At 42.0% G+C, this 131894-nt stretch overlaps 1 protein-coding gene across 2 annotated transcripts; it reads right to left on the bottom strand.

Annotated features, from left to right (window-relative positions):
- Positions 1-30321: 30321 nt before the first annotated feature.
- Positions 30322-116003, bottom strand: LOC111149130 (protein kinase, cGMP-dependent, type II). 2 transcript variants are annotated; one of them, XM_022506064.1, is made up of 18 exons: positions 115543-116003; positions 93313-93479; positions 88892-89005; positions 87378-87483; positions 84073-84136; positions 76782-76859; positions 74952-75046; positions 71874-71942; positions 67823-67921; positions 66300-66453; positions 64282-64418; positions 62098-62187; positions 59951-60092; positions 45854-46017; positions 42258-42380; positions 41278-41340; positions 33440-33506; positions 30322-31118 (listed from the first exon to the last, which is right to left on the bottom strand). In XM_022506064.1, exons 1-18 carry the CDS (start codon positions 116001-116003, stop codon positions 31023-31025), a joined length of 2289 nt encoding a protein of 762 aa, XP_022361772.1. In that variant the 3' UTR covers positions 30322-31022. The 2 variants fall into 2 exon arrangements, with proteins under 2 accessions (XP_022361772.1, XP_022361773.1); XM_022506065.1 differs by having other exon boundaries at positions 66387-66453.
- Positions 116004-131894: the final 15891 nt, after the last annotated feature.

Here is a 131894-nt window from a genome sequence, read left to right as displayed (position 1 = left end):
ACGTTCTGGCAAGCACCATTCAATTATGAGAACTTTACCAAGAAGGAGAGAGTGATCCAAGAGCATAAGCAGCGTGTTACCCCTTGGCCCGGCCCTTCAGTTTGAAATACACTTATTTTCATTTCATTGTCTCCGAGAAAAGGGAAGCAGCAACCCAATTTTCAGAAACCCAGGGGGAGTTCCCCTTCTGCACTCCTTTGTCACAAGTACCTTCATTTGTTCTTTTAAACTGAATTCAAAAATTCAACTGAGGGGCGCCCGGGTGGCTCAATTTTTGAGCGTCTGCCTTCGGCTCAGGTCGTGATCCCGGGGTCCTGGGATTGAGCCCCGAGTCAGGGTCCCTGCTCGGCGTGAAGCCTGCTTCTCCCTCTCCCACTCCCTCTGCTTGTGTTCCTTCTCTCACTCTCTCTCTGTCAGGTAAAAAATAAAATCTTTAAAAAAACAAAAAAACAAAAATTCAACTGAATTTTTAAAATTTGATTAAAATTGTACTTCTCTGGATATGCCTTGACTTCCTGTGAAGTAATCCATAGATACCAAGGCTTGAGAACAGATGGAACATTGGAGATTTCCTTAAATGAATGAATCACAGTCACATGTGGGATGTCGTTCTTCAGCCACATCCAGGTCGAGGCACCTTTTCAGGTGGATCAAGGCTCAGCCTTGAAGTCAGTAGGTTAGCAGACTCACTAAAAATTATTCACCAAAAAGAAGGAAGTCAAATACAGACACTTTGTTTTTCTCCCCACTTCCGTTTGTCATAAATATCCTCTCATACTTTGCCATTGAAAACTTGTTTCAAAAATCTCTCCCGCTACATTCCGTGTGTGACAAAAACGTTTTCAGACCCTGGGCTGGTGAGGATGTCACGCCTGTGGTTCACCGTCCTCTTAGTCGAGTCTCACCTGATTAGAGACAACTAAGCCGTCTCCGAGACCATGAACTCTCAGAAGACGTGCCTTTTTCTCTCTCTACCTGTAGCTCCCGATCTTGGCTTATCATTTAATGAATATTTACTGAGCATTTATTTTGTAAGAGCACTGTGTTAGCTGTGTGTCCTCAGCATCCTCACAGTGCAGTGAAGAGGTTGACGAGTTGAGCTAGAAGCCCTTTCTGATACTCCGCGTTGGGGCGTGTGACACGGGCTGTTTCATACACATCTTCCTCGAATGGATGACACCGGCAGATACAACACTGCCGGGCTCTGCTCATAAACCAAAGGCAAGAACGTGCTCCTCTTCAGCGTTTGGGAGGGAGTATGGAGATCTCTGTGGTTTCAGTCGTATTTCTAACTTTCTAACTTATTAGAAATCCATTCAAAGGTTACCACGAACAGAAGCTCTTTGACACTTTTGGAACACACAGAGGTCGGCGTGAGTTTCTATTAACTCCGTTAACTTCTGTTAACACCTGTTCTGAATAGTAAGTTAAGCTCTGGGGCCTGAGTTACTGTGATTTCTCCGAGTTCATTTTTTATTCTGGCTGCGCTATGTTAGATATTTGAAGTGAGACAGGTGATGGAATTACTTTTAATAAACTTTATCAGAAGGTTGAAAGCAAAATTATATAATAGAAGCGAGCCGGTATGTGGCTACCCTATTCTGGGCATCCCATCTTTCAATAAAGATTTCTTTTTCATTGGTAGAAATGATGAAATTCTATATTTAGTTTTTTCCTCTAGCAGTTCCCAGCATTACTTTTCAGCCTTCTTCCCTGATGTCTGTTTGTCATCTTTCTTCATTTTAATTGATGACCCCTTTTACAGATTAAATGCCATAATGGCCAGAAAAGCCTCTAAATAATAAAAATTTATGAGTATGAACTAAGTAAGATTTTATTTTAAGTAGCAGTTTATATAGCAAAATTACAACACAATTAAAGTGCATGGTAGTCTTTCAGTAATCAAAATATTTTTTTGACCACTAGTTATTTCTGGGTGGCCTTGTGACCATTATTTGACAACCACATTGAAGACATGTTATGCTATAAACAGGAAAAGTTTTATTCCCTCCAAAATAAAGGAAGATTTCTTTTTAGTCAAAGGGGTTGAAATAAATGATATTTTAACTAGTAAAAGTTTACTTGAAATAGTTGGAAAATTGAGTGACTATTTCACAATTTCTTAGGTACTAGTATATGTGTAATTTTTACATAGGCTTTTTACAAATCTCCTGGTATAAAAATGGCAATGGTGTGAGAAGAGAAATTATGTTTAGAAATGACATTTCTTAGATCATGCATCTGTCTGTCTCTCCTTCTTCTCTCTCTCTCCCGTTTCCCCCTTTTCTTTCCCAACCACCAGTGCACCCCCATTCCTAGATGTGACATGTGCACACACACACAGTCACTTAAAAAGTGAAATTTTTTTCAATAATTTTTCTTAAATTCATATTCAGGGGCTGCTGATGTCAATATAGTATTTTCAAAATATCTTACTATAAACAGTGTAGATAATATATAATTTACAGGATTTGGGATTGTGGAATTTAAACTGGAAGATTGGATTCCTCAAATCTCAGGAATACAATACTCCAGATACATTTTTACATTCACCTAGCTATATATTAACTGATGATCATTTATTCATTGAAAGAAGATTTTTTACTTTAATATTTCTGGAACAACTCTTGTCACCTGCTTAATATTTTTATAGACAATCATATGTGTATAGTACTATTACCACCCTGCACAAATTTTTTTTCTATAATTACATTATTTGGTTGAGTCTTTCTGCTTTCACTTTTCTCTGTGCTAACAAGTAACTAACATCTGGTTATTGACTTCTTTTTGAATCAAGGTTGGGTTAAAGAATAGCTATGCACATGTGATGTGTAAGATTAGATATAAAATTAAATAAGAAAGCTTGGATAAATCTGACTTCTCAGTATAGCTTTTTTTTTCCCCTGGAGAATCATATTTTAATGTAGTTTATAGGTGATTAAATGATCCCCCTTTTCTAAAAACCAAACCTTCCCTCAGCTTTTCACACTAGTTTCTGTAAATGTGTTAGTCCAGAATTTAATGCTTGTACAGTTGATGGCAATTTAAAATATATATATTATATATATACATATATATATATGGGAAAACTTTTAAGATGCTTTTAATTTATTTAATGACTGTTGCTTTTCTATAATGGTAATTTTCATCCTTAGATGGTGAGAAGAAATTCTTTTTACTATAGTTATTACATGCAAAGTGAAATTTGGTTCTTTAGTCAAATCTGCTAATGGGACATGTCGCAGTGAGACTGTGCAAGACATGTCACTACTGATGGATAAGCTTTGCTAACTTTGTATCATTTTCCTCCAGTAATGGAGAGCTTTTCATTATACAGTATGAAAATAAAAATTGCTTAATTGAACGCTTCCCCATTCTTTTCTATTATACTGTGCTGCTTTTGAAAAGAGGTTATAGAGGTTGGGCACAGAGTTGAACATTTTCACATGGTGTTATGAGTGGGGCGTTGTCACCCACTATCAACAAAGTATGGTTACATCGTGGAAAAAAACTGAAACACACCCAGAAGGAGGAAACTTGTCTTCCGAACTGGAGAAACTCCACTTGAATTCTTTTGTGTTTGTTTGGTTTTAACCACAAAGTCCCCATTTTCTTATTTGGAGATTTTTTTTAACCACAAAGCCCCCATTTCTTAATTGGAGATTTTTTTTTCCCCCCTCTGGGAGCCTGACTCCCTGTTTTGACAATAACATGACTTCACCACATATTGTTAGAGTATTCTAGGTACATTTTAGATGATAAGCATTTAACTGTAGTTAATCTGATCATCGGGGTAGATTGCTTTATTTTTGTTTAAGCTCTTGCCTTCCCTTGAAGAAAAAGAATGACCTGATGTTAAGAAGTAAATCATAATTTCCTATTATTTGCACTCATTTAATCTATATCAGATTTATTCAGACTGTGAAGTTAATTAAAATCTATAGCATTTTGGAATTTTTAGGCACTTTAGAGATCATCTTGAACAACTTTCTTCACCTCTTTGGGTCTCAATTTACTCATCTATAAGATGAGGCAATACATTTCCTGCCTCATAAGCTTGTTGTAAGGTTTAATAAGACAACACATGCAAATTATTTTACCAAGTGTTTGAAACAGAATACTTAGTTATTGTCAGTTATTTATTATTATTATCTAATTCAGTCTTCCCATTTTCCAAATAAGGACCGGTAGACATATTATAGTTTACACCTACTGGAATGTCTACTGATTATGCCCTCCACTAAAAACTCACTCCCACCAACAAGGGATGGTTTCCCTGACATGACAAACATGGGCATTGGACAAAAGCTGGACCAGTGCTGGTAAATCTGGGGGGAGATACAGTGGCACCACTGCCCGGAGGGTTGTAATTCTCTTTCATCAGGCATGCAATATCTAAATTGTTCAGTCTCAGAACCGCAGATAAGTTCTATGTCACTATTATCAAGTGACTATCGACCAGTAAAACTAAAACATACCATAGGAAAAAGCATCATGCCACAAGGTTTTATACATTTAGATCTGCAACACACAAAATTAAGAATCCATGAAACTTTTCTTCATGGTCTTTTGCTCACAAACGGATGTTCTCATAGCTTGAGTTTTTAAATTCAATTTTTTTTGTTCTAGTATTTGTCTTTTTCAGTTGCATTTGCTGTAATCCTGGAGTCCAGCCCTGGCGTTGTTAAGCTCTGGGCTTGTGCACTTTGCTATGTTCCTTTACCTACTTTCTCTTAGGGCATTTTACAGCATAGGGAATCTAGTCAGTGGTATTGTAATAGCCTTGTATGGGGACAGATGGTGGCTGCAGTGGTGGTGGTGAGCACAGCCTCATGAGTAGACTTCTTGAATGGCTACATTGTATACCTGAAAGTAACGTAAGTTGTGTGTCAACCACACTCACATTAACAGAACATACACAACTAGATTTGTAAAGAGAGTACAGCGTGGGAGTTAGGAGCTCAGGCTTGGAGTCAGACTATCGCATCAGAATCTTGGCTCTGTCACTTACTAACAACATGACTTGTGCAAGTTGCAAACCCTCTGTCCACTTCCATGTCCTCGTGTGTAAAATAAGAATGAAACACAGACCCTCCCTTGCAGAGTTGGAAGGATTACGTGAGTTGTTACCTATGAAGCTTTACAGCTTCAAGGTTCTATAGTATTAGCTTTTTGATGGATTAGATGTATTTTGTGTGTTTCTGTGAATGAGTCCTCCTTTGACCTGAGAAGTGGGATCTCAGGTATTATTCCCAGTTTATTCATCAAGGACAATAATTGCCTCCGCTGAGGTTGGAGCCATGTTGGTGGCAGAGCTGGGGGTCACATAGCAGTGGACTTGCTCTGATCGTCCCGTTCTCCACTTTGCTTCCCATGCCTCTTCCCAAAGAAAGCTGTCAGAGTAAATATTCTCTCAGAGTTCAGAGAAATATGGAGGAAATGGACCAAGGCGTCCGACGGGAGCAAAAAATAAGCTTCAGTCTTTAGTAAGGGCAACGTTTGATTAGTGTTTGAATCTGAGGCTGTTTGCCTGAATTGAATTTCCTGCCTGATTGTAGGTCAACCCCAGCGGGTATGGAGACTGTCCGTTGGGCTAAGGTCCTGAAAGATGGAAAAGGTGTGTTTTGAGTAGATGATCCTAAAAAGGAAAAAGTCAAAGAGGGGCTGAACTTCCGGTTGCCATTTTTCCCCATGATCAGTCAGACAAGTTGACCCCTTAAAAAGAAAGAGTGGAGACAGGAACTGAAAATGTTACTTCACTACTCTCCTGGAAGAGAGCACACAGGACTCTTTTTCCCTGTATGGGAAACTGGAAGTCCGGTATTACGAGGAACCTCCTTTTCCAACTCCTGTAGTGCCATCACAGTGGGAAGTTACGCCCTTCCCCATATCCCATTAAGCAAGAAGAACCCGAAAGAATAAGTTTATGATGTTTGACTGTAATCTTAAATCTTCACCTATCCCCACTGAGAAATATGGACCAATGGGTAGATGGCCAATTCTCACTCTTTCACTATTTGGATCAACCACTGCCTTCCCATGAGGAAGAGCCAGGAGAGGAGAGAGAAGTAGGATGTGTCTTCTACCACTGTGTCCTTTTAGCCAGCAGGGGTAAAATTGAACCCCATTTATGGAAAGGTGAGGAATGGGTAAAACTGACCCCCCAACATAAACTATGTTATGAACTGTCTCCTATCACCTTTTTAAATTACACTGAACATTTATTATGAATCTAAAATGAGCAAACGTGGTATACGGTAATCGTTTCAGTTAGTGATTGGGAAGTGGTTTTGTAAGAATTCCTCTGCCCTGTTTATTATTCCTATTTTCTCCAGGACAATCAAAATACATGGAAAAAATAATCCAACTTTGGCTGCCTTGAGTCCAAGGCCAGAGTGGCCTGGGTGTTTGAGCTGCAGCCTGAGGGAGAGAGAAGTCTCTCTGTGAAACAGTCGGAAGCTGCTCTCGTTAACGAGGTTAGAGCCTGAATCACACTCTTCCTCCTGCCCTTAATGTTGTCCATTTTAGTTTGCAACAACTTGGTTTTCATTTTGTCCTCATTTCCTTCTGGGACACTGAACTGCTGCTCTGAGGGCAATGAGAAATCCAGTCCTAGAAGAAGTTAAAATCAGAGAGTAGCAGGTGTTTTCCTCCCCCACATTGCCTTCATCTCAGCCCCGTATGCCATATCTCACACACACTCACACACGCACACACACGCTGGCTCCACAGCAGTGTCACTGAAGCAGAGAGTGAGGTATGGTTATGTTCCAACCCCTGAGCTCAAATTATCAGCCAACTACATTTTCGAACTCGAAGCATGGGCAAGCAGCCATCAAGTTACAGTGAAAACCCACCCCCGCCTCATGAGGGCTCGGGCCAGATGTGAACACAGCAGTCCAGAGGTGAGGCGATTATGTGCAAGAACCATGTGACAGAGCTTTTCCCAAAATGGACTGACTTAAGAGAAACATTCTGGTGTTTTCAGGACCTCAGTCCTGCTTTCTGGAGATTTTCCATCACTATAAACACGAGTATACATACAGACGAGCAGACTTGAAGCTGGGTCCAACATATGTCGTTTCATTAAATAATCTTGTTAGAAATGGGAGAAATCAATGACACAATCTAAAAGTTTTGCCAGTTGAAACAGTCAGACAAATGCTGTGTGGAATCTGGAGCCCATATTCCAGTGTCAATAATGTGGATTAGAAAGCCCAGAGCTGTTAGTAAGGTTTGGATGATTTTATAATGCAGGAGTAGATGGCCTGCCTGGCTAGGGGTGTGCTTCGAGAGATAACGGAGCCCTTTGGAGCTGTGCTTTCTACTGCCTTTAATTTGAAGCTCACTTTGTATTACGTCCATGGAGGGAAGCATGTTGCAAAGAGAAATTTCAGCTGTGATAGGTTGGGCCGAGAGCATTCTGAAGTTGTATTTGCCTGTAATGTCCTTAGGAGTTCCCATTTCCCCTAGCAGAACATTCTAGAAGTTATATTAAAAATTTACTCCACTCTCTCTAGTTATGAAATGGAGATCTAGAGTTCATCATCAAGATGAGATATTTCTGTCTTGTAGCAGGCAGACTCTCTAGTGCCTTCTGCTTTGAATCACCCGTGAGACACCTAAGAAAATGACTCAATGCTTTGAGAACAAGGAAGAAAGCACAGAAACATGAGTATTTTGAGCTCAACGAAAATGTCATATTTTAAAGTCAAAAATCGTAATGAAACTTAGACTTCATTATTATTCTTCCTCAAGTCTCTAATAGCTTTCTGGAATAAAGTTTGAATTTCTGAGAAGGACAAATAGTGTCTATCATGGTTATCAGGCACACATAGATGATGGACAACATACTTGAACTAGAGCACAAAGAAGAATGAAATGACTGAATCTACACATTGAAGATTTATTTACTGAAAGGGTCTTCTCTTAAGTTTATTGATTTTATGGAAATGCCAGAGCCAGTTCCTGGATATTTATAACTGATGAGAGATAGTTATCTTGACTGTAAAGCCACTTATACAAAAAAGGAAAGACAAAAGAAAAGAGGAAAGGGAAGAGAATGAAGAGAAGAGAATAAAAGAGAAAAAAGAAAAGAAAAGAGAAGAGAGGAGGGGGGAAGGAAGGAGGAGAGGGGGGGAAAGGAAGGGAAGGGAAGGGATCTTTTGAATCCCTGGGAATCTGAAGACGGTTACCATGACCACAGATGGAGACACAAGGTCCTAGACAGTAATTTATTCTTTCATCGACAGAAACCGGGGGCTAAAGGTGGAAGGACCCTAAATGGGAGATTCTTTAGGTTCTTTGATGGCAGGCAGCTTGAGTTTCAGTTTGGGCCGAGGTTTTAAAGGTCTCGTGTCTGACAACACTGAGCCATCCAGAACAATTCCCTCACCATCAAGAGAGTTAGGAGAGCTCGAGTCTAAAGCTGTATGAATACTGTAGCCATTAACCAGATGTTTAACTTCATTTAACTTCAAATTAATTAAAATGGGATAAAGATAAAAATTCTTTTCCTCAGTCCAAAAGACCACATTTCAAATGCTTAATAGCCACACGTGGCTAGTGGCTCTCTGACTGGACAACACAAATGTAGGGCATTGCCATCATTACAGAAGCTTCCCGACAGTGCTGATCGAAGGAATAACCATGAGTAGTTTCACCTGGGCCCTTCAGGAAAATGTGGTCTATTTTAGGCCCTCGTCTGAACAAGCACATAACTAAATAGGGAGGTTCTTGTCCGAGATTCAAGCCTCTGAAAACTGACAGAAGATGTGAGTGCCCTCACAGCTAATTAAAGTTGAAAAATTGTTATAAAATGTAATTTAATCCATACTTATTTAAGATTATATGTTAATCACTGTCTGACCTAAAAGCTGCCTCAGGACATTTGTCCCGGCACAAGATCCAGTTTTTGCTCACCTGCTCTTTAAAATACAGGCGTTAATTACCGTTCAGGCCCAGCTGGGCGACTCCCACCCTGACCTTGGGTTCCACGTGGCAGAATGCCCCCAGCACGCCTTCCATTGACTCGGAACACCTGCGTGTGATAACGTTACACCTGCCCACGGTTGTTCCGCATTCATTAAGTTCACGTTCACGTGCCCCTGCCCCTTTGCCCTTTCTGAGCATTCGGGACATGTCACGGGAGACGATGGTAGACAGTAGATAAGTGGATGAAGTTAAATACCGATAAAGCATTTTATCCTGTTTCTCATCAGCAGTTATTTCAATCCCTTCTTGATAACGACTCTGTTCAATAAGTTTTCTACAAGCAAATGACTTGACAAATAAAAGGCATCAATTAAAACACGTAAATGTTACGGAAAAAAATCACGGTATTATTAAAATTATATTATTTATTTGTATCTTATAAAAAGTTGAAGAGTTCTCCAAGTATACCACCAGACCTCCCTCCTTTGAGATAGACTGCTATCAAAATAAGACATCAACAGTTAAAAGTAATTATCTCATCAAGGCAGCCATTTTCAAGGCTCAAATAGAAAGTTGTGGGGATAAACTAGACACACAGTCGGTTTGAAGCTCTTTTGTTGCCTCTCCATGTAATACTGGGTGTTTTCCTAGAGAAGCCCTCATTTTGGGGGGGACACTTCAGTCTCTATAATCCGGAGAACACACTTGCTTTCTGTTTTCCGGAGGAGTTACGCTCCTCTAAGACCCTTTTTAGAAAAGTGTTTTTTAACTTTCCAGCGTACAAGAGTTTGTGTCAACTGACTGAACGTGTTAATGTTTCTAGCCTTGGACGGGATTCTATCTGTGGAAAACATCTTAGTTATGGTTTCAGAATGTGAGTGTGTCGCTCTAAGGTTTTCCCTCAGTACCCGGTCTACAGAGATGAATGGATAAGCAAAATAAGTACTGAACTCTCATCCTTGCTTACAAGCCAGTTTTGAGGAAAAAATTCATATCTGAAGCAGGATGTTTTTAAATGGAAACTGCGAGCAGTGCTGAGTAATCAAGATGATAATATCATACCGTGTGGAACTATAGAGTGTCCTAAGTTCTGCCTGAGACGTTAGTGAGTGAGCGTCTGAGCCAGCGAGAGACCCTGAAGACCAGAGAGTCCAGAGTCCCGAGCGCCTGCTTGAAACTCTTACTCCTCCCGGGCTCAGAACACGTTGTCAAGTTTCTTGTCTCCGTCCCTGAATGCAGAAGGAGCTCTCTCCACTCTTCTACCTCTACCTCACGCAGGCTGTGTAGACAGAGATGCTCGTGTGTTCACGCACCCACACACATACACACGCATTTACAGAGAGGGTTTCTCCGGTGTTCTCCCCCACCTAACAATCACATTAAACTCCTTCCAGTCCCTCTGACGCACCTGCATTTTGGTTTTCTGGCTGGGAAAGAGAGAGTGGAAACTTTTGGAAGCTCTCAAGCTCCTCTTCAATCAGCCGGGAACACGAGTTACATGCGGTCCTCCGTGTCCGTGGGAGCTCCCAGATAACGTGCTGAGTCAAGGCGAGCCGCAGTAGTGCGTGAAACCTGCCCACCGCTTCGTAGCTTGTTCCAACGCTGTGGATCTTGTAGAAATGCTTTGTGTACCTTATCAGGCCGTAAAAACTTTCCGTATTAATTGGTTTCTGTGCATTGTAGCTATTCCCTTCATCCTCAAGTCCCAATAATCCAAGCCTAATAAACCTTCCTGGCTTTCTAATTGTGAAGAAGAGTGTTAATTTTTTTTTATAAACAAAAAAAGACACTTTTATTTTACATATGATAGATATGTAGATAATAGAAACAAATGCATAAAATTCTAAGACCTTACAGTAACCTTTGATATGAGTCATGATATTGATAATAGTATCTTTCATTTGTTAAATATTCATTTCCTTTCACAATGTCTGATTTACTCTTTTCTTTTAAAGATCTATATTTGATAAGTGTGCTTTTTTTTTTTTTAGAGGGAGATAGGAGGAGGTGGGGAGGGGCAGAAGGAGAATCTTAAGCAGGGCCCACGTCCAGGGTACACCCCTATGCAGGGCTTGATCTCACAATGCTGAGATCATGACTTGAGCCAAAATTAAGAGTTGGACACTTAACTGACTGAGCCACCCAGGTGCCCCTTAGTCTTCTTTTTTTAAAAATTTTTAAAAAATTTTGATATGGGAAGTCTTTATTCTTTTAATTTAATTTAATTTAATTTACATTTGATTAATTAACATGACAGTGTATTATTAGTTTCACAGATAGAGTTCAGTGATTCACCAGTCTTATATAATACCCAGTGCTCATTATATCACTTACCCTCCTTAATGTCCATCCCCCAGTTACCCGAAACTCCCACCCACCTCCACTCCAGCAACCCTCAGTTGGTTTCCAAAGATTAAGTGTCTCTTTTGGTTTGCCCCCTTTCTAATTTGCTCTTGTTTTATTTTTCCCTCCCTTCCTCTATGCTTCTCTGTTTTGTTTCTTAAATTCCACGTATGAGTGAAATCTTATGATAACTGTCTTTGTCTGATTGACTTATTTCCCTTACCAAATACCCTCTAGTTTGAACCTCTAAACAGTTTTCCAGAGTGGCCCCTCACTTAGTCTTTGCAGGAAACTGAGACTTGGATGAACTAAGTTAATGTTCAAATTCTAACCATTAATAAAAAGTGGATAGATTCCATGGGAACTCAGACTGATCTGAACCCAAAGCTATTAGCATTGCCACTACGACTTACAGACTTATTGTCTTAATAGTACTTATACCTAATACCTTTTGGTGACAACTGGCGTACCTGATGCCACACTATGAGATATTTTTTTCACACTGTGAGGTTTTCTATCTCCCTTCTACAGATATTGGAAACGAGGCCCAAAGATAAGTGAACTTTCCACATTTATATGGCAAGTTATAATACTCCTTTCAGTTTTTATCTTCGGATCTTTATTTCATAACCACTTAATTATCACAATTTCTTATGTTTCATCCCACGAATATTTATTGATATCTGTGTGGAGACTCTGTAAGGGCTGGGAATACACTCGTGAACAAAACCACCCCGCTGCTGGCTCTCCAAGGGCTCAGTCTTACGGACTCAAGAGATGATTCTGCAGACAAAGCACAGTGACCCAACAAGATGCCAAGAAAGCCAGGTAGGGTCTGAACCCCGTCAGGAAGTCCCACTACCTCGTCTGGAGAGCAACAGCCAGCAACTCTCTTCTTGACCCGACAGGTAGTACAGATGATTGCTGCTGTCCGTGGCGGACCATCGGGGCGCGATTTTCAGACTGCTCGGAAGCTGGGCTTGCACCCAGGAGCCATCCCGATGCTGCAGGAGCCGTTTCCTGGCACCCGAGACTAATGGTTCCAGAGCATCTGGCCATAAGTTCAATAACCATTTATTGAGCAGTTACACTATGCTAGGCACCATCGACGTAAAGTCACACAACACACCACGGGGATGCTGACATGCAAGTGAGTAACCGTAATGCCCCGTAAGTGCACCGCAGGGCGTCCTCAGAGTCCCCTGCCCCACCCCCACAGGGCAGTCCTTCAGAGTCAGCGCCGTCGATCACGCACCAACCACCACGAACGTTGCACAGTTTGAGAGAATCACATTAAGAACCAGAATGGCCATCTGTCCTAATTTGCCCAGGTCAGTCCCCAGATCCCATCTTGCACTGGCGTAACTAAAGCACCACCCCTTTCACTCTCAAAAATGATCCTGCTTGTTTGATGAACGATAGAGTCAACCAACCGAGGTCTCATGGAGGTTGATACCTGCTTGGCTCTAGCACACAGGAAATGGTTTCCTGTTCATTTCTGGAAACCTGACTAGGCGCGGAGCCTAGTGCTGGGTGCTATGCACCCCCACCCTTCCAGAGAGCCAGAGGCAAGTTTTATACCTGCTCTACTGATGAGGATGTGAAATTTTGGAGAGTTCAGTTACTTCCCAGGAGTCACAAAGATATTAAAGGGTAAGACTGGGATTCAAACACAAGTGTGTCTCGCTCCTTGTAGCCACAGATGGGGTAAGTTTGACAACTACATTAAGGACCAGAGAAGAACGATTCTCAGAGAGGCTATGGAAAACAAAGTAGTTGATCAGGTGCGAGACACTCAGGAGCTGGACCTTCACTGTAGAGACGGGAGGTCTATGGACATCACTGAGCCTGTGAAAGGCCCATCCTCCCCCATCCCCACCCTCTCCTTGTCTAGGCTTAGCTCTCCACCACCATGTCTTCATCTCAGACGGCTAGATTCTGACCACAGCACAGGTACCGGCGCAGGGGTGGCTGACTGAGGAAGCTGGTGGGGGTGGGAATGTGTCCCCACCACACAAGCTTTCTGTTGGGCTGCCTCCCTCAGAGACAGCCTTTGTGTCTTTGAAAGTTTCCTTTTTCCCTCCTTCCATATGGAGACTTAATATAATGCCTTGGGGATGTGAGAAGAGAGAATTTTTCACCAGTGAAATGGAACTTTTATGGTCTGTGAAAGATACATCTCTTTTGTTAGTCTCTTTATTTACCTCTGCAGTACTATAAACCGAAGCAGGAAATTATACTTTCAGCTTAGGAAACATTGTAGAAGGCACAGTTAGAGCATTTCATGGAAATTTGTCCCAGTTGCTTAGGCTTTATTTCCATCTTCAATAAAAATTGCTTAATTGGTTTATGTGATAATAAAAGTAATCTATCATAATTGTGGGCGATACAGACAACAGAGAAAAGTATAAAAATAAAGTGGAAATTGTAATCTCACCACCGAGAAATAACTATTAGTAACGTTTTAATGTATATGTTCCTGGATATTTTTCCATGCTAATTCATGTACATATGCAATTTATTATTTCAAATAAAATTGTGGTATACTTTTCTAAGTTATGTTCTCTGTAGCACGTTATGAATATTTTTATGGCATAAATGTAGATCTATCTAAAATTTCATTGCATTGTAATAGTGTACTATGTGTCTATACTCCAATTATTTTTATCATTCCCAAATAGCAAAATATTTGGATCGGTTGGTTGTTGCTTGCTGTGTTCTGTTTTTAGGGTTTGTTTTTTTTTTTTTTGCTATTATATAAAATCCTACAATGATGATTATTACAAATATATTTCTGTATAATTGTCCACTCAGTTGCTTCTTTTAGATTCACTCTTAACAATGACATCTTTTCTTTGTTGACTCACGTCACCAGACTTAGATACATCACATTCCCATCTTCAGTGCACAAAAGCCTGTAGTCTGCGCAGTACATTCAATATTAGGGCTCTTGACCCTTTTAAACTTTGCTTCTCTAACAAGAAATTTTATTGTTATTAATAATTAACTTGAGTTAATTGAATAATCAGGAATTCACACTAATTTAATTAAGAGTTAGACTGATCTAACTGCTGGTGAGCTTAATATAGTTTTCATGGATTTTTAAACATGTGTAGTTCTTTTTTTGAGAGTGTTCTGTTCATATCCTTTGCTCATTTAGTCACCAAAAGGAGTTTTTATTATTGTTGTTGTCATTATTATTATTCATTCCTTTATACGTGAATTCTTTGTATGTGAGCAATATAACGTTTTGATCTGTTGTTCATGTTCCAAGTGTTTTCCCCGGGTGGTCTTCTGTCTTTTTATTGATTGTGAAATTTTAAAATTGGCTTTTGCAAGTGCGTATGTACAGATGTACTTGTGTGTGTCTATCTTTGTATGCGTGCACACACACAGAACAGGTGTGGACATGGATGTCGCCACGGACGGGCGCAGGCGTTCCACGTTCCCTGTCATCGCTCACTGCTGTGACCTCCAGTGCTTACCTGACCCTCACGTTTCCACACGGAAGGTTCCCTGGTCTTCTGGTGTGGAACTCTGCCCCTTCTGTGATGGCTTTTTGGTGCCCACAGTAAACTTTTCTCTATTCTCTTCAGCTGGAAGCTCCTTGAGCTCCACAAAGCACCCAGCCGAGTGCCCGGTGGGTATTAAATAGGGGAGTGGAGGAAGCTTCGTGTCTCACCTCCTCTCAGGCACGAGGACATTGTCCCACAGACGTTTAGCCTCAGGGATCTGCCCCAAGTCATGGAGCAGAGACCTTGTCCCGACAGCCCACCACTCCTCTTTCCAGCATCTTCCCTCGGGTCCCGTAGCAACGAGAGGCCCCTCACAGAGCCGCGGGACCGCGCTGCCTCCACGGCTTCCCCCACAGTAGGGTCCCAGCTGTGACAGGAGGGAGGTACCTAATGGGCCCCGCGCTTTGCTGCTGTCCCATTCAGTCCCCGCAGGCCCTCTTCGCTCTCAGCAGGCCCGTCCCTGCTTCGGCGGCTCTCGAGGCCGCTGAGCCCCAGTTTGTCGTTGTGGCCACTAGATGGAGTCTGGCCATCAGCCTGAAGGGACAAGATGCTGACGCGACCCCCCTCCCGGTGGACCCAGCAGGATGCGACCCCGTCGCTACGCAGGACGGTCTCAGAACGGTCTCCCGTGGCCCTTGCTACCCTCGGGGACGATTCTAGGTATAGCTGGAGATCAAAGGGCTTTGTCTGTCTCCCGGTCCTGAACTAATTATCCATTGTGAAGCTCCTCGGGAAGATTTGAAATTGCACTTTAGGTGTTCCTGGACCCCTTTCCGCTCCCCTCCGGCTCCCTCTCTCTCTCCTCAACCTCTGTTTTCTTTAAAGACCACCAGTGTTCTCTGCATCTCTGTCCTCAGTCAGAAATGTCTGCCCCGAAGTATTCCGAGCTCTTAGACTCACCTGGTAAGGAAAGGTTGCTGCGCTGAAATAGGGGAAAAAATCAAGAAATAGGTTGACCTCTTAATTTTGTCTAAAGGATGAAACGCCAGACAGACCCAGAGCGGAATGCCTCCTGGTCGCGGGTGCTCCGTCAAAACCTTGTCAGGAAATGATATTCAGGAATGCTTTTGTCACGTTCCTATTTCTCTGTCAGTTTTCACAGAGAAAACAGCACATTTTGCAATTGCCATCCTATTCTGTGCTTTATTTCTTAAATTCCCGGGTTTTAGTGGTCACCTGCCTGTCCCTGACCCATCAAGTACAAGCTACAAATGAGACACGTGAGATAAGACACACAGAACAAGGGACGGCAGTTAAAACCCGAGCACTCCCGCTTTTAAAATTCAAGATCATTTGCTTCACCCGTACAAAAATGAACGCCCCAGCTTCCCCAGGAGGCCTACCCGGTCGAGTTAACTTCACCCTCATTTAGGAATAGAGAATATACCACTTTACAGACTTATACGAATAAGTCTGTTTCCCCCTCTAAACGGCTCCAGTCCTTAGCGATTATGACAGAGGTCCCCGCATCAACCTTCGTATTATTAAGCTTGAGAATGATGGAGACATTTAAAGGACAAACTTGAGAAAATAATCAATTATTTAACTGGACAGTAGAGGAGCACCATATGTGTGAACTCCAAGACAGAGGAAACTTTCAGGTTAAAACAAAAGACCCCCTCGTATATTTTCAATGCTTTAAAAAACATATGTTATCACCTATTCCTGTAGGTGTGCTTCTCAGGTATACAGTTCAGGCTGAAAAAGAGTCTAACACCTTTATTCTTCTGTCTAGTTCTCGGATAAATACTAAGAGTCTCAGGCAAAAATGTACAAGGACAGGTTGGGTCTTACAGCTTGATGTGTAAGTCAGATTGTTGCATAATATTGATGGTTTTATATGAAAACGTAAAGTTGTCATCCTCTGAATTTGCTGTAAATCATAACATTTCTAGAGAATTTATCTCCATCCCATTGTATTCATAAAAAATAGAATTTTGTGTATCTATACACAACTTGATCTGACGCGGTCTTCTATTTAACATGCTAATTTGAACATTCTAGGGTCTCTGTCAGGGTATAGCCCTGATTTAAAAAAAAGCAGTCAAATTCTAAAAAGATAGTATTTGAGAAATGAAGAAATGCAAGCTATACTCTGAATTCTGTGGTTCTTGTGTTAGGAAACAAAATTTATTCATTTGAAAATACTTAAAAGTAACAGGCGACCAAAACAAATGCAAATTCAAACTTAAAATACAGATATCGTAGGGATAAAAGAGTATGCTGGAAAAATACAGTGGATTAGAGAATCTGAAGATGGAGGTCCCGATGAAGTCTTGCTAGCACAGGGCAGGTTATTTAACTATTTTGGGATCGGTTGCTCCATCTGAAACTCATGCATTCATCCAAGAAATTCTTGTCAAGAGCTCACGTCTGCCTAGCACTGTTCTAGACACTGGGCACCGAACATCCTATCTTCCTCAAGGTTACAATGTGCTGGAGAAAAACAGAAGGTAAGCAATGTACGTAAGTCAAATATGTCAAATGTGTATTGTATTAGGGAGCAGGAAAGACTATGGAATCAAGTAGCAAGGGGAAGAGGGATAAAGAGAACCAAGGCACTTGCCATTCTAAGAAGGGTCATCAGGAAAAACCACACTGAAAAGGTGAAGTTTGAGCCAAAGTCTAAAGAAGTAAATGTATTAGGAAAAGCATGCATCAGGGGTCAGTGCAAAGACCCTGAGGTGGGAATATAACCCTCCTATGTGAGGAAGGTTCAGGACGCTAACGTGGTTGGAGGAGAGCGAGAGAAAGAAGTGGGACAGGAAATGAGAGAGGGATGGAGGTGGAGGTGGGGTGGGTTGGCTATAGGGAAGGGATGATTTCAGCTTTTTCTCTGAAAGAGATGGGAAGTTATCATAGGGTTTTGTGGAGAGACATAATATCTCCTGGCTTGTATTTAGGAGATCACGTGGCTGCTGTTTTGAGAAGAGATGAAATGGGGCCAGAAGCAGAAGCTGTAGACCAGCAGGGCAGGGATTTCAATACTCAAGGTGAAAAGATCAGGTGACTTGATCTAGAGAACAGCAGTATGGATCCTGTATACATTTCAAATCAGGGTTGGCGTTGGTGGTATAGTGGTGAGCATAGCTGCCTTCCATTTCAAATCAGATTTAATAATTCACATGAGAATGACTTGGAAGTTGTATGTTCTTCACAAATATGAGGTGGTCATAATGTTCTTATTTATAAAATTTTTGACTTTTCTTCTGCATATGCTATTCCAGAGCAACTTTAGAAACAATTTGTGAGTTTCATTTGAAAAAATAAAAAGCTGTCAAATTCTAAAAGAAGATATTTGAGAAATGAACAGCTTCAAGCTATACTCTAAATTCTGTGGTTCCTATTTTAGGAAACAAAAACTTCTATAAAGAGACTTGTCCCAACTGGATCTTAAATCTTATCTCTTAAAGATTACCTGTCAATATGATGATATATTTTTCCATTAATCCATTTATTTTACAGATTACATTAATATATTTCCACATAGTTAGGACTAAACTCTACCTGGTACAGTGAGTCTTGTAATGCTGTTTTTGGATCTGATTTGTGATATCTCATTTAAGACTTCACATTTATTTTTACAGATAAGATTGGTGCATGTTTTTGTTGCTAAAAAAAAAAAACACACACAGCTGGATAGTTGGATGTCATGGTTATAGTAGCTATAGGGAATGAATTGGGAGGTACTTCTCTTTCTTTGTACAGAGTTTAACTATCATAGGAATTCCCTATTGAACACTATTAAATTATCTGAGCTGATTGCCTTGTGGAGAGAAGTGGTTATCATTTCATTTTGGACTATACGGATACTCCTCCTCTACATAAATTGACTTTTAGCAATTTACATGCTCTTGGAAATTACATTTTTATCTACCTTTGTAATTTATTTTCTCATTTCCATTAACTCAAATCTGTTGTTCTTCCTTTTCTTAGTCCTGGCAACATTATTTATGCTTCCTCTCCTGGGTCAAATGTACATATTTTCTTTTCTGTTATGGTGATCTTTTTTTAAAAAATCAGCTTTTGTCTGTAATAAAGATCTAAGTTTTTTTTTCTTTGGTCAAGTAATACTTTATCAGTAAAATAGTTTCTTATAATTCCCTAGGATTAATTTTTTTTTATTTTTCTACCCTCTTGAGGTGACTATGGAGTTCCCTTATTTTCAATTCTTACAGTGTTTTAATAAGTTCATGGAAGAATAACCGTTTTCCTCTGGGTACTATTTCACTATATCCCACAGGTGTTTGAAATGTATTGCTCATGTTCTTATTAATTTCTACCATGAAATCTTATATTTTAAAGTCATCTTTAAAACTCAGAGTCATTTTGAAAAACAAAATATCTCATTTCCTACTGAATAGTTGTTTGGGGGTTACCTGACTTTTGGTTCCAGCTTTATTGCATTGAGTGCTGGATTTTTTTTTTTTCTAATCTCTTTATGAACACAATAAGCACTACTTTGAAGAATCAAGACCCTTTATCCACAATTTAACATAAAAGTTAGTTTTAATTTGGATGAAGTGCTTTTAAGCAAAATGAAATTAGACAAATTTAGACAAAACAGAAATACACATGCTAACTGAGAGGAATCTAGGCTGAATGCAAGGAGAGAAATCCTAAAGAGTTCAAAGAATCCTGGCAAGAGATGGTGTTAGCTTGAACAGAAATGGAGACACAGAGGGCAAGTTCAGTTTAGGACTGAGTTGGTAGTTTCTAGAAAATTTATGTGAACACGATAAGAGGACTGCTGGTCGGGAGCTCGGCAGTCAGGTCAGGCTGAGGGTAGGGACTTGAAGTCACAGTTACTCAGGCGATATGAAAAATCGAGTAGGAGGCACGGCCATCTGTAAGGAGTGGTGGGTCAGAGGCATGAGGAGAGTGGTGAGAGTCTGATCATACAGCAGCTGGGAAGGACGAAGAGAGGGAACACCGGAGTCCCGAGCAGAGTGTTAACTTGGAAGTGTTGAATTATTAGTTGAATCTTTGTATCGGCTGGTTGGCCTGTGTTGCGTGGAGGTTGAGTTTAATAGCTCTTCAGCTCCTTCCACGGAGAAATGACAAGAGAAGCAAGATCTGGAAGACGAGAGATGAGGACTGGTGTTGTAGACATGTTTAGCACAAGGTGCCAGATCTTCTAATACAGGAGAAGCTGAAAATCTGAGTGCCCAGGGCTGCCTGGATGGCTCAGCCAGTTCGGTGTCCGACATGATGCTTAATTTTGGCTGGGATCATGATCTCAGGGTCCTGAGACAGCCTCTCTCCCCGCCTCAGACTTGACACTCAGTGGGGTGTCTGTTGGATAGTCTTCCTCTCCCTCTGCTCTCCCCGCTGCTCCCCTGTGTTCTTGGTCTCTCTCAATCTCTCCAAAATAAATAAATAAATCTTAAAAAAATAAAAAAGAAAATATGAATGCCCAGAGTTTGATTCAAGAGTTGTAGTAGTACTGAGCCTTAATCAGGCAGTAAAAAAACAATAGATAAATAAAATCTGGCAAATAGAAGAAGATGGTGTGAGGGTAGTATGACCCTGTATCTAGCAGCATACTAGAATTTACTCTCCTCTGTGCTGCCCTCAGTGCCTGAAGCAATTTCTGTGGGAGGCTGTACACTTATTCCAAAATTTCTGGCATCCTACCCCCCTCCTCGTTTATCAGAAAGTAAATTTCTTCTCCTGATAGCAGCACATTACGTTGAACAAAATGGTATTGCTTATCATTCTTTCTGGTCTGTAGTTTCAGGATTGCCTTGTGCCTATTTCCAAGTTGTTTCCATACATCTGTAGGTTGCCCTTTCCATTGGGAGAGAGGTTGGAGTAAAGGATGCACTGATTCGTTACCTGATTCTGTAGGCAACTTCCCTGAATGGTCAACAGTCTTCCGAATATAGCTTTGTACTATTTAAAAGTAACCTTGTTCGTTCATTTTCATCCTTGCACACCGTGAATGCAAGGCATAGAAGCAAAGCAAAAACAAAAACAAGAATAAAAAAACACACAAAACTAAAAAAGAGCCAAAAAGTTCTACATGAAAATAAGAGATAAATTTGATGACCTAATCCTGCTGGGGATAATCAGAAGTAGGTTTAAGTTTGAAAAAAGTGCAGTAAAGCGAACGGAGGAGCGCTATGGAAACTGCATTGGCGTCTGTGGGTTGGGTCTACCCCCTGGGAGGGAGGTGTTTTGGACTCCTGCAGAAGAAGGACACCAGGTACAAGCAACTGTCCAGGATTATTAGAGCAGCTGGGTGGAAGCCAGTGTCCCCACTGCTGTTTTGTTACAGGGAAAACTACTAAGGTAGCAGAAGTTGAACCTGGCATGAAAAAAGATAAAAACAAAACAGAAAAAATAACACACAAGAAAACAACACAACCAAGTTTAAACACTCCCACCTGGTCACACTCCACCATCTAAAACCCTAACAACATTGTTTTGTATAAGACATTATATATTTCAGCTGACACCCTGGTCCGGTGCATGTTTAAGACTAGTTTGACCACAGGTGCTCTGTCTGCTTCAAGTTAGTGAGTGGAAGGCAAAGTCTTTTGTTCCAACTAATTTGGCACCCAGAAAATATACCACCCAACAAGGAGGATTTCAAACTTCTTTTCCCAGTGAGCGGTCAGCGTGCTGTCTCTACGGTGATGAAGGCACCCATTCTTAGCCTCAGCTATGACTAAAACACACACAGTAGTTCCTTTAAAAAGGTGGGTTGAATACATGTTTCAAGTCTGTTAGTCTGTTCTTTTCCCTCCAGGATAAAGTTTCCTCACCTATAAAATAGTAGAAACAGTAATTTCATAAAGCTGAGGCATACATTTCAAGTGAGATGACATGTGTAAAGTATTTAGCAAACCACCTTTCATGTAAGTGATTAAAATGTTAATCATTTTTTTTTCTACCTTAGACAGTGTGATTAGCGACATGTAGCAACCCTACTTAAAAAATAACTGAGACCACAGTCTGCACAATGGTTTTAAAAGAAAGTGTTTTTTTTAAATGACCTTGTGTATCTAGACACACGCACACACAACCTTGCATTTTCACGTACACACACGCACACACACGATTACCTGCATCCGTACATTTACTCACCTAGAACCGGGGAAACCCCGAGAATCATCCTGGCTCGCTTCCTCTTCCTCTTGTTGCTCACATCCAATCCTGTCACCTCTCTCCAGACACTGTCCCACCCCTGGCTCTTGTACGTGACCCATTCGACATTCTTGTCCGAGCCAGCTTCCATTAGTTTCCCAAATTAAATAATTCAACTGCCCACTGTCTGCGTCTGCCTGCTTTCTTTATTCCCCAATCTACACTCCCTCAGGGTGCGGCCAACATACTGATCTTCTGAAAACATGAATCAGATCAAGTCACTCCCCTGCTCCAAAAGGAAGGAAAAAAAAAAATCAAACGGCTTCATATTTCGTTTGGGAGAAAAATTGAACTCTTTCCTGTGGCCTTTGAGGCTCTCACAGCCTGGTCCTGCCTACCTCCCTGAGTGCTCGCTCTACAGGAAACTTACAAGACCTCTTTCTTTTCTCCAACATGCCAAATTCATGAATAGCCCCACGGCTCTTGCGTTTGATTTTTCTGCCTGGAACACTTTTTCCTAGACAGTCTCAAGCCTGTTTCCATGCACCGTTCGAGTCTCAGCTCAAATGTCACCGACTCAGGAAAGCATTTCCTTACCACTTACTCAAATCACTCTCTCCTCTTCTCAGATCCTCTGCCACATTAGCCTGTTTAATTATATTAATAGAGTTTATCACTGTGATGAGAGTTTACCATTTACTTTCACAAAGCGAAAAGAATTCTCCTTTTAAATTATTAATGTGATTTTGTTTTGTCTTCCTGAGACTAAGTCTTGTTTTTTTTTTTTTTTTTTTTCTAGAATCATTTGCCTGCTGATTTAGATTAATTCCAGGAGGGTTGTACTGAGAAAGTCTTAGGTAACAGCAAGCTGTTGAAATTCAAAAGCCATGCTTTGGTCCTGAAAAAGGATGATCTAAATTCCTCTATCTCCTTTAGCTTATAAAAGATCAGGGTTTTGTGGAAGAGATCAGAGAGCTTATGTATATAAGGGAAATCCAGACAGAAAAGAAAGACCAGGAAGCCTGTTTCCTTTCTAACCCCGGGAACTGTGGAAGGAAGAGGGAGGAGAGGAAGCCCCTCCTTCCCACACTTGGGTCTCATCACAAGCTGCCCTTAAGCAAAGCACAGATAGTTAGCTTGGGGGCACAGCATAGCCCGCAATATGAGGCCCAGAGCTGGAGTCACCCTGAATTCCCTTGCCTTCTACAATGTAAAGACAGGACCTCGAACTCTGAAGGTCCGGCGGGGAAGCTTATCAGAGGGAGTTATCTTCCTAAGAAGCAGGTGTCTTTGTAGGGAGTTCTGAAAAGCTGGTCTTAGCTAGAACTGGAAGGAGCCACAGTCAAACCCCAGAAGCTTTAGGGGCAGCAGTAACCGAGAGGAACTCAAGACCTCGAGGGATGCCTTGGGCCCTGTCTCAGCCCAGAGAAGGCAGATGATGATCGTTCCCCATCATAAACTTCTGCTGCAAACATCAGACAACTAGCAAGGAATTCCCTGGCCTAGAGCTTTGACTCATCCTCCCTTTTGGTCAGGGAAATTACTGGAAGAGAGGCCAGACGAGCACCTGAGCACGTTGTCCGAGAGAGACTGGGCATTGTCCAGATAACGGCTCTCACAGTTCATGGCTGGGTTATCAGAACCACCTGGGGAGCTCGCAAAGCCCCCGGAGGCCCCGGCTTCTAGAAGTGGGATGGGCCTAGGCCTTGATACCCATTTCATTCCCCGTCACAATCTGATACCCACCAAAATTTGAGAACCACTGCCTTGGAGGGACTGTTTCTCATGATTTGTTTGGATTAACTTTCAACTAGAGGAGACTAGTCCCTCCCACTAACCAGTAGGTGGAAGCTCAAAGGAGATGGGATATACTATAGATGTTTCTTAATTTACATTTTACAATATAAATAAGTTAAAATAATATTTATATACAAATATATATTTATATAAAAATAACAAAATTTTATAAAAATAGAAAACTATGTTTTATAATATTTACAATGAATTTGCAAAAATTCTTAATTTCCATTTTTTCTCTGTACATCCAACTTTTACGTGGGGCTCAGTTACACAATGTGCACCATTTGTTTACTAATTTACCATTATCCTCTTACAGTTAGAGTAGATGCTCCGTGAATGGGGGGATCCTGTCTCTGCTGTTTGCCGCCGCCAGTGTCTGGTACAGAGGAGCCGCCCAAACATTTGTGGAGGGAATCAGTCAGTCAGTTGCTTAACTAAATCATTCACACATAGGCACTTAGCAGAGAGAATCTGGTGCCAGGAGACACTCTATCTACAGGTAAGGAAGAAGTAGAGAAACAAGGCATTGAAATTCTGGCAGAAGTAGAACCAACTATTTTTCCAAAACAGCTAAGAAACCTTTAAAGAAGTAAATTACCTGTCCCTATCAAGTGAGAGGGTTGCTTTGCATTCCTGTATGTGGAAATGCATCAGAATCGAGAGGTAAGGAATAGAGTCTTTAAAACTTTGACTCGAAGATTTGAGTAAGTAGGGGCTGAATACTGGAGAGGCTGCCTGGGGAGCGGTGTGACCGGGTGACATGTGTCGTTGGCTTTCGACAGTCCTTTTGTGCATTGACCTTTCTGATACCCAGCTTTTCTGATTCAATTTATTTTTTTTTAAAGTAAGTCTTGTTCCTTATTATGAGATATAAGTCTAGTGTATAAATCTTATAAAATATAGAAGAAAAATACCCACGATTATATTACCTGGCTATTATCATCACCGTTAACCAAGTGATCTCATAAAAAGGAGTGTTCATTAGGACTGTGATTTTTGTCCCTCTGCTGTGTCCTCAGACCTACGTGTGCCTGGGGCAGTGCGTTCATTAAGACACGCATTAACTAGGTCTCTGCACCATTGTTACCCACTAGAATAAGAGGATTCCCCCTCCTCCCTTTGATCTTTACGGGTCCTCAGAAAGAAAAATGTGTGTTTGTACGTTTTTATTAGCCCTTCTTCACTTTCTTTGGCTTTGACTCATGGATTGAGCTTTTCAATATTTCTAGGCACACTTTAAAATCTTTGACTCTTCTTCCTAAATGCAAAACTGAGCACAGACTTTACAAGAGACAGGCCAAGCAGAATGCAGAAGAGGGCAACTTTCCAGATCTCACATTTTATGATCCATTTAGCAATCTGAGCATCCGCCTGAATTTTAAATAGAAGGGCTGAAGATTGACTCCCAGTCAGCTTGAGTTCTGCTGGGACACCTGGCTTTCTCCCACCCCCCGGAGAGAAGTTCCACGAGCTCTACTCAGTTTCCGGGATGGATGCATCGCTGGTGTTTTTCCTTTATCACATCAGATTTTCTTCTGCCTTTCTTTTCCCCTTTCTCAAGGCACATCTCCTTCCTCACTGAGAAAGTTTGTATGTATTGAAACAAATTTCATGTTACTTTTTATTATACCGTTTTTAACGTAGTAACCGACAATTAAATAAACAAAAATATCGTGGTTTTGTATCTTTCAAAGTTGAAAAAGCTCCAGCTCTTACTCAGTTTAGAACTTGCCTATAAATCACCAGAGAAAAGTCGTTATTGCTGGTTTCACCTGAGTCGTGTGGCTTTTCTCTATGTCCACTTTGATAACTACTGGGTAGAAAGAGAGGAAGAAAATCTCATTACTTAAAAATCCAAACTAAATAAATCATAGAAGAATAATTATATATTACATTTATATATTTTACTAGTTTTGAGATTGAGTGACTTTACACTTTGTCGATTTAGCTAAGCCAGAAATAGAATGTTTCCCAGGATTCCCTCCTCTGTATGGTTCTGAGTTAGGCCTTGGACGCAGAAGAAATCTGCATAAGATCTGAAATGCAGAAATGCGTTGCCGTCATGCAAGACCAAGCTACTGTGGAGGCTTATGAAGTCTTGCCAGTTGCTGGTCACTGAGCAGCCAGGTCTGTGGTTCCTCCAGCTCCAGCCAGATCGGCCCGTCAGCATCTGCAAATCCCAAGCGAGGTGGACTGGAAGAGTACCAGCTCATCCCACAGGCGCCCCATATGACCAAGCTGGCAACCGTGAAAGAGAGAGGCGGGTTCCAGTTTGTCCTCCCAAGTCTGGGGAGTTGTTTATGCGGCTACTCTGCTCATGCACGGTCACTAGGGACAATCAAAATGTAGGCCATGGTTTCAGTCTCATCTGGAGGAGCACCTGCTTCCAATCTCATCTCCGTGGTCACTGGCACGACTCAGCTCATCGCGGGTGTGGGACCGAGGGCCTCACTTTGTCCCCGGATGCTGGCCAGTGGCTCCTTCAGTTACTCTCCACATGGGCCTTTCCAGAGACGCTCATATCATGGCGGCTGGTTTCCATCAGCGCAAGCAAATGAGAGGGCAAGGGGGTGACAGGGGAGAAGCAGAGTCACTTTGTAACCTACTCTTAGAACTGACATCCCATCATCTGGATTACAATGTTTGTTAGAAGGAAGTCACTAGGCTCAGTCCACACTCAGAGGAGAGGATTATAAAAGGCCAGGAATGCCGTAAACAGGGATCACTGAAAGCCATCTTTGGAGCTATCATACCTTTTCAGATCAAAAGGCCTTCTGAGCATGTTAAGTATGTGTTGTGCACACCCATTCTTTACAAAGAAAAACAACTTTAAAAAAAAAAAAGATTTATTTATTTATTTGACAGACAGAGATCACATGTCGGCAGAGAGGCAGGAATGGGAGAGAGGGGGAAGCAGTCTCCCCGCCGAGCAGAGAGCCCGATGCAGGGCTCGATCCCAGGACCCTGGGATCATGACCTGAGCTGAAGGCAGAGGCTTTAACCCACTGAACCACCCAGCTGCCCCAAAACAACAACTCTTAAGAATCACTTTCTCTATAGCACCTTCACAGGAAGATATGGGGTATGGCCTTTGTCTAATGGAGTGATCACAGATTTAAACATAGGAAACTCACAAAGTTTTTAAAGAAAACATGGCAGCTTAGAATGAAGAGCTAGAGACAGACAAATGGAAAAAGTCGTTTCAACCACCAAACAGCAGGAAACAGACTAGGAAGTCTGTGCAGCTGCAAACAGCAGCCATATCTCACAGAAAGGGAAGGATGACTCGAAAGACAGAACCAGGACTCTACACAGTGAGGTCAAGAGTCACGGAGAACAACTTGTGGGGAGTGTGACTCAGCCCCAAGCAGAGGAAAGGTACTATGTGTCAGACCAGATCTCAGAATTCAGTGTACTCGTGACCGCTTCCTGCCTCCCATCTTTTCCCTCTCTGAATGCGAGTATCCGCTGTGGTTATCCTTGGATGGTTTCACCACTTGGGTGGTTGAGGACTTCGTCACTCAGTTCACAGACTTCCAGGACTAAAAGAATATATCCACAGAATTATAACTGAGGATTCTTATCCACACTTGAATGGATTTGGATGGACAGAATCTAGGTCTTAAGCTTGAGCCTGATACTGTAATTAAATTGTATTTTTAGGGAGGCTCTTGGGAGGGAATGTTTTTGTTGCCCATGCAGTAATATGATTCATCTGTGACCAGAAAGTGGACTGTGGCAGTTTTTAAAATTGCTTGCAAGCTCTATGAAACTCTTTTCATTAAGTCTATGTTCCTGTTCCTCAAAGCTGGGTGGGCTTCGCTTCCATCAATAGAATATGGTGGAAGTGATGTCATGTGATTCAAGGCTGGTTTGTAAAGGATTAAAAGCTTCTCCCTTGTTTCCTAGAATACCTGTTCTCGGTATCCTAAGCTTCTATGAAAGGAGTCTGACTAGTTTAAGAACACCAGCATGTGAGGATTCCAAGCTGTGGAGAGGACATATGCAGGCGCTCTGGTCAGGCGTCCTCGTCTTCGAGTGGTTTCAGCCTGGGCTGCAGAGAGTGGATGACAAGCTTTAGGTGACTCTAGCTCCCAGCTATGGATTCACCCCAGGCTCTGAGTCTTTTCACATGATATCCCCGATATTGTGGTGTAGAGACAAGCCATCTTCACCATGTGTCTGAATTCCTGACCCATAGAATTTATGGTAATCATAAAATGGTTGTTCAAAGCAACAAAGTTTCAGTTGCTTAGAGCTGGGACTAAGCCATGAAAAAACCACAATGGCAAAATCATGAAGGAAATGCATATTTGAAGCCAATGTTTAGCTTTGAGGGCAATTGACAGTGAGTATGTTTATAATTATTTTACAGTCTTGTGTGAATGACATGATGGACGTAAATACTCCTAGCACAATGCCTAGCAGTAAAGAACAAGGGTTTATTATCATGCCAAAAGAAATATATGTATGTATTTATTTCCAAATGATTATTGTCAATGGCCTACAAGTAATAATACTCTGGCCCAATGCCCCAAAGCTTTACATGTACATCTCCAGTTTACAGATGGATGAAGATGTGGTTTATCATTTACACAAATCTGGGCAGAGCTAGAATTCAAACCCAGGTCTCTTTAACTCGAAATCTCTTACTTTTTTTTTTAATATTCCTCTCCTTCCATTTTCATATTTAGAGAAAAGATTAAGAAACTAGAATTATGAAAAGTTGCCCCCACAGAGAAGAGACTCAAGACTGAAAACTTAACTTTGTACTTGGAAAAGAGAACAGGAATGATTTGATGATTAGGAATATGATGCGTTTGTATATTGGGGGATTAGGAATATGATAGGTCCTGTATTTTTGAAGAATATATTTACATATATATATCCTTATTTCATAAAAAAAAATTAGAATTTAGAAAAGTAGGTGAGCTCTTAATAAAGCACTTCATTTTGGTAAGTATTAACCCTTCATTGTACATACTAAAGTTTAATCTTCATGATTTAAAAGAAAAAGATAAATACTGGATTTAATTGGAATAACAATACATATAGATATCAACAACACATAGGTTCAGGGCTAAATGGTTATTAAGACCCCTTTAATTCTAATAGAGACAGTAACAGTAGCTCCCTCCTTTGCTGCACTGATTATCTCACAGATGTCCACAAAGGACCAGGCATCTCTCTGAATCCCTGAAGCAGATCTCTAAAGCAGGTGCTACTTTACTACGTCTTCTTCTGCAGGTGAGAAAGCTCGTTAGTAGTCTACTCAAAGAAGTGAACTCAGTTTCCCAAGCTCACTCAGCTAGGAAAGAGTGGAATTGGAATTACAGGATGGTTCAATTTCTCAGTTCTTCATGTTTATGAAGTACTCTAAAGGAAACAAAATAAAATCACATGTGGAGATGACATACTGATATGGCCAATCACAGGCAAAATAAAACTGTAGTACTCAATGTTGGTTTTTATTTGTATATCTGTAAGTCTTTTTTGAATTACAATTCTTGATCTCCTCTGAGAATATCATTGCTGTTATAACTGTAGAGTTCTAATATCCATCCAATGCATAAGTTTTCTACATTTATAGGTGGGTAATTTAAAAATATATACATGGAAAAACATACAATGCTTACAAACCAAATGCAAATAAAAATCTTTAAAAATCTTAGAAATTCATTAAGCAGGTTATGTTGATCCTATTAAAAATGGTTCATCTATGTACAGTACATAATCTTTTAAAAATACTACTCCAGGAAACAAAAATTCTTTGGTTCAGCAAAAGGATTCTCTAAATGTGGAAATTCAATTTGTTAAGGATGCACCCTTTTGGGTTGGGCCTCACTTAACTGCTTTGACTCTTCAGGAAGCATACAGCTGACTGTTTTGGAATGCTGAAAATATGGGTGGAGAGTGGGTAGAAGTTGCTTTTCCCATAGAACATTCGTATGTGAAAATATAACCAGAAGCTTGAATATGCAGGAACTTCGATGTTATTTTTACTCTGCCAGATCAAAAACATACAGAAAAAGTCTACTTCCCATCCACTTGGTGGGTTCACGGTCGATGCCTGACAACATTCTCTAGTGAAGTTCTTCAGTGCTGGTATCCAGTGCCATTGAAACTAGTCTATTCATCATCTGGAAGATTGTGAGGAGACAGGAGGGCATGTGCTGGATGTCCCTTTTACTGAAGTCCCATCACTTCCCCGAGGCTTGCCTACCTTACAAATCTAAAATTATAAACACATTTGTGACTCAAATCTCTTTAAAAAGAGTTATTGATGCAACAGTGATTACAGGGCATCAACATGAGCCAATGAAATTTTCATTAAAAATTAACTGTGGTTATTCTGTATTCTTGATTTATTAATGGCAACAAACACAGAACTGGCCAAAATATCTCAGTTTTGAAGAATCAGCAACCTTACCTATGAGAAGTTATTCTCCTCCATATTTAATGGGAAAGAGAAGCCTTCACAATTTTGTGCCTGCGTGTTTTCTACTTTGATTGTGAAAATATTTAATATATGAGACAAAACCCTACCAAAGGCCCATCACTTGACCCCACATTATAACTACCTTTCGCAAGGCTTTCAGAAAGTCTCTGATATATCACAGCTGGTCACAGGAGAACGAAAAATATTTTTTGCTTTATTTTTTCAAAGTTCCCCATTGGAATATGATTGCTGGCTGGGTGAGATAACTCATTTATTCTCGGAAGTGGCACCATTGACTAATACTTAAACTTACCTTTCCCCAGACTAGTATTAGATGCATGTTAATATGTTTCTAGGTTGAATGCAGGGCAAAATCAAGAGCTTATATCGACTATGCAAGTTTCTGCAGACCACGGCTTTAAGATGCCACAATGCTTACATGGAATTGTTGAGAGCAGGAGAAGTCTTCCAAAGTTCAACCGTGTTCTTCCTTCCATTTGCGTGACTTAGTTGCTCAAAGGCAAGACACTTTTTAAACCTTATTAGGACTCAAAGGAGACAAGTATGATTGGGATGGAGGAATAGAACGCAGAGAAAATGATGCCCCATCAACAAAAATGGTTCTGACTATTGAGAGGGGAAGAGAATGGCCTCCAACATTTGAGAAGAGCAAAGAATAGAATAATACATGAATAATTCAGAGCATCTAAATGAGACATTATAGCTTGGAACCACCTTCATATCCACACTGTCCACCCAGCTCAGGGGCAGGGAATTCTCTTCCCTAATGGTCTCCCCAGAGACATCATAACACTCCAAAGAGAGAAGCGATCGCTGCTGGATTATTGGTCCTTAGAGTCCTCTTCCGGATGTAGAGACAATAATCATCTTTTCTTCGGTCAAAAGTCTTTATCCCAGCCTGACAGCTCATCCGGAGGCACTCCTTTTTCAGGAGGATACTTGTCAAAGTAGCTGTGGTCTGTGGGTCCACTGAGCTAACAGAGGAGGAATTAAGCCAAAGGTGAGGATAATGTTATTATATACAGGTCATGATTTTTATATCTGAACACTGTTTATATACGGTAACCACTGGAAAGTCACAGGTAAGGAGACAAGATGGCCAACTATCATTTCTGAGTCACACTCTCAGCCTCTGAGGTTCCCCCTTTAGACCACATGGATCCAGTCACTGCATTACATTCCACAGAAGTTACCTGGCTTGAGGAGGTAAATCCAAAAGAAAAGGAGACAGAAATGGTATCTAGTTTTTTTTTTTTTTTTCCAGATTGAAAAACACTTTAAAAGCAAGTATTTTTTAAAAATTAAAATTGAGAGCGCCTGGGGGGTTCAGTCGGTTAAGCATCTGCCTTCAGCTCAGGTGATGATCTCAGGGTCCTGGGACCGAGCCCCGCACCAGGCTCACTGCTCATCAAGGAGTCTGCTTCTCCCTCTCCCTCTGCTCCTATGTATGCTCTGTGCTCTCTCTTTCTCAGATAAATAAAATCTTTGAAAAAAATCGGAATCTGCCACTTTTAAATCTTTTTTCTACTTTATAAAAGTTTCTCCCTGACCTTGAATTTCTATACGGTTAATTGACCCATATAAATTTTCCAGGATGCCAAAGGGTCAGTTCAAAATATTATTGACCCTGTTCAAAGAGTGAAATGACTCTGGAATTAAACTATTTTGCAAATCAGGTGATTTTCAATTCTTTGCTTTCAAACAAATTTTAAAAGTACCTGATTGAATTTTCATCTGATAGATCAGTGGAAATACTACTTACGACAAATCATAATGTGTTTTTTTGGAGAGTGGGGAGATCACTCAGAAGGCATTCAAAGTGGTATTGCTTTTATAAAACCCTCCACTCCCAGTTATTTATGTGAACACAACTTTCAGCACTAAATGGCCATATAATTTTAAAAAGGAATAAAATTGACGTGGAACCTGATCCCATTTTTTTAATAAGTAACATTTCTCTCCTGGTACATAAATAATTTCTTTTCAAGAAATAATTGTTAAATACTTGTTTTAAAACTTTGCAACGTATTTCTGTTGTTTCATATTCCATGTTATAAAAATGTAATTACAACTGAATCCAGAAGAAATATGTGTGTTGTCACAGAAATTCCTGTTGTCAGAGAATTTTAAAATTTAGAAACTATAATTAAAACCCATTTAAAGAATAATCAAATACTAGCATCCATAAAAATATTTTTATGTAAGATGAAACTCTTTTGGGAAAATGGGATGGAAATACAAAAATATAAATTCAGAGAGGAAAAGAAATTATGTAATTTTACTGTCTGTAGATTTTAAATGGCTAGTGGGCATCCGATCTCACCAGTGTTTAGATTACACTACATATATTGAAAGGAATAACATTTTACTTTAAAATGTCAATATTCGGGGCGCCTGGGTGGCTCAGTGGGTTAAAGCCTCTGCCTTTGGCTCGGGTCATGATCTCAGGGTCCTGGGATCCAGCCCCGCATCAGGCTCTCTGCTCAGCGGGGAGCCTGCTTCCCCTTCTCTCTCTCTGCCTGCCTCTCTGCCTGCTTGTGATCTCTGTCTGTCAAATAAATAAATAAAATCTTTAAAACATAAATAAATAATGAAATATCAATATTTACAATGTACTAGAAATCACATCCTTCACAACAATTAAAACATATGATGAAAAATTGAGATGTCAACCTAAAAATGGTTTTAAAATTCCTTTAAGAGTCTATAGGGTGCTGACTGAGATCACTGCTGAGTCCTTTGTCGCCCGCCACCCCAAGTTAGCGGATGTTCTGTTTTCTCTCAAGCTGTCCAACCAGCAACAGGTGGCGAGCACCCTGAAAGTGGCCACCCCAAATTGAGACTGCTGTAAAATGCACTTGGGATTTCGAAAACAGTACGGAAAAATGAATGTGACATCTCATTAATATTTTATGTTGATTGTATAACAAAATGACAATTTTCCGATATATTGTAATAATTAAAATTAATTTCACCTTTCAATTCACCTGTGGCTAACTAGAAAATTTCAAATCACAGCACAATTCATATTCTATTTCTAGAGCCTTCCGTGAACCGGAACAACACGGACTGCCTGCAGACTCAGATTTTCCTGTAATTAGTTCCTGAGAACTGAACTGATCTCCATCAAATAAGAGATACAGTTTAGTCCCTATAATCACAATTGCTATGACATTTTCACTTAATTTAAAAAAAATTAAAAATCTAAAATGTGGTACATAAAAACACACCCCTATTCTGTTTATGAAAATAAAAACTAGAAAAAGTTAAGAAAGTAATATAGCGGATACCATACCTCTCTCTGCAAAGGTGATGGAAGGTTCCGTGCTTTCAGTCCCTCCCAATTAAAACCATTTAACCACCTGAGAAGAAAAACAGCACAGAAGAATATTACTTGCCTGATAAACTGTCAGGGTGCCAACTTATCTGTTAGTCTGTTTTGCTGCCCTCTCCCTGACCTCAACAGTGCAGGTGCAAATGGTGGGGGAGGGGAGGAGGAGAGGGGAAAATGCATAACCGCGCTGGCTGTCTGGTCTCACGTTAAATCCATGCCCACTAACCGCAATGCTGCCCAGCAATAGGTCTAGGTTTCCCTGTCATCCCACTCACTGTCACACTCCCTTAGACTCATATTCATACTTTGTCCTCTCTCCTTAGACTTCCAGAAACTACCCCCCATCCTCACTCCCCAATGATGACCCGACTTCTATTTCACTGAGAAAACTGAGCTGGCACAATCTTCTATCAGTCTATCCGCCTGCCTGTCCACATCCGTGTGCTCCCTTCTTTGGGAGCAAAGAAGTCTTTGCTTCTAGGGAAGGTTGGCTCAGCTCTACGTACTTGATCCTGTGGACTTCTCTGCTCAAGGGCATGCTCCTGCCATTCTCCTCTCTCTTGACTCCTCAAGGTCCACCCGCTAGATCCTTCCCATCAATATGAAGACATTTTATTTCTTCCAACCACAAAATAACCTCTCTTAACATGAGCTCCTATCCATCTTTCACTTTGTTTCTCTCCTCCCACAGGAGGAAAACTCCTTGGAGGTTATCCAATCACTCTGCTTACCCGTTTCTCCTACCACACTATCATCAGCATCTACCCTCCACTCCCGTGAAGCTCCTCAGTTCTCAGTTTTTGTCTTACTTCACCTAGGAGCATTGGCCACTGTTCATTATTTACACTTCCTGAAACACTTTTCTCACTTGGCTTCCAGACACGTTATTCTGCCTTCTTGTGTGCTTTCCCTCTATTTCCCACTGCCTTTTCCACAGGAAGCTGGTGTGCTCCAAGGCTCAGTCCTTGGATCTTCTTTTCTCAACTACTCTCACTCCCTGGGTCATCTCAACCAGTCTCGTGACTTTAGACAGCATTTATATATCTACTGGTTACTATTTCTATTTCCAATAAAGACCTCCCCATTGCTTCCCAAGCTAATAGCTACAGCTGTTATTCCTCATCTCCCAAGTGGGTGTCTATCCAGCATGTATCTGGCCCACACTGGAGCTCCAAGTGTTCCCCAAGGCACTGGCCTTGACTCTTGCACTTGTTCAAACCAAGGACATTGAAGTTATCCTTTCTCTCACTCCCTAACTCAGTCCATACTCAAATCTTGTCAATGTTACCTTCAAAATCTGAATTCAGGATCTGAAAAATTCATCACCCTCACTCTACCAGCATGGGCCAAGCCACTACTATTCCTCCCTTGTGTTACTGTAATAACCTCCTAATGGGTCCTCCTGCTTTTGTCCATGAGAAATAACCAAGCAGCAAGTGTGAACATTTAAAACACAAGTCAGGTCACATCAAGCCTTTGTTCAAAAACCCCCCAGTGCATTTTGCTCAGTATGAAAGGCAAAGCCTTTACTAGAAACCCTAAGGCCTTGTACATCACCCTTTCCTGCTCAGTATGAAAGGCAAAGCCTTTACTAGAAACCCTAAGGCCCTTTCCACCACCACGGCACCCCCAGCTCACCACTGTCCTACTTTCTTTCCTCCCTCCCTCCTCACCATTCCTCCAACAAGCTAGAGTTGCTCTCACATTCATAACTTGCACTCAAAGTTAGATGGTTCTTTCCCCAGATTGTCACAGGGTTTGTTCCCCCCAACACCTTCAGGTCTTTTCTCAAAGGTCATTTTCTTAATGAGACCTTCTTTGACTATCCAGAGTACTATTTCACCCCCCCCCCCACTTCCTAACCTCCTCCCTGCTCTAGTTTTCTCTTTAGCTCTTACTGCTCTTGGATGTGTCTGCCATATTCTGTACTTAGTTATGCTGTTGATTCTGCTGCCCCACTAGAATGGTAGCTCCATGAGGGGAGGATCTTCATCTGTATCCTTTCCTTCTGTGTCCCTCACATGTGGAGCAGGACTCGTCATCAAACCAGGCTCAATAAACGTCTTTTGAATACCTGAATGACCCTGCAGGAGAACACACTGCGCAGAACCTCTTACTCTCACATCCTAGAACATCACACGGCCTTAATGGTGATGCTCCTACTGATCCGTACACAAAACGCTCCAAGATAAAAAGGTGTCTTACAGTAATCTGTAAGGAGGTTAAGCTGATAGATGAAGTTTCTTTCATTTATTTGCTTCCACATCATTAATCTAAAAGAAATGATCTGGTCTTTAGGACACACTTCAAACTTGGTGGGCTGGAAATCTAACAGCAGAAGTGGAGATAAAAAATGTATTCTGTCTCTCAGGATCTTAGAAGGAACATGGAATAGTACTGTTCTATACCCACTGATATTTTCTACTGGGACACTGAGGTCAAGTCTGCTAGCTAACAAAATTTACAGAAAGTCAGTTCGGTCCCAGGCACTGGAAAAAACAAAATCCTACTTTTAAGATATTCTTATTTTGGCAGGAAGTGACAAACAAACAAAAACTAGTGAACAAAATTAATTTCAGATACTAGTAAGTACTAGAAAGATAAGGGAGAATAAAGTGGTGGCTGATGACTGGGATGGGACGGGTTGAGAGTGGCTAGAATGAAGACAAAGGGATAGCCATGGGAAGACTTGTGAGATATTTATCTATCTATCTATCACCCTTAAGGCTAGATATAGGTATAGATATATCTCACATATTCTTTATCCTGGGGCCTTATAAATGGAAGGAAGTGATAGAAATGAACTGAAGTGTGGTGAATGGAGCAGAAACTAGGAAAAAAAAATAATAAGGTATCTGAGAACCGGCCAGAGGCCAGTCCATGCAGTCCTTGTAGAACACAGTATGGACTCAGGATTTTACACTTAATGGGAAGCCATTAGAAAGTTCTAAGGAAATGATGGGATCTAAGCACATTTCCAAAAGATGATTCTGGCTGCGATGTGAAGCATGACCACAGGCGCCATGAGGGGCAGCGTAGTGGCACGGGTGTGTGAGGCCGAGCGCCGGGGAATGTGGGTGGCTCTCCCACTCCTGTCAGCCATGCTGAAAATGTTGCCCTTCCATCTTTTCTAATCTCTTCTCACCCCTGGAGTTGGTTTCTGTTCAGTCCTTGAGTGATTCCCTGTTCCAGGTCTAAGCTTAGCAAGAGAAAAAGTACTATAAACAGAGGGAAGGCTCTAGTACATTCCATTTCAGACGCCATTCTTAACCCAAGGGGCCATTTTAGGAGGAGCTGCTGAAACACTGATCAAAGACAGAAAGTCGGACAGCAGCTCTAGCTGTAAGGCGTCCCCTGTGCTGCTACAAAACCACAGATGGCTCTCCTTGACGCACCCGTCGGCTTCTCTGCATAGACTGAACCTTCATTTTTAGGGATTTCTAGGTGCACAGTCATGTGGATTCTTTCCTTTTGTCGCCAAATACTGCCACAATTTCTTTTGACATATTTTACAGTGCTCTCTGCCCAGAAGCAACTCCATAAATATTAATAAAAATCATTACTGTTACCCTACTGAATCAAAGAGCTTATACATTTCTTGCTGAGTACTTGTTACAATTTGCCTTATGGCAATATTTACTTAACATGAGTGGCCATTCACTTAACACTTGGCCTTTTGACACTAACCACATTTTAAGTAACACAAGTGCCAGCATGCTTTCATGTGTAAAAAATATTCACCAAAGAAATATTAGCAGCAATGGCACATAAATTGCTTCTTCATTTTTAGAAGACTGGTAGAAGCTATTCTTGAAAGTAATTTTAGGGTGCCTGGGTGGCTCAAGTGGGTTAAGCCTCTGCCTCTGACTCAGGTCATGATCTCAGGGTCTTGGTATCAAGCCCCGCATCGGGCTCTCTGTTCCTCAGGCAGCCTGCTTCCCCCTCCCTCTCTGCCTGCCTCTCCACCTACTTGTGATCTCTCTCTCTCTGTGTCAAATAAATAAATAAATAAAATCTTTTAAAAAAAAGAAAGAAAATGCAGTGGCTAGAAATATTGAAGGTAACATTAAGGCAGTTGAAACAAATTATTCCTCTATCTAGCAGGAAAGATTTAATTGCACCCTACAAATATATTATCCCTCTGTTCAGACAGGTGTTGGGAGACATGACTGGTGCCTAGTTTATCCATCAGCTGAAAAATAGGGGAGGGGAGAGCTCTGTCTGATTATGTTTTGTTAAAATGATTTAACTCAGAATGTACAAACATAACATGCCATGTTAAATTGCATTGTTTTTAAGTACAAAGTTAAAATGAATTGTTCTCTGAGGAAAAAAGCACACATTTTACTTTAGAGAAGAGTGAGAAAATCTGATGACAAATTTCAGAAAGATTTTCTTTTTACTTCCAACAGTATACAGAGCAGAGAAGCTATAAGCCTTGAAGACTTACGGAAGGTTTTAGAGACCTCCTACTTAAAGACAGGGAGAAATCTATTTTTCAGGTCCCTCCCTGCCCACACACCCCCAACCCCCCTACCTCAGCTTTATATCTTAAGAAACACTAGGAAAATCAGATGAAATAATGTGTGAGCTCCCTGAGCTCGCTGAAAGGCACTGTGTAAATTCGGTCCATCCTACTTTTGAACTCTACCCCATGCACCGCACTCCAAATCTTCCCTTATTGTTAAGAAGAGCGGGCAACATGGGCAGTGACCTCTTTGACATCAGCCACAGCAACTTCTTTCAAGATATGTCTCCAAAGGCAGAGGAAACAAAAGCGAAAATGAATTTTTGGGACTTCATCAAGATCAAAAGCTTCTGTACAGCAAAGGAAACAGTCAACAAAACAGAGAGGCAACCCACGGAATGGGAGAAGATATTTGCAAATGACAGTACAGACAAAAGGCTGATATCCAAGATCTATAAAGAACTCCTCAAACTCAACACCCACAAAACTGATAATCACATCAAAAAATGGGCGGAAGACATGAACAGACACTTCTCCAATGAAGACATACAAATGGCTATCAGACCCATGAAAAAATGTTCATCATCACTAGCCATCAGGGAGATTCAAATTAAAACCACATTGAGATATCACCTTACACCACTTAGAATGGCCAAAATTAACAAGACAGTAAACAACGTGTGTTAGAGAGGGTGTGGAGAAAGGGGAACCCTCTTACACTGTTGGTGGGAATGCAAGTTGGTGCAACCACTTTGGAGAACAGTGTGGAGATTCCTTAAGAAATTAAAAATAGAGCTTCCCTATGACCCTGCAATTGCACTACTGGGTATTTACCCCAAAGATACAGATGTAGTGAAAAGAAGGGCCATCTGTACCCCAATGTTCACAGCATCAACGGCCACATTCCCCAAACTATGGAAAGAACCAAGATGCTCTTCAACGGACGAATGGATAAGGAAGATGTGGTCCATATACACTATGGAGTATGATGCCTCCATCAGAAAGGATGAATACCCAACTTTTGTAACAACATGGACGGGACTGGAAGAGATTATGCTGAGTGAAATAAGTCAGGCAGAGACACTCAATTATGATATGGCTTCACTCACTTGTGGAGCATAAAGAATAACATGGAGGACATGGGGAGATGGAGAGAAGTGAGTTGTGGGAAACTGGAGGGGGAGACAAACCATGAGAGACTGTGGACTCCGAGAAACAAACTGAGGGTTTTGGCAGGGAGGGGGGTGGGGGGTTGGAGCCTGGTGATGGGTATCAAGGAGGCACCGATTGCATGAGCATTGGGTGTGGTGCATAAACAATGAATTCTGGAACACCTAAAAAAAATAAAACGGAGAGAAAAAAAGAAGAGTGGGCAAATTAATCCCTGCAGGGAAGGAAATTCAAAATTCTTCATTACCATGCTGAGGAGAGAAAATCCTTCAGCATCAATTTGCAGCGCACCCAATCACAATTTGACAGCTACATTTAAATGAGTCTCAGGAAATAGGAAAGAAAAGATAAAACCAGAGCATGTTAATCCAACCACCCCAGAACAAAATGTGCAGATGCTTCCTTAATGAGCGAGAAGAGGAAAATGCATCGGAGGAAGGACTTTAGCAGACAGGACACTTGTTTGCTCAGTATCATTGTGAATAGTGTGTTTATGTGTCATTTTTATAAGAAGAAAAGAAATTGTGGTAACAACACGGAGAAAGAGAGATAAATTGGAATCTAAGACAAATAATGAGCTTCACACTGAAGGCAAACAGAAATACTCCAAGCATTTCGATGTCTACAAAACGCATGCGTCTGTCTCTATCATCCTCCCTCTCTCCTAACACACCCTAAGGCAAAGCCCAATATGAATTTACAATGTTGAATTCATGGTTTTATCTCAAGGAAGTTCATGAATAGACAGAGCAGGGCTGGCAGCCTGGGGATTTTTTTTTTTTTTTTTTTTTTTGAAGCTGCACCACTATGTGAAGCAAAATGAATAGTGTTTCTATTCAGAAGCTTCTCTCCCTTTATGTCCACATGTTCTGTGTCTCAGATTCTTCTGTAGAAAATATCCAGATAGGAGTGAAATACTGAAAGGTGTTTTCATTTCTGAACATAAATAATTCAGTGTGTTCACGGGTTGTCAAGGATGAAATTCTCCAATTTAGTTTTTCTATTACCAATAGTACTTATCAGTCAGTGATAGTTTTTGTATAACCTGAGCAAAATTAAAACATTTTGAGGACCACTGGATTTAGCTAGGCATCAGTCATTTAAAAAATCTGAAAGGCTTGGGGGCACCTGGGTGGCTCAGTCCATTAAGTGTCTGCCTCAGCTCAGGTCATGATCCCAGGGTCCTGGGATTCAGCCCCATATCAGTCTCTCTGCTCACTGGGGAGCCTGCTTCTCCCTCTCCCTCTGTCTGCTGATCCCTCCCCCTGCTTGTGCTCTTTCTGTCTTTCCCTCTCTCCATCTCTCCCTGTGTTAAATAAAGAAATAATTAAAAAGAAAACCTGAAAGGCTTGAAGTCCATGTATGTAAACCGAATCAAAGAGGATAATTCACGGAAGTTATCACTGGCTCTAAAGGCCAGCTTTAGAACCTCACAGAACTGCAAAGATGCATGTTAGATTGTTGTATAAACCTACACTTCATTTGAGAGACTTTGTGGAAATCAACGTACTTTACCCCAAATGTAAAATACAACACTAGGCTTCAAAATTGAGAAAGCTAGTCAAAAGAATATTACACTTAAAACAAATATGTATTATTAGCTAGAACTGAAACAGAATACTATTTAACAGTTAATTTCTCTTTAGCATTGACAACGGCAACTATATTGTACTTTAAGCACCAAAAAACGTCAAAATTAGAACTTAATTCCTCAAAGAATCCAAGTTGATATTTTTAAACATAATAAGGGGTTCCTGGGTGGCTCAGCTGGTTGAGCGTCCAACCCTTGATCTCAGTCAGGTCTTGATCTCAGGGTTGTGAGTCTGAGCCCTGTGTTGAGCTCCACACCCAGTGTGGAACCTACTTAAAAAAATAAACATAAAAATAAAAAATAAAAATAGCAAAATATAAAAAGCTAAGTCGCTATAACTTAGAGATGTGATTTTGTCACTTGTTTTAGAATTTCATCCGTTCTTGATGGAATTTTCAGCATTAGAGAAATCACCTTGAGACTGATTATTATAACCACACCTAGTAAAAACAAATTAAAAATAACACCAAAAAGGAAAAACTGAATATCTGTAAAGGGGCCCTTGTGATTTATAAGGTAAGCGTCAAGTACGTTTTTCTATAAATTTCTATTTTTTTCTGGGCTACATACCTGTGTTTCTTAATGTCATTGATTCCATTCTTCAGATTTCCAAGTCTTTCTGTTGGATTTTGCCTAAAATAAAAATTTTTTGACAGGCAATTCATAATAATTATGCTTCAGTGAATTTTAAATTAAAATTTAACATTTTTTCTTTATGTATTCATTTATTCAACAATATTCATAGATTCAGAGGCTGAGTATAGGGAAATGAAAATCACACGGCTCTCTCCAGTGTGTGTGCGTGTATGTGTACACACACACACACACACACACACCGGTGTTTTAAATGAGCTATGAAGAAGGATGCTATCTTATCAACTTTGCTGAGGAAAACAGAGAAAGCTTTAGAGAATCATTTACATCTGAGCTGGAATCTTAGAAACATGCAGAGATTTCTGCTGGCAACCCATAACTAGGTTTCATGTTCTAAATTTACTAAATGCTAATGCTTTCTTAAAAAAAAAAAGTTCAAATGTGCAAAAAAAAAAAAAAAGAAAACAGTGACAAAGTAAAGTTTAAACACAAATTCCAAAAGTCTTCCATTCTCTAATATATTATTTTGAAGGGTAAATAGAAATTAGGAGTAATTTAAAATAAGGCCAGAGATGTACTGCTCTTTAAAATGAAGACTGACAGAAGGCACGTAGTACACTTTATCACCAACATTGGTTTTCTCTCAAAATAACAAGGTTGTAAATTAATTACTCCTTTATTAAACTAATGTTCTTTTTGCCCTAATACACATAAAGATGATTCCCAAGGAGAAGCTGATAACTTTAGATCTCTTTTAAACTGTAAGTAGGTATTGTGGCTCTGTAACATGAAGTAAACTCAAACTCCTAATGAAGAAATGATTTTCTTTGAATATAATTTAGTTGCATGAAAAGTACAAAAAGTAAATGCATGCCTAATTTTAAATTGTGTGGACACAGAAATGAGAAGACTTCACATATTCCCCAAGAACTAGGGTTTTTAATTTTCGTTCTCACCTGCAAAGCCTCCGAATCAAATCCTCAGGTCTTCTTGTGATCTTTCTGGGAAAATCCATTTTTTCAATTCCTTTGAGAATCAGATTATAGGTCATCATCTGGTCGATCCCAGAAAAGGGAGGGCTGGAGGAAAACCAAAACAGGACACTAGGACCAACGTGTCAGACACATTTACAAGTGACTTTCTTACCTTTTTTTCCCTTCCTCCTCCTCCGTTCTCATTAGTCGTTGTATTAAAAAATCTGGATATATGCTAGAAAATAGTTGCATTGACTTCATATCACCTAACAAATGACACACATACACATACAAGTAAGTTGTCAGTTGGTGATAATCACTAAAAAGAAAAATAAAGGAGCAGACGGAGTGACAGAGGGAGGTGTGGTTTTCTCAAACCCGGATGAGGGGAAAAGCCTCTGTCATAAGCTGACAACTGAGCAGTGACATCAATGAAGAGATGCGAGGAATGAGCCGCACAGTCATCTACCAGCAAATGACGCAAGGACAGCAAGTACCAAGGCCGTGAGTCAGGGGTGGCGCCGGTATTCTAGAAAAAGTGAGGAGGTCTGGGTTGCTGGGGGGAAAGTAAGGAAGCAGGAGAGAGGTAGAAGCAATGAGGGCCATATCATGTGAAGCTAGAGGTGACACTAAGGGCCTAGGAAAGTGCTCTGAGTCAGGTGATGGCGTGGACAGCAGTCAGAGTAAGCGTTTTTTAAAAACGTCTCAAAAGTGACCCATGACAGTGCTAGCGGGGGGTAGGAAGTCCTGGTGGCCTGAACGAGATGGCAGAAGGGAAGGTGGTGAGATGGGGTTAGCTCCTGGATCTGTTTAGATGGTAAAGCTAATAGGAGTTGTCAGTGGGGGGAAGGTGATATGTAGGAGAAAGAAAGGATTCGAGAACAATGTGGAAGTGTGTTGACTTCTGGAATGGAGCTACAGCTTTCCAAGAGAAGAAGGCTGGCATGGGGCTGAGAGTGGGAGTCCTGAGGTACAGAGCAGGTTATGAAATGTCCAAATAGAGTTGGGTTTTAAATGTCCACGCAGACCTCTGAATTTGTTAATCTGCATTCAGGAAAGACGTCAGAGCTGGAGGTATGATTATGGGGCATCATGAGATGGGATTTCTGGCAATGGACTTGATGGTATCAGCCAAGGAGAGAGTAGAGGGAAAAGAGAACAAGGACTGAAGTGGCCCAATGTGGAGATGTCAGGAGGATAAGGAGGATCTGGCAGTGAAAACAGAGATGGAGCCATTAGTGTGGGAAAAGAAATGAGAGAAAGGGAGGTCCTAGAAGGCATGTGAAGAGAGTACTTCAGGGGAAGCGTTGCTAAGGTGAGTCAGAAAGCGTTGGGAGTTGACCACTGAATTTGGATAATGTTTTAACCCACACGCTTTGCTATTAAAAACACTTTATTCTATTGTGTCATTTAATTTTTGAAAATTGAAGATGACTTTCATGAACTCCTCTGCTATATCCTGGCCGTGCATGAGACGCTTTGCTACTGAGTTCCCACTCAGGAATAAACTTGAAATAAGGTTGGTGTGACAAGTTGGCAACAATCTCTGTCTTGCTTGTAAAGAAAATAAGATATGGGGGGAAAATAAGTAAATGAGGTATGAAACAAAAAAACACTGCTGTATTTTCCATACATCTATATTTACAATTACGTAGTGTTGTGTTTTAGTTCTTTTTCTCATTTGCATATACCTCCTGACTCTGTAGGGTTCAGGGCATTTAAAATTAACTTTTCTCATGCCCTACCCTGAAAACCTTTACAAGAACAATTCCTTAACATCTTGACAGTTCAAAGCCACTTTAACAAACCCCAAGTTATTGGGGAATCCTTCCTTCCTATTCCCTCACTTTATTTCCTTATTCCTTGTAGAAACGTATCCCAGCTGATAAAGACTGAGTTGTACATTCCCTAGCAACCTACAGGAACCACCATATATTTCTTAGAAATGCAGCTGACAAATTTTGCAGGGATGAAGGAACAAGTTCTTGAAATAGAACTCCTTGTGTCCCAAGACTATAAGCAATTTTCTCTCTGAGTGACATTCTGGAAAATTTTCTCTTCTTTCCTTCAAAATCTTAAGCAATGACTATTTGAAAATGAATACAGACAATATAAAATACTCTTTCATATCTGTTTGCTCAATGCATGTGGACAAGGAGGTCCAATATAGCTACACAAAATCTCACATTAGAAATTTGTAGCGTAGGGGCGGCTGGGTGGCTCAGTGGGTTAAGCCTCTGCCTTCAGCTCAGGTCATGATCTCAGGGTCCTGGGATCGAGCCCCGCGTCGGGCTCTCTGCTCGGCAGGGAGCCTGCTTCCCCCTCTCTCTCTGCCTGCCACTCTGCCTACTTGTGATCTCTCTCTCTCTGTCAAATAAATAAATAAAATCTTAAAAAAAAAGAAATTTGTAGTGTAAAAGTTCAAGATTTTATGAAATTCTTTCTAAGTATGTGTTGAGACTTGAAGCCCACCGAAGGGCTCGTTCCAGTATTTGGTATGCCAGTCCATGTGCAAATCCTCTGAAAATCTGAGAATATCTGCTTATAAGGGTTTGTAAGGATGATCAAATCAGCTGATGAGAAACAGAGGAGAAAACTGAACTGTATCCCACGGGGGTGTCCACGTGTTACATTAAAAACGCACATTGTAAGGCGTCAGCATACAGTGGAAAGTGGGTCATATTTAGGGTCAGAAGATCTGGGATCAAATCCCTGATCTTAAGCAGGTAGCTCTCTGTCCTGACTGTCTAATCCATAACACTGAAGTCATAAAATAATAAAAATTCTTATTTAACTTCCACACAGATCCGTGAAAACGAAACTAGAGAATACATATGTGGGAGCTTTATAATGTGTAAAGCGCTTCACCGTCCGAGGTAGGATGGCATGGGGCCTGTGTATGTGTGTGTGCATGTGTGGGTGTAAATGCTTGTGCATGTGTGTGTATGCGTGCATGCATGTTGAATATCTGGGGTCCCGGATTCATTAATACAGCCCTTTAATCCCTCCAGGAGCGACAATTCAGTTTGGACCGCTAAGCCTCCTGCCGTGTCTGGTCTCTGTTCATTAGCACCTCTGGAAAGCAGCTGACAAGGAGATTAAAATTTAGATCCAGCAATGTTCCTTTTCTTAGCTTTTCTGGTTAGTGATTTATTGGGAAGATGGAAGAACGGGGCTAAATTTAGTTTCATTGTTTAATGGATTTAATTGAAACATGATTACAATTTTCTTGATTACCAAAAATATATACAAGAGGAAATAAAAACAGCCTACAGCCTCAATTCCTCTCCTAATTCTCACAACAGAATTACCAAACCTTCCCACAGTTAACAGGTCATCTATAACAACAGGTCCTGACATTTTAGGTAAACCAGAGCTATTCTGTACATCTTTCCTGTACATTCCCACATGTTTTCTCCATGTTACAAACCAGCAAGCATGTTATATGCAGAATAGACAAAGGGGAAAAGGCATCACATGTAATCAAAACCATTCTAAAATGTTAAACTCTTAAATTATATACTTTTTTATCATCAGTCAATTATTTTGGCACTTCTGTGAACTTGAAGGTGACTTACTTGCCCGTTAGGAGCTCATACACTAGAATCCCCAGAGACCAAAAATCCACACTGAAGTCATGTCCTTTGTTGAGAATGACTTCAGGAGCTACATACTCTGGAGTTCCGCAGAATGTCCATGTCTTCTGTCCAGATCCTATTTTCTTAGCAAATCCAAAGTCAACCTGGAAAAGGATGTCAAAGACATTTTCAGAGACTATAAACTCATGTTCTTCTTTATGTCTCCCTCTAACTTCTCCTACCTGCTGTCTACACCTCTGCCCTCCCCTTCACACACATATACACACACACCACTGACCCTCTCATTTATTCTTTTGCAGGACCAGGTACAAATCTAGTTATACTGGAGCAAGTTCCACATACACACTTCTAAGCCCATGACCCCTAAAAGAGGAGAGAAATGGCTAGTAGGTGTAGGCCATTACAACATATGTACAGCTCAGAACAAGCAGACAATTTTCTAATCAATGGTGGCACTCATTAGGGAGAGGAGAGAAAGGGGAGGAGATAGACCCTGGTGCACTTTAGGCTCCGTCATAAAAGAAAAGCAATAGCAAATTTGAGAGTCTGGGAAAGAGACCATTGTTGAGAAAAAGGAGTCTTAAAAGTCGGATCCATCTTTAAAAACCACGATGCACCATGTCTGCACCCTTGACATTCTCGCTTTCCAAAGAAAAAGTCAGAATCACCTCTTCTCAACGTGGGCCAGACCATGGACACTTGGAGTCCTTCTCGGGCAAGTCAGCGGCGAATAGCCCTGCATGAACTTACTTGTCCTGAAAAGACAGTCGGCCTCCACCACTGGCCAGGCTCTGTGCTAGGCTTACAGAGACAGAGCTGCCTGGGAGAAACCCAGAGTGCGGGGAATACTTACACATATGCGATTAATACTGCTTCAAGGGATACATGAGAGAGTGGAAGATGACGCAGGGGGCCAAAAAACATACCCTTCTGGAACACGAGGGAGAAGACCACGGCAGAAGATGTCATTAGGAGATGATACCTGAGCTCAGCCCTGACTCAGGATGAGGAACTCTCCCGGTACTGAATCGGCGCTACCCTCCCCCGTCTCTGCAGAGTAGGTCCCTCCACTTCTCTGAGGCTCTATTCAATGAACCAGCCTCGTGCCCAGAGTAGAAATGGGCAAGAAGTCCGGAGTGACAGGAAGACCCGCTCACTGGGTGGAGGCCGTGAGCGTGACTGACGTTCGCCCGCAAGACAGACAGCTGCATTCTGTCCGCGGACGCTGTTTGGCTGGTACTTTTCATCTCCAGTATATGCAGGAATTCTCATAGGACCCCCTCTCCTCCCCGGGGTAAAAACACACAAATTATACCTGAGCCTCAACATGCACGTGTTAATGGTTTCATTACGCACATGGACTATCGCAATAAAATGACAATAATATTGAGTAAAAAAACAAAAAATAAGGTTAACATATCAAAATAGGCCCTCATCTGAAAGAGTATGTCAATGAACTATAAAATCCAGCCCTCCTTTATTTATTCAAACACTAATATTTAAGGTCTTTGTGTTATATGTTAAATCTCTTAGAAATTTAGCATTTCAGTAATACCTTTTAGTATTTATCATGTAACAGCAAGGATTTCCTTATTAGAAAAAGGAAATTTAAACAGCCTAATTTGAAGTGGGATTTTACCAGTTTCTTCTATCTATACAGAATGACTCATAAAGATTTTATCTAAGGGATGGCTGGGGATACTATGAAATTAAAATTTGTAACCAGCTGAGATTAGCTTATCTACTTATTCCTCAGAGAAGGAACCAATATGAAAATCCTAGCTAATTTTATAAAGACTGAAATTTAAGAGACAAGAAAGCAATGTTTATAATTGCGTTTGTGTGTATGCACATATGGAGATATTATAGTTTGTTGTTTTATAATAGCCTTTCAATACATTTTTTCATAACATTTAAGTTTTCCTTTTAAAAATGACTGTGTGTTCATTAGACGTTTAAGAATTTTTCTAGCTCTGAAAATGGTGAATTTTAATTTGAATAGCTGGTTTTGCTTTTGTAGTATTTGAATACTGACCCACAGAGATGGCCATAAGTATATTAAGATTTTAAGATTTATGGGAACTTACCACTTTTCTTTGATCTTATCAACTTTAGTCTAACCCATCTGGTTAGACTGGTTAGGAAATAGACACTCAGACCGATTTAAAGTCACATGCTTAATCGAGAAGGCCTCAGATCTTCTGATATCAAGTTCTGTGTATTTTCTATAACCATTCCCACCACCTCTGTCTTATAACCATGGATTCCACCACAAAGCTCAAGTCTTTTTAAACCTCTCTCTCTAGGCAACAGAGATGTAAGTTCCTTCCTTCCTTCCTTCACTCGCTAAGTATCTACAGAAGACCAGTATGTACCAAGCACCAGGATACAGACAGAGCCCCAGTCCTCTCAGAGATGGCATCTGAGAGAAAGAGGAGAACAAACATGAAAATAGAAGATCATATATAGTAATGCCAGATAGTGACCTATGTTATGAAGAAACATATGGCAGAGTGAGGTATGGAGATCAATAGGAATTTTACTTTAAATAGGGTGGCCGGGAAAAGGCTCTCTGAGGAGGTAGCATTTGAGAAGATTTCAGCAGGAATCTGCCTGAAATGAGAAAAAGGCTCATAAAAATCTGAGCAAGAATGATTCTGACAGAGAAAGAGCAGCACAAAGGCCCTCGCCTTCGGGAACGTGCGTGGTAAGTTCAAGGATCGGCATAAAGGACAGTATGGCTGGGCCACTGCATGTGTGGGGAAGACAGACGGGAAGTGAGGGCAGAGTTTGTTTTGCATTGGCCTGGTAAACCCCAGAAAGAACTGCAGAAATTTTTTTTTTTTGGTCTAAGAGGCCACTAGAGGATTGAGAGAAGGCTATACATGTCCTGACTAGTTTTAAAGGATCCTTCTAGAAGGCAAGAAAACAGACCCACACTTTTTTTTTTTTTAATTCTACTCACAAAACGGATCTTTCAAGAATATCCAGAGAAGCTATACACATGCTTTCTCTTGCCTCTATCAAATTTCCATTATGAAAGTCGGCTTACATGATGCTGAGAGCTTAAAAACATTAAATCTCCAAGAATCTTCATGAACTAGAAGGTTTGAAGAGGGGTTCTAAATCTGCAGTGGTGGTCGCGTCATTCAGAAATAGAAAAATTAGCACTGTGGCTTGCTGGAGCCTGTGTCCGGTCAGTATTAGCTTTTTCCCAGAAGTTTCTCTCTGGGCCAGGAAATTTGTCAGCCATTGGTTCTTTTGGTCACATAAAAAATGGATACAAAATGACCAGTCTGATTAAGCCAAATGACTCATGGGGACATAACTTTCCAAAACAATATTTATGTGGGATTTTCAGGGCACCCACTTTACCCAAGTCTAGACAAGGGTACAATGGAATCCGTGTATCCCCTGTGCAACAACCAAAGACGATTTCACGTCCTTGCGATGTTGAGTCCGTCCACCCACACAGGCAGGGGCCGACGGCTTCCACAGGGCGGGAGCGGAGGGAGGGAGGCAAAGGCATGCGTCTTGTCTTTCACGGCAACAACCCACTCTGCATGGGGGAGTGGTGACTCACCCCGAATTCTCAGTGCGTTTACTAGAAAGGGAGCAAGCTGAAGGGGAGCTCAGACCCAAAAATTTCTGCTCATCTCCTAGGCCACCTCCTCTTTGAAGCCCTCCTTGAATTTACAGAACCAGTTCCTTTCTCCTCCGAGGTGCTTTAACACTGTTTCTACTCCACAGTTACGTCCTTGGGGCAAAATCCTGCAGTCATGTGTGAGGAACTCTAGCTCCTTGAGGAGAAGCCGCAGTATATCCTACTCACTTTGTAACCCGAGAGCATCTGTGACACAGCAGATGTCCAACACCTGTGTGGTGAAAAAAATCTGAATGAAGAGATAACTGTCCTCCATGCTATTTGTTATGCTCCACAAATAAGTGAAACCATATGATAATTGACTCTCTCTGCTTGACTTACTTCACTCAGCATAATCTAATAGCATGGAGGACATGGGGAGTTAGGAGAAGGGAGTTGAGGGAAATTGGAAGGGGAGGTGAACAATGAGAGACTATGGACTCTGAAAAACAATCTGAAGGGTTTGAAGAAGTGGGGGGGTGGGAGGTTGGGGGAACCAGGTGGTGGGTATTAGAGAGGGCACGGATTGCATGGAGCACTGGGTGTGGTACAAAAACAATGAATACTGTTATGCTGAAAATAAAGTAGAAAAATTATTTAAAAAAAAAGAGATACTGTTCACACCAGTTTCGATAAGATATGTAAATGCACATGTACATGTATGTGTGCGATCTTCACAACAGCTCGGGGGGGTGAGGGACGGTCTTCCCAATGTCAGAGCAGAAAATGAAACTCTCGGAAGGCCGTGGATACTTGAGGTGAGGCTCGAACCAGGCTCCAAAGGGAACCTTCCCGTTATACATAAATTGACAAGGAAGTAGAAGATTTTTAAGAGGAAAGCAGCAACATATATTCAGCACATTGGTGGGAAAAGCTTAATCGCTACTTAATAAGTACAACCAATAAGGGTCTGGCAGAAAGGATATAGTAGGAGCTGATAATTTCATTGGTCAAGTGAGAAAAAGCTTGAAACATATAACGAGACCCGTATGCAGGTTATAAAGCCTGAGCAGAAAAGCAGAACCCCGTAGCCACCAGCAGGTTAATGAGCAGTCGGTGCAGAAGCCTGGTGTGTTCCTTCCCTGGAGACCCACTGCCCATTGTCAAGAGGTCACCACTACCCTGAGGCTGGTGTTCGCTGGGTACTCGCATTCCTTTCTAATTTTACCACGTACTTCAGATCCTTAAGTAAAATAAGTTCTTGTTTTTAAAAACTTTAGATACGTCTTACATCTATTCTTACATCTATTCTTGGACAAACTGCCTAATTTCGTTTAAAATTACCTTTGTGAATTGATATTGGAGCACATTTGTTTTCACCTCTTTATCATACAGCACTGAATTAACGTGCAATGATTTTCTGGTCCATTCTGCTATTGATGGACATTCACCTTGAATCGGAGAGTGTTCTACCACAAAAATGCTTCTACTAATATTGTTTTCCACGTTACGTAGCAGAGGTCCATGTAAGATGGTAGAATTACAAGATCAAAGATGTGATGTCTTCAATTTTACCACACGTCGTCAAATTACTTTCATTAGGGATCATACTGCCCTACTGCCCACCCCACCCTTCCCCAGCAACAACGCAGAGTTCCGGTTGGTGGCCCTATGTCCTCGCGATCCTCTAGGGAGAGCAACTTTCATTTTTGACATTTGTAAGTATTAAATCACTGCGGTTTTAATTTGCATTCCCTCCGCATTAGTCATTAGTTTGAACGACAGCATTATAATTCTGATATGCACGAGATGTTCTCCCCCACCCTCTTCTTGTTTGCCTTCAGAAATGTCTTGGCTATTCTTGGCCCTTGGTTAGTCTATACAAACTTTAGGATCGGTTTGCCAAACTTCATGAAAAGCTTTGCTGGAATTCCACCGAAGTGTATCTAATCGGTATGTGATTTTGGAGACTATTCATATCTTTGTGATGTTGAGTCTTGCTATTTTGAAACCTCGTACATCTTTCTGATTTAGGGTTATGCTAGAGCTACTGTTGAACAAACATATCTAAGGAAGTATAAATGCTTAAGTCCTACATTAATTTATTTCTCAAAATGAATTTTCTTGAGCAGTAGGGGGATCTCTAACCAGGAGGTCAGGGACACAGGATCCTTCCATTTTCTTTCCTTAAAGATTTATTTCAGAGATTGAGAGAGAGAGAGAAGGAGAAAGTGCATGAGTAGGGGAGGGAAATAGGAAGAATGAGAACTAGAGATGAATCCCAAGGAGAGAGAGCTGGAAGTTGCTCCTCTGACCTTTGATTCATTCTTATACGCAAAGCAAAGTTCTAAGTCCGGCAGTAAACACCATAGCATGGTTTCTGCTCTCATGGGGCTATTAGCGTAGAGGGGAAGACTGGTCATAAAGAAGCAGGCAACAATATCAACTTTTAACATGTCCTACATTTTCTTATATAATACTCACTATAGGGTTAAGTTCCTCTATGACCACATGAGAAGATTACTCATGTGAGTTCATAGCACAACCATACAGAACATTTATTGATGAGTGATGAGTTAAGAGCATGACCATATAGAATGTTTATTGATTTCTTGGATTGCTACTAAGTTTTCTGCTGAGCAAACCCAAGATGGGAAACTACAACACGAATTCTGCTCGGGCTGAGAACAAGAAGGATTTTTCTTTAAACTCCTTACTGTCCTACACCTTATTATTGTCCTTGATTCATTCTTGATAACCAAGAGAAAGACTTTTAATCATTATTGCCTACATCAGCTTTTCTTGGCCTTGAAAGTGGAGAAAGAGTCAGGAAATTATTGGATGAGCAGATGAGAGATGGCGATGTGATGTTCTTTTAGTAATATCTGCTAATCCTTGAACTCCTTTCAGTGTTTTTACTGATAGAGACAGCTTGGACCAGCGAGGACTCATCTGGAAACAAATCTGGCTGGCCATCTCAATTGTGAACTGGGGAAGAAGAGTAGAATGAGGTCTTCACTGCACACTACAAACTCATCCTCTGTATTATCACAGAAAGGCACACCCTTACAGCCTCTAGAGGGACACTTCCAAAACCCAGACCTTTCTCTAACTTGGGTTTTTTCCCCCAAGCTTTCACAGGCCACGCTTTGCTGGTAAACAAACAAACAAACACTGTTCCTTTCTTTCTGTCCTTAGATATCTGATCCCTCACAGATACTCTAAGAAGTGATGTAGGAAGATGAAAAACACCATTTAATCAAAACTGGGGAAGGAGGCCAAGTTCAGCCTTACACGGAGCCTTCCATCCTTGAGGCCTTAACGTCCGAGGCTGGACAGCCCGGTGTCATCACCCAGGTGTGCATTCTCGCTGTGCTGTCACCAGGCACCTCCGCCACCCCCATCCTTACGCAATCCCTCAGGGACTTTGCCGGGAGCCGGCCGGCCGTGCTGCTGGCCGGCAATCCAACTCCTGTTTCTCATATTTGCTGAAACTTGCTTAATGGCCCTAATGGATGATCACATTTCGTTAATTTGTATTCTTCAACTCCTGGGAACAATATTCTAAAAGCTCATTAGATCAAGTTTATTAATTGTGTTGTGCACATCTCTGAAAGCTGTCGTGCTTCTCGGTCTGAATGCGCCATCGGTTTCCGAGAGCGGAGTATTAAAATTCCCTATAGTGGTTCATTTCTCCTTATTCTTTCGAATTCTGCTTATTTTTTGAAACATTTTAGTAGGTAAATAAAAGATCAAGATTTTTATATCTTGGCAAAATGATTCTTTCGCCCTCAAAGGATAATCCTTTTTGATATCCAGCAACCCCCTTCCCTCATAATGAAACCTGCATTTCAACCGGTTGACTATTTCCTGGCGTGTTTTCTTCTGTCCTTTCCACTTCCGGCTTCCTGCAGCCTTGTGCCTCAGGTCCGTCTCTTAGAAACACCGCACGGCTGACTTCGTTCTCTACATCTGCTTGACAGTCCTCGGTTGTGATCTGGAGGGCTGTCTGCGCACCTTAGATGTCTTTCTGCTCCCGGTGCCTGCTCTCTCACTCTGGCTCCTGGGTTTTCTCTTTCCCTCTTGCTGCCTCCTTTGAGGATGACGGGCATTTTCTCCTACTTTAATGCCAATTGTACCGACTCCTGGTTTGCGTGCTGCTGTTACTCAGCGTTTCCTCGTTCTCACCACCCAAGAGCAGAGTGAGCGTGAGTCCTCTCCTCCATCGTGCGGACACATCTAACCTGTTTTCCATCTTCCTAAGGTTGCATCTCGGATCTGTCACCAGGGATCACTTTTCAACTCCCTTAAGCACATCCCCCCTGTGAAGGTGGTCAACACCCTTCATCCTGGTTTGAAAACACCCTTATTTCCACTCTGTTGGAGCATAGTTTCCCTGGATGTACAATTCAAGTTTCATAGTTATTTTCTGTCAGAATTTTAAAACTACTCCTCCGCTGCATTGGATTCTCTGGTTGCTATTGTGACGTCAACCGAAAGCCTAAGTTTTCCTCCTTTCCACGTAAACTGTCTTTTGTCCTTGATGGCTTTTAATACTCTGTTTTTGTTGCCCCCTCCCACAATAAATCTCACAGTAAACCAGGGCTGGCCCTATGGGACCAACGGGACATAGTGGAAGCGCTGAAATGCGACTCTGTGAGTAGGTCTTAAACAGCACCGTAGCGTCTTCTCGGATGATGCCTTCTGAGGGAAGCCAGCTGTCACGACACGACAATGTTCGACCTCTAAAGAGGCCACGGTGCCCCCAGATAATGCCAGCATCAATTTCCCAGCCTTACGAGTAAGGGACTTTGGATGTGGATGCCCTGGTCAAACCCCAGACAAGCCCTAGCCAACATCGGACCAAAAATTCATGGAACACCTCAGGTCAGAATGACCCAGCTGAACCACTCCCCAAATTCTGACCCACAGAAACTGCGAGAGATGACAAATGACTCTTGTTGTTCTAGACGTTACATTTCAGAGTGATTTGTTACCCTAAGATAGGAGCCACAGCAAATACAATTTGTCCCAGATGGGATTTGTTTGGGTTCCTTTACCTGATGGTTGCTGTTTCTTGTAATTCCCCCATTTTCAGCCACTGTTTCTTTAAATACTACTTTTCCCTGATTTTCTATTATTATTTTTATCTTGGACTCCAGTGTATAATTTTAAGAACTACTCACTCCATTCTCTTATTTTTTCATCTTTTTTTGTGTGTCTCTATGTGACATTCTGTGTAAATTAAATCTATCGTTCGGTGAACTGATTTTACTTGTGACTCCTCTGACATTGAACCTGTTACACTTTTCAGATCGATGTGCCATTTATACACAATGATACGCATCGATTTTGGCATACAGTTCACTGAGTTTTGATGCAGATTATACACGTGACCAAATTACCACAGAGTCAAGACGGAGACACACTCATTCCCTCAGCAAGTCCCCTGGTACCCCTTCCAGTCGAACGGCTCTCCCACAAGCAACCACTGTTTTGATTTCTACTGTGGCTTCTAGAATGGCGACAAACGTGATCATGCAGCAGACACTCTTGTATCCGGCTGCTTCCGCTCGACACAGTTTTCAAAGTCCTTGCACACTCGCTCGCAACAATCCACGCCTTTCTGCCGCCGAGCAGCTATCTGTTGCTGACGTACTGCCACCGCACTCAGACATTGGATGCTGGCGGGTATTTTGGCTGTTTCTGATTTGGGGACTTTTAGCAATAAAGCTGTGATGGACATTCTCTTTTGTTTGTTTGTTTAAGAATTTTATTTGACAGGGAGAGAGCGAGAGAGCATAAGCAGGGGAGGCAGCAGAGGCAGAGAGAGAAGCAGGCGCTCCGCTGAGCCGGGAGCCCGATGCGGGACTCGATCCCAGGACCTTGGGAACATGACCTGAGCCGAAGGCAGACACTTAACTGACTGAGCCACCCAGGCGTCCCTATAATGAACATTCTTGCCCAAGATTTTGGAAGACATGATTTCAGTTTTCCTAAACAAATACTAAGGAGTGAAGTTTCTCCCTGGAAGTTGAATTTTTGTCACAGATTAGCTGTATGTTTGGCTCAATATAAAACAGACAGACTGTTCTTTAAACAGTTTTCTTTCTCCCCTAGGAATTTAGGAGAAAGTCCTCACCAACCCTGGGTATTGCCAGTCTTTTAAATTGTTGTCATTTCAGTGGCTATAAAATGGTTCCCCTTTGTGGTTTTACTCTGCCTTTCCTTGATGATGTCTGGTAGGACTTAATAATCATTCCTATGCCTTCTTTTGGGAAGTGATTTTTCAAGACCTTTGACCATTTTTTTAAATTGGGTTTTCTTTTTATTGAACTGTAGGAGTTATTTATGTATTTCCCAATACAGTCAATTCTTTTGTCATATAAATGTGTATTGCAAATATTTTCTCCCAGTCTGTGGCATGACAATTCATTTCCCTAAAGTATTTTAATTACCATAAGTTTTTAATTTTGATGAAGTCCAATTATTATGGACTGCATGTTTGTGTCTCCCCAAAATTGGTATGTTGAAACCTTAAACCCTGATGTGATAGGATATGGAGGTAGGGCCTTTAGGAGGTAACCAAGCCATGAGGTCAAGCCCTCATAATGTGATTAGGAACTCTTAGAAGAAGAAAGCTCCCTCCAAACTCGTGTGTGTGTGTGTGTGTGTGTGTGTGTGTGTGTGTGTGTGTGTGTCTTTCTCTCCCACATGAAGGAATGAAAGGCAGCTCTCTGCCAACTCAGCAGCGGGTCCTGACCAGACAGGTACCAGATCCGCCAGCACCTTGATCTTGGACTTCCTCGGCTTTAAAATTGTGAGAAATAAGTGTTTATGGTTTAAGTCACCCAGTCTATGATATTTTTATTATAGTAACTGAAATTTTTATAATTAATACAATTAATACAAATTAATACTATTTGTATTCTATGAAATCGATGCCTACCCCATGCTGTGAAAATATTACCATATTACCTTCTTGAATTAATTTTTCTATCTTGTGTGAGGTGGGAGCAGGTTCGTTTTTCCCACATATGCATGCCCAGCTGTTTCAGCATCATCTATTGGGAAGACTGGCTTTTCGCTTTTTGCTAAAATAATTGATTCTATGTCTATCTTTGGACTTTATTCCATTAGATGAAGCTATTTTTCTACCTGTGTTATGACACTGCCTAGATTACTGTAGTTTACATTATATTGTATTGAATTTACATATATTGTAAATTCCTTGATTCTGTTTTTCGTTTTTCAAAGTGGTTATTAACTTTTCTAAACTGTGGTTTAGAAATTGTGTTTCTGGGTAAATCTTAGAGTAAATGTCTCAGTTTCTAAAAATGCACCTGCTCTAATTTATATTACAATGACCTTAAATCTGTAATTAATCTGAGGAGAATGGACACTGTATCAAATATTGAATTATACAATACATAACCATAGTATACCTTACCATTTAGTTGTATATTTTTTCTCAGTAATATTTTGTAGTTTTCAGTATGGAGGTCTTATATATTTTACACATTAAATATATTCAAATTTATTTTATAATTTTTGATGTTATTATAAATAGTATTTTTATTTCATTTATAAATGTTTCCTGCTAGTATAGAAAAATAGTTCTTATCTATATATTGACTTAATTTACATGTTGACTTAAGTGACTTATAATTTTATTCATACATTGACATTGTACTGATTATCATGCTTCTTCCTTCTAGTACTTCTTTGATAGATGCTTTAGGCTTTTCTACATAAACAGTCATGTTGTCTGAAAATAAAGACAGGTAACTTCTCCCCTTCTCATCTCTGAGCTTTCATTTCTTTTTCTTGGTTTATTTCATTGGCTAAGACCTCTATGAAAATGTTGAAAAAAAGTGGAAAGAAAATATTCTTACCTTGTTCACAATCTAATGGGAAAATGTTCAATATTTCACTGCTAGGTATGATGTCAACTAAAGATTTATCCCCATGCCTTATACAGTAAGGTGTGTCCTGAAACGAATGGTTTAAACAGCTATAGTGATGTGGATTTGTCGCAGCATGATGCCCTTTTTTCAAGGTTTAGATATCCACTTTCTGTTGCTCTCCACACATTTTCACATACATATTATAATTAATCTCATCAAGAAGATTAGTCCAATGGAAGCTGCTCCCGCATTAATGAAACTTCCTTAAATCTGTAATTTCAATTATTATATTCTAAATTCCTTAATAGAAGTTTTCTTCATTAGCTTTTTCTAAACCTATTAGATTTTTTCCCTCTGTTCCTTACTCATTTGTCATTTCCTCTCTTATTTTTAAAAGATGTGTTAAGTACATTTTGTATCTGATTACTCCAATAATGAAGCACTTATTTGCCTGCCAAATAATGCTCATGGTACCTTTTTTCCCCCCTCCTATATATTTTTTGTCTTATGTTTTTAAATGTGAGCTCATGTTCTCTGGAACTTTAACCCTGGGAGTTCTTCGTATCCTGAGTTAAGAGTACTTTCATCCAGACAGATATACATTGATTCTCGAAAAGTTGGGCATCCTACCAACATGAACCCATTCTCAAATCCTTGCATGGGGTTTTCCATCTTAGAAGACTAAGCACCCAACCTCCATGAAGACGAGCCTATGGCCAAGAATTCTTAAAGGAGACTCTTTTGCTTCTCTACCAAGAGCCCAATAATGAGAAAAGCATGTTTTCTTGCAGGTACTCTGTCTTTATAAATTAGATCTTTTTTCTTGCTTTCCATTTTTCCGACAGTGTAATCTGTATGATTCCTGGTTTTGGGAAATGTTCTCTGATTCAACTTCCCACACTGCCCAGGTCCAAAACTTGGTCCGCTGTTCTTACAAGGTGCAGCTACTAAAATCAGACCCCTGGGCCATCTCAGATCGCTGGGTGCCCACAAGACCGCAGCTTCATGTCTGAGTTCTAAGCTATACTCCTGTCCAAGCGTGGTTCCCAACCTCAGGGGAACCCCAGTGCTGTCTTACGAAGTCAGCCACGTAATACTGCTTTTCATGTTTCATTCAGTATTTTTAGACATTTAGTAGTGAGAGGATTTCAGCCTATCTAGTTTGACATATAGCTAGAAATGGAAATATTCAACATTTACGTTTTAATCTCTAAAGGCTTTATTGTCATTCTTCGTTTAGCTAGTTGGCAAATGAGTCAGCTGGATGGATAACACCGGCTGACAGGAGAGATATTTATGGACCCCCCATGGCTATGTATAATAAATATGCTATCCAATTTTTAAAAAACAGCTCTGAAAAAAAAAAAAAGAAATGAATCTAATGGCTAGTCTGCCTCCCTGGTGATGGCTTTGGTTCTAGAATATTCCGAAGCTATCCGTAAATAGCTGCAAGAGGCACAGGCAGTGAAGGCAGTGTGAAGAAGAGGGACGACTGAGGCCTGTGTTAGTGCCTCCCCAGTTCGCAAAGCTGCCTTTCACAGACAAAACAAAGCTTGAATGGATCAAAATGTTTCTTGGAAGTTCACCAGATTACACATGAAAGGACTTATTTTACTCCTTTCTGTGGAGAGAAATCGCTTAGCAATTACACATAATGAGTTTAATTCCTAAGCTACATTACCCAGTCTAATGTGTGCATGATAAAGCCTATCGCTATTGTTAACCGCATTCCTTGCAAAATGCTTAGCGCAGGTCTTGACACGTAACATACTACACGACTTACGAGGTGACAGCTAGTGTTATTTCCGTATGAAAGTCCTGATGTGAGGAACTTTTAATCTCCTTGTAAATGTTACATTCAGAGACGGTTTCGTGTCCTTGACATACTGACGAGACAAACTCAGGAAAACTCAGCGTGAGCTCCCGTCTGCGTGGGTTCCCTCCTGACAGCCAAAGTGCCTGGGCTTCTCCCCTCATGGCTGCCCAGTTTCCCCTAGATTCACCCTGGAAGCAGTCTGTGTGACTGCCAGGGGATGCGTGTTGGGCTTCAGAGGACTACAAAGTTGGGAAACACAGAAAGTGTCTGTCCTCAAGGAGCCTCTGGTCTAGTGTTGTGATTCGCAGCCCTGGATTCTCACCTAGAAAGATTTAAAAAAAAAAAGCGTACTAACATTCCTAAGTGTATCTTTCCTCCCTACACAGACAGTGGCTATCTTGGGACAGGAGACACACTATCACCTTCTTTCCTCATTCCTTAGATCCAGTCCCTCTATGTAGTAAGAATGTATTAAAATCTCTTTAAATATATTCTACAAAAATATTAACCAAATCCAATGTTAAAGGCATTCTATTACATGCATCCTTACAAGCAGTCACAAATACGGCTGAAATAGTAAATTCCTAGGCCAAAAAGAATGTGCTTGTAACACTTCCCCCCGGATTAAGGTGCCAATGTCCCAGGCCATACGCCCTCCCCATGATGAAAATAACAGGTGTCCCAAAATTAGAAGTAACTTGCAACCGTGACACGACTTCAGTATTTAGAAATGTCTCTTATGACACTCTACGTGACAGGACTTGGCTTACCAACTTCAGATAACCCTCAGCATCTAGAATTAGGTTTTCTGGCTTCAGGTCTCTGTAGATGATACCTAGTCGGTGCAGGTAGTCAAACGCTTCCGTCACGCAAGCGACGCAGAACTTGGAGGTGGCTTCATCGAAGCTGCCCCTACAACGAGATCGTTTTCCCTCTTAATACTCTGGACACACATATCCGTGGTCTACTCCAGGTGTCAGTTCTCGCATTGGTAATTTACACCACGTAAGCGTTTTAGGGTACCAACACTAAGAAGGACTCCGTGCCACCCAGGAACAAGCCTGATGACGGTAAAGAGATTTAGGGGACGCTTGAGGCGAACGCAAAGTACCTCACTACAGTTAAAACGTCCCCATCCCAACAACTGTTTCTCGTCATCATGTATGGGTACGTAAAATACAACCATAAGAAAACAAGACTTTTTAAGATATTTGTGGCAAACTCTAGAGAAAACGCAGCTATTTTAACGGAGAGCTTAAAGCAGACTTCTGTAATTTATTGCTTGACTCAACAATGACTCAAGTGATCGTTTTCATTTCCTGTTGGTATAGCATGTAACAAGAACCCATGCAGAAATGGGGTCATAACTCTTTCCTGTTCGGTGCACCTTGATATTAGACTGGCCCTGTGTCAGCACCGCATGTGCGTTTCCATACTGCAGCATTAAAACACGGTGGTGATTTGTGGCAGGGAGTTGTGGAAGGGTATGGCTTTGGGGTGAGTTTCTACTGGCTTTGACTCCTGCTTCTTCCATCACTGTGTCCTCAGCCAAGTGGTGTGGCTGTTCTGAGCCGCAGATCCCTGTCTGTAAAATGGGTTTACTACTTCCTGAACAGTGTTGTTTCGAGAGTGAGACACAGTGCCCAACAGACAGTACCGACTCCCATTCCTACACAGACCCACCTGCTGAAGCAAAGGTGGAGGGAGCAAATGTTTCTGTAGGTTCCACGCGAGTCTCTGCGCCCTGCCTGGTCTCCCCCACCCAGATCACCCAACAGCACATTTCTAACACAACACATCCATCTCTTCTCAGATGCTCAGAGGTCTCCCCTTCCCTAGGTCTGGGATTCTCCACCATGGATGCACATTAGAACTGTTGGGGAGGTCATTCACTAGACCCCATCCAAGGTGAACCAAATCATAATTCTGGATCAGGGCTCGGCACTGTTACTTTGCAGAGCTCTCCACATGATTGTGATGAGAAGCCAAGGTTGAGACACCCAGACCCAGGTGACACTCTCCAAATATTTGGCCTGGCATTAACCTCCATAACCTCGTGCAAACCCACCTTGCCACCCCCTCTTTTGCTGACCTTGTCTTCTACTCAAATTCTGCTGTGAAACACCTCCAAGGACACATAATCCTATCTCAACTTTCCTGTAGCGTGTTACATCCGTTTCCCTTTCTCTCTGCCTTTCCAAAGTACTGGTCATCTCTAGAAGTTAGGTCCAGTCTTCCCTCTTTCATCACATTTTTATGTCTCCTCTCCTCCGAACTCACCATCTGCAACTCTCACTTGGCATTTAGTTACAAATCAGCAACTTCTCTGTCATATTTAGCTCACACACCTAATAACGCAATGTTTTAAAACTTACCTCCCCAAATAAGATCTAAACTCACTGGGGGAAAATTTATACCTCTTACCCTTTTGGTTAGGGAAGTTCACCCCCTCTGGAAAGCTCCCACACTGTCTACCAGGGAGGCCTGCACGCCGCTGGCGCTCAGTAAACACGGGAGGCTGCAATTCTGCAGAAACCGGCCCTTCTGTAAACCTGAATCTTTGCAGCATGCTCCCTGCCTCGCCACGCCCCGCCCCTTCTTCATCTCCCCCGCAGAGATTCCGGGTTTCTAGCGACCCTGCCTCACATTAACCACAGGACTGTGGAGCATTCACTGTCTTTTGAGGGCTACAATTCTTTGACCCCGAATATGGAAATGACGGATGACCTTTTACGGTGTCTATTGCATGGCTCCAACGTTAGAGAAGAAATACCACCATTGCTCTGTTATCAGATGATAATATTTTCTTAGGACAACTTCTTAATGACTTTCTTTATGTCTCTTTAAAGGATCGTGAATAAAGCACCCTTGAGACCAAATGTGAGAACACGGCCTGATGTTTATGCTTTTCAATTACCTGTCCCTTAATATACTCCACAGCTCCCCACCTAAGCAGGCCTCCAGAAGCATGTATACATACTTAGTGTCCTTGAAAGTGCGATACAATCTGCGAAGACACATAAAAACATGGTTGTTATTAAAAATCTCGTTTCAAAAGCTTTTTGAAGTTGCTTAATAACATCATCGGTATCACTTGGGACACGCGTGCTCCTCTCGTTCCGGATACCCTCCAGCCACACGGGACCCCTCACCGAGTGCTCGTCCTGCCTGGCTTCTGCACACGGGAGCCCCTTCCCTTACTGGCCTCCCTCTACACACACACTGACCTTCTTCATCTCAGTTTTGCTGTAACAGTGTTATCCATTCCTCAAGACCAAGCCCAGGAGCCCGCTAAGGCAGCTTATCTGCCTCCTTCCCCAACACAGCTTCTCTTCCCTCCGCAAGCCTGGAGACCTCTGCCTGCATCTCCTTTACGATGCATCTCCTTTATGAGCTCCCTCCACACCCATGTCTTATATCCTCTGGTTGGTCTCAAAAATAAGACTGTGAGACAGAGACCTATAAGCAGTGAGTTCAGTAGGGAGTATATCTGGGAACAACCCCCGTCCCCTAGGGGAGGAGTAAGGCACAGACATGCTTGGGTGGCAGGAGAGTTCATCTCTGACGGAGTCTCTAGTTTCCATGAAAGCCTCAGCCTCAAGGAGTTCTGCCCTCATGGGATGTGGGCTGCACCTGGAAGCAGAGTATGATCCTGGGCAAGGGGCTCTGATCACCTGACAGCAATGACCAGGAAAGGACTGAGCTAGAGTGCTCAGCTGGCGCACTCCCAGAAGCTACGGGAATGACAGCTGCAGTCCCGAGGTGGACCTGGGCCGGGTACCATATTGCGACACTGGGTGCCAGCTGAGCACCCAGACCGTGTCACGACAGCAGAAGCAACCTAGCAGAGCAGCTCAGAGTGGGCTCTGAGTCCAGACTACGCAGGCTTGATCTCCCACCAGCCGCTCACGAGCGGGCAGCCCAGCTGCTAACTACTGCTCTCGAGCTCAATCATCACATTTACCTCGCTGTTACCTCATAAAGGTCAGACGAGTACATGCATTTCCTGGATTCTATGTTAGTGACATATTAATTCAATATATGTTGCATGTCTGCATATATAGTAGGTAGAATAAATATAACATATTTAAATATATATTAAACATACTACATATGATATACCACATATACATTGTGCTTACAGCGGTGTCTGGCACACGTTAATTTCTCAATAAATGTTGTCATTAATATTTATTATTATATTATCATTTCCTTCTATGCCAGGCACTTTGCAGAGAGCTGGAAATGAGAATAGGAATAAAAGCTAAGCCATGTCCTGAAGCTGCTTATGATAGTTTGTTAAGGAATTATTGATGAAAGGGGGGGCATTCTGGGAACGCATTAATATAAAAATAATTAGATAACCCAGCATTACCTGGGTTCAGAACCTGGGTTCTTTTAATGTTGAAAAAAAGTGGGTGTGGGACTATGGATAGGCAGGAAGGTTCTCTCAAGGCATTTGATCCAAAACAAATTCTATCCGCCATAAGGGCACTCTGCCTCGCCTGGAAACCACCGAAACTATATTCTAGGGCCATGACCTACATGAAAATACAGGTCTCCACTGGCCTACAGCACAGACTCATGAATTCACAAGGAAGGAGAACTGTGGCCTCGAACAACCGAATTCTCGTCCCGACTCTGGGGAAGGAGGAGTAGTGACTATGGGGAGCCGGATCTCCCAGCATCTCAGCTCTGCTAGGATCATGCCCCGGGGCCCCCGGAAGACTACATGAACCCAAAGGCCTCTTCTTGCAGAAATTTAACAGCAGTGTGTCCCCTGACAGTTTCAAATGAATTCTTTTCTTCCCAAATTCTGCAGTAGGTATGGATTAAATATCAGTTCAAGTTATTCCACAACAATTTCATATTCTCTCCCACACACACCCCTACACACACACACACAGAGTCTCCTCAGATATTCTCAAGGATAAAAAACCTGCACTCTTGACTCCAGACTTCAGACTTCTCACATTTTATGAACTGTTGCTGTGACAGGGGTGGAGAACTGAGTGGGGCCTCTTTTACTGTTCTGTGCTCTCGCATGGAAACATTTGAAAGGGTCTACAGTCCTAAATTGTGGAGCCAGATGCTCACTTACTTCACGATGAAGGGAGAACACAGCTCTTCCAGAATCCTCTTCTCTGAGTAGACGTGCTCCTGCTGCTTCGTATCCACTATGTGCTTCTTCCGTATGCACTTCATAGCAAAAGCCACATTCTCATTCTTCACCTTAACCTGCGCCAGAAGAGAAAATCCCTCAAAATTAACTTATTAAAAAGATTCACAATATCTATATAAAACATGTTAACCAATGAGGAGTTGAACTTCTTTCACATTAAACAGTATGTACCCTTTTAACCACCTTTTATCCCTCTGGGAACTAACTTTTATTCAAGTGTACATCCTTCCCTTGCACTGCAATTTCCAAAAAAGTTCACATATCTGGAACACGGTCTTAACACGTTTGCATTAGAACAAGAAAAACAAACTCGAGTTAGGTTTAATGTTTAGAAATCTATTCACTTTTGAGTGTGTGATATGAAGAACTTTGACCAGAATTGCCAAAAATGGTTCTTTCCTAATATGCACTTCTTTGATTTTCAAAACAAAACATATTAAATCAAAATCCATAGCTGTACTATCCAATATGACAGCAACTAGTCACATGAGGTTATTTAATTTTAAGTTAATTAAGATAAGAAATTCAGCTGCATTAGTCACGTTTCAAAAGCTCGCCAGCCACATCTAGTCCTAGCTACCCTTCTGGATAGCAGACGGTTAAGACACTTCCCGAGGTACAGAAAGTTCTTTTGGAACCTGTTGCTTTAGATGGACAAATAAAATTTTCCCTTGAAAGGAAATAAAACATTTTAATAAATACGTACTCAGATAGGCTTACAACTCCATAAGCACACGATATGTGGCAAGAAATGAACCTGTAGATTTGGCCGCGCCCCACATTTTCTCACATTTGCCATTAGTACTATGCAGGATTTTAAAATTAAGGTGGAATTATTGTTTCAATTATTATCTAACTATACAAAAAAACCCCACATCTCAGCATTGCTAATTCAATCCTTTTGCCAGGATGTTTGGTGAAAAATACCACTGCAGATGCGTATCGCCCTTGTCTCTCTATATGGCATAAAAACGGTGATAAATACTCTTTGGCTTATGAAGAAATTGTTTCTTCCCCTCCCCCTCACCCCTCAGAGAGGTGTCTTGACCGGGGTGAAGTGTGTTATCCAGAGTCTCCTGGTGGCACTTCCGATCTGCTCATGTCCGAGGCCATCCAGCAGATGAAGGTGTCCACGCACTTCCCTGAGGTTAAGGTACAGTGAATCATTAAAAATCTGCTGGGTGAAGAAGGGCTTGGGAACAGCCAAAGGTTCAGAGTCACCTGTCCCCAGTAAGGCCACAGATCTCCATCCCCCCATTTCCCCGGAGCACTGGATCTGACAGGACCGCTCTGTTACTCCTTGGAAGCTAGTGGTAAAGCTCCGAGAGGTGGTGATGTGGAAAAGACAGCCGAAATCAGGCCGTAAGTTCCCAGCTGTCCTGATCAACACTACAGAAGGCTGCTCTTCAAATATTCCCTTATAGTCATCTTCTCTTTTTTTCCAGATAGAAAATCTTGAGCAACCCAAGACAGGATAATGGCAGCCAAATACAGACATGGCAGTGGAGTTGTGTCAACTATAATAAGACTTTATTTCTAGGACACTTCCACTGGACACACTCTTTTCTTTAGTAATAGTTCACGTGCCATGAGTGTATGTGTGCACACATTTTCCTATTAAAAAACACAGTTTTGATGAGTTAGAGTCTCTGGGAACGCTTACTTGGTACATCTCCGATAATTATAACCAAGACGAGAATTCACAAAAGGATGTGACACAGAAGCTGAAATAGCAGCTCCGTTACTACAAGTGACTTATTAGCACAGACCTGCTACCATACAACACGCACAGTGAGAAACGTGCTTTCTTAACTTCAGCTCAAAGCAACACTTAAGATAGCAATAACAATTCACATGTTCGTCCAAGATACACTGGAATATAAAACAAGAAAAAGTCAAAAGGCTTCTCTCAGATGCTTGAAACGTAAACCCCTTACAAGCTCAACTCTTCCGAACCCACCAACGCCCAGTGTTGCAATAATCTCAAGGTTCTGGAATGGGGATGAGGAGGAGAATCTGGCCACCTTCTCCTTCAGCTGAATCATCTCCAGCGAGAGTGCTTTGGACAGCTTCCAGTTAGACATGGATCTCCTGTGTGAGAAAAGTGAAACTTGGCACACACCCCCTTAGTCAAGCCAGGGTCATAGCACACATAAATTCCACTCACGCAACAGTCTTAGTTCTGCCAGGGTTGCTGCCCATAGTGGCTACAAAGGCTACCTCAACTTTTACACAATCAGCTTCATTTACACCTGGGAAGGAGGACAGTAGGATATACGGACAAAGAAACTGACGCACACAATGATGAATAAATATCAAACCGAATCAATGCGAGTTAAGAAGAGCTGGACTGTGTAGTGTTTAAAGCATACTTCAGTAAATATGCGTGTGGTTTTTTTTTAGGAGTCAATGAGAGGAAGTAAAACCGGTGAGTCACTCCCTTGGCTGTACATACAGGGGAATGCCACACTGAGAATCTTTGCTGTGTTTTGCTATTTTTGTCAGATTTTGAAGTTTTCCATGGCTGAACCAGAATGACTGCTTAGTGAAACATGAAAGAGATATTTCTTACTTTATGTCTAAATATCATTGTTTGAAAATACTCATTTTTCTCTTTTAATTAAGGTAGACTGCTCTGACTTCTGTATTATACATATATTCATGAAGTGTTCTTACTACAAAAGGCCTTTAAAGACATAAAAACTGCAAATATATCCCTTGCATAAAAAGACAAAAGCAAAAAACTTAGGAGGTCCTCACTGAATGTTCTAATTTAACTCAAATGTCAGTTTTCTAGAACTTTCGACTCCAGCTTCGTTAGTCCTACCTGGTGAATATATGCTGAAGTATTTACTCTACAAACTGTAAAGGATTTTCAAATATTTTTAATTTTACAACATAGTTTTTCTATGAAGCACAAAATTATTCATAAATATCACTATATTTAGCCCAACCCAACTCCTTCCTACATACACGCATGCGCGCGCGCGCACACACACACCACACACACACACACACACACACACACAGAGCCCTGGGTAATAGCTCCCTTATATTCTGAAATACTTCTGCCTCTCCCCATAGCTCTTTACCCGGAATCAGGATGAATGGGTTACTCTACTGCCTTGGCATTCTTGCTTGATCTCCATGGGCAAGACACGCTTCATTTCTGAATAACGTCCTTTTGACATTGAAAGACAATGTCAAGCATCCCCTTCCCAAGGCCCCCTCTCAGGAAATGTCTCCTTCACATTACTACTTGTCAACCCAAAATAAGAAGCTGACCACTTACAGACTAAAATCACATCCATACTACTGGTAAGTGGCATCTCTTTGTGGAAGAACAATTTAAAAGAACTGCCCCCGGTTTCTAGTGGCAGCACAGCAGCAGTCATCACCGAGCGAACCACACACACTTGCCAGAAGGCATGCGCCACGGAGAAGACCCCGCCGCACTTACTTCGCATGTCTTTTCTCATCATCCCGGGTCAGGTTGGCCACATACCCTTCAAGGTATTTCTGGAGTTCCTCAAAAGTCCCGACTGTCTGGTTGAATGTTCTAAGTGAATAAGATACATAGGTGCCTTTGTAATTCGACATTTCCTCCAGCTCTTAGAAAACTTAGTTACGATTATTGATGACTTTGTAAATGGTTTTTCAATAATTTAGGTGACGGTAAAGTTGTCACAAAGTGTAGAATAGCTATTAGAAGTTATAGAATGAATTCTTCACGTTTATGAAAACAAAGGAGAGAAAACCTTTCAATAGTTTTCTGCCTTGTGGTTCAGGTTTACTAACAATTTTTTCAAGAAGATATTGGGAAGAAAATAGTCTGTATAATCTCTTTGCTGAATCAACAGGTTAGACGAGTTGCAGATTTTCCTAACTTTGCTTCATCCAATTAAGCTATTTATTTTAAAAACCGAGGATAAAATGTTTCTTTTCTTTTCCCTTGACAATGCCCCTCACTTTACATTGCTTCATGATTAAATCCATTTTTTTTTTTTTTTTACTTTATCGCAGTAGTTCCCAGAGGCTCAGCCAACGTCTTCCCTTGACCAATCTCGCCCACCACAAATCAGACGTGGGTGGTGCCATCTAACTTTATTTACGACATTGTTTGCGGGAATTCTCATACACAGCCTTGCCCACAAGAAATAAGGTATCCCCTTCCTCACCAAGTGAGATACATTTTCTTGATTTCTTTTCAATGCTTCCCACCCCTACACTGGACAATCTACCTCAATTTGTGATTGTTAGGGTAGTTTTCTTCCCCACTGCAAACCAGTATCCTTCTAGAAACTGTGCTTTAATCTTCTGGCTGAATCGGAAGCACCTGAGCAGAGCAAAATGAAAGGGTTGAAAACTGACCCCCAGACACCTCCGGCTAATAAACCAGACCGTCTCATTACTGTACAGTTGCCGTCTGCTGCCCGCCTAGCCCCAAAGATCTCTACCCACACTGAACTGGCCACCGATCTGCATTCCCACTATTATGCAGATCTTACATACTATGCTGGGTATTTAACATTTTCCACTTCAAATCCACCCTCCGCTCTTTTCTACCCTCCTCTGTCGACCGTCCTTCATCGACTATAGAACAGTGAGAAACAAGAGTATTGCCATGAAATTTCAAATTTCCAATGGCTGAACTTTTCAAGTGAAAGGAAAATACTTGTTGTACTTCACTTCATTCTTACTTATTCTATATGTCACCACTATTGGCCTGCTGTTAAACTAATTCGAGCACTGTGAACAAATCTCATGTTTAAGATGTAGGCTCACACTGCTGTCCCCGTTCCCTAGAAATTCTTCGCAAACTCGAGTTAGTGCAGATTTAAACAGCTACAACATTCTAGCTGGAACAAACAGCCTGTAACCACTCTGGTGGTGTAACATGAGGTGGAGTCACTTCCTCTGAGACACAGCCCAACAACCAGTGACAGAGATGTCACAAATCACACTTCCCACGCACGTAGAGCTATTGCCATTTTGCACATTTTATTACATTCTAAAAATAGGGAAACTTTAACTCTCCTCCTTGCAGTGGATTCATTCTACGCATTTTGAAAACAATGCATTAAGAAGGAGGAAACAAAGTCGCCCCGCTTCACTGCGAGGACGGTGCCCTTTATGCAGCCAACACGTGGAGCCCTTCCCATCTGCCGAGAACTATGACGCTTGCCGGCCCTGCAGCAGCAGTGAACAAGGAAAGGTTTCTGCCCCCGTGAAGCTTACAGAAGAGAGGGAAGACAGATGTTACATGAAGCAATTAAGTAAAATGTAAATAATGATATGAGGCTACGTAGGGTAAAGTGGGAGAATTATCATGGGGCCTTTACCTAGTCTATTAGTCATTACTGTGATGATGATATAATTTATCAAACTCAGTACTTTTCAGAGTGAAAGTTGGCGTCAATAACAAACATGCTGGGACAACCAGAACCATCCAGAAATCCAGGATGTCGGTCAGCCTGGTCACACCAGACATCCAGCTCCTCCCACCCACAGAATAAATTCATGTAATGTTCTGAGTCTCACTGAGCCTAACACAATACTCCATACACTACCAAATCTCATCTGTACACATGTAAATGGAACATTTTAAAATTATAAACTTCCAAATAATATATAAACTCTACAAAATCCCTGCATCCTTTTCAGGGATGATGAGTGCATGAGGTATTGTATAAATACTTGCTTGTGTGATTACAATGAAGAAAAACGAAAGGAGTTCTTCCTTTGTGTCATATTTTTAGTCCCAGCATTTCAGAGCAATTGATAAGATTCTACCGAATAGCTAATGCTATTCAGGGCATGCATTTATTTTTAATGAACTCATACACAAAACAATGCACTATCAGGACAACACTGTACCAATATATTTTCCCTTTGTGAGCTGGCATCCAAAGATTACCTTTATCTGAACATATTTTGCGCTTTCTAGACCCCATGCCTTTGTTTTTAAGTTCTACTTCACCTCAAGTGACTTCTACATTTCCTATTGGCCTGAAGAATTCCTATTAATTTTTAAGCCCCATTTCCACACCTAAAAAATAATAAAACCTTGCCCACTTTATTGCATTGTAATTGCTCCTCTTTCTGAACACACGCTATGGGAGCCAAATGGCACAGTGGAAAGAACTCTGAAAGAAATCTGGGCTCCGTCACAGATGGCTTTGCTGGGACAACTCTACTGATCTGGGACTTCCATTTCTTATCCAGAGAGAGACTGAAATAATTTGAAGTGATATGAAGAATTAGTGTTCTGTGTGTGGTGGTGGATGCTAACTAGACTGATCGCCATGGTCCTTTTGTGATATATACGTATTTCAAACTGTTATGTTGGATACCTGAAAGCAATTTAAAGTTATGTGTCAATCATCTCTTAATCACAAATAATAAATAAAAAAGAATTAGTGCTGTTTGTGTATGTTAATGTTATTGTGGTCATGTATTTTAAGTAACATTTACCTTCTAGAGATGCTACTAAAATTTATAGATGAAATAATTTTATGTTTGGAATTTGCTTGAAAGTAGTATGGAGAAGATGGGGAGGGGGTGGCAAAGTGATAGAGAAAAGGCATTAATTGATCATTTTTGAACTTGCATTATGGGGTCCACAATAGTATCCTGTCTGCTCTTTACTATATGTGAAATTTTCCAAAATAAAAGACTTTTGAATGTTCTACAGTTCTTTCCAATTCTAAATCTCTATAATTTGATGTTCAGTATGAATGTTATGTTCAACTGCAACCCACTACATACTCCTTTGTGATATTTCTTGTCATTTTACTGTTTTTTGTTAATATTTCATGTGCGTATGTCCTATGTTTTTGACTACACTAAGACATTTCCTAGACAATGGCCTAGATTTGTATATTTGAATTTCCTTTATTATAGAAAATCAATAAACAAACAACTCACTAATGAGAGACCCAAGGGGCCAGATTCAATACAATTTGAAATGAGTGAAGGATATAAGGTAAGACTTTTTCCCGAAAGCAATCTGAGACACTTAGAGATTAATATTAACACACATCACTTGCAAATTATTACAAATGTTAAATCAAACCTTCTCTGGAAATACATATAACTAAGGGGTATTGTATATTATGTCCAAGAGAGATAGGATTTATTCAAAGTTTTTTGACTGCTTAGAGCATTTTAGAAATAAATTAGGACTTGTGCACTATATTGTGCAGGGGAGAAAAATCCAAAAGGGCACTAATAAGCTTATTTCTCTGGAAGATGAAGAATTTAAATCAGTCTATCGCTGATGTTTATGTACAAACTTTGCACACAAAATATTTAGCCCGCCAGCATCTGCCGCTGCCACAGACAGATTCAGACCCGAAGGCCCAGTTCCTCCCCATGAATTTTAATGGAATGTACTCGCCCAGCATTTCTGAGTGGTGATGAATGAGAAGACAGATGGGCCCTTGGAGTAACAGAAGGCCAAGTCTTCAAAGGTGGCCGCAGCCTGCCTTCTCTGACATCGGCATACTCACTCTCGATCTATAACCAGGCACGCCACATCGTTTTCTTCAGCAATAATGTTAGCTGATCTGACGTCCTCACTGCAGACAAAAACAGGGAAGAAATTAAACATCCATTTTTATTAAAGAATCTGCTTTTTTATGAAACACCATCACTTAAACCTTCCAAAGGCTGCTGTTTTTAAAATATCATAACTTACACTCCATCCCTTTCCAAAAAGGAATTTGAAATGCACCCCAATGAAGGTTATGTATGCAAGGAATTCAGACAAGAAGACAATTGCGCCAGGAGCAGAGAGAGAGATCAGTGACTGTGACTTTCTATAGAATCGCCTTCTGGGCTTTGTGTCAGCCAGAATAAAATACCTCTCCAGTGACCAAGTGGGAACTGCTCATTAATAAGCAGCCCAAACTGAAATTAAATCAAAAAAATTCACTGGGAAAACATTCAAGTAGTTAACATAGAATAAAAAAAAATCAAGAATAAAGCCCAAAGAAAGTGTTTTGAGTACCATATCATCCAACGATTTAAATAAACACTAAAATACTTCAATTTCATAAAGTCTAAGATGTATGTTTTCCACTAAAATCTCTGAAATCAGAACATGCCCTACAACTGGTGATGAATCACAGTGTAATTAATAGCACCGTCTTTCTTCCTCAAGGGCACATAATGTAACTGGTGCATCTCACCGCTGCGAACCTAGATACAATGAATTATGGCGTGCAGTCTAATGATGGCAAATTTAACGACCAAAGAATACCAATGGGCCAAGCATCGGGTAAAGTATTTATTTGTACTAGTTTCCTCCCTCCATTAGTTACAAACTAAAGACACTGAAAAATAGTACACCCAGATGGTACCCAGTGCTGCGAGATTCATTTAAGGTAACCGGGAGGAACAAGTATGTCGAGACAGCTCTAAGCAACTTCATCAAAAATGGTATCACACAAAGTATATATAGTTCCTTCTTCTTCCCTCAGTGTTGAGATAGGAAAAACTTGGTGACCCATTTCTTATTGCAAAGAAGTCCCTTATCCACACAGCTAACATTCAGAGTCCTTCCGATATAGCCCAGAGCGCCTCCCAAATTTGCAGGGTCCCTGCTGGAAGACATTAACGAAAACATTACAGCTTGATGAGCTTTTGAGCTGGGAGCTGGGTAGTCTATACTCAACCTGTGTGTGTGTAGACATTGATATCTATATGTACGGATGGATGTCCACACACCCATGCATGCACGCAGACCTATGATCTTAGATGTGAGCCAATCTGATTTGCGAGTTCAGAAAAACAAAGGTGTGGCATCCTTTGCACTTGTCAACGTCAAGACTGGGAATATTCTCTGGCAAACACTTCATAAATATTAGGGTTTATAAGTACACGTACGTTCTTTTATAATAACTGTGTAAGTGCCGTGAGTCCATCTTTGCACATAAAATGTTGTAAGAACTCCTGGGACTAATTAATGTCAAGTCCCAGAAATACATAGACCGTAAGGAATACCGAGTCCCCATCAGTGGCCCTAAAACACGGTAGCAAATAAGTGCACAAAAATCTACAAGTATTTGTATCCAGGGCTCCTCTTCCTTCATTCTAGCTTTGTGCTTCCAAACGCCTGGGGAGTTGGGTATATATATTAAATATAAATTCCCATGTTTCTCATGGGAAAACACTGTGATTGGCTAGCTGTGACACAGAGCATAAATTATTTCAGATCCAGCAAAATCAGAAAGTGTATTTCCTTTCAAGAGCTATTTTGACTCTCCGGTGCATTTATAAAGTTCTCTGTACTTTCAAACTGAGTTGTTTTGTTTGCAGGTATGAGAAAAATAACCTAGTAATGTTAAGAACAAACACACTGAAGTTTTGAATAACAAATTACATAATTATATCACATGAAGCTATTCACACCGCCACAACCAAAAACATTAAAAAGGACAATTTCCCTGTTACTGAAACAATTATGAGCTAGAAAATGAGAACAGTTTAGCTTGTCTTTACATTCCATTTTTAAACTGTTTACAAAATAACCACAATCTAACTTCCTAAGTTTAGTTTTTCCTTTAAAAATAAGAACTATCTAATTTTTAAGTAATCAGATTTGTCTCCAGTAACTTATGAACACCCTTTCTTTGCTCTACACTGATTATCATCACATACAAATCAGCAGAACTGGGAATTCATGACAAAAATTAAAAAGGAAGAAAATGAACAGAAATAATACTTGTTTCTATAAGCATGGATTTGAAATAAAAACCATTTAGTAATAACAGTAAAACTTTAAGTAATGTCTTAACTAATTTCAAAATTTAAAAACATATGTAACTCCAAAAAAAGTATTGCTCGAAACTCTACACTTGATCTGACCCAAAAGGCCAAGAGACGATTCAAAACTCTAATTTCATCTTTTATAAAGTTATTTATAGTTAAGAAAATGTGGGTTTTTTTAGACTTGAGGTTGTTTTCTGAGTCCCAGGAAGCACAGTGTCTCCTGAGACATTTGATTGATCTTTATAAACATTTCTTCCATAAGTCGAATCAAGAGTAGATAAATTCATCCCTCAAAAGACCTAAGGTTCGGGTAGAAGTTCCATACACACTATTATGAGTTGTTTCTTAAAACTTGAAAAATGAGGCAATAAAAATTCTTAATATTGCTTTTGGCATAAAAATTTTAAAGCACACGAAATATGTAAAGTCATTATTTGATCATTTTTTAAGAAGGGGGAAAAGACAATATTTCAAACTTTGGAAATATAAAAACTCTTTCTCAAAGGGAAATTGTAATTCTCATGTCTTTCATCTCTTTCTCTCACACTCTTTTCAACTAAAGAGTCTAACAGAACACTGATTTTATTTTCACTAGCAAATTTAAGCCTTCCCCATTTCTTTTCTGTGCAAAATTAGTCCACTTATTTTGTGCATAACAATGAAATTTCTAGCATCCAGTTTAAATTTTTGGTTTAATCCCTGAATATTTGCTGACATTAATTTGGTAGCTCAATTTGACATCTCTAATGGAGTAGTTGCACATGTAAGGCAATCAAAGAATTATTTAAGTATGGCACAGGAATTCATGGATTTACCTGATAAGAGCTTTTTCCCCAAAGTATTCTCCTTTCTGCAGTGTTTTTATCAGTTGTGGCTGATCATGGCCCTCTGTGCTCTGGGTGACTTTTACCTAAATGATGTAAAACAATTAAAAAGAGAGAGAGAAAAAGAAAAAAAATGAGAATCTGGACACATATCCATTCAATCAGACCCTTTGGATCTATGAACCTTTGACTGAAATAAGGAACTAGACAAGCCTTTGCTTTGACTTTGTGATAGAACAGTCTTGCTACCGTCAACTCGTTTGGAGGGACTGAGAGAACCTGTGACTGACAACCAAACGACGCCCAGCCTGTAAGAGGAAGATCCTCCGTTCAAATCCTTCCTCTCAAAGTTAGAATTTTTTATGCGAATCCAGCGATTCCTTCTGAGGGATACTCAAGGAAAGTAATTTCAAACCATAAGAGACTCTTAATCTCAGGAAATAAACGGAGGGTTTCTGGGGGGTGTGGTGGGGGAGATATGGGGTGGCTGGGTTACAGATGCTGAGGAGGGTATAGGCTATGGGGAGTGCTGTGAATTGTGTAAGACTGATGAACCACAGACCTGTACCCCTGAAACGAATAATATGTTATATGTCAGTAAAAAAATAATAATAATTTCAAAAATCCGAAGACAGTGGACAAAGTAATCAAGAATAAGGCTAAGTATCAGAAGTTTTGAATCTGGTGGCCTCGACTGACTTACTGAATCCTGCGTACCCTCTAAAACTGGTTGCGAAATGTGGATCTGGAGAAGGGTCATAACGCTCATGGGAGTCTTAGTGTGATCCATTCCCACGGCAGAACCGAACAAAAACTTCAATATTCCTTGTTTGTGGCTAAAATTATGCCAAATCAACAGGATAACAAGGGTTGCTTCATGTTGATTAGAGATTCTGATTAGCATTTACGAAAGCCACAATGAATTAAAATTAAAAAAAAAACAATAAATGTTATTTGTTTATTAGTCAGAGTGCTTTCAAAGCATGGGGTCCAGGTTTGGGAGAAATGATAAAAAGTGTTTCTAAGTGTTGAAGAGTTTCTGAGGTTTGAAATTATTTTGTTAATCTTGTTTTCCTTCACTGGGTGCCCAGGTTAAGTTCAACCACAAGTCGGTCTGCAAAGGGCAGTGCCTGACTCTGATGACAAGCCCTTCCGTGGAAGAAAGGACGTCGTAAAATCCAACAGGTTACACACATGGGTGCTCAAGCTTCTCTCTACCATTCAATACTTCGCTAACGCTCTGTATCTCAGGAACACTGTAGAGAGTCAGCATGGGAACAATTGGTAACACGTTATCACTCAATATCTAAGTAAAGGAAAAGGCCTCCTGCATATACACCAGCATAAATTTTCATCGGCATCTGAACCAATGGTATATGAACTGATGTCTGGAGCCGTATCCATCTATAGCTTCACGGCTGGTCCCTGCTGTCCTCAACTGCCAAGGTCATTTTCCCCACACCTGCCGCTTGTCACATCCGTTGGATGAAAAAATTTCCAGCCCTAATCTTGGACTCTTGGGCAGATTGAGAAGGAGAGATAAAAGGGATCCTAGAAAGAAACCAGTTATTTTATGCACTATGAAACGTGGTCCAAAGAAAATCAAGTGACATGCCCAGGACCACTAAGAAGTGACCACTGAGCTAGAACCATCACAGGTCTCCTGCACCCCCGGCCGTGCTCAGACCAAACCTCACGGAACTCTCCCGAACAGAAGCTCCTTCACCTGTTCAGTGCAGAGGCTTTCCATAGCAGTAGCTCCCAGACAGATGGGGACCGACTTTTTAAATTTGCTTTAAATAAGCTTTAATTAATATTTACCTTTCCTTTCGCTAAGATGAAGAAGGTACTTCCTTCCTCGCCCTCTCTGATAATGTAGTCCCCTTTGTCATAGTATTCCTGTTGGGACGAGAGAGGAAGAAAATGTTCAGTCCAGTGGAGATACAGAGATGAAGGCATACATGAAACCGGACTCCTCGTGTCTGGCAATGAGCATTCCATGCCCGTTTCTTTTATTTGTTGTTTACTGTCACTGCAATCTTCTTGAACATTGTAGTCATAAGCTGTAGAAAAAGTAAGGAGACTTTTCCTTTATTATGTGCATTTATAGTTATCTTTTCCAGAGAAAATTCACCTAAAAGACCAACTTTCAGGCATGAAGACTAAAGAGCATGAGGAGCAATGAGAGAAAAGCAATGATCACTGGTATACAGGGACCTTCTGCATAAGTAATCTAAATTCAAGTGGTCCAGTGATCAGTCACAGTCTGAAACTGGGACTAGAGCTTAGGAAAAGATGACCGAAAACGCTGAAAATACTAGCCTCAGTAGACTGTAGGAATATCAGCCTCACTTTCTAACTCCTTGAAAAGCAAAGGCTGGGAAAATTCTACCTACAGAATAAGTAGCCCTTTAATATGGATTCTTCAAAAAATTTATCATCATAGAAGATAAACATTAGAACTTTTCACATGTAAATTCTGTTCTTCTGTGTAGGTTTATCCTCATGAAATCTCAATTTGTCACTTATTTCTTTGTTTCCCTCATATATGAGTCTGTAAGCAGAGAATTCTTGGGAAGGGAAAAGTAATTAATCCATTTGTCACTGAAAGAGCAACTCAGTCTCAGAAAACAAAAGATTTTGGGGCATCTGGGGGGGTGGCTCAGGGGGTTGAGTCTCTGCCTTCGGCTCAGGTCATGATCTCAGGGTCCTGGGATCGAGCCCCACATCAGGCTCTCTGCTCAGTGAGGAGCCTGCTTCCCCCTCTCTCTCTGCCTGCCTCTCTGCCTACTTATGATCTCTGTCTGTCAAATAAATAAATAAATCTTTAAAAAAAAAAAAGAAAGAAAACAAAAGATGGATAAAACCCTCTACCTCTACTTCATTTTAACATTGTCTCAAAGTCAGAGAACCAAAATGAATCTCTTAATTATTTATACAAATAAAAATGAGCCTGTTTAATTTCTTTAAAAAGGTGTAATTAACAACAAAATAGTTCTCTCTTATTTTTCTTTTAGATTTGAAAATAAAATCCAAACATAACTACTTCTGTGTCTGCTGTATTTCAATATTCTTTTTGGTCATTTACGCTTAAAACCTATTTACATTTTTTAAATAAATATGATTCCTAATACGAATAAACATACCCTTTATTTACAGAGCACTATGTACATTTTATAAGACAATTCAACATCTCATGGAAAGGAGCATAGCATCTTGGGGAGGAAGTACTTTGAAGCCAAACACATGTCGATTCAAATCCTAGTTCTGCTTTGAATTTCACATCCATCAACCCATAAATTCAAATAAGAATATTTACCTTCAAAGATTTAGAGAAGCACATTAGTTCTCTACTGCTGCTGTACCAAATACCCACACACTTCTTAGTGGCTTCGAACAACCCCCATTTATTATCTCACAGTTTCTGTGTGTCAAAGAGTCCAGGGTGACCTGGATTTTTCTGTCAGAGTTTCCCAAGACTGAACTCAAAGCGTCAAGCAGACTGCTTCCTTCAGGAGGTTCTGGGGGAAAAGCCACTTTCAAACTCCATCAGATTGCTGGCAGAATTCAGTTTCTAGGACAAGGCCTCATTTCCATGCTGACTGTCAGCCCCTTAGTTCTTAGAGACCCCTCTGAGGTCCTCGCCCAGAGCCCCTGTGCTTTATGACCAACAATAGCTCATCAACTCCTGCTCAGACTTGAAAGATCCCTGACTTCCAACTTCCGCTACCTCTCTCTGACTCCAGCCAGAGAAAATTCTCAGCTTTTAAGGGATCATGCAATTATATTCATCCCACCTAGATAATCCAGAATAACCTCCTTATTTTAAGGTCCTGAATCTTAATTACATCTGCCCATTCTCTTTGGCCATGTAACATAACATATTCACACATCCCAGGCATTCGGGTCTGGGACATCTAGGGGGGGAGGTCCATTCTGCCTACCACAATAAACCAATTAAAGACCATGTTTTGGTGCATTAAAAGCATCTGAAACATAGTAAATAATTAATGGTTGTCATATTGAGGAAGAAGATGTTTATGATTTGCTTAACTGTTACTTAAATTTTGGGGGCCTCAGTTTGCTTTTCTGTGGAATTAAAATGGCATGACCTGCCACACCTAGTGTTGAGACAGTATATCTAAAGCTTCTGATAGCGCATTTGATAAACACTAGGAACCGGGTGACTCTGAATTCCTAGGAAAGAGCCCGTGAGCTGGTCATCAAAGCCTTCCTCGGTATACATGGCTGCCCAGATCGACTGTACTCCCCAAGCTCCCTGTTAGCTGTCGCATGTGATTAAATTCCAGTTAAAAGAACCTGAGCTGGAGTGATGGGAGCCACTCTGGGCGAGGTCCGTGAGCTGTTTCAGGCATGTGTCTTCACTGAGAGATCTTGGGAGAGGGGTCATCTAGCCCTTAGCCTGAATGCCTGAATGGCTCCTTGTACCCTCCCTGGGCCGTTATGCAAGCAAAAGACAAACCTCCACTTTATTTGTAAAATGATATTGGAGTTTCTTATATCCCAGTTTACTTACTCCAACTCTCTATTCTCTCTCATTCTAGCTTTATCACAAACCTTCGCCACATACAAGCTCAACTGTATAGTTGAGCCTTGGTGTTTAATGAGTGACCCCACTACACAGTTCAGCATTTTCATTATGCAGCTACTGTTCAATTCCCTTTCACTGGACTGCCGGCGCCCTGTTAGATGTCCCTGTTACAGACAGTCTGCTCTGTAGTCTCTCCAATGCCCACCCCAATCTCAGGTTCCACTACCCACATGGAACAGAAAGAACATGGAAAATTTCCAAAGTGCTGGTAGGCTGTCCTTCGGCTATTATAAAGCTTTGGTGTGTGCAGATGTGCGGCTTTAATTCCTGTCAGTCAGGGAGGCTAAAAGGAAGCTTGAAAGGGAACACTGAGAAAGAGCTTTATTGTTTCTTAAGGGGCAAACTTCCTAGCGGTATTTTTCCCTAGGGATGGTTCTTTGTCACCCAAAACCATGGGAGGAAGATAAATAATACCTCCCAGTGTGTTGACAGTACCTTCACGGATCAGAAAAGGCTGTGGATGTAGGTCAGACCAAAAATATATAGTGGTAAGTACAGGCTGTGACGCCAGACTGGCCAGCGTTTGTCAACCGGGGAGCGTAGCCAGTCCAGCCAGGGTGGCCACCAAGACCAAAAAGAGAAATGCAAACAGTGTGGTTATTGTCTGGTGGTTACATAGCAAAAGGGTCCCTTATAGGACCAAACAGCCATGGACCCCATCCTCTGAAGCAATGATTTTCAGGCATTTTCACTCTGACTCAGAGCAAAAAATACATTTTCATGTACACCCAAATACACCTATGTAAGCATACACACATACAGACATTTTATAAAATTGAAGTATATTTAAATAACACTTACCCTTACTACTCTGATATTTTTTAAAATGTTCCTCCAAATTAATTTCCTGATCTACTAATGACTTGTGACCCTGAGTTTGAAAAAAATATTTTAAAAGAAGTTGTAATGGAAACCCTGAGAGTAGTTACTTGGTGTACAACAAGAGGGAAAACTAAGGGAATCAATCCAGGGCAGACTAAGAGGTAGAGGTCAGAAGAAAACTATACAAACAGCAGTAGTTAAAGCTAAAAAGAGTTTTTTGCTGTAAAGAAAATGCTCCTTGTGTGCTATCTAGAAAATGCTAGAGACTGAATTTCTATAAATAATATATATAAAACAGAAGAAAACCTCAAGGTGATGGAGAAAGAAGACTAAGAAGCAAACCCATAGCTTCCTTAAAGTCTTTAGTGTGTGGCTAGAAATCTTCATTACAGAGTACTGATGTTACACAATCAGACGTATGTTTTACACACACACACACACACACACACACACACACATACTCCTGGCATCATGCGACTCTGTACCCATGTTGGTTGTTTAAAAAACTGTATACAGTTATTTGGGTTGTTACCAACAATTCTTTTGTTTGTCCAAGCAGGATGGTTAAAACACCTCAGAAATCTCAAAGCAAACACATCTGGATCAGGCTGCTCTTACCAACCAGTCCGGTAAAATTTAGTACCCGATTGCTCATTTCCAAGGAACTAGAGCCTGCGAAACGAAAACCAATAGGAATTCCTCTATCTTGGGTGAGCCAACCGTCTAGAAGCCTGTAACTGAAACGGTGTTGAAGGAGCCTTAGAGATCTGGCCAACACGCCCTTATTTTGTAGGTGAGGAGACCCTAGTGCCCCCATAACTGATGGACAGCTGTGAGCGGCAGAAGCTCGACCGTAAGCACCAATCTCCACACTGTGGACTAGTGAACTTTCTGGGACACTCGGCAGCCCTGCCTGTAGCTAACCGGTCCATGAACAGGCAAAATGCACAATTATCTCAACTGTCTTATGACTCCGGATGTAATCATTAAAATGAGAAAAAACCCTGGTTTATGCAGGTGTTACGCAGGAACTATAGAAAGAAAACTAGACTTTTTAAAAAAGTTATGAAAAATGGAAAATTCCTGAGTAAAGAGATAGACTGTGGTAAACTTAAATATATGTGTTCTATTCATAACTTTAAACTAGTGCCTCCCAAACTCTAACATGTATAAGAATTGCATATCAAGTGCTGAAGTGTGAATTTCTGGGCCGATACCCCAGAGTTTCCAATTCAGTAGGTACAGGGTGGTACCTGGGAATCTGCCTTTCGAGCAGCACCACAGGCGATGTGGGTCAAGGGCAACCACCCTCCACAGGAGCACCCCCCGCCCCACTCCTGCTATACATCCAGCTTCATGAAAGGTGGCGTGTCAGAGTCCTGGTGCAGAGGGTCACTGGGTCAAGTAGCAAAGCTCTGTAACAAAGCATGAGGTGACATTTGGGTCAACCACTGTCAGATCCCACGCCTCTGCGCGCGGGAACAGAAACTCGTCCCACTCCTGTGCTCCACACAGCACGACAGCAGAATTCACACGGTCATCTTCATGACCATTCACGCTTGCCCGACGCTCGGAATCTGCGTCCTGCTGCGTGACGCTCACTAGTTAACCCTCGCAGGGGTCGGTACTGCTTTCCCATCAGATCACAAGAAGAGGGTTAAAGGCGATGCCTCCCCCTAGAGCTGACGGTGCGGGGGTTTAAGCTGAAGCAAGAAGCGCTGCTGGGGGACCAGACCATCGGAGCCGTCGGTCCGGGCGCTCAGGAGGCAAAGTCTTCACATCATCCCCAACCAACGGCTTGGTGACGAGGAATTCCGATATCCCTTCCCTGCCCCCGCAGAAAAATTCAAAACCTCCCAAGTCAATTCCTGAACAGCATGCCAGATTCGGCCTGTTTTGTCTCAAAGACTACGGAGCCGGTTTGTGGGGCAGCTGGTCCTGGAACTCCGCGGGCGCTCCGTTAGAACTCCAGGGCCTCAGTGGTTGGCTGCTGTCAGGACCCTGCTGATGGGTCATTAGTCCAAGCTATGCTGGTAAATTATGTGCTTTTCTTAGTGCTAAACAGACCCCATCACTCCCTGGCCAATCACTTTTGCACTTGAGACTTTTCACGCGCTACACAGACACATTTCTTTGCCAGGTATGAATAAAGGGCCCTTTATAAACTGTGCTGCTGTCTGCAAATGCTGAGATATAATAAAGCCTTTCTGGGGTGTTTTGAAAGATGAGAACTTTCAAACTCAAATTGTGTGTTAATTAATACTGGATTTGCACTCCCATCTGTATATTCTGTAGCTAGTGCCTGTGGCTGCAATAAATATGTCCAATTTACCATTTATTTTTAATGATAGTAAATTTTAATATTTGCTGTCAGCATGGAATTCCCCTCTGGTGAATATACTCTATTAGTATTATATTTAAAACAGATTTCCTCAGTTAACAAAAAATATATAGGGCTACTCCAGCTTTAAAACACATACACACACACTCTCAGAAATTAGGATGAATTATTAATTTGTAACATCTGTGAATGTGTTATGTTACATTGGGAAAATCCCAAGAGAGGCAGGGCAAGCTGTCCTCTTGAAAATGACTTCATATCTGAACACTCTGGGGACACAAGGCCAGGCACTGTGTCATCATGGCCTGTCCTTGATAAACTGCTGGACAGGTTCCATGAATTGTGAATGGAAACATCACTGGCGTCACTAACACTTAAGGATAAACTGTCATGCTCCTTCTCAACAGACATTAGTTTACACTGTATATCGTGACTGACAGAGGCATGAATCTGTCAACAGTCAGTCTTGTTGGGATTTTTATATCTCCCACTGAGAACAGCTTTATAAAAGCTTAAAGTCAGCATGTGACTTCTTTACTATTCCTTACTTCCTTTAAATTCTGTAAAAGCCATTTTGGCTCCAGTGAAATTGACCCCCCCACACACACAAAAATCAGAGAGAAATGACTTGCGTTGCCTTTTAATCTCTGACATCTGAAGGGGTTCTCATCTAATGCGTATCATTAGAATCTAAGGTACATGTTATAAACGCTTTATTCACAAAAAGACTTGACTAGTCTTGGACTAGAACCAACCATTTGGGCGATGCCTTGTATGAGTTTTTGAACACATTTCAATACGCTGTTTCCCCTACATGTTAAAATACGTAAAGTGCTCCTTAAATGCAAGGGTTTTTAAATGTCTTTTCATGGTGTCGAGTTTTCAAGTACGGAGTTGTTTCATAACCTGACTCAGAAGGCTGTTCCCGAAAGCTCCAATATATCCTTCTCTTCTTCATTACCTAATTAAGCTTCTCTGACTGCTTTATATTGGGAAAACTCTACGTGGGATTGTGATATTAACTGCAGAAAATCAAATGCCCTCGAGTAAGGCACATTAGTACTGTAAAATACATGAAAAAGATTAAAGTATGTAAATCAAAGGTCACTTTACACACGCAAATCCAATTTTATACAATCCAGAAGAGTCACCTAAACCCATCCCAGCCCCTCAACTCCCTGTGAGGTGGTCTAAGGTTTTTCACAACAGAAAAAGCCTCCTGGTCTCTGTAAACTGGCAACTTACCATCTTTTCCTTGTTATGCCTTTACAGTACTAATAACAGCTAGATTCCATAGTCTTTTAATGAAATGTATTATTTCCCTTATAATTTCTTACCACTTCCAAGCAGTCAATGATCTTGGTTAGTTTATCTTCAGGCAAATTCTTCAGCAAGGATACACTTCAAAATTAAAAAGAAACCTTTAGTTATCTTCCTGAATTAAACCATAAACACACACCTACATGTAGTTCAAAAAAATTTTACCTGCATCTAAAAAAATTCAATGCACTTAATTTTTCCAAAGTAAACCTCCAAAATATATCACACATAAATAACTGAATTTCAAAGAAACTGAAATTATAAGACCACATGTGATTATAGATATTTATCATAGGCGAATACATAAAGATAGTTAAGATGCCATAAAGAGAAAAAAATCAATTTTTTTCTGTTTGGGGAAAAAACAACACTTTATATTTGTTGTTGGTTTTCAGAGTGAATCACATCCAGAAATGTGCTTCCCTCCACATCTCAGTATCTCTTTTTTTAGCACGAGTAAGGAGCTCGGCTTCCAGAAGAGGATCCGATTTTCATCTAAATCCTTGTAATTAAGTAAAGGCTGAATCCAGAGGGGAATGTAGGAATTAGCATGGAAATGACCCTTGATTATTAGTCATACTGTACTGTCTTTTAAAATTAATGGTAGCCAGGGACAAGGAATTGGAACATTTTTACAAGTAATAATGATATGCAGAGGATGAAATAGGTATTGGAAATTATTATTTGGAAAAAAAATATATCAGGGGTGCCTGGGTGGCTCAGTCCATTAGGTGTCTGGCTTCAGCTCAGGTCATGACCCCAGGATCCTTGCGTTGAGCCCTAAGTCGTCGCCAGGCTCCCTCCTCGGTGGGGAGTCTGCTTCTCCCTCTCCCTCTGCTCTCACCCCTAGTTATGTTCATGCTCTCTCAAATAAATAAAATCTTTAAAAAAATCAGAAATTCCACACAGCATGATTAACCAGTCAAATGATTAAATTATCCTTTTAGAGAAATAGCTCTTCTACCTTACCTTACCCACTTTTACTCAGGACAATTGATATAAATTCTTCTTTCGTACTATCTAAAATTTGACATCTCTCGGGAAAAAAATGATGCTACTCCAAAAATGCATGATTGGATCTATTTTTGAAAAGAGAGCTAGCTCTAGACTGACCCTTGCATGTACACACAGGGAGGCACATCGTCAGCAGATGGAGATATGAGTGTACAGAATCCTTTGTAGCTGGAAAACACTAAAGCGTGCCCCCGCTGGACAAGAGCTGACCACACTGCAGTAGAGTCAGGTAACCTCACACTACCACAGGGGAACTGCCGAGCTAACCTGGTGACATAGAAAAAAATACTGAATAAAAAATTGAGTCACAAAAGTAAGACTTTTTTTTAAAGTTCAAAAATAGGTTAAATCAAGCTATAAGCAAAGTAATAAAGAAAACCAAAGAATGATTACTAAGCTTCAGAATAAAGACCACTCCCATGCAGAGGCATGTGGAGGCTGGGAGATGAATGGGGAGCACGTGAGAGCAACAAACAAAGTTGTCAATGTCCCAGTTCTTGGGCTGGGCTGTGAGGAGCTCCATGACGCTCATTTTGTTGTGTTTCATAACTTACATAACTACTATATACCTTTTACACATATATTACACACTTCATAATAAAAAGATGTAAATGGAAAAGGAGCTCACTGTGTGTTATGAAACCAAGTGAAACGTCTTTCTCTAATCTCCCCTCCTATGAATGAAAAGGTAAAGAAAGGGTAACCAGACTCTTCACTGGCTGACACACGCTCATCGTGAACGTTCTGCCTCTGGTCCAGACTGGGATCTATCATGTGGGTGAAAATTCTCTCCTGTAAACCTGCCACCCTTGGGGATTAGTAAGGAGGCTGGTATGAGGAAAATCTCTAGTCTGTTTTCCTTCTATAAAGAAAGAGATAAGGTTTATCTGGGTCCCCACTGAACCACAGTGTTTAGGGCCTGGCAATAAGGATGTGTTAAATGAGTGCATGAACAAGATAACAAAAGGAAGAAAAAAGGAAAGAAGGTTTGTGTGCTAGTAAATTCGCTGAGCTCCTTCCACTAAGACAGAAGACTCCAGACGCCAAGGGAACGACAGGCAGTACCCAGTGGCTCAAGCTTTATCTCACCTGCTCAAAGGCAATTCACAAGCACTGGTTGATCTATTTACCCCCTTCTCAGCCCTTGCGTGACTGTAGTTCCTTCGCTTTTAGTGCTGACCTGTGTTGCTCAGTTGTCGGACTTTTAGGGCACCCGTACTCGGGCAGACCCCACTACACGGCAGCCAGGATGTTGGCTGGCAACTCAGTAAGGTGCCTGCTCACTGCTGCTGAAGGTCTTTGCCAGGAGGCAGCGTTAACTGTGGGAGGATAAATCAGCAAGACTCTATAGGAAAACCCTTCACACCTACAATGTTCCACTGATGAACAATGCATTCATTCACTATTTATTGAGTCCTTACTATATACTAGGCACTATGCCAGCTCTAAAATCATTGGCTTTGCAGGCTAGTTATGCAAGATAAAATCACTGTAATTAAAAAGAGCTCACAATTATTATTATTATAATTATTATCACCATCACTTATCATAGGAAACATTTTGTTACAGTATGTACTACAGCTGTAGAGACTGTCAAATCTCCCACAAAGAAACATGGAAATAGTTTAAATAAAGAACTTCTATTCTCCAAAAAATATCTGTTTATAGTCATAACTGACTTTTACAGTGAGATAGGTATTTGTTTCTCTATGAATTAATGCATCCGAGTTGTGGGGGGGGGTTACAGAATAGCTCACAAAATATGTTCCAAGGATCTGTGTCATTACGACAAACATAGTAACATTTCTGGCAAGGTAATTTGCTACAAATAATAATAATTTGGAAGATGGGGTGGTTATACAAATGAGAAAAAATGTCTCAGGGAAAGCAATTAAAGACAGTAAAATAAGTTAATTTTAATATTATTCTAACCAAGGCATTACTAGGAAAACTGTCTTTTGCTATCCACTTCCAAATTATAGAATGTGTTTCAAAGTCAACTGAGCAACCGGGGTGAATATTTTAGAATTTTTTGCCCATTCTTCTACACTGTATACGACGACTCTGTCAACACAAGGGCAAATTCAGTGAAAGGAAAAAATCAGTGTGCAGGGCCAACTGGGATTCAATACAATTTTTTTACCTAGTGGCATTTACTGCAAGGGAATACTTTTGCTCCAGTGGTTTAGTCATGTAGAAAATGCTTAAATGAGAAAGGCTACGGTAAAATGATTATTATGATAAAACCAACATGTCCACAATAAGGCCACCCCACCTTCTGCTCTTTGCACCCATGCGTTGTTCTTACCTCCTGAGGAAGTTTCTGTACTGTTCGTCTCTAGCTTGAGCCGTCCTTCTCATTATGTTCTGGAACACCTCTCGATCTAGTGCCCATGTTTTAACGTTGGTAATAGCTTTCAAAAAATCAAGAAAATAATAAAATACTGTTTAGCCCCACATTAAGAAAACATTCCAAAGTGTTAATCAATACATTTTCCATGTATTCTCATAAAATGATATTTCTTGGAAAATGCATTATTTAACATGCAAATGGAAGGAAGTAGTGACATAAATCGTGGGCAATTTCATAAAATCATCTTTGGCTTTGAAATGAACCATGATTTGGAAGTGAGTAGCAAAAGATTTCCTCTCTAATTATGTTTTGCTTAGGATGATATCAAAATTAGTTTGCAATTCCTAATTACATACTACATCATCAGGATGTAGTTCAGATTTGTGCTGCGATACAAGAGAAAACCAGCCAGCTTGTAGCTAGATCAGAGAGCGAAGAATTCACAAGTCGATAATTGGAAGTTTAAGATCTCTCAGTGTATGAGTATGTTTTTATATCTTTTTATGTTGTTCAGACATTGTAGCTAATGAGAACCAATATATTTTAAGGATCTCTATGGTTACTTTTGTATAAAGTGCATACAAATCATTTTCATAGAGATTATGCAAGACAGTTTTTGAGACGATTTTTTTATAGGAAAGACATGGAAAGCAAGAATAAAATCTAAAAAGGAAGAAGAGCAGAAGTTGCAGCTCTAAGAGATCTAGATTAAATTATATTTGCACTTTTTTTTAAAAAGAAGTAATGAGAGCCTATAAAACAAATCAAGACCCAAAGCTTTGGTTTCCCAAAGTTTGGAGCGACTTAGGTTTATCTTGGCATTCTTGTCAAAAATACAGGTGCCTAGGCTCCATTACCAAAGATCCTGACTGAGGTTTGGAGTAAAGTCCCAAAATCTCATTGTTATCAAATCCTGCAGCAATTCTGAGGTGCCCCAGCCAGTCCTAAACACTGAGAAACACACCTAATTAATTCTGCCCAAGATTACCATGAATAAAATCAATAAAAACAGGAACGCTTAAATTAATCCCAGAAGTCACTCATGAAACTCTCACCAATTAATTCTCATCCCTTTTGATATTTATATATTTTCCTTGGTTTCATTAATTTTTCGGGTTTATAATATGATCAGAACATCATGGAGAATGAAAAGCAAATATTCTGGATGAACCAAAGGCAGATGTTTACACAGTTAAAAAAAAAAGTGAAGTGGCAATTAAAGCAAATATTGGAATAATTCAATAATATGAAGCCATTTTCATTTCTATATGCAGGCACCTGATGGAAAGGTTCTCTTAATTTGAATTGTTTAGACATGCGCTTTCAATATAAATCCTGTGAGCACTGCATTTCTATTAACAAGAGCACGTGAGGCACCACGAAAGACAAAATACTTAGCAGGCCATAGTGACTGAGATTGTCATAAGCATTGGGTAACGATTAAAAAATGCAACATGTTATCCCGTTACCTTTCACGGAGGCAGTTCTTGTACAGTTGTATAAAATGGCTAGTTCCCCAAACGTGGTCCACATAGGGATGGATGATAGAAACTTCTCCCCTTGGAACACCTCTAGTCGGCCCTCTGTCAGTCAGAATTAAAGAAAAACACAAATGATCAAAACCCATCTGGATTCCATAAATTGCAAAAGTAAGACAATCAGAAAGTACACAAAGCACACCAGCAAGATATCTTATGATTCTCGTTACAATATTGTGGTCGAGAGTGTAGACCGATAGCAACTTGGCCATGTTAGCTGATCACCCTGAAAGAAAGAGTTATCTACTTTGTCTGAGGTTTTTTGTCTGTAAAGGGAATACTAGAACTAGTATTTACTTCACACAGTGGTTGTGAGAATTAAATACGTTAATATAGGTGGGGAGCTTAGAATAAAGGCTAATACATAGTAAATACCATATTAGTGTTTGCTGTTGTTAATATTATTATCATTGTTACAAAGTTCTTTCTCTGAAGCAGTAGATGGCAAGTGTTGTATTTAAAATACTTTTGGAAGGGGAGGTGAACCATGAGAGGCTATGGACTCTGAAAAACAACCCGAGGGGTTTGAAGCAGCGGGGGATGGGAGGTTGGGGGAACCAGGTGGTGGGTATTGGGGAGGACACATATTGCATGGAGTGCTGGGTGTGGTGCAAAAACAATGAATACTGTTACGCTGAAAATAAATTTAAAAAAATTTTAAAAAATTAAAAAAATAAAAATAAAATACTTTCTACCCCATGAAAAGTAGCACATAAAACTATTTCTCTTGTGCAAGGAACACAACAATCCCTGTATGTCTTGAAAACACAGCAGAGCTGCTCACATTAACAGAAGGACTAACTAGCCTCCCTGAGCAATGCACTGGCCCTGGAGTCTGACTGTCTGGCACTGACTGATCATTGGCTGTAACCCTGGGTAAGTAACTTCACCTTACCTCCACTGTGGTCTTCCCCTCAATCACGGAAACAAATTAACAAATGGAAGCTGATAAGAAAAATGCTTGAGAAAAACAGTATCAGGGGAATTAGAAGACAAGCCACAGACAGCGAGAAAATATTTTTGCAAAAGACACATCTGATCAAAGAATGTTTTGCAAAATATACAAAGAGTTCTTACAACTCAACAAAAAGAAAACAAACAGTCTCATTCGAAAATGGGCCAAAGAGTTTAACAGACATTCTCAAAGGAAGAGACACAGATGGCCAATCGACATATGAAATGATGCTCCACATCCTATGTCATCGGAGAAACGCAAATTAAAACAACAGTAAAATGCTACCATGCGCCCGGTACAATGACAAAACCTGGAGCACGGAGGACACCAAATGTTAGTGCAGATGTGGAGCCAGAGGAATGCTCCTCCACTGGTGAAGGAAACACAAAGTGGGACAGTCACTTTGGAAGACTGTGTGGTAATTTCCTATAAAATTAAACATAAGAGTTTGCCATATAATGCAGCAGCTGCTCTCTTTAGTATTTACCCGAAGAAGTTCAAAACTCAGGTCCACATAAAGACCTGACGCGGACGTTTACTGCAGCTTTATTTGTAACTGCCAGCACTGAGAAACGGCCGAGGTGTCCTTCAACGGATGAACAACACACTGTGGTCCATCCCGACAGTGGGGTATTACTCAGTGCTTAAAATGAAAGGAGCGATCAAGCCAGGAAGAGACCAGGAGGAAACTTAAGTGCACACGACTACGTGAAAGTAGTGAATCCGAAAGGGCTACACAGTCCATGATTCCAGCAATAAGATATTCTGGAAAAGGGAAATGATGCAGAAAAACAAAGAGATTAGTGGTTGCCAGGCATGGGGTTGGCTGAGAGGAACAGGTGGAGAACAGAGAACTTTTAGGGCAGTGAGAAATGCTCTGCATGGAATTATAATGTTAGGTTCCATGTCACTAAACATTTGCCTAAACCCACAGAAGGCGCAACACCAAGAGCGAACCCTAAGATGACTCTGATGAAGTATCAATATAGGTTCATCCTTGGTTAAAAAAAATAAAAAATAAAAAATAAATAAAAGGACCATTCTGGTCAGTGATGTCGATAATGGTGTAAGCTATGCATGTGTGGGGAGAGAAGAGTAAGGAAAATCTCTGTATCTCCCTCTCAACTTTGTTGCAAACCTAAAATAGATCTAAAAAAATGTTTTGTCTTGTAAAAATGAGAAAGGGTCTGACACCAATCTTTATCTAGGCAACAGTTGGGGGAAGGGGAAGACAGCAAACTCCTCACAATTCCTTTGCCTGGTGATTCTCTCCTCCTTTCCCCTTGAACAAGTGTGAATAAAACCTTGCCTAACAAACAGTCATGTGCTAAAAAGACCTACATTCTTAAAGGAAGAAAAATGGTGGGGTCATTCTCTTTCCCTTGAAGAATTACTCTTTCCTTCTCCCAATTCACCACCAAGCAGCTCTGGGTCACCTCCCTCCAACCATCCATTCACCAAATCGGATTTGAGTACCTGTGTTGTACCAGGGGTTGGTCCAACAGCCTTCGAGACAGTGTGGACAAAACACAAAAGATACTTACTCTGATAGAACTTAAATTGTAGTAAGAAATAAACTCTGTTTTGGCTCCAAATCCTACAGACATGATACAAAATTTAATAATTTCTCATTACAACTAAATTCTACTCCATTGAAAGCACTTAGTAGTACCGTTGAGTTGATATCATGGACTGTCATGCATTTCAAGTTTTTTTTTTCCTAATTGGTGATGACTCATGGTACTTGAGCAATACTGAAGAATTACATGGAATATCAGAAGTTTAAGCCAAATATGCTTTTATTATGGACTATTCATGCCGTATGTTATAAAGGGGAGATTTTTAATTAATTTGCTCCATCAATTACATCAGGCAAGTCAGTCCTTAGATAATACTGTAATCAATTCAAAATAAGAAATGGTCCAATTTTCATTGTCGTGTGTGCTCTAGCCCTGATATCTATGACTGTGTTGAAACAAGTTTCTGTCCTAACTCTTCTCTGCCCTCGCCTTTCGCTGGAGTCACTGGCAAGGAACCTGATGGGATGACATGAGTTTCTCATCCTTTCCTAGCAGGTCCATGAAAATTGTTGGGTTAATGATCTATCTCTTCTTGTCAGAATTTCTGGTGTTGCTAAAGTAGAAGTGAAATGGCCAAGAAAAACGCTGAAAGAGGGGAAATTGCTCTGGATCTCTGTCCCTAAAAACTTGAAGGCTAGCTAAATTCAGACCGTAATTCACTTCCTGGGTAGAATAATTACTTGAGAATGACTGCGTAATTTTAAGGGTGTCTACAAAGATGTTTACAGCAAATAAACACCAATATTTATGGAATAGAGTGTCTAAAGAATCAAAGTATATGAAAACAATCTTTCATACGGTTATAAATAGAATATTACATGTTTATTAACTTGTTTGAATAGGCAACTTCTGTTCCATCCCTAAGGCCCTAAGGAAACAAGGATCATAAAAGCATTCTTAGATTGCCAGGAACCAGCAGTAGAAAATAAAAGGTCACAGGAAATCTCAGTTTACCACTCCATTTGGTTAAGCTGCTTTAACTTTCTCCCTAAAACTCAAAAAGTGGGTGATTCAGAATTTGATAAGGTGTTCAATAAGCGTATACCCTGTTCAGATCATATCTTGCTTTTGTATCTAAAATAACTTTTAAGTACCATATAAGGCATGCATTTGATATGCATTTAAGAAATCCTTTGCTTATCTGATTTTTAAAATCTATCCAGCATGTAAACATGTTCCTATAGGATATATGTAGAAAACCATTTAAATGGTTCTTAAAACATCAGTGTTAATCTTCAGGCATTCCATTTGAGTCATGTGTGCTTACATGTACCTAAATTATCTTTTAAAGTCATTTGTATATAACCAAAGTACTTCACAGAACCACAAAAATAACTGTTTGCCTTATCCTGTTGCAACCACCTAAAAATGTCCACATGAGCAGCAATATTTTGAATAGAAGTGCCTTTTTGTAGTTGAGCAAGTTGCCTGTGACCGAGAGTACCGGCTCAAGTCAGACTGCCTACATCTGCACGTGGGAGCTCTGTGGCCTTTCTGAAGTCACTTAACTTCTCTGTGACAGAGTCCAAGTCTGGAATATGGAGATAACAGCACATGCCTAACAGAGTTGGTGAGATGGTAAAATGAGATCCCTCTATTAATGCTTAACAGGGGCCTGACATAGAAAAAGCATTCAGTAAACATCACCATCACCAGAATGATTAGATTGACCATGTTACTATTTCATGAACTCAGATCTGTGATGTTGTGTATACACAGAGCAACCAGTGTTGCACTTTGATAAATGTTTGTAAAAAATCATAAGACAGTAGGCAAAGTATTGTTGTATGATACCTGGAAAAACCCGTGAAACCCACCTGCTAGCACAAAGATGTGGTTTCCTGGTTCTCCTTGCTTAATAATGTAACTGCCTTGCTGGTAGTTCCTCCCGTACATGCATTCCACCATGTCTTTGATCTGCTGAGGATCCAGTCTCTTTAGAAACTGGTTTTTATTAAGGGCATCTGTAATGAGCTTCTTCTCACTGGCGTAATGGGAAAGAGATGAAAAGTGACATTGATGAAAATGATGTTTTGTTGTTTAGATTTACTTTATTTAGATTTCTAATATCACCACCTATGTACTTACCACTTTTCCAGGAGGGACAAATTTTCTTCTGGCCTCACCCACACGGACCCTTATAACTACCATACTTCACATACAAAACCTTTAAAAATATTTTGAATAGTTTTCTGTAATCGGCATTACATCAGTTTTATCACTCCCAGCTGTCGCCATCGCACACGCAGCATCTCTCAAGATCTCTAGGTTAACATATTTAATAATATTTGTAATAGTAATGGATACATGATTTTTTTTAGACGGAGAGAAAATCTGGCTGGTCGAAGGTCATTTAAGAGACCACCACAAAGGATGCATTTATTCATGTACATTTGCATGCATAGTGCCTATAGTAGAAGTTATTTTATATTTTATTTAATCTTCCTGTGAGATAATTACTATTCCTACTTTCTGGAAAAATGGACTAAAAAGTAAGAAGCAACTTAATACCCCTAGGATTTCAATCTAAGTCCGAGGGTTGGAAGACTACTGCCTCTTCTGAGCTAAAGAAGTCAGCCCCTTTGGGACATGCTAGGTTTGATCAGAAACAGAGGGTGATTGTGGCAGGCTGGGTTCACCTAGGTTTTGACCCTCAGTGTGTCTAGACTAGACAGAACATACATTTCCAATCTCATAACCTAGTCATTTCCCAAATCCAAGGCCCTCTTGTTGATAGTCCTTGAACATTCTGTTTTCTTTTGGAAAAGAAGTAGCTCAAAATAATTACCCAATCTTCCTTACCGTAAATTTAAAAAGTTTTAATTAACATACTTTTCCATAGTTATCATAGAACTATTGAGCCGGCAGGAAAGCGGCCTCGTGGGCTGTTAGAATCCCTGCACAACACACTTGCTTTCAGTCAAACTCAGTGTGATTTCTAAAAATAGGGGTTTCTTTTCTGCATCTTTCCTTCAAACTCTTTCCTGCCACTAGCTTTCCTGTTTCAAAACTTGTCATATTTTTTTGGGACGCCTGGGTGGCTCAGTTGGTTAAGCAGCTGCCTTCGGCTCAGGTCATGATCCCAGCGTCCTGGGATCGAGTCCCGCTTCGGGCTCCTTGCTCATCAGGGAGCCTGCTTCTCCCTCTGCCTCTGCCTGCCATTCTGTCTGCCTGTGCTCGCTCTCTCTCCCTCTCTCTCTTTGACAAATAAATAAATAAAATCTTAAAAAAAAAAAAACTTGTCATATTTTTCTACACAGAAAGTTCTCAAACATAAGTAAAATTTCATGGATTGGCTCCTTCCTGGATGACCCCACCCATCAGATCATGAGGTTATGGGAAGAAGACAGAATGAAGAAATTCCTTCTGCCCTCCAGTGACTCCATCACCCTTGGAGCCACACAAACTCTTTGAGTACCCGGAGAACTTACCTCCTCCTGCAACTAACCTATCACCAAACCTGTCATGTCTCTTTACAAAAATATCAGTTACTCATTTCAGTTTCCGTTTTCAAGGATGTCACCACGGTCCAAGAAAAAAACTTGGGTCTGTACAATGTTAATAGCTTCTTTTTAAAAAGAGTTTCAGCTTCTAGCCTCTTTCCCTGTAGTCGATTCTATACTTTATTATCAGATTATTCTTGCTAAAAACTGACTTCATCCTGATCTCATTTTCCCCTCATCTGCTAAAGCCAATAATTCATTCAGCTGATATATATCGAGAAAATATGTTGACAACATGTTCTTCTCAGAGCAAGCATCTGAACAATGCCAAAAAGGCCCCAGCTTTCACAGGCCTTTAATGCTCTCCTAACATTCCAGCCAGTGTTTCATCAATGCCCACATGGCCTAATTTCCCAAAATATGTTCCAAGAAGTGCTTTTCCTTTATGAGCAAAAGTGTGCTGAGTTGAACAATTTTGGAATTCACAATGCATACTTTCAGAGTTCAAAGAAATCTTCCAGTAAACGAATCTCTTAAACCAATGTTTCCAAACCTCAGTGTCTTTTTTATTTATTTCTTCTTTTGGCTTAACTTCTATGAACATTCCATGGAAGCAGTCTGAAAACCCTTTTGCCCATAGAAGAAAAGCAACATCCCACAATCTGGTATTCACCATTTCACACCACATGACTCCACTCCATCCATCCAGTATTTACTTGCAAAAAAAAAACCTTTGCTTCAATAGGCTGGTATCCTCATGGCCTCATATGCCTGCCAGCTTTATCATTAGGCTGAGTCTCTGTTTTCTCCTCTAACTTAATTTCTTCTTCCCTCAATCAGCTCAAGCTTTATAATTCTCCCTTTATGATCTAGCCGACCTGCCCAGGTGCTGTAGCTCACACAATCCTTTAAGTCTATTCTAAACTCCTAGAGTATTGTATCCATGTCTATTCAATTCAACAAACTTTATCAAACATTTACTTGGGGCGTAAAAATTAACTAAGCATGGCCCATGATCTCAAAGAGTTTCCAAATCCTTTTAACTTAATTGAGTGTATAACCCTATTATAACATCCCACTATTAGAAAAGGGTTCTCTCTATAACTTTTTCTCCAAACAAGATTAAAATTCTTTTTTTTAATTTTTAGAAAGATTTTATTTATTTATTTGACATAGAGAGGGGGAGGAGAGCAAACACAAGCAGGGGGAGCAGCAGGCAGAGGGAGAAGCAGGCTCCCCGTTGAGTAAAGAGCCCAATGTAGGACTCAATCACAGGACCTTCGGATCATGACCTGAGCCAAAGACAGCAGCTTAACCAAATGAGTCACCCAGGTGCCCCAAATTATAAATTCTTGAAGGACTGGGTCTTCTCTTAAAATGTCTAAGAGGCAGCATAGCAGTGACTAAGAGTATGAACTTGGCCACTCCTTCTCCAACAATGATAGACCAACTGTTACCAAAACAACTGTCCCTGCTCACACAGTACAACTCCCAAAGCTAAAGTAGATATTCACAAATTTGTTTGAAAGCACTGGGCACCTATCAACATAACCACAGCTTGAAAAGCTGTCATCAACAAGAAAATATGAGCTTGACATTCACCTCTGCTTTTCCCTTCAAGGCATTTGTTGATTTGTACCCAGCACTGAGCAGAGTTTTGGCAGTCTCAAAGGACTAGGAAGACCAAAGTTAATGTTCAAAGTACACCGTGAAGAAAGAATCCTGGTAAACACCCAGGATTTCAGAGGGAACATCCATAGGGCGGTACCTAGAGTAAGCACCAGCCCAAAAGAGGCTAGCTCTGGAAAAGACTGATCACTAACTTCAAAGTGACAAATCCCATTTTGGTTCAAATGATTTGTTCCTAGCCTGACTGCCTGCCACAAGCAAAGGTAAGTGTTTTCTCCAGGATATTCACAAAATCTAGAGACTCAAATTTTCTCTAGAGCTTTCCCCTAAAGAGTATGTGGTAAAACATCCAGCATACCAAGAGAAAAGACCAAATGAGTGAAGACCAAGAGGAAAAAAAAAAAAAAAAAAAACCAAAAGAACAATAGAAAGAGACCTAACAGATCAACATATTGTAGGTATCAGATACAGAATTTCAAATAATCTTATCCAAAGAAAACCATATCTAAGATCATCATAGTCAAATTAATGAAAACCAAATAGAAAGGGGAAACCTGGGATGCAACTGGAGAAGCAACAATTACCTCAAACAACTAGTAAATAAGTTAAGGAGTTAGGTGACTTACTCCTCAACTGAAATAAAAGAAGCCAGAAGACAATGGGATTTCTCCAAAGAGCTTCACAATGCCTATTTCCACTATCTTAACCCAGTGAAAATGCCTTCAAACGTAAAAGCAAAACGAATACATTTCAAAATGGCATTCCATTGACAACAGACTCATAATGTTGGAGAGCTCCAGACAAACAGAAACGACCCCAGATGGAAACGACTAGATGCTAGAAGGAAGAAAGAGCAACGGACAAAAGAGGCATCAATGACCAAAGGAAGCTCATCTTTACAAAAGTAACAGCAACACCTCGAGGATTTTAAAATGTTTGAGAACAACAGTGAAGCTGTGCGTGGGGTGGGCGAGATGGCAGTAAACATAATTTAAGGTCCAGGAAGTGATAAAAGCACTAATCTATTTTTAGAAATTTACTAAATTAAGGAAGCATGTTATACTTTAGGGTAATCCTTATAAGATGAGCCAAATAATGTTTAACTAGAAAGCTAACAGAAAAGAAAACAGAATAATAATATGCATCTAATCAACCCTAGAAAATGTCAAGAAAGTAAAGAAAAAGAAACTAAAGAAGTGTAACAAATAAGAAACAAATACTACTATGGTAATAAGTAAATATTTGTATTTACATTAAAGATACATATACTAAATACTGCAATTTAAAGAAAAGACTGTCAGATTGAAAAATAAAATAAAAGGGAAATATGAAATGTGTGTTACTTATAAGAAGCATTCCTTAAAGATAAGGATACAGAAAGGTTGGAAGTAAGAAGGTAGAAAGAGGGGCACCTGGGTGGCTCAGTGGGTTAAGCCGCTGCCTTCAGCTCAGGTCATGATCTCAGGGTCCTGGGATTGAGTCCCGCATCGGGCTCTCTGCTCAGCAGGGAGACTGCTTCCCTCTCTCCTCTCTCTCTCTCTCTCTGCCTGCCTCTCTGTCTACTTGTGATCTCTCTCTGTCAAATAAATAAAATCTTTAAAAAAAAAGAAGGTAGAAAGAGATATTTATATTATATAAACACCAATTATAAAGAAAATGTTTCTTGATATAGGTAACTAGAAAAACACATTTCTAGAAATAAAGATGGATATTTCATATTGATATGATCAGGAAATACAGGTATTCTAAATCTGTATGCAATTAATTAGATAGCATCACAATACGAAAAACAAAATTGGCAAAAATAAAAGAATAAACTAATCCACAATTGTCTTGGGAGATTTTAATACATCCCTTTAAGTAACCAACAGGACAAGAGACAAAAATCAGTCAGAACACGGTTTTAAACAGGTGACTATCAAACTTAATTTCTTGACCTCATTGATATTTCACTTAGACAATTGCATTTGGGGCACTGGGTGGCTCAGCTGGTTAAGGGTCCACTCTTGCTTTTGGCTCAGGTCATGATCTCAGGACTGTGAGACCAAGCCTGGCATCAGGTTCCGCACTGGGCATGGAGCCTGCTTTAGATTCTCTCTCTCCCTCTCCCTCTGACCCTCCCCAGCTTCCTCTCCAAAAATAAAATAAAATAAAGTAAATGATTGCATTCAACAAATTCAGAATACACACTCTTCTCAATGCATGATAACCTTAATGAATATTGACGATATGGTAAGCCATAATGCATGTCTCAGCAATAGAGTATGTTCTTTGAACAGCAGAATGAAGCTAGAAATCAGCAACAAAAAATAATCAAAAAATTCTCAAATGTTTGAGAATTGAGTAACACATTTTTTGAGCAATATATTTGTTTTTTTTTAAGATATTATTTATTTATTTGACAGACAGAGATCTCAAGTAGGTGGAGAGGCAGACAGAGAGAGAGGAGGAAGCAGGCTCCCCACTGAGCAGAGAGCCCAATGCGGGGCTCAATCCCAGGACCCTGAGATCATGACCTGAGCCGAAGGCAGAGGTTTAACCCACTGAGCCATCCAGGTGCCCCTATATATTTCTTTATTTTATTTTATTTATTTATTTATTTATTTAAGAGACAGAGTTCATGCTTGAGTGGATACACGGGGGAAGGTAGTGGGCAGAGGGAGAGGGAAAGAGAATCTCAAGCAGGTTCCACACTCAGCATAGAGCAGAACACAAGGCTTGATCTCACAACCCTCGATCACCACCTGAGCCGAAACAAGAGTTAGACGTTTAACCGACTCAGCCTCCCAGGTGCCCTGAGCAATACTTTTCTAAATTGCCCACCGATCAGTGATCAAATCATAAAGAAAACCAAAGAGTATTTTGAAATAAATGATAAAAGTGTGACATACCAAAACTTGTGAGATGTACATAAGTCGTGCTAAGAAGGAAACTTACAGTATTAAATAGGTATACTAGGAAGAAGAAGATAAAATCAAATAAGTGCTAGAAAAAGAAAAGCAGAGTGAGCTCAGAAAAAGGGAGAAGGAAATAAACAATAAAATGAAGGCAGAAAATAGTAAAATAGAAAAAAAAAGAACAATGAAGAGAATCAACACAGCCCTCAACGGTTTCTTTAGAAAGAGACAAAACTGAGGAATTCACGGCAAGGCAAGGAGACAGAGAGAATAATTATCAATAAATATCCATTACTATAGATATTACAGATATAAAAAGAAATGATTGGATATATAGTATAATCAACTCCTGAAAATTAAGTGAAATGAAAAACCTTGAGAAAAATATAATAAACCATGTATGACAAAAGAAGAAGCAAAAAAGTGTTTAGCAATTAGAAAAATTGAACCAAAAATAAAAACGGTCTCACGAAAGGAATTCTAAATCCAACCACTAAGTTTTTCAGACACTGAAGGAAAAAATAACATTAATCTTACATAATCTTTTTCAGAAAACAAAAAAGAAGAATTCTTTCCACCTTATTTTAGAGTATGAGAATAGGCTGATAACAAAATTCACATCACAAGAAAGAAAAATTAATGTGATTAACGACGTAGAAAGAATAAAGATAAAAAAAATTAGTAAAGGGGCGTCTGGGTGGCTCAGGGGGTTAAGCCTCTGCCTTCGGCTCAGGTCATGGTCTCAGGGTCCTGGGATCGAGCCCCGCATCGGGCTCTCTGCTCAGGAGGGAGCCTGCTTCCCCCCACCCCTCTCTGCCTGCCTCTCTGCCTACTTGTGATCTCTGTCTGTCAAATAAATAAATAAAATCTTTTTTAAAAATTTAGTAAAATCTTATTGGATGCAGAAAAAGCATTTGATAAAATTAAACACCTGTATATTATTTCTAAATTTTAAAAAAGCTCTTAGCAAATTAGGAATAGAGTGGAATGGAATTTCATTAATCTGATAAAAGATTACATATAGAACAAAACAAAAACAGAAAGCATTATATCACATGGTAAAATATTGAAAGCCTTCCTCCAGGTATCAGAAATGAGACATTTCAATTTGACCCTGAACCAGGAGTCTGAGCAAATGTAATAATGTGAGAAAAAAAAAGAAAGAAAGAAAAACACACACACACATACACAAAGAGAAAAAAAGAAAAAATACCAAAGATGTAAATGTAGGAAAAGAAGAAATAAACCTATCCTTCTCTCTAAAGACACGTTGTGTAAGTGAAAGATTCAAAGGAATGTATAGGTGAACTATCAAAATTAACAAGTGATTCCAACAACTGGAGACAAGGTCCCCAAACAAATTCAATTTTATTTCTATATCCCAGCATCAAATAATTAAAAATGAAAAATTTTAAATCACATCACTTTAAAAAGATAACAAACATTAAATATACAGGATTATATCTAACAAAACTGTGTAAGACCTCTACAGAGAGAAGTACAGAATTTTAAGAGAAATGAAAGAAATGGAAACATACACCATAGTTGTGGATGAGAAGACTAAATTTTTTAATGATGTCAGTGCTACTCAGATCAGGTTTGATGAAATCTCAGTCAACATTCTGAAAAATTTTATGAAAATTAACAAGCTGATTCTAAAATTCTTGGTCATCAAAAGGCCCAAGAAAAGCCATCGCAACACGGGAGAGCAGTAACACAGTTGGGAGACTTAAAGTAAAGGATGTCAAGGTTCACTAGACATCAAAGTAATTAGAAAAATAAACTCATGGCACAAGAAGGAACAAGAAGACCTTTGGAACAGAGGAGAAAGTTCAAAAATCCACCTACATGAACGAAGAGCCTTCATGTAAGACAGTAGTTGTACTACAGAGCTTTAGGGGAAACCAGACATCAATGGAAAGTACGTATTCCTAAAACAGCTCACCCTTGTTAAAGATCAAGAAAGAGTTAACCAAAGCCGTAACCAGATACCACAACGTACACACCAGAATGGCTAAAACAGAAAAAAAAAAAAAAAACAAAACAAAACAAAAAACAAGAAACAACTGACAACGCCAGAGGCACCGAGCGCGCAGAGTAGCTTCATGCTTACAGGTTACTGGACGGAGTCTGTGTTTGTTCAACTACTTCGGAAGATTATGTGGCAATCTGTACTACATGTGAGCTTAGAGAAAATACTACCCAGCAGTTCCTCTCCTAGGCACATAACCGTCATAAATCACATGCGTACGACATAGTGCGTATGTATAGACACATACGGATACAGACAGATATACAGAGGGAGAGAGACATGCAAAAATGTTCACGGCAGCCTTGCTCAAAACTGCTAAATCAATCAAATGCCCGACGATAGTAGAATTGACAAGCTGTGGCATAACATCCAATAAACACTATATAGCACTGATAATTAATAAGTCATTATTATTAATTAATAATTAATTAATTACTGCCACACACAATAACATAAGTGACTCTCACTATGTAAAACAAACAGGTTAGTCTATAAACCCATTAAGATAAAATTCAGAAATAAACTGGGGAGCTGGGTGGCTCAATTAAGCATGTGCCTTGGACTCAGGTCATGGTCTCGGGGTCTTGGGATCAGGCCCCACGTTGGGCTCCCTGCTCAGGGGGGAGCTGCTTCTCCCTCTGCCTCTGCCCCTCGCCCCACCCATGCATGCTCTCTCGAATAAGTAAATCAAATCTTCAAAGAATACAAAGATAGGCACAAAGTAATCTGTGATAGTCCTAGCACTGACCCTGCCTACCTGTGAGATGGATAACGGTAGAGGTTAGAAGAGAGAAAGGGGGACTGAGGAACGGGGAATGTGCTGTTGTCTGGGGGTAACATGGGCTTGTTCCCTTTATGATTTGCGTACTTCAGTGAAAAGTTAATCAAAAAAATAAAATGTGGAAAAAAATGTGTAAACGAATTTGGAGTCAGAAAATCCTTCGTTCGAATCTGTTCTGCCCCTTGCTCACGGTGCCCCCTTGGACACGTTACTGAACTCTCCAAATCCCAGACTCCGCTGCGGAGAAAGCACAGGAATCGTATCTGCTTCACAGGAGTATCGCGCGTTAGTAAGATAATGACAGTTGTAGTAGCCAGCAATGGGGGCGGCAACGGCATGTGTTTTGGGGGTGGGAGAGTGCAGCGGGAAAAGTTCTAGAAACCAGGGATGCACACAGAGGCGCTGCTGAGACACCCAGCTCACTTCCAAGCTCCTCCCACCAGGCTGGATCTCAGAATGCACACCCAGAACCTCCTATAATCCTTTTACATCCTCTGCCTATGTAATCAACATTCTTGGAAGCAATAAATTTCTGTCCTTTAATTTGCTTCAGGAAGTTTAGTTGGTCAAAGTCCACCAACAGTTCTGTTACGTTAGGGTCCCCCATCTTTTCTCCAGTTCTGACGTTAGAGGCCTGTGTTCTCATTGTTTGTTTCTGTTCGGCAACAGCGTATCCCGCAACCTTCTTTGCATAAGCTCAGGGCAAAGTAGGGGCCAGTGGCCTCTGCCTGCTGCCTTCTTTCTTATCTACCAAGGGTTTCCTGTGAGCAGAGAGGCTGAGGCCATGCAACTCACACGGCACGTCGTAGCTCAATTACACACACAGAGAGAGAAAGCGTACTGTAACGCACATTTGCCAAGGGCACGGGATCTAGAGCCGCAGTGCCAGGGTTTGAGTCTTAATTCTGCCAATTAGGAACTGTGGAACCCTGGGCAAGTTACTTAATCTCGAGTTTCCTCAGCTGTAAAATTACAATAAACACAGTCCACAGGTCATAGGATTTCTACGACAATTTAATGAGTTCGCAGTATAAACCTCTAAGAACAGCGCCCTGCACGTAAGATACATTACCTAAGGGATAGCTGTTATTCTTACAAGCCTGCTTACAGGTCCCCAAATGTGCCAGATACCTTGTCTCTCTGCCGGCCATGCCTCCTTCAAAACCCAGCTTGGATTCATCTTTTCCATGGAGCCCTCCCCGATCCCACCAAGCAAAGTGTGCTCCCTCCTTCCTCTATACACCTACTTAAAATGCAAACTGCACAAGCCGCAAGCATATTAGCTTCCCCAAGGAGACTGTGGTCTCCAGCTGCGTGGCCATGCCTTCTTCATCCTCTTAGGAGTCAAAACCTACGAGTGCACCTGGAGCCCAGAGGAACTCAAAAGATTAAGAATGCTAATGGGCTATGAAAGTTCCTACTCTTTCCCCAAGTTTACAAATTATGGGTACAGACAAGAATGGAGAGGAGAGGTGTTGCTACTTCGTAAACAAGCCACAGACGATAAGCAAATTAAGCATCTCTTCACTTCCTTCCCCCAAATATGCTTTGAGCAATAAACCAACGAGAAAAAAAAAACTAATAAAGGCACAAGTTTATGATTTGGAGAAACTAGCCTGAGAACGATGAGATCACTCCGTGCGTAATCAGAAAATGAGCACGACTTTCTCCTGTCCGCTCGCTCACTCTATTGCCATGTAATTGAATACGGTTGTGATTTAATCACGTTTACTGCTCCTTCATGCTCACGGCAAAGACTTCTCTCTCTCTTAAATGTGTGCCCAGGAGCCTATTCCCACGAGCATCCAAGAACAGAGTTTAATAATGAAACGTTAAAAACAACCAAAATTTACAAGGGAGTTAACCTGACACACTCAACGATATGCACAATCGTCATAAGTCTGCGATGAGCCCTGCTCTTCAGTCGTCGAACTGAACGTCTCTGGAGGCGGCGGTAGGAAGCTTGTTCCTGTAACAAAACACTGGCTCCCAATCATCGCTGCACATCACGATCCTCTGAGGAGGCTGTATAAATCCTGGTGCCCAGGGTGCTCACCTCGAACCAATTTAGTAAGACCCCCTGGCGGTTAAACCTCAAGGGTCAGTATTTTTAAATCCTCCCCCGCTGATTACAATGCGCGCTTAAGGCTACGAATTATGGCTGTAAACAAGAAAAGGCAAGGGCGCTTAAAGTTGTCCTTCTCCTCTGGGGCGCCTGGGTGGCTCAGTGGTTAAGGCCTCTGTCTTCGGCTCGGGTCATGATCTCGGGGTCCTGGGATCGAGTCCCGCGTCGGGCTCTCTGCTCAGCGGGGAGCCTGCCTCCTCCTCCTGTCTCTCTCTCTGCCTGCCTCTCTGCCTACTTGTGATCTGTCTGTCAAATAAATTAAAAAAAAAAAAGTTGTCCTTCTCCTCTCGATTCCCACTGCACTGGAAACCCACTGTGGGCTGGTGAAGCTGTCGGTCAATTCCTATCAAGTAATTAACAGTGGCTGGTTAACAAACGGTAACGAATTAATGTCTGTTGTAGGAGTTTTCCGTATCTTACTCTCCTCTGCAATATTACAAACAAACACAGAAATAAGAAAATCGTTACCCTCTCTCCCTCTTCCCGGGAAACCACACAGAACCCGCATGTGGGTTAGCACATCGGGGCCAATGCTGTCAAGTCAGCCCCAGGACTCTGGAATTTTTTGTTTGATTATGGTAAAACACACATTTGCAAACTATACCATTTTAACCATTTTTAAGAATACAGTATAGTCACATTAGGGATATTCTCATTGTTTTTCAACCATCACCACCGTTCATCTACAGAACCTTTTTCATCTTCCCAAACTAAAACTCTACCCATTAAACAATAACTCTCATTCTCCGCTCCCAGCCCCTGGCAACCTCCAATTCTGCTTTATGTCTCTACAAATGCGATTAGGTATGCCATGTGAGTGGACTAACACAATGTTTGTCCTTCTGGGTCTGACTTACTCACTGGGCATGATGTCCTCAAGGTTCGTTCATGTTATAGCATGAAAAAAGGAAGGAGTTTCCTTCCCTTCTTAAGGCTGAATAGTATCTCATTATATGTATATACTGTATTTCATTTACCCATTGATCCCATCATCAGTGGACACCTGGGTTGTTTTCACGTCTGGGCTACGGTACATAGCTCACAGCCTGCTGCCACAGACACGCGTCTACAAGCCTCTGGATTTTTACGTACAGCGTTGCATCTCCAGCATGGCCGGCGTTCTTACCCGGGGAATCTCACAACAGAAAAACAGAAGGGCCTGGTTCTAAGATGGCTCCGTGATCTCCAATCCCTTGTGTCAAACTCTTGTATAATCCCCAACCCTTGAGAGAGGTAGAACCTGCGATCTGCTCCTTGCCAACAGAATACAGCAACAGTGAAGGGAGGGTCACCCCTTGTGTGTCATATAAGATTTCATCTTAATCAACTATAAAGGGATTCTCCAACTGGCCTTGAAGAAGAAACTGCCATGTTGTGAAAGGGTCTGGGAGCAAGGATGCGGCTAGGAACGCTCAGCCACTAAGGATGCAGCTAGGAACTCCGGGCAGCCACTAAGGATGCGGCTAGGAACTCTCAGCCACTAAGGATGCGGCTAGGAACTCCGGGCAGCCACTAGGAGCTGAGAGCTGCCTCTGCTGACAACCAGCAAGAAAATGGGGACGTCAGTCCTACAACCACAAGCAACTGAATTCTGCCAACAATCACGTGAGCTTGGAGGAGGGCTTCTTCCACTAGAAAGCTCGAGGAAGGGACACAGCCAGCCGACTCTTTGACAACAGTCAGAGTGAAACAGTCAAAAGTTTCACAGTGTGAAATCCTGAGCAGATGACCTAATTGTGGTGCCTCAACTCCTGGCCCACGGAAACTCTAGATAACAAATATGTGTTGCTAAGCTGCTAGGTTCATGTTGGCTCATCACTCAGCAAGGGAAACTAATACCCCTGGCTTTCCCAGTGTTTCTCTTCCAAGAAATTTCAGGTGATACCTTTCTCGCCTTTTACCTCCCTTTTCCTCATCTGACCTGGAAAGAAGGGACTGGAAGCTACAGATCTTTCTTTCCTTCATATTTCCAAGAGCTTGATCTATCATCCCCAAAGGGATGCTCAAACCCCTGTGGCTTGAAAGTTACCAGTTAAAATTAATGGACATGATAAACATACATTCCGGGAAGCATTAAATGGACACTGAGAGTTCCCAACTGCTCACATTTTAGTCTGAATTATATACAAGACACCCTCTGGTCATTTCTGGCTGTATATCTCAAACAAAACAAACCAACAACAACAAAACAAAAAACTTAACAAAAACCTGTTAAACAAGGCTACACTAAAATACCTACGACTAGCAAGTAATCTGAAGGAGAGTCAACATGGAGGGAAGGAGGTAAATTATTTTAAAATGAGATTTTAAGAGAAGGAAACAGCTTTAATCAAAGAATAAATACAAGAAACATAAGAAACATATCTTCCACAGACAAGGTACTTCTAGAAAGAGTCTAAAAACCGACGGGTGCCCGGTGGCTCAGTCGGTTGAGCATCTGCCTTTGGCTCAGGTCATGATCCCAGGGTCCTGGGATCGAGCCCCGCATCAGGCTCTCTGCTCAGCAGAGAGCCTGCTTCCCCCTCTCTCTGCCTGCCTCTCTGCCTACTTGTGATCTCTCTGTGTGTCAAGTAAATTTAAAAAAATAAAATTTAAAAAAGAGTCTAAAAACCGAAAAGCTTTGCCCTTGGCTTCAGATATGTTCCCTTTCTTGAGAATTCCATTGCAATTTAAACCCTAGAAAAAGTCAGGGGACAGGAGCAGAGCTGCTCAGGCTTCCAGAGAGAAAAGGGAGGCTTCTCGGGAAGCAGACTATGCTGCTTCTCAGGCAAAGTTCAGTAGAGATGCTTCCCTCTGATCCAAGGTCACTGTTTTCTGGACTGTACTGTTTCTATTGTACTCTTTCCTGTGAATCTAACCAGAAAATGGGCAGTGTCCAGAAGGACATGCAATGTCTGTAAGAAAAAACTGGGTCAGAACAGAGTAGCGCATTTCAGAAGACACTTAGAAGATGTAAGTGAGGGCAGCTGGAGGCTCCTCTCAGGCCTGCAGGACGGTGGTTCAAAGCCAGAGCCGCTCGGTTCATCTGCAGGAACCTATCCGCAGTCCAGCAGCCCCACAGACTGTGGCCAACATCATAGAAGTGAGATCGCAGCAAGTACAATAGAACGAGTATAGGCTTCAGGGAGGCTCTGGTTAGGTGGCATCTGTCTTGACATCCGGGGGACGTCACAATGCTCACGGCACTGCACGGTGAGCCCGGGCCGGTGACTTCTGCCTGCCAAGCCTCGGACAATAATACTTAGCCAGCAGGCGGCTGTGAACCTGCAGAGAGAATTCCAACCGGGGTCGCGCTGCGGTGCGCCTGGCCTGGAGCAGGTACTTGAAATCGGCACTGGGGGCCACTGGCTGAGGATGAAGGAAGATGAGGGGGACCGACGAGAAGTACACGATAGAAAAGGGAGAGACAGGACGGGCGTACAGAAAGGGGAAGCAAAAGAAGGAGAAAACGAAATTAAAAATGAGCTTGGCTGAGTAAGAGGTTCTAGTTACTGAACTGAAGCCGTTGACCCGAAGGACTGAAGGAGACCTTGGCCATTACCCAGCTGCTAGCCACGGCTGCTGGCTCTCATGGGGTCTGAGGACAGCAGGGCACGTGCCAGGACCCGGGGGCGCGGAGACCGCCAGCGCGGGCACCGCTCCGAGGCAGCTGGGCGCGCCCACCTGCGCCTGGACTCTGGACTGTTCCCAGCAGTGAGGCCTCGGGTGTCGAGTGTTTTCCGAGGCTTAATGAGACCTTTTCCCCAACACCTGGCAACGGGCAGACCAGAAGATTTGAGGATAATGCGAGCGGGGCAAAGGGCGGCCACAAACCAGCAGAAGGCCATCTGAGAAGCCGAGAGGCCACCCGGCTGCGGGTGCACAGTGAGGGGGGCCCAGGGCCTTGGGCTGCTGGAGAGAAAGACGACGGGTCAGAGGCCGGAAGTGAGAGGGACCGGGGCCAGGAATGAGAACGTCCGCCTAAGCCTCCTTAAGGTCACCAAGATGTCTAGGTAGCCGCTACCTAATTCTAGGAGGTTCCTCAACTTGTCTGAGCTCTTTAACTCTCCCCTACCTTTTTTTTTTTTTAAGCAGCACCACCCTTTCCACTCCTCCCTGCACGCACACCTCCAGGGGGAGCCATTCCCACGGCAGGCTGTGCCTGCCTCACACACTGTGGAGGAGAGCTCGCACTTGACATCAGGCAGACACAGATGTGAATCCTGGTTCAGGGAACTACCGATCCCACGACCTTGAGCAAATTCAGAAAATTGTTGAACTACTCTGAGCTTCCACTTCTCTTTCTCTGGTGCCATGAAAAGCAACTCCCACCTCATCAGGCAAGTCTCCTGTCTCCACGAGAAAGGAACAGACCCCCAGCAGTTAACCAGTAACGTTTTCTCACGCATTCCTGCATAGCCGGGTCTGATCGGGGTGTCTCATTGCAGGCCACCGCGGGAAAACGTAACCCCCGTTCTCAAACGTGCTGACCACTTACGCCAGACACAGCACCCTCTGCCTTCACCCGTAGCCTCTGGCTATCAGATCACCGCACAACTGGACTTTGTCTTCTTTCTTTCCTTATATAGAGAGTTTCATTTTCTGCTTTTTGGAAGACGCAAGTGAAGACAATTAAATACAAATTTTTAACTGTCCAACTGATTAGCAAAAGTCTGTACGTACACTCCTTCAAATCTTTAATAATCGATTACGTGAAATCTGGGTATAGAACCTCTCAAGCAGCAACATCTAGTCATGATTTCATGGAAGTAAAAAAAAAAGGAAGTTTCTTTCTCTCCCATCCCAGCACATGCTTCTCTACCGCAAACTGAGGGCAGGACGGTACTTTCTGGAAGCATCATTTTCAGGGAGATATAGTAGCCGGGAGCTGTGTGGAATCATACAAAACCAAAGCACTAGAAACGCATCCATTTCTAATTACATATTTAATTTTTTACAAGGTTTCCCAACCAAAATGTAATTTTCATCTTGGAAAAGTGGTATATTGGAGTTGTTGGAACAGACTTGAGACAGCAGAGTTTCTGGTGTTGAATCCTGGCTCTGGTATTAAGAGCCGTGTAATCTTGGACAAGATACTTGATTTTGCATGCCTGTTTCCTCATGCATAGAATGGCAGTGTAATAATACTATCTGTAGTATAGGTTTGTTGTGAGAATTAAATAATTCAGTATTTGTGAAGCATCCAGAATGGTGGCTGGCACATAATTTGTGACATATAAAAGCTATTATTATTACTACTACTGGTCATTCCATACAAGCAGTTTTGTCCAGTAAAGAAGCCACATTTCCGTAACACACACTCAAATGCTCGGCCCCGCTTCAGGACGGAAACCCAGATGATAACAACCACACTCCTTCTCGATCCCTTCATGTAGATCTTATTTCCATGGATGACTCACCAACATTTTCTACTTTTACCTATTTTGCTCCTGTGGTGGGAGTAACAAAGGAAACTAATTGTCCTTCCTAAAACTAGAGTCAACATCTGAAGTCAGAAGGCAAGTCTTTGTTTTATCCTTCCTTTTCAGGGAAGAACAATAGTTTCAAATGATAGTGTTTGCGTTCTTAGCGAAAGGCAGTCATACTAGCAACCTGCCAGATGTCTCTGATTAATGTGCCTGTGTTCCGCCAGACATGCAGCATGAGCTTGTAATTTTGCTCTGCCGATGCTGAAGTTTGCTAAACAATGTCTACATAAACGGAAAATTTAATTTCAGGGAAAGGTTTGACCTCTGAGTCCATGGTTGTCTTGGTGCTCAAGGCAGGTCAGACATGACTAGAAACGCTATCTGAATGCTTCCTTGCCCTCCTCTGCCACTAATATTCAGTTCTCAGCCCTGAAGAGCGCTGGGCTCATTTGGGAACCCGTTCGTGCCCCTCCATAGATATCAGAGTGCACTATCAGGGAGATCTAAGCCATTCCCTGTGTCACACAGGCATGATCCCTGAGGATCCAGCACTTGGTAAGCACTGATAGAGTGAGTAAGCTCTGCTCAGCTCCGCTTGGAAGGAGCCAGGAAGCACCCATGCTCTTCCTATCCATCAATAAAGCAGGTGAAAAGGTGCCCACACTGTCTGACGTGAGGGCTTTGATTTTTGTGGGGAGTTCTAAGAAAATCAGGATTGTAGAGGAAACGAACTGCTTTCAAGGTCAAGAATCTTGGGTCCTAAACTTAGCCCTGCCACTTACCGTGACATACTCGGCAACTCCCCTGCCTGTCTCCCCTCTTCTGCGGTAAAGGTTCTTCCAGCTCTAAATCCCCAGCTGTTTGCCATAATAAATTTAAGTCAGAAATCAGAGCACCTGATACACCGTAGTGCTCTGACTCATCAAAATTTATGATACTTCAGTAAGGCTAAGTACCTGTAATAGAAACTGGCTCTGTGCCCACATAGTTGTATGCCTCTGAAGTCAAAAATGGTCAGTGGATACAAAGCCAAGTCGCTACAAAAGGCCATGATACACTGCAGGTTCAGTGCCATTTAAGAGTGATCCCACATTGTGCTCACCTCCGTCTGACAAGCACATTCTCATTTGCTGTGGCTTTGTCCTGGAACCAAATACGAGTCCTATGTTGTATACATACTTTTGCCAAACTTCTCTAGGTCATAATTCCCATCTCAGGAAATAGCAGTTCCAGTCAAAAACACACAATCAATTTCTAAAGAAGACTTGCAAATGGCGAACAGACGCAAGAGAAGATGTTCAAAATCACCAATCATCAGAGAAAGGCAAATCAAAGCCACAATGAGGGATCATACCTTACACGCGTCAGAACGGCTAGTATCAAAAAGACAGGAAATGACAAATGTGGGCCAAGATGCGGAGAAAAAGGAACTCTAGTGCACTGTTGGTGGGAATGTAAGTTGGTGCAACCATTATGGAAAACGGTGTGGAGGTTCCTCAAATCATTAAAACAGAAACAGCACACAATCCAGTAATCGCACTCCTGGGTAGTTACCCAAAGAAAATGAAAACACTGGTTTTAAGAGATACGTACATCCCTATGTTTATTGCAGCCTTATTTACAGCCAATGCATGGAAGCAACCCAAGTGTCCATCAACAGATGAATGGATCAAGAAGCTGTGGTGTGTCTGTATGCAGCGGAATATTACTCAACCATAGAAAGAATGAGATTTTGTCGTTTGTGACCACATGGATGGAACTAGAGGGTATTGTGCTAAGTAAAATAAGTTAACAGAGAAAGACAAATACTATATAATTCCACTTATATGCAGACTCTAAAAAACAAAGCAGAACAAACCAACAGAAACACACTCATAAAGACAAAGAATAAACTGGTAATTGCTGAAAAGGAGGATGATGGGGGCTGGATGAAGGGGGGTGTGGAGTGTAGGCTTCCAGTTCTGGAAATAGGAAGCCACAGGGATGAAAGGCACAGCGTAGGGACATAGTCACTGGTATTGTAATAGTCCTATAGACCCAACAGATGGAAGCTACGCTTCAGGTGAGCACAGCATTCCTTAGAGTGGTCGAATCACGACGCTGTACGCCTAAAACTAGCATAACATTGTGCGTCAGCTCTACTTCGGTTAAAGCATACTACGTAATCCAGAACTGCAACATCCAATACAGTAACCACCAGACACGTGGCTATTCCATTTTAAAGTTAATTAAAACAGGGCACCTGGGCGGCTCAGTGTTTAAGACTCTGCTTTTGGCTCAGGTCATGATCAGGGTCCTGGGATCGAGGCCCACGTTGGGCTCCCTGCTCATTGGGAAGCCTGCTTCTCCCTCTCCCACTCGCCCCACTTGTAATACTGCTCTTACTCTCTTGTTCTCTCTCTGCAAATAAATAAATGAAATCTTTTTAAAAAAATAAAATAAAGTTAATTAAAATAAATATTCCATTCCTCCGTGGCACTAGCTATAGTTCCAGTGCTCACAGCCCCATTTTGCTCTTGGCTACCACACTGAGCAGCACAGATTATAGAACACATCCGCCACTGCAGAAAGTCCTATCAAATAGCACTGAGTTAAGAGTTTCCCAGCACCACTACAGTACATACATTGTTCCTCTATACAGTTTAAGTTCCCCCTTCAAGCCCCACGGGAACACTTGATGGGTACGGGACAGCAAAGCTGGCATAAGTGGGCTGTCTGGTCGTTAGTGAGGTTCACTTGTCGTTTACAATAACCTTGAGCACGGGCCCCAGCAAGCTCACAGAGTACCGGGGCTGGGCTTTCCAGTTTCTCATGAATTACTGAATCTGAATCTTCAGGTCACAAATCTGTCGTCCCCCAGTGTTATCTCACGGTTTCCGCAGGTACATCGTATATGCCTAGCGCTGTTGACGGCAAGAGGGCTGGGAATCTCCCCTCACTTTCCTGCTCACTGTTAAGTCCGGTACTCATCGGACACATTCTTGCTGACAAAAAGACCAAAAAGCCGTTCAGTGGCTTTCTGACTTGGTGTGGAAGCAGGGACTCCAAAATGTTGTTGCCACTTATCAGTAGGAACAAGTTCAGTCATAAAATCAGCCAAGAAACTTTATAGAGCTCAACAAATAAGTCATGAGAACCTCAAAATCAATGAAGGAAACATGTTGACGGATACGTTAAATTCTCTAATATCGCCAGTAACTGCTTGGAAAAGTAGCTAAGCCAGCGAGTGCCATCCTCTTATCAATTAAAGACGCTCCCCTCTTTTCTAATGCTCTCGCTCCTAGAAAATTGTTTCTCGCAAGATTTTTGGTAGACTCTGTGAAAGATATATAATAATATCCAAAGTTTACTTGAGGCTTTTCTCTAAAACTAGAACTACTTGAAACTGGGAAATGATTTGTAATGCTGACTGATTTTTAAAAAGCTGGAAATTAAAGTCTCTGACGTGACGATGTTAGCCTCTATATTTAGGCGGTTGTTCCAAACTTAAAAAGAAAGACATCTGCAAGGGAGATCGCAAGAAAACTTGAGGCAAAAACTGCTGCAAGGGAACCTGGGGCACAAACCAATCCATGAAAAAAGAATGGATGGTCCCCGAATTCTAATTATTTTTTTTCAATTTAGAGCCACATGTTTTCTGGAAGTGTATGAGGGAACATTAGGACAGGGATGATCTAGTTTGGTCTCTTCAGGACTTATTCATTAAAAAAAACAAAAAACAAACAAAAAAAAGCCATTAGCCTACTTCTTCATCATGGCCTCAACGTAGACTTGTACCCATGGCTTGCCTTTACAATGAAGAGAGTCGTTTTTAGTCCTCATTCAAGAGCTCTAATGTTTTCCCTCCTGTGTCCCACTCACTATAGACAGGTGGTTTGGCTCAGAAACTGACTGCACCTAACTACTGATTTCTTTTCCTGATTACAAAAGAGTTAATAAAGAAATACAAAGAAAGAAATTTTATACAAAGGAATATGTTTGGTCCAGTTCCCTAACTTGGATGGTCCAGTTCCCTAACACCAGGAGAATGGTGTTCTGCCTCAAGATGGACAAGTCTTTGGAACAAAAGAATGAACACAACTTCTGCTCAAGAGAAATCTGGTAGAATATGTAGGGGCAGGTCAAAGAAGATGAATTGCTATTAAATTCTCTGATGCTTCTCTTAGATATATAAGAACATTCCTATTTGAAAGATTTTTGGTGGGACAAATAATATACTGTGCTTATTACATACATATAATAATAGACTACATAATATGTAATATTACTATATATGCAAATATCTGTTATATCAAAAGAGAAGATTAGATGATTTCCAGCACAAATCCACAAATCCACACCATTAAAAATAAATATTAGTTTTGCAAAGGGAGTAGATACAACCTTCCTAAACCAACTGATAATAAAAGCCTTGGCTTACAACAAACTCTTCCTTTTTTTTTTTTTAACAGCAAACTCTTCTGAACTCTAATATTAATCAGATTTCTTTCAGCCACAGAGTATTATGATTAATAACCCAGTGTGACTTGTTTCCTTAGCAAATATTTATTGATCACGCACTATGTGACTGTCAACAAATTGATAAATTAAACCTCCCTTTGTAATTCTGTTGTCAAAATTAATCATTTATTTGTTTAAGTCAGATGTTTTACATTGATTTATATGACTTGTGTTTATGAATAAGTTAAAATTTGTTTTAGATTCACAAATCTTGCATTTTGCTCAAGAGTTCCAGGCTCAGCCAAGATGTTATCAAGGTGAAAGATTTAATTTCAACTAATAAATGTTCATTCACTTAAAAATAATACAGAAAAGAGACCCTAACTTGGGTTGTTTCTAGTCAGTCTTCCCAGCTTGGGAAACCCAACCTTCAGTTGGAAAAGAAATGTACACACACACGTGCACATGCACGCACGTACAAGAAGGCTATCATCAACATTTATAATTTCTTAATAAACATCTTTATTTTCCAAATTCATTCTTTTGATTGTTCCCTCCACCTGAAATGCCCTTTCCACCCCATCCAGGCTTTTTTTTTCCTCCTTCAGGCCTGAGGTAAAGATCACCTCGTCAGCTAGGCCTCCAGGACAACCCCAGTTGTGCTGTTTCTTGCCTTTCTCTCCCGGGACTGCAGACACCAGCACGATACTGATCCCGTTGGTCCCATCATACCATTTATCCCAGTTAGTAATTACCCCGCGTCCGCTGGTCTTTGTGTAGACGGCGGTCTCCCCCAGGAAGGCTCTGCGCCTGTCTGCGCGCTAACACCCGCCGGGCATCTAACACAGCGGCGGGCCGTGGTGCTCCGCCCGCGCCATGGGGTGAGCACGAATTCGCCCCCCTCTGAGGATCCCACTTCTTCCTTTCCCTGACGCTTACCGTCGGTGCGGGCAGCAGGGTTGAGCCCGCACACTGACCATGCACGGTGATCCGTGCCCGCATCCAAGCCTACTCCGGCGGGCAGGCCTCCTGGGACCCCCTCCACGCAGCCCTCGGGGCGCTCAGGATGACCGACGTGACCTTCGCGAGCTCAGCTCCCGGGTACACGCATCCCAAGGGCCGGCTGAGCGCCTCCCCCGTGGAAAGGGGAGCTCAGCTTCGAGGGGCCCTTCTCCAGGACCCACCCACGCTGGAGGCCCCCTGTGTCCACATCCGAGAGGGGTCGTGTCCCCTTTCCCCGAAGCGGCCGGAGGAACGCCCCGCCCTGCCCGGCCGGAGCGCGCGCCCCTCACCTGGAGTCCTTCCTGACTCTCGCCTTCTCGAAGGAGAACTCCGGGGGCTTGTTGAGGTCGTAAGTCCGGCTCGTGGGCTCCGCAGACACCCCGGCCTTTGCCCCCCGCCTGCTGTGCAGGGAGACCAAGCCCGAGGCCTCGCGGTGGACGTCCAGCGGCGCCTTCCCGGGCGAGGCCTGCGGCGCGCCGCCGCCCTGTGAGCGCACCACGTCCTGCAGCTGGTTGAGCTGGACGCACTTGGCCTGCAGCTGCTCCGTGAGCTCCGCCACGGCCGCCGTCTGCTTGGCCAGCTGCTCCCGCAGCTCCTTCAGCTGGTACTCGCGCTCCTGGACGTCCGCCTCCCTCCGCCGCAGCTCGCTCTCCAGCTCGGCCACCCTGGCCCGCAGCGCCTGCACCCCCGGGGGCCCCGCGCGGCCATCGGGGTGCTTGGGGTGCTTGGGTTTCACCGACCCATTGCCCATCTTGCTCCAGGACCTGCGAGAAGGCAGAGAATCGGGGTGACCCAGTGCGGGAGAGACCCACGTCCCGGCCCGCCCGCCTCATCCCGATCTGGATCATAAGCGCGAACCCCGTGGGTCAGCACTATGGGCAGTGGTGCCGCTGCTTCCAGGCGGCGAGCGAGCCACTGATTTCCTTCACCTCCTCGTGAGCTGGCACTTGGTTTTGCTGTTCCCTGTCCCTTTCACGATGGCACAGGTGTCACACCGAAGCACTGTGTGCCAGCGGTCCGAGCTCCCTGCGCTTCTCTCTGCTCATTCTCCCCGGACAGCCGTCGAGGGCCCCACAGCAAAACTGGACGCCAGCGCAGCCAAGAGGCCACACGAAGGAGCCGCTACAGAAGCAGAGGCTCGGACTGGGCACCGCTTTCCCAGCTCCCTGTGCAGTCGCGGCAAGAAACTACTCCCTGATCTAGAAAACCGCGTCTGCCTTCCTCCTGTGGACCAGACCGAGCCGTTCTGCCGCCTTATAACGCATTCCTCCTGCTGCGTGCACCCCTGTGTTCTGTATTTCCCTGTTAAAAAGTTCTGGGCAACAGTTCCTAGAAAGGAAAACAGAGGGGTAAGGAGTCCTTGACATCCTTTATGTAATATCCTTAAGCCAAGGTTTATCCCAAAACGATGATGTTCGGTGCAAGGCTCCACTCCTTTCCGGTTCACAATATGCTCAATGTAGGCCCCAACGTGCGTCCCTAACCAGCAGATCTCAGGCGGGGGTAACATAAATGAGGATTATCAAGGTGGTTTTAATTCTGTCAATCCTTTCGTCGTTGTTCAAAGCTCTGTGTTTACTGTAACATTCCTTATAAATACAAGTAACTGGCCCCACAAACTGGTGATTTCGTTGATATTATTGCTTAAGTGGGAGATAAATTAGGTACCAGGCTTACTGAATCAATTCAATGAAAAATTTTTTAAAAATCGCCTGCAGATCAGAAGCACATATGAGCAAAACCAGTAAGGAGAACTTGAAAAGGTGAGTTTGGAAAAATACTGCTTTGATTAATTCCCATTAGGTGTAGGTCTTTTTAGGCTACCTATCTAAACGTCATACTTCCACAGGTGTACTTTTTGACAGCCATAGCTCAAGACGCATTAACACTTGTAAACTAAGTTTAAATTCTCTCTCACGATGTAGCACCCGAAGATCTAGATGACACTTTGTAGTTACAAAAGCCACACATTCTTGCCCTCTCTCCCTCTAAATTTCAAACTCAAGGAGAAATGAAAGCTCAGACTGATTTCACTAGCTCCCCCAGAATAATCATGACCTCTACAGCAATAAAGGCAAAGACGGACAGATGTAAAACAGCCTCTAAGCCTCAAGCAGATGCAACCAAACAGCCAATGCACATCGCCTGAGACAGGCGGCACACACAGCAAATAAACGTACTGACAGAAGGAATCTCGTGATGCCCAGATGTTCCTCATAGAACTCAGGTTCAGAGTGGGCATTACTAAACATTAGCCTCCAGAAGACCGCCGTGCGATGCTGCAGAGAAGTGGCAGGCGTAACCTTTAAGTTTCTCTTGACTTGGCGGTATTGACTGTTCTTACATATTAAGAATATATAAAGAGGCTGAGGAGACTAGAATTCAACAAAGTGGACACCCTTGTATCCAAATAAGCAATTCAGAAGACATGAGACTGGGACCTAGGAATAAACCTGAATGTGATTCTGCACGGCAGGCGTGAGATGGGGCTCCCAGGGGTGTCTTAAATTAATGAGTGCACAAGTTTTTAACATCCAGCAGTAACCCATTTCCTAGACATGCTTTTTAGGTCCATGGACAAGCATTCCCAACCAAGGCAGGTTGGAGGAAGGGGCAGGTTGGAGGAAAAGGGATTGCCTTATAAAAAAAAAAAAAAAGTGAGCATAAAAACTTTGAAAAGTAACATTAAACTAACTTACTCTTATTCAAAGAACAACTGTTTACTAAGACCTAAGGCAGTGCCATGTACTATATCAGGGGCATAACTCCATGAATTTGGAATCCAATTGGACAGAGAAAAGAGTTCCAACATTCTTAATATGAAAAGGCTTAGAAACATTTTTGCTCTATGTATAGTACTCAAAATACCCTATTCCAATCCAATAATTTTACAAACTTGAAACACAATGAGACAGGTGTTAAGTTCTCCCAAAACACCAGCTCTTCCCCCGTTTTAATGCAGACGCTTTAGAAACTGTGTAAATCCTTTAAGCCAAGAATTCTTAAGGGGGGGGGTGAAATTAACTGATCTTTCAAGTAACAAATTTAAGATACGTAAGTAAGTTACTGAATGGCTCAATGCTGAGTCTGATTTCTCAGTTAGCTCACTCATTTAAATTTTGTTGTCCCTCAAGCCAAAGCTTCAAGTGCCTGGCTTCACAAAATCTAATTAGATTCACTGTTTCCTATATCAGTCACTAGGATAGATAAGCTCTTTTTCAAAAATGTATTGCTAGCCACAAGGAGAACATATTGCTAGAAACACAGGATGTTGCTCCATCAAACTAGCAACTACAGGTTATTAGAGTCATTCTTAGAATCAGAGGGCAAGACTTGATGTAATAAGAAATGAACTTGGAGATGAAGATGAGAATTTAAGGTGAGCAACGCAGTCAGGTCGGCCAGGGTTTGGAAGACAACCTGCTCTTTCCAGTTGTGTGACCTTCTACAAATGACTTAGAATCCTGTTTTCCAATCTAGGAAGCGGGTATAATTATATTCAGCTCATAAGGTCATTATGAAGATTATGTTTATAAGGTATCCTGTACAATGTTTGACACACAACAGGCACCACTACTGGAAGTAGCTCTTACAGTGCTGGAGACAGGCACTGAGTGTCTTGGTGGGAGGAAACTCCCAGAAGAGATCATTGGTGGTTGGGACAAAGTCTAGCATGTTGGATGTCTTCCAGACAAGAGGTCTCTAAAGAAGCCAGTTATTCCCTGGGGGTGAAGGGAACCTTACTCTGCCTGGCTTATCTCTTCCATTAAAGAAAGAAATGATTCTGGAAAAGCCTGGGCAACCTCCCCTGAGAAGGGAAGCTCCACCTAAGAATGGAGACCAGAAAGCTTCATGAATGACCCAGCTCAGGATCCAGGACTGTAAGGACTCCACAAGCTTTGTCATTCCCTCATACTGCCTCTATCTGTTTGCACATAGTCAGGGTAAGCCTTCAACCGAAGGGGCCCACCGAACTATCTGGGAAGACAATTAATTAAAAAAAAAAAAAAAAGGCTCACCATGAAGGTGGGATTCTTCTGTCTCCATAAACAGGCAAGAGGAATGGAATGAGTTGTGGCATTGAGCAAGAAAAGAAGAAAATATATGCAATTTTAAATTATTATTACATTAATTTGATCACCACTTAGGAAATATCCCAAACAAGAAGTACCTGGAAGACGCAGGAGAAGCCAAACTGCCTGCGAAGGCTCTTGCGTGTGGTCAAACACCTGGCGGCCAGTGTGGGGGCAGCTGGGCTCTGTTGTCTGTGTTTTCCTCCAGCCCTAAACTAGTTTGAAACCACAATCTTGGCTCTGATCTATCTAGATGATATCTATTTCTCTCTCTCCCCATATGGAGTCTGACATAAATACATTTATCTGTAAATATGGGAGATGATACAGTGCTGACTAAGGTGACAGAGCCAGACTCTCAACCCAAGCAGTTTCCTTAGTATATATCTGTCCTTGGGCATGACTTTGGGCTTGGGTGTCAATAATAGAATAGATGGACAGACCCACAGACAGAGCCACGGGCAGATGAAAGTCACTATGCACATCATGTAAAGTTGTTAGAGGGTCAAATGAGATAAGCCATATTAAACATTATTACTTTTACTGTTACCATTATTTAACATTATTATTAGTACTGTTACCATTATTTACCCAACAAAATAACTCATCTTAGTAGAAAAATGTACTGATCAAAAAACATGCACTAAATGAACACGATATTATCAGAGAACCAAGGCAGTGGTGATACAAGCAGACTTCAAAACTTACTATTCAAAAAGGACTTACTATAAAGCTGCAATAATCAAGACAGTGGGATTAGTGAAAGACGAATCGATCAACGGGACATAACAGAGCTCGGAAAGGGACTCACACAAATATGGTTAACTGACCTTTGACAAAGGAACAAAAACAGTTCAGTGGAGAAAGGATAGTTTTTTAACAAATTGGACACACCCACATTAATCTAGATACAGATCTCATATCTTTCACAAAAATTATCCTCAAATGTATCGAAGACCTAAACATAAAACACAAAACTATAAAATTGCTAGTAAGACAATAGAGGCAAAATTCTAAGTGATCTTGGGTTTGGTGATGACTTTTTATTTTTTTATTTTTTTTTTAATATTTTATTTTACAGACAGAGATCACAGGTAGGCAGAGAGGCAGGCAGAGAGAGGAAGGGAAGCAGGCTCCCCGCCGAGCAGAGACCCTGACACGGGGCTCGATCCCAGGACCCCGAGATCATGACCTGAGCCGAAGGCAGAGACTTTAACCCACTGAGCCACCCAGGTGCCCCTGGTGATGACGTTTTAGATAAAACATCAAAAGCACAATCCATGAAAAGAAAAGAGTCGATAAGGTAGACTTCATTAACACTTAAAACATCTGCTCTGCAAAGACACCATTGACTGAATGCAACAACAAGCCAAGACTGGGAGAGAGCACTTGCAAAGCACATATTTAATAAAGGACTAGTATCCAAAATATACAAAGAATACTTAACATTCAACAATAGGAAAACAAACAACCCAGTTAAAAAATGGGCAAAAATAAGGGGTGCATGTGTGGCTCAATCAGTTAAACATCTGACTTCAGCTCAGATCATGATCCCAGGGTGCTGGGATCAAGCCCCACCTCTGGGCTCTCTGCTCAGTGGGGAGTCCACTTCTCCCTCTCCCTCTACCTGCTGCTCTGCCTGCTGTGCTCTCTCACTCTCTCTCTGTCAAATAAATTAATAAAATATTTTTTAAATGGGCAAAAATCTAAACAGATACATCACCACAGAAGATACACATGTGGAAAATAAGGATGTGAAAATATGCTCAACATTGTATGTCGTTAGAGAATCTCCAAATAAATAAGTCGTGAGATACCACCATATACCTATCAGAATGACCAAAATCCAAACACTGACAACACCAAATGCTGGAAAGAATGTGGAGCAGCAAGAACACCCATTCATTGCTAATGGGAGTGTGAAGTGATACAGTAACTCTGGAAGACAGTTTGGGAGTCGCTTATAAAGCTACATAATTATATAATCTATCGGTAGTGTTCCTTGGTATTAATTTGACTGATATGAACATGTACGTCCACACCAAAACCTGCACATGGATATCTGCAGTAGCTTTATTGATAACTGCCACAACGTCGAAGCAATTGGGATGTCCTTCACTGGACAGAGGTAAACAAACTGCGGTAAACCTAGACAACGAAATATTATTCAGGGTTGAAAAGTTATAATGATCAAGCCATGACAAGACATGGAGGCATTTTAAATACATATTGCTAAGTGAAAGAAGTCAGTCTGGAAAATCTATGTACAGCATGATTCCAACTATATGACATGCTGGAAAAGACAAAATTTAGAAACATTGAAAAGATCAGTGGTTGCAGAGACTTGGGGAGAGGGAAAGAGGAAAGAATAGGAGGAGCACCGGGGGTTTCAGGGCCGTGATACTACTGTGTGATGCTGTGATGGTGGATACGCATCTTGCACATTTGTCCAAACCCACAGAACGTACAATACAAAGAATGAACCCTATTGTTAACTAGGTACTTGAGTTAATAATCATGGGCCAATCCTGGTTCATCAATTATAACAAATGTAACATTTATTATCATACTATATATATAATATATAATATAATAATAATATGTAATATAATAATATATAATAATATATTATATTTATAAATAATATATAATAATATATAATATACATAATAATATATATATTATTATACAATTGTATCAATGTATCACATTGATACAAGATGTTAAAAATGGGGATAGGAGGAGGGGGCAGGGGAGCATATGGAAACTCTGTAATTTTCGCTTAATTTTTCTATAAACCTAAAATTGCTCTAAAAACTAAAGTCTATTAATTTAAAAAAAAACATGTATTAAAGAGTGAAGGCAAAAAAGCTGACAGCATATCCAGGAAACAGACTGAGATGCGTGATGGGAAAAAGAGAGTGACGAGCCATGAAAAGTCTAGGGCAGGAATAAGACACTGAAGAATTCATATGCCATGTTATGGTATCTGCATTTTAGTGTAGGTCAAGTTTTTTTCAAGTTATATGGTCAGATTTGTCCTTGAGAAAAAACTATTTTCTTGTCCATAAATATGGAATGGAGTGAAAAGAGCTTAGAGGGAGAGGAACAAAGTAAGAGGTTATTGCACCAATCCAAGTAAAAGGTGATGGGGACCAGGTAAGGCCAAAGTCCCAACCCCATTCTCATGTCTTGAACTTCTGGAACTCAAGATAACTCTACTTACATGGACCAACTCCATGGTAGCCAGAAGAGAAAACCGTGATCATCAGGGATTTGGTAAAAGCTATGACTACAGGTAACTCTGCAATTTCCTGGCCTTCAATAGACCATGAAAAGTAGAATCAATTCTTTTTTTTTTTTATGATATAGAGAGTTTGCCCGGAAATCAGAGAAGTGAATTACACAAGTTTTTATAAATAGTCTTTTAAGTCTATGTGAAACTGATGCATTTGGTGCTATCCTTAATTTGTTTCACCAAATTTCTTTTATAAAATAATTAACCATCACTAAATATATAAACCCCTGCTTCTTCTCCCTGAGGTGAAGCAGACAGAGCTGCCCTTGTGAGAACAGCTCAGCTCCCTGTCGCTGCTACAGTTAGAACCATCCACCCGTCTTGTGACTGATGACCTGGGACTCAGTTTTGAATCTACTGTGTGTTTTCTGTAGCCACAGCATGTCAGTTCGAGAGCAATCTTCTTTCCTCAGGCAGTCATATGAGCTCAGTTCCAGCTACCCCAGAGGTTGACTCTCTCTTTGAAGGGCCTCTCCACCCAACAGAATGTTCATAGTGAATTTTACGAATGACACATATCCTGTGTTTTCACTGTTCAATGTGGTGGCATTCCATTCAGCTATTTTTGGACGCTGCAGTATCAGATAGACAGGCCAAGACAGAGAAATGTAATTTTATAGGTGTAGGTCAGGATATTATAGCTGATGGAACTTGAGTGGTGATAAGAAGAAAGAGAACAAAGATTTGGAAATTTCCACTGTGGCAAACTGGGTAAGAGGGGATGTCATTAACCAAAAAGAGGAGCAGATTGGAGGGATGAGACAGGGAGTTCAATTCCGGACATGCTCCGTTTGAAGGACCTGTAGAAACTAATATGGAGGAGTTCAGTAGGCCGTAAGATGTGAGGACTGGAAAATCAGGAGCAGGGAGTTGCAAATGTGTCTGATAGCCTCAGTACAGGCTGAAGCTGAACTAGTAGATTAACATGCCCAGGAGACTGGCAATAAGGAGAGGAAAAATATCTAGGCATACATCCCATGTGAAAGAAAAACTAGAGATAGGGAAAGAAGAAGCTATTGCTTTGGTAAAAGTGAGAGAGGGTGTGAATGGGTTCATAGTCAGAATAAGATTGGTGGAAGGAATCCTGCAGGGACTAAATCCCTCAATGTGGTGAGTAAATGGGTATACACAGAGGGAAGTTAAAAAGAGAAAGAAAGAAGGAAAGAAAGAAAGAAAGAAAGAAAGAAAGAAAGAAAGAGAGAAAGAAAGAAAATGATCCCAATATTTTGATCTTAGAAGACTTAGAGGAAGGTAGTACTATTAACTGATTCATTCATTCAAAGATGAACAGAGCACCACCTACAGGCTGGGCGCCGTGACACTGACCCAAGTCAGGGCAAGAGCGTGATTTATGGGACAGGAATGAAGCTGACCTTATCTGCGTCGAGCATGAGGTGTGTGAGTGTCTTCACGGTAGAAACACCGAGCAGAGAGCAGCAAAAGAGAAAGGTCGAGGCAAGAGACTGCTTTACAGAGGGAAGACTTTGAAGTCCCATTAGTAGATGAGACCACTCTGAGAAAGAGAAGGAATGCCTCTGCCATTACATATGTACATCTAGATAATACCTACAGATCCTGTTGATAGGAGAAGAGGCAGAGAAGCAAATAAGGAAGACGCGGAAGGCGCAGTTGTACAAGTAAGAGAATTCGCAGAAGTATCCTAGAGGCCAGGAAGGAAAGATTTCCAAGAAGTGAGCAGGCTGCCGTTTACATCCCACAGATACACCAAAGCAAATTAAATCAGAGGGGAAAAGCATGGAATTTAGCCTTTCACACAAGAGTTGGGATAGAAATCTGATTCCAAAGGACCGTGGGAAGAGCTGACCTTGAGAGCAGGGGGTTCAAGATGATAACTTGGTTCATGAAGTGGATTTTTACAACAGTGGGAACTTGGGTGTGTTTGTAAGCCTGGAATCATGAACCAGTGAAGATGTAGAAAAATGAAATCATAGAAGAGGGAATAACTGATAGGGAAATGGCCTAGAGGAAGACAATGTGGGATCAGAAGATTTGGGCAACATCCAGGCAGCACCTGCCTTCCCCGGGGGGGTGAGTTAGCCTCACCTGTAAGGACCGCACAGGACTGTAGTTCAGCCTGCACACGGAGCACAGAGATATCTGCCACATCGTTTGAGGCCGTTTATTTTCAGTTACACAGTGTCTCAGCGCAGGCACAATGGCCTCCCATTCTCCAAAGAGGATTCTCCACCATATTAGGTCCTGCTCTCCCGTGCACTAGTGCACTACACAGGAGCGCGGCAGCAGACACTGTGCTTGTCCGGGAGTTAAACAGAAACTTGCCAAGAAAAGAGACAATGATTTCTAAAGAACTGGGGACGGGGGTCGGGAGCTGTACGTTGCTCCCTTCCCTTATTTAAAAACAACAACAACAACAAACAAACAAACAAACAAGCAAAGCCCCTCGGAACCTCTGCAACAAGGTGGAAATCAGACTTTTCTACCTGTCCATTCTGCCTCCGTGGTTCCTATCCTCATTCCGGCCGCCGCCACCCGCACCCTAGTCCTTCCCCACGCTGACCCCTGCTTTCTCCCCCATCCTCTAAGCGGACGATTTGCGGGGTCCGCTCGCTCCTGTCTCTGCATCACTTAGAAATGCAGGAACGCGAAAGCGCCTCCGCGAGCTGGGAGCGCCCCCAGCACCCGCCCAAGTTTGCGCGGACTCCCAAGTCCTCGCGCCCGGGCCCGCCTCGTCACCGCTCCGCAGGGCTGGAGGGGCCGGAGCGCACGCGGCCAGCCCCGCCGAGCCCCAGCCCCGGAGCGCCGCCGCCACGGTGGTGACAGCCGCAGGACCCCCGCCCCCAGGGCCGAGCTCGCCCCTCCCGCCCCTGCCCGCATCTTAGGATCACGCAGCCCGTCCGCGCCCGCGGCGCCGGGGAGCACGGCCACAGCCCGCGAGCAGCGCGCGCCCGCGTCCACACACACACACACACACACACACACACACGCACGGGAGCGGCGGGTGTGGAACGGCGCCCCGCGCCCCGCGCGCCCCGCATGCACCGGCGCACCCCGGCCCCGCGCCTCCCCGCGCGGCCCCCGCGCCCCAGCCTGCCGCCCGCCGAGCTCACCGCACCGCCGGGAACTTTCCAGGTGCGCAGCTCGTCACCTTGGCGCCGCCGCCCCCGCGCCTCCGCGTCCTCTCCCGCGCCGCCCTCCCCTGCCGCCCGCGGCGCCCGAGCCTGGAGCGCGGGGCCCTGGGCGAGCCCGGCCGTGCGCGGGACGCGCGGCGCGGGCCCGGGGCTCCGGCTGCGTGGGATCCGGGGGCGCGGGCGAGCGCGCTGCGGGAAGGAGCTGCGGCTCGGGTGCTGCAGCCAGGCTCCTCCGCGGGGGCCGGTGCGGAGCAGACGCGCCGGGAGGGAGGGAGAGAGGAGGGAGGGGAGGAGGCGGAGGAGGGGGAGGGTCAGCGGGGCGGCCGCGGGCCGGAGCGCGGAGCCGGCCTCCCGGAAGGTGGGGTCCCCGCGCGCATCCCCCGCGGCCGAACCTTTGCTCCGCGACGAGCCTCGGCCGGAGCCCGGTCAGCACTTTACAGCGCTTCCCTCCGGAGCGAGGCCGCTGGAGGGAGGTAACGTCGGGTGTAAAGCGTGTTTTATGTTATTGTTATTTCCACCTCGAGCGTGTGGGACGAGGGGACAGGAAAGTTCGGGGGCGTGTTCCTCCCCCGCCCCCGTCTGCCCTGCGCCCCCTCCCCATCTCGCCTTCCCTCGCGGAGCGCACGCGGGGCGCAGGGCCGGACGCGCTCTCAGGGTCACTCGCTGCCCTCCCAGCGGACGGGTGACCCCAGGAGCCCGGAGCCGCGCTCTCCCCCGACTCTGGAGCCACAACTTGCGCCTGGTTCGCCGCTCACGTGATCCCGGGGGCAGGGGTTTGCACCGAGTTTTAAGGGGGAGAGATTAGACCTTGGGAACCTGTGGGTCCCTGAGCAGGGATCCTTCCTGGTCGCCCAGGCCGCTGTTGCTCGCCCAGTCGCCTTCTGATTCCACGGTTGTTTGTCTTGTTTTGTTTTCCCCTGAGGCTTGCATTATGGTTTTCTAAATATATACGTGCCCCGCCGCGTTATTTGCTGTGCTCTGGAGTTGTGAGATCCCCGTGTGGCTTTTCCCCTTTCCTCCTGCCACCAGAGGAATTTCACTGGCAAATCCACCGAGGACAGGGCAGTGTCTGTGTTGAGGAACGGGAAGTACAGTGAGGTTTTATTCTTCTCCGAGCCTCTAGAGAAGGTCGGAACCCACCTTCCCAGGGGGTTAAACCTCGTGGTGGCAGTGGCTCCTGTCGCACTGGTCAGCGCTGGTACGTAGGTAGACTTATATAGAAGTGAACCCAGGGAGGGTCTGTTGAATGGGGCCACTACATTTCAGAGGAGGAAGAATGCAGTCCTGTTTGTTTTTGTGCCAACTGAAAAAAAAAAAAATTAAGCAAAAGTACAAAGTACTTTTTCATGAACATATGCTACAGTCTTCCCATTTTATGCAGGCCTTCAAAATAGCCCAGCTAGAGAAGATGGTCTGGGGAAGGATTCCACAAGAAAAAGAAAAATAATTAAGTCATTGTTAAGTCACTGTCATCATGGACTTCTCAGTCAACAGAATGGATTTTTATGAACAGTTTAACAACAACAAGAAGGAAATCAGATTTTGAAAGTCCTTCAAAGTCCTTTCATTCATTTAGTCCACGTTGAGGGGGTGGGGGTGGATAGTGGATTGCTAATTAATGGGTCCACGTTTTTAAATGAAGTAGAATAAAAATATCAGAGACATCATGCATAGTAAGAATAAATAGGCTCTGTATATCTTTCGTTTCAGTTAAATATGTGTATGTAGGGTCAACCATGTAATATGTATTTTCTTACTATTCCTTGAGGCAAAGGCTTCTGTACTCCTGCTGCCTGAGGTCACCCGTCTAGTCATTTTGAGGGGAACATAAGCTCCTTCCCAAAGATCCTGTCCTCTGGCAACAATGCCATGCTGAGCTGTTGAAAAACAAGGAGGATGGTGGGGAGGAGGAGAAAAGTGACCTTTTTTTGAGCCTTTATTCACTCTTTCAACAAATGTCTTTAAGCAGCTCCTGTGTCTCAGGGACAGTGCTGCAATCCGGAAATTCGGTGGTGAGCGAATCAACATACGATCTTGGCAAATTAGACTCCACGATCCAGAGGGGGGAGACAGACATCAAACCAATAAACACAGAAGTAACATATATGCCAAAAGTGCTGTGAAAGATAATAGGACATGGGAGGGGGGAAATGGGTTATGATCTAGATGCAGAAGGCTGCAATTAATAATTAACCTAGTTTAAAATGTCTTAAATGATAAGGAAATTTACAGTTTCCTGCAGCTTGAAGTCCCAAGGTTGAGAGGCTCTTGCTGGTAGATTCAGCACCTCAGGGATGTCAGGGTAGGCCTGGGCTGTTTCCACATTCCCCCGGCCAGCTCTGCGCCTGGGTGTGCCCCACGCCCCGTGGTCCCGGGATGGCTGGAGCAGCCGCAGTTACCACAGATAATGCTGGCAATGCCCGAGAGCAGGGGAAGGGTCTCTCCTCCAGAGCTCACGGAAGCTCCTCGCTGACCTCCTCTCACCTGTCATTTGTCCAGACTGAGTCTCGTGCCCACACCTAAGTGCTGGGTGTGGAGGGAGGATTACCAAAATTGGCTTAAGCTCTTCAGAATTTGCCCTGGAACTTTCCAGAATTGCATTCTTTGAGGAGTTGATACTCGAGCAAAAAGGAGTAAGTGGCCACGGATGTTGGGTAGGCAACGCAGAGTCTGCTAGAGGGACTCGGGGATGACTCCTCTGAAAAAAATAACATTTCAGTGTAGGATGAGTAAGAGTCAGCAAGGAGGAGAGCCTTCCGGCAGAAGGAACTGCGGGTGCGGTTGACTCGCCAAGTGTTGAAAGACACACATGCGATTTCTCATTTACTATGTGGAAGAAGTGAGCCAACCTCGGGAAGCCAGCTCAGGGAGTTAGATAACGGGATCAAGTTCACAGAACTACTAAATTGCAGAGCCTAAATCTTGACTCCTCCTTCTGAGAGAGGAGGAAGCCAGAGTCCCCTGGCCTTCCTGGTCACCCACTGAGCAACACAGCCTCCTCCAGGATGCCCTGCAAGATTTCCCCAGGCCTACTGGTGGTGAGGGACCTGATTTGGGAACAGCCCCTCCCCCACTGGGTCGGCCTTTTGTTCCACTGGGTGGCCTGGTCTCTGTCAAACACTGTCACCAGAGCCTGAGGGTTGTCCCAGTGTCAACCCTCTGAGGGAGCCTGCGGAGATGTGGACGGTACAATGCAGGTCTCACGCTACGAACAGCTCAGGGAAGTATCCAAACAGCCCTGGATTTTACAAACATCTCCCGATTTTTCCTACTTTCTCTTTCTTTTTTCTGTCTCCAAGGGACTTCCCTGGAGACAGCCCCCAGCACTGACTCCGTGCCGGACACAGGCTCCCAGGACCCCGCGCGACTGAGCTCCGGTTCCAGCTCATCCAGCCGGAATCCCATTTCCTTGGGATCCTTGGCCTCACGGGAGGCTCCGTAGCTGTCCTGGCACAGGGACGTCCTGTCGGGCCGCCCGGTCGGAGCAGCAGTGCTCACTGTGTAGGCCGCAGCTCGCAGCCGCCCCAGGCTCCAGCTGAGCTCTCCGCCGTGAACCCCCAGAAGATCTCCCGAGGATGTGGGAGGGTCAAACCCCATCCAGGTTTTCACCATCTCTTTGGCTTTGCCCCCCTCCCTTCTTTGCTCTGTCATTTGTCTACTGGCTTGTTTCTCTTACGGCGCTGACCCCCTGCACAGCCATTTCTGTTGCTAAGGCTGGAGCCTTAGGTCCCGGGGCCTTCGATCTTGTCAGCTTTGCCAAGCCCTGATCCTGGACCGAACTGCCATTTGCCTTTGGTGCTCCAGCCCTCCGGGCACCAGCATCCCTCGATATGGTAATGGAATGGGGCCGGCGGAGTCCACTGCCCTTTCTCTGTCTCCAACCTCCCTGCAGCCAATAACCCCTCTCTTCACCTCAAAGCCATTTATTTCTTCATGACATCTCACGGATGCTGCAGGACAGTGGCTCTCCCCTCCGGGATCCCACAGCAGCCCACTGCCCCGCGTCACATGTACCTGTTAACTCCCGGTCTCTCTTACTAGACATCAGAGCAGGGGTTTTGCGGGATCGCTTCGTATGTCCTCAGCACATACGTCGCTCAAATCTTTAATATGTAGAAAACAATCAGAACATTCCACTTTCAACCTACTGCCTCGATTTTCAAAATCAATCAATCTATCTTTTTTTTTTTTAACTGCTTCCCAAGATGCTAGATACTTGAGCAGGCACCCCGTCTAGTGTCTCTCCGTCCTCGGCGGAAGCTCGTTACTAACATCACAGTCTTCCCGGCCCGGCTCTGGGAGCATCGTTCTCCGTTCCACTCTCCTGTCTTCAACGGGACAGTGACCTTTCATTTGCCAAATGCCTCCCTGATGATTCCTGACGGAGAGGAGAGTGAAGCCTGTGGGTATGAACCCAGAGCATACTCGGGTGGTTTCCCAGCTCACCAGACAGCGGCCAGAACCTACATGTGTCCCGCACTTGGAACTGACCTCTTACCCATGCTCTCGTCGAAAGTCCTCCCTCCTCCACACCACTTTCACTCATTCTGACTCTGCTTCCCGCCTCCCTCTCTCCCCGCACCCTTTCTCCTCATAGCCTCCCTCATTACTTAGGGGTATGCTGTCAGCACCCCCACAAGACTGTACTTTATCTCAGTCCTTCTTATGCTGTTTGTGACTCTCTACTTTGTATTGTCGTTATCTCTAGGCAGTCCTCATCACCCCGGAGTCACTGTGAATATCTGGAGGGCATAGTTCATCTGATTCGTCTTTGCTGAATCTCTTAAAGCACCCGCAGCGGGTCCAGACCCTAGGGATAGAGTGAGCTCTGACGTAATACCCAGGAGAATTATACCTGTGTTTCCACCATTCTTTAGAAAGAACTTGAAGGGGCACCTGGGTGGCTCAGTGAGTTAAAGCCTCTGCCTTAGGCTCAGGTCGTGATCCCAGGGTCCTGGGATCGAGCCCTGCATCAGACTCTCTGCTCAGTGGGGAGCCTGCTTCTTCCTGTATCTCTGCCTGCCTCTCTGCCTGTGATCTCTGTCTGTCAAGTGAATAAATAAAATCTTAAAAAAAAAAAGAAAGAATTTGAAATATGTTCTTGGTTTTCCTTCTGAAATAAAAGCTATTGTTTGGAAAATGACACAATTAATTAACAAATTCATAATCTGCCTCATTAACAATCAGATAATAGAAAGTTTTACTCTAAAAAACTAACACGTAAATACATTTCATTTTGCTTTTCTCTGCACATATTGAATTTCAGTCCATAGTGAGTTGACTTTCCTAAATAGTGATTTTTTTTCTAGTTATGGGGGCTCATTAAATAATACAGCCAATGTATATCAACTATGCACTAAAGTCTCAGTGTTTGGAATCCCGCCGTCCTGTGCTATTTCAAAGTCAATCTAGACCATCCGTCCATGCTTTGACCTTGAAGCTCCCTAGTCCCCATATCCAACATCCTTCTCAGCTTCACACTCCCACAGTCACATCTGGACTCTCTTCTAAAATCTCTGACTCAGATAATATATGTGCTCCCCAGATCTGCTCAGCCCTGCCTGCTCCCAAGGCATCAGCCCTCCGCCTTGCTTCTCAGACACGATGGTCATCACAGTGCCTCATGCTGCTGCCATAGTAGCAAAGCCGAGGCTGGCACTGCCCTGACCTCGGCCTCCTCGACAGTGAGGAACACAGCAGCATGGCTTGCCGTCCACCATCGAGGCAGCCTAAGCCTATTCCAGCACCTGGGTCTGACCTGTCTGGATCCACAGAACCTCCAGCTTCCCTAGCTTCTACCTGGAGGGGGCCCAAGACATAGCCTGGAAATATAGTAGAGTTAATTCCCTATGGAGTCAACTTTGACCGTTGAGAGACAGGAGCCAAGAAGAAGCCGGCAAATAATTGCTCGTCCTTCCTGCCCACCCAGGAGGCGGTTCCGCACTTCTGGCTGCTCTGTGTGACTTAGCAACCAGTTTTGCTTTCTGGAGAACCTGTGGACAGACTCGTAATGTACCACCTTGAGTCTGTTTTTTCTCCTTCTCTCCCTCATTTCCCTTCTTCCATTACTCCTGCTTCCTTAGGATAGCACCCCTAATTGAGAATTAGCATGTGAGCTTTGCCTCAGGCTCTGTTGTCTTTTTCTTTTTTTTTTTTTTTTT

This window comes from Enhydra lutris, unplaced genomic scaffold (assembly GCF_002288905.1).
Source record: "Enhydra lutris kenyoni isolate GAN:26980312 unplaced genomic scaffold, ASM228890v2 scaffoldscaffold21, whole genome shotgun sequence".
NCBI classification, from domain to species: domain Eukaryota; kingdom Metazoa; phylum Chordata; class Mammalia; order Carnivora; family Mustelidae; genus Enhydra; species Enhydra lutris.
The sequence above is the reverse complement of the archived record's forward strand: the minus strand, read 5'-3'. Positions and strand labels throughout refer to the sequence as shown.

What these genes read in the sequence shown, in the direction of transcription:
- LOC111149130 (XM_022506064.1), bottom strand. Translation starts at nt 116,003, where the DNA reads ATGGGCAATGGGTCGGTGAAACCCAAGCACCCCAAGCACCCCGATGGC. An exon ending in GGTTCGGAAGAGTTGAGCTT is followed by an intron (nt 64,419 to 66,299) that starts GTAAGGGGTTTA and finishes CTTCTGGCGCAG; the next exon opens with GTTAAGGTGAAGAATGAGAA. An exon ending in CTGAGGGTTATCTGAAGTTG is followed by an intron (nt 46,018 to 59,950) that starts GTAAGCCAAGTC and finishes ATCCTTTTCCAG; the next exon opens with GTTGACTTTGGATTTGCTAA.